Here is a 144,179-nt window from a genome sequence, read left to right on the forward strand (position 1 = left end):
ATAGGAAGTGCCTACAGAGGGTGGTGAATACAGCACAAGATATTATGGGCTGTCCCGTGAATGTGCTGGATGACATCGCAGAAGAAGGTTGCCTCAGGAGAGTGAGGAAAATTCTCAGGGATGATTCATACCCTGGCCGGCACTTTCTTGATCTCCTGCCCTCAGGCAGAAGATATAGAAGCATGATTAGTCGCACCAACAGAACAGCTTCTATCTGTGGGCTGTTAGGCTGCTGAATGGCAGGGCAACTGACTTTCGGGTTTGGTGGGTGTGCGTCAGTAAACGAGGGGAATTAAAACTAAGAGAGCTGAGTGGGGGGGGGTGCTCGTGTAATCTCACTGTATACAAGTTGTACAAGTGACAATAAAGTATTTCAATTCAATTCAAATGTTTAAAACCAGCTAGGTGGGCTCTTCCTAGTTCCCTGTGTCATAAGGGAGGGGACCTTAGCTTAGTGGTTAGCGCATCTGTTTTGTGTGCAGAACTCCCAATTTTCAGGGCATCCCCAGGGAAGGCTGGGAGAGACGCACCAGACTACAAGACACACCTAGTTTTTGGAGGAGGAAAACAAGTGGGGGGGGGGATTCTGAATCTCAGAAGCCAGAACAGCAAGAGGGATCGCTGCGCAGTGAAAGCAGCGATCCCTCTTGCTGTTCTGGCTTCTGGGATAGCTGCGCAGCCTGCATTCGCTCCATAAGTCGCACATACATTTCCCCTTACTTTTTAGGAGGGAAAAAGTGAGTCTTATAGAGCAAAAAATACGGTAATTTTCTCTTAGACCATAGCGCGCTGTAGATTTTATATCCCTATTCCACAATCATTCCCATGCTTCCATGTCTATATTATGACCAATTAGATATACCTGAGCAGCAGCAGAATATCTAATTATTCTCTCTCTCTCTCTCTCTTTCTCCTCAATCATAATGCTCACGGGGGAACCTAAGGCCCAGCCACCACCTCTCAGCATAGCCTACCTCAAAGGGTTGTTGTGAAGACAAAATAGGGGAACATAGGAACACAGAAAGCTGTGTCCATCTAGCTCTGGATTGTCTACACTGATTGGCAGGTGTCATCCAATTATTCAGATGTGGAGCTCTATCCCTGCTCTACCTTAGGGACTGAACATGGGGACTTCTGCACACAAAGGAGATGCTCTAACCACTAAGCTAAGGTCCCGTCCCTTATGACACAGGGAACTAGGAAGAGCCCACCAAGCTCAGTTCAGCCTCCAAGCTCAATTTGTCCAACCTCACACTGGGAAGCCCTGAAGGGTGGTGGACCAGTTGGGTCACTGGCCTGATCCTGCGGGACTCTTCTGATGCTCTTAAAACAACCGCCTTGTGTACCGGGGCCATAATCAGTTCCCAATACTGTCTTCTCTCCCATCCCCCTTCCTTGCCTTTTGAGCAGTTTAGAAGCTGTCCTTTTTGCCGGGCGTTCTCCGCTAGCAGGGTTGGCTCCAAATTTAGGAACCTGCGGAATTTCACAGGTACAGCGAGGGCTTTCTTGAGACACAACCTCAGGAAACAATTGCTGCCTCCCTTCGCCACCCGCTTCTGCAGAAGCCAGGCGGGGTGAAGAAGGAGAAAAAAAATCTATTAGCAGCTTTGAAATAGAAAAGAACCTTCCCTAGCTGTAAATAAATTATGACCTATTTCTCTCTCTCTCTCTCTCTCTCTCTCTCTCTCTCTCTCTCTCTCTCTCTCTCTCCACACACACACACACACACACACACACACACCCCTACCTGCTTATTTGCAGATTTCCCAACACCTTCTTCTTTGGCAATCACTTGCAGCCTAGTAAGATTGTTTTCCAAAAGCACGGTTTTAACAGGGAGTCCATAAGTGACTGGATCCACACGTCCTTCCACCGTGAGGACATACCGGTAGGTTTCTGGGCAGGAGTTGATCACAGTGAGGGTTTGCCAAGCATGCCTTCCTCCTAGTATGTTTCTCCCTTGCGTCCTGAGTTTGAGTGTCTTCAAAGTCCATGACACTTTGGGTAAAGGCTGTTCTCCAATTGGAGTGCTTGCATGCAAGTGTTTCCCAGTTGTCGGTGTTTATCCTACATTTTGTTTTTTAGATTTGCCTTGAGAGGGTCTTTAAACCTCTTTTGTTGACCACCAGCATTACGCTTTCCTTTTTAAAGTTCAGAATAGAGCAGCTGATTTGGAAGACAATAATCAGGCAACATGAACAACATGACCAGTCCAAAGAAGTTGATGTTGAATTTATTATTATTATTATTATTATTATTATTATTATTATTATTATTATTATCATTATTATTATTATTATTAATACCCCACCCATCTTACTGGGTTTCTCCAGCCACTCTGGGTGGCTCCCAACAGAATTAAAAGCACAATAGAACATCAAGCATTAAAAACGTCCCTAAACAGGGCTGCCTTCAGATGTCTTCTAAAAGTCAGAGAGTTGTTTATCACCTTGACATCTGATGGGAGGGCGTTCCACAGGGTGGGTGCCACTACTGAGAAGACCCTATGCCTGGTTCCCTGTAACCTCATTTCTCACAGAGAAGGGACTGCCAGAAGCCCCTTGGAGCTGGACCTCAGTGTTGAAGAATCATCACTTCGACACTGGTGATCTTTGCTTCTCCCAGTACACTGACATTAGTTCTCCTGTCTTTCCAAGTGATGTGTAAAAAAATTGGAGACACAGTTGATGGAATTTTTCGAGGAGTTGGAGATGGCGTTTATAAGTGGTCCAATGTGGTGTTTGGGGGTAACTGATGCTTTCAACTCTCTTTCCCACTCTCTCAGAACAGACCATATTTAATAGCATTGTTTATGAATGTGTGAATAATAATAATAATAATAATAATAATAATAATAATTTATTATGGTCAGAGACCAGCTTGTAAAACACATGGGACTGCACTCCCAAAAGCAAAGCAGACATTTAAAACAATTTACAGCAATGGATTACATGTTTTAAAAAAATGCACTAAACGCGTAAACACATAAAATCGTTAGGAAATCTTTAGGAAAAACTACAATAGGAAATTGGTGCAGAGTAACCTGTGAGCATGGGGATTTTCTTGACAGACTAATTTGTATCAGGGGATCGTCTGCACCTACAGATCTGTAGACAGAATCTGGCGACCATCCGGGTCGCCTTATGATCTTTACCTAAAAGGAGAAGATGGACCGGGAGGTCAGCAAAGCCTCTTCAGCAAGTGGAATGTGTGCTTTGCTCGCTGGGCTCGCTGGGGAAACTAGGGCCAGTCACTACCTCTCAGCCTAGCCTACCTCAAAGGGTTGTTGTGAGTATATAAAAGGCAAACACAGGAACACAAGCTGCTGCCTTCTACTGAGTCAGACCATCGGCCCAACTAGGGCAGGATAGTTGGCACTGACCCATAGTGGCTGTCCAGGTTTTCAGGCTGTGGTCCCTCTCAGCCTTACCAGGAGCTGCCACTGTGGATGAAATCTAGGACCTTCTGCATGCGGGGAAAATGTTCTTCTGTGGCCCTTTCCCTAGAAACAAAGCAGGAACCTACTCCTCATAGGTCTGAAGGACAGGAGCTCTTGCAGCCCTACTTGGAGATGCCAGCGATTGCATTTGAGGCCTTCTGCATGCAAGACAGATGTTCCACCATGGAGCTACAGCCCAACCACCCCACAGACTCCTGGAAGAATCCTTGAAAAGTGCCCCCTCTGCTTCATCTAAACTTCTTTTGCTTCTATGGTGGTAGTTCTCCAGAATTTCAGACAGGGCTTACTGGGAGATGTCATAGATCAGATCCAGGACCTTCTGCATTCAAAGCAAGTGTCCTGCTACTGAGCTACAGCCTTTTGCCAGAGGGATGATGGAAACAAAAAGTTGTTGAATGTCTGTAGCTCTAGGTAGACCATCTGCATCCCCTAAAATGCTGGGAAGCTGAGCTATTTGGAACACTGGTCAGGCTTGGTCTAAGGCAACTTCTTATCTTCCAGTGTCTTAAGGAGAACAATGTAGCTTTGTGGTGGAATATCTGCTCTGCATGCATGCCAAAGGTTCCCAGTTCAGTCCCCAGCACCTGGGAAAAGACTCCCTGCCTGACAGCCTGGAGAGCTGCTGCCAGTCAGTGTTGACAATACTGAGCTAGATTAAGTGATGGTCTTGTTATGCTTCCACATTCCCCATCCTTGCAGCAAGGTTCCTGCCACACCTCTGACAAGCGACGAAACCATCAGAGGCTTCCTGCATCTGTAGCCCTCATTTCAAGGGGCTATTTTTCCAGCTGGATCTTGCTGCAACTCAGTTTCGGCACCTCTCATGTGGGTGCCATTGCCCTTATAAAAGAGTTATTGTCAACCGAGCAGTTCGAAAGCACGCCTGTGCAAGTAGATAAATAGGTAACGCTGAAGAGGGAAGGTAAACGGCGTTTCCTTCTGGTTTGTGCCAGAAGCTGACTACATGACTCAGAAAGCTGTCTGTGGACAAACGGCGGCTCCCTTGGCCTAAAAGCAAGATGAGCACCGCAACCCCATAATCGCCTTTAACTGGACTTAACCATCCAGGGGTCCCTTACCTTTTTTACCTTTACCTTATAAAAGAACGGGATGCGGGTGGCACTGTGGGTTAAACCACAGAGCCTAGGACTTGCTGATCAGAAGGTCAGCAGTTCAAATCCCCGGGATGAGCTCCCATTGCTTGGTCCCTGCTCCTGCCCATCTTGCAGTTCGAAAGCACCTCAAAGTGCAAGTAGATAAATAGGTACCGTTCCGGCGGGAAGGTAAACGGCATTTCCGTGCGCTGCTCTGGTTCGCCAGAAGCGGCTTAGTCATGCTGGCCACTTGACCCGGAAGCTGTACGCCGGCTCCCTCGGCCAATAAAGCGAGATGAGCGCCGCAACCCCAGAGTCAGTCACGACTGGACCTAATGGTCAGGGGTCCCTTTACCTTTAGAAAAGAACAAGGGAAGCATTCATGGTGGGTTCTGGCACCACTTTTTCTAGAAAAATAGCACGGTGGGGTGTGTGTGTGGGTAACCCAATGTCAGTATAAGCTTTGCTGTGCATGTGTGCACGTGCGTGCAATTACACTCATCGTAAATTCATGCACGCTGACATCCATTGCTGCTATGGCACAGAGAGAGAGAGAGAGAGAGAGAGAGAGAGAGAGAGAGAGAGAGAGAAGAAAAGTGCCTGCTAAATTGCAGACACATTAAGATTTAAGGACTCTGCATTTCTCTGCATAAATTGCCCATTGAAGGGATAACCAGTGCGAAGGACTTGGAGATGAGTTTTTCAAAGTTAGGTGGAGGGGGTGGGGGTGCATGTTTGAGTGAGAGAAAGACAGAGAGAGGCCATATGTGTGATAGTCAGCCTGAGAGTGTATAAATTTACTCATCAGTAGGTAAAGGTAACTCCTGCCAACCTAGCAGTTCGAAAGCACCTCAAAGTGCAAGTAGATAAATAGGTACCGCTCCAGCGGGAAGGTAAATGGCGTTTCCGTGCGCTGCTCTGGTTCGCCAGAAGCGGCTTAGTCATTCTGGCCACTTGACCTGGAAGCTGTACGCCAGCTCCCTCTGCCAATAAAGCGAGATGAGCACCGCAACCGCGGAGTCGGCCATGACTGGACCTAATGGTCAGGGGTCCCTTTACCTTTACCTAGTCCAAAGGTGACTATTGGGTTGCGGCGCTCTTCTCGCTTTCAGGCTGAGGGAACTGACTAAACCACTTCTGGCACAACAAAAAACCGTGACAGAAACCAGAGCACACGGAAACGCCGTTTACCTTCCCGCCACAGCGGTACCTATTTATCTACTTGCACCGGCGTGCTTTTGAACTGCTAGGTTGGCAGGAGCTGGGACCGAGCAATGGGAGTTCACCCTGTTGTGGGGATTCAAACCGCCAATCCTCTGATCGGCAAGCCTAAGAGGCTCAGTGGTTTAGACCACAGCGCCACCTGCATCCTCCCTGGTAGTAAGATGTACAACAGGAATATAGGAGAAACTTAGCTGGTTACAGACAAACACACATGTAGTCCAGTGTTCTGTTCTCATTGTGGCCAACTAGATGCTCCAGTGCAGGGGTTCTCAACCTGTGGGTCCCCAGATGTTGTTGGACTACAACTCCCATCATCCCTGAGCTCTGGCCTTGCTAGCTAGGGGTGATGGGAGTTGTAGTTCAACAACATCTGGAGACCCACAGGTTGAGAAAGGCTGCTCCAGTGGGAAAAACACAAGCAGGACCCGAGTCCCCTGCCTCCAACAGTGGAGACAGAGTATGGCCATTGTGGTTAGCAGCCATTGATAGCCTCTCCCCCTCCGTGTAATGGCCTACCCCATTTTAAAGCCATGGAAGTGGATGACTGTCACTGCCTCTTGCAGGAGCAAATTCTGTATTTTTTTTTATTTTACAAGGTTGTTATTGTACTTCACCCGATCTTAACCTAGTGCAGTATTTGTAAGAATGGATTCCAAATATTAAGGAATTTGTGCATGGCAAATCTGCGTTTATATGCTAGTTGTTCCTGTGTTGCGAGTTTGTTGAAGTCTTCAATCTAATCGTAAAAGGGAGCCGCCTTTTTATTTTTTCAATTCAGCAGCATCAGTCTTTTTACTGTGGTAAGGGCACAGAGAGTCCACTCGTGTTGTCCTTTTGCAAGGTTCCATGTGTTGGGTATATAATTCAAGAGGATATTTTTGCTCTGTAAATGTAAGGTTGTTCCATACAGTTCTGTTGACAGTTTCAGGTACCTTCTGCCAGAAATCTTTCACTGTAGGACAATGAAAAAACACATATGTTTTAGAGAAGCATTATCTCTACTGCATCTCCAACAGTTAGATACCTTAGTTAGACCTTTAAAAAAAAACAAACAAACGTAATGGGGTCCAGTATATTCTAAAGCATGGCCACTGGGCCCATCACTTCCTGGCAAATAGAAGGGGAAGAAATGGAGGCAGTGGGAGATTTTACTTTCTTGGGCTCCATGATCACTGCAGATGGTGACAGCAGTCACGAAATTAAAAGATGCCTGCTTCTTGGGAGAAAAGCAATGACAAACCTAGACAGAATCTTGTAAAGCAGAGACATCACCTTGCCAACAAAGGTCCGTATGGTTAAAGCTATGGTTTTCCCAGTAGTGATGTATGGAAGTGAGAGCCGGACCATAAAGAAGGCTGATTGCCGAAGAATTGATGCTTTTGAATTATGGTGCTGGAGGAGACTCTTGAGAGTCCCATGGACTGCAAAAAGAACAAACCTATCCATTCTTAAGGAAATCAGCCCTAAGTGCTCACTGGAAGGACAGATCCTGAAGCTGAGGCTCCAAAACTTTGGCCACCTCATGAGAAGAGAAGACTCCCTGGAAAAGACCCTGATGTTGGGAAAGACTGAGGGCACAAGGAGAAGAGGACAAGATGGTTGGACAGTGTTCTTGAAGCTACCAACATGAGTTTGACCAAACTGCGGAAGGCAGTGGAAGACAGAAGTGCCTGGCGTGCTCTGGTCCATGGGGTCACGAAGAGTCGGACACGACTAAACGACTAAACAACAAAAAATATTATAAATATTATTTTCTATTATGTGAGTGTTATAGCACCTAAAACAGTTTCTCACTGTGTGGTTAAAACTGAGATCTCCAATTCTTTTTTCCAATCCTCCCTCAATACCTGTATATCAAATTGGTTTGCTAATCATAAAGATTCTGTAATTTAACTATGCGATGTGTGAAGATGGATCCCCCTCATGGGCATTTGGGGTTGTAACCAATGCTGCATAAACTCACTGAAATGAGTGAGCAGGATTTGCATGTGTCCATTAATTTTATCAGCTATACTCTCAAGTATAACGCTTGGACCAGATTCAGAAGGACTTTCCTTAACTCACCAAACCTTCAATGTGCGACCAGCCGTTGAAGGTCCAGCAAAACAGGTGGAAACAAATTAGCTCAAAAGGGTTCAAAGACAGGCAAATGTCAAAACCTTTATTTATTTACAACAGTCTCAAAAAAAATTAAAAATCAACAACAACATGTTGGGGGAAATCAGAAGTTAAGAGAGAAAGAATGAACACAAAAGTTAAGAACAGGTACATTACATGAGAAAATTGTGCTATGTAACCTTCTTGGGTGGAGAGGGGATAGGAGACCAACACTATAAAATAAATCCACATGCAAGGAGGAGATCCGCCCCCCATTCCTTCCCCCCCCACGGAATCTCACAATAGTCCTCATTTAAGCCAGAGATCATCTGCTTTTCAGTACCTTCCTGGTGTCTCACCCAAAGCCTCCCCCCTTTTTCCTTTTTATATTTTTTTGCATAGCTCTATATTTAGAATGCAAGTCAACCTGGCCCAGAACATTCACACAGAAAAATCTCGACTTACTGCAACATTGAAAACTTCAGCTGAAAACTGGATATTCAGTTATAACCCAAGAAGTAACAATTGGTCCAGCTTGCCTAAAGCTGCAGACCAAAAGAGAGACAGCGTGGCCTAGTGGTTTAGAGTGTTGGGACTAGGACCTGAGTGACCAGGGTTCAAATCCCCTCCCCCACTTGGTTATGAAGCTCATGGAGTGCGACCATGGACCTGCCTCACAGGTTGTTGTGGGGAATAAATGAGTAGTGGGGGAGCCAGGTGTGCACCTTGAGCTCCTCAGAGGGGGGGGGGGAGATGGGATATAAATGCAATAAAACAGATAAGTAAATCAATCAATACATTCTCCGAGCACAATTCAAAGTGTTGGTGCTGACCTCTAAAGCCCTAAACGGCCTCAGTCCTGTATACCTGAAGGAGCGTCTCCACCCCCATCGTCCAGCCCAGACACTGAGGTCCAGCTCCGAGGGCCTTCTGGTGGTTCCTTTGCAGCTAGAAGTGAGGTTACAGGGAACAAGGCAGAGGGCCTTCTCGGTAGTGGCACCTGCCCTGTGGAACGCCCTCCCATCAGATGTCAAGGAAATAAGCAGCTGTCTTATTTTTAAGAGACATCTGAAGGCAGCCCTGTTTAGGGAAGTTTTTAATATTTAATGCTGTATTGTTTTTAACACTCGATTGGGAGCTGCCCAGAGTGGCTGGGGAAACTCAGCCAGGTGGGCGGGGTAATAATAATAATAATAATAATAATAATAATAATAATAATAATAAAATAATAATAATAATAAACCACAAGGATGGAGAACTTTTCTGCCCCACTCCACCACCCTGGGGAAAGCTTCCCAATGGGCAAGGATATCAACCTGTCAATTGCCTGACCCATGTTTGCCTGCACAGCTGATTGCCAGGGTTCGAAAGTGTAAACTCCCTTGCAGCTCAGCCTTATGGGCCAAACAGGAAGGACTGGTGGGCCAAATTAGGACCGGAGGTTCCCCACCCCTGTCTGAGCAAGTTGTGCTTCTAAAAACACCCTACAAGGGAGCAAACCCCATTGAGCAATACCCGAGCAATAGATTGCACTGCCTAAGTTTCCGGGGGGATGACTGAGAAGAAATATCCAGGCAATTCTGAGTGTGTAAAAGTGATCTGTGACTTCAGGTTTCATCAGGGGTGGCTGGGATAGGTGATGAAAAACTGGACCCGATATTCAAAGCTCTGGTTGTTGAATCATTTGGGGATCTCATCCGTCAGTGAGCAACCATAGGCCTTTTTTTGTTTTGTTTTTTAACGGCAGAGTCTAACTAGCTTACTTGACGGCAGGGGACCATTTCTTTTCATTTTAATGGTGATTTTTATTGATTTCTCATTGTGTTCCAGTGGAACAGATATAACATCAGGAAAGGTTCTTGTTTCTAGAGAGGGAATTGTTGCTTCTGGGACCCATTTGAAAGCAGAAGAACAGCACAGATAAATCAAACTCCCTGCGGCATCCTCTTTGGTTAGAATATGCTGAAATCTGGGGTTTTAATTTTGCTCCCCAAAGCATCGCAGCTATGCTCCTGTAGGAAGGTTTTGTTTGAATAACAACAATAATAATAATGCGGAAAATGCACTGGGGATATATATTTAATCTAAGCGTCAATGTGGATTTAAATTTCTCGTGATACTCTGGAAATACACCACTGGGGATGCAAAAGTCCCACCAATTCCAGTCTCCATGGGAATCCAGTAAGCACATCCACAGTGGATCTGCAGAACCTCCAAGGAGGCAAATTCCACGAGTCTCCCTTGCTTGAAACGCTCTCTGCAGCAACGATGATTTAGAAAAGCAACAAGCAGAGGCCCCTGCCTGCCTCGAGTTTTCCCAGTTTGTCTGTAAATCAGTCCGTGCCATCTCTGCTGGTGGAGACCATCAAAGGATTTATGTCAGTCAGTGTGGTAAATAACGGGCACTTTATTACCTTCCCGGGAGAAGCAGCTTCTCTCATAAGGAAAATTCATGGCACACAAATTATGATCAAAAGATTGAGGAAGCTGTGCCTTCCTTCAACCAAGAAAAATGAGAGAGGATTTCAACCAAGGGCTAAATAAAGCTTCAGCCAGGTCCAGACCAGTGCTGAAGCAACAGCCCTAGCCTAGCTCCTTACTGCCTAGTATCTAACATAAAGTAGGACCACTTGTTCTGCAAGGAACCCTCTGTGGTCCTGACCTTCCACCATCTGATCTGTGCTTCATCATACATTCTTTCAGTACCTCCATGGGTCCAAACCAGTGCTGAAGCAACAGTCTTTGTCTAACTCCCTATTTTCTATTATCTCACCAGATCCTGAACCTTGTCTCCTGCAGAGAGCTCTCTGTGGTGCTGACCTTCCACTGTCTGATCTGCAGTTTGCCATGCTTTGCACCAGTAACCTCCATGGGTTCCAGCCAGGGAAAGGAAACTACCTTCAAGAAGACTGTCAAAGAGCTAGCACTTAAGACGAGCTCAGGGTTGTACCAGGTAAGTTTCCAGAGAACCCCCATACTTCCTTTCTTAGGGCAGAAGAGCATTTCAAAAATCAGACAAACAGTTCCTATTGTTACATAGAGCTGTTTTCCAGCAAAGAACACAAGTATCGAAGCATGTAGAACATCACAAAAGATGCCTCATTCTTGGACCAAGAACCACAATGACCTCTGAGATTTTGTCATGCCCACAAGGGCTAGAAACACCAGTTTAGAATTCAGAATTGAAAAGGGTTAAGACAAATGACTGTCACAGGACTAGGGTGGGTCCTGGAAACACATATCTCGGGTGGCAAAAGCCAGAGTAAAGAAATCTGATATGCTCCTGGCCTCCCCACGCCCCCTCCCCATGTTCGTCCTATTAGTGGAGACCCACACATCTATCTATCTATGAGAATTTTAGGTCCCTCTTACATTTGGCCTTAAGCTGGTTATTCCTGTCTTCATTCGTACTCCTACCACCTCTCGATGTTTTCATATGGGGAATTTAATCAATGAATTAATTGCATTTATATCCCACTCTTTTCTCCAAGGAGTTGGAAGAGTCAAGAAGGGTCATACAATTCAACACTCTGCAATGCCGGAATCACAGCTGCTTGTCATTTCTGTTCCTGCTTTGTTAAATCACTTTGAGACACCTTGGTGTCTCGTTTTGTCAGAAGTCTTTTTTTATTTGTTTATTTAAGTATTAATTAGGAAGGTAAAGTTTTTTTATGCACTTAAATCTGCCTTTTCTTCTTTTTTCTGTATTTTCTTCTTTCCTTTTTTCTTAATTGTTTTTTCTTTAATTTTCTACAATGAGATTGAAAATTCTTTGTAAATTCTTTGTGTATATGTGTAATTTAAATTAATAAATATTATTGAGAGAGAGAGAGAGAGAGAGAGAGACCTCGGTATCAAAAACCAATGAATAAACAAAGCAAGCAATTAAAAAAAACAAAACCCTAAACTGTGTGGGACAAAGGCAGAAGTGCAAGCTTGACCTCAGTTTTCAGCCTGCCTAAGCAAAGCTAGAATCCATGTATGGGTGCACTCCCCCTCTGTCTGCATCCCTGTTAAGTAAAATGTTTTAAGAAGCATTGCAAGGAGTTGGACTGGACGCTCCTTTGGGTCCTCTCAACTCCACAGTTCTGTGATTCTAAGCAGCCCTTAATGAGAAATTCCTCACCTTTTTTTTTTTTTAGTAAAACAAGCTGCTATGCATACCAAGTCCGCTGCTTAGTTATGCCATCCGTAAGACTGATGGGAATCAGCGATGCTTCAAATGTACTTGTTAATGGAGTCGGTTTGTGGTTTCATTTGGGGCTTAATGCAAACTGTCTGCTCGGAACAGGCGGCCCGCGGGGGGCTGTAGGGCAGGGCAGAGGGGCGGGAGGGCGGAGGAAAAATCTTTTTGTTTGGCATTTTTAAGGTATCCGACTCTATGTCTCCCAAGATGATATGGGAACTGAAAACGCAGCTGCCCTTTTGAAACTCGCACTCCTCTGACTTCAGCGGTGGGGGGGGGGAGGAGTTTGGATTTGATATCCCGCTTTATCACTGCCCGAAGGAGTCTCAAAGCAGCTAACATTCTCCTTTCCCTTCCTCCCCCACAACAAACACTCTGTGAGGTGAGTGAGGCTGAGAGACTTCAGAGAAGTGTGACTAGCCCAAGGTCACCCAGCAGCTGCATGTGGAGGAGCAGGGAATCGAACCCAGTTCACCAGATTACAAGTCCACCGCTCTTAACCACTACACCACACTGGTTCTCTGGGGGTCCTCCTCCAACCACATTAATAGGAGGAAGCGTGTGCAACCTCCCCCACAAATTTGCACACTCCGCCATACAAAGATTAGGGCAACAAAAGTTGTCTGCAAAAATGTCTATGCAGGGAAACACATGCCTTGCACACAAAACCAGTGCATTTTATTATCTTAGTTATTTACTGCACCTATATCCCAGCTGCTTTCTCCAATGACCTGGTACTCCCCACTCCTCCTTTAATTCCCACAACATCCCTGTGAGGTAGGTTTAGCTGAGAGTGCCAGTGACTGGCTCAAGGTCACCAAGCCAGCTTCATGGCCATGTTGGAATTTGAACCCAGGTCTTCCAGGTCTGAGTCAGACACTCTAACCACTGGGCCACACTCGATCTTAGGAGAACTGAGCATGAAAATAATGACTTTTTTTGGAGAGGGTCTTTAAAAAGAAAGAAGCAAGCTGCTGTGGCAGGTGTGGAGTAGTGGTTAGAGCGTCAAACCTGGGAAACCATGGTTCAAATCCTCACTCGGTCACTGGGTGTGACTTTGGGGCCAGTCACTGCCTCCCGGGTCAAAACTACCTCACAGGGTTGTTGAGGAGGAGGAGAATCAGATACACTGCCTTGAGATCTTTGGAGAAAAAGGTGAGCTATAAATGCAATTCAATTAAAAAGAGCGATCGCCTCCATATGTTTGAAGTGAGCATTCCATGACATCACAGAAGACAAGCTAATGGAAAAGGAGTCCATGTGATTAAGAGTGTCAGACTAGGACCTGGGAGAGACCAACTCTATGAGCCTATGAATTGGGAAATGTATGGGTGACCAAACTGGTGGGATCATCTGCAGGGTACCAGAATACTTCTTCCCACCCTGGCTGGCTCCTGACTGTCTTCCACAGTAAGAGTTTAAAAAGCTTCCCATTCAGGTTGGACAAATATAGCCATCCCTGCATATAGCTTTCTCTGACTCTTCGCTTGTTTCTGAGCTCTGTCTCCCACCACCAACCTCCACCCAAACCAATGGATTCTATCCGCCCAGAAGTAAAAATGTCAAAATGTAAGGGTGTCTGTTCTGCTTTGCGCTCAATGCTCGATTGTGCTCCAAAGATCCTACCCCTGCCTCTGGTTTGTAATATTTATATATTACATCTGGGACGTGGGTGGCACTGTGGTTAACCCACCGAGCCTCTTGGGCTTGCCAATCAGAAAGTCAGTGGTTTTAATCCCCACGATGGGGTGAGCTCCCGTTGCTCTGTCCCAGTTCCTGCCAACCGAGCAGTTCAAAAGCACACCAGTGCAAGTAGATAAATAGGTATCGCTGTGGCGGGAAGGTAAACAGCATTTCTGTGTGCTCTGGCTTCTGTCACAGTGTTCCGTTGCACCAGAAGCGGTTTAGTCCTGCTGGTCACATAAACCGGAAAGCTGTCTGTTGACAAACGCCGGCTCCCTCGGCCTGAAAGCGAGATGAGCGCCACAACCCCATAGTTACCTTTGACTGGACTTAAGCGTCCAGGGGTCCTTTATCTTTTTGACCTACATTACATTTATACCACCAACCTAGGAGGTTCTCACGTTGGTAATGACTACCTATGGCTTGAATATATCATGAAGACTAGAAACTCTGGGGTGGGAGGGAGGGAATGCACACATAGATCCCATGTGAGCCGGAGACAGCCAACAGCCAACTGGGGTCCATATTCAACCTCAGCTTCTGTCCCCATGGGCTTGGAAATGAAGAGCCTAGCTTCCAGGTTTTCACGTCATGAGGATTTTGTGAAGGGTGTGCATTGGCAGCTGGTGCCCATTGAGACTGGCACCAACAGTAGGCAGAGCCAGAGACTGGCCGAGACAGAGCCAATGAGAGGCAGAACCAATTCATTCCAGTATGCCCCCATCCTCTGCCCTATGCTGAGTTCTACAAAGGGCAGCTCTGGGTCTAAAGCTGGCAGGGCCACCCCCTGGACTGGGTGGCAAACCCAGACTGGAAAAGGGCAGATGGGCAGGGCACAGCCCCTTTTGCCCTAATGGGCCAGCCTCTGCTGTGTGCCTGAGGGGAACCAGAGGCAGCAAAAATAAGAAACTATGCACATCTTCCTTCAACTATGGCCACATTCACACTATGACTCCACTTTAGTCAGTCAGGACTGCTTCCTACAGAAAATCCTGGGAACTGTAGTTTGTTCCGGGTGCTGAGAGTCGTTAGGAAACCTCAGTTCTATCGTTCTTACAGCGGTTTAGCATAAGGTTACCAGATGTCCCCATTTCCCAGTCCCCGGATTTACAAATCAGTCCCCCTACAAAATCCATTGAAGTTGAAAAGTGTCCCCGGAATCATTGAAAAAAAATCTTGTAACCTTAGTTTAACAGCCGATCCCTTCTCCCAACGAGCTTTGGGAACTGTAGGTCTGGGAGGGGAATCGTGGGATCTTCTCTGAGACCCCTTTTTAAAAAAAACTACAGCTCCCAGGATTCCTTGGGGGGAAACCATTGCTGTTTATAGATGTTTATAGATGTGGCCAGCATGGTGTGGATGTGGCCAAGGGCACCCCCAAACTGGCAATTCTCCCACCACCAGACACCGCGTACGACTCTCCCACATCCTTCCCGATAAAATTAAAACACAAGCAGGTTCAGAGCAAAGGTAAGAGCAGGTAAAGCGCAGCTCAAATATGGGAGCAGGGGGAGAGCAAGGAGAGGAAAGTGGAATCGATTTTCTTCCGGACATACAAAAAAATATTCTTATAAAACTAGACACAGAAATCCAGCAAGTCGGGCTGGAGTACAAAACTGGTTCAGAGCTGGAAAAGGAGACCCCTGTCCCCTAAACCCCACAGGAAAAGGGATCGGCATCATTCCATCCCCTGCCTCTCCGACCCCCATATCCATGGGGGAAGACCTATCCTGCTGGGGTCTGTCACAGGATAGGACAGGCTTGGTGGCCTTCAGATGTTTCGGACCGCAAGAGGTGGCTGCTGGGAGTTGCAATTTCATGGCCCTCGCTCGCCATTTCCTGGGTGTCATTTGTGTACTCAGAGTCCTGCCCTTAGACAGAATCATAGAAGCGTAGTGCCGGAAGGGGGTGTGAGGGTCATCTAGCCCAACCCCCTGCAATGCAGGAATCTTTCACCCAAATGTGGGCTTCGAACCCACAACCCTGGGGTTAAGAGTCCCATGTTTTACTGACTCTGCTATCAAGGTGATGACAGGCAAGACGCAGAGCAGCCTCCTTCAATCCCGTACCCTGTGGCTGTTCCTGGACTCCGAATTCCATCAGTTCCAGCGATGGCTTGGTCCAATGGTCGGGGCTGATAGGAGTTGGGAGTCCCCAAAATCTGGAGGGTGCTAACTTGGGGAAGGTTGAGCCAGCGCTTCAGATCACCTTCCTTTTGTAACTCTGGCGGGTCAGAGGGGAGAGCTGAACCTTAGACTCCTAGCCATCTTTCCCCAACCTCAATATGCCATCAGACTTGAGAGTGGTTAAGTGGTTAGAGTGTTGGACCCAGGGAGACCTGGGTTCAAGTTCCACTCAGCTATACAACAGAACCATCCTTTCCAAGGCAACCCTTTTCCCAAGCCTGGCAAACCCAGAATTGGACTTGATAATCAGATAATACTGGTTATCTGAATACAGTGGTACTTCAGATTAAGAACTTAATTCGTTCTGGAAGTCCATTCTTAACCTGAAACTGTTCTTAACCTGAGGTACCACTTTAGCTAATGGGGCCTCCTGCTGCCGCCGCGCCACCGCCGCACGATTTCTGTTCTTATCCTGAAGCAAAGTTCTTAATCTGAGGTTCTATTTCTGGGTTAGCGGAGTCTGTAACCTGAAGCGTCTGTAACCCGAGGTACCACTTTATTTGGAGTTGTTATTTTAACCCTCGTACAACTGTACTCATCCTACGTGTCTGTTTCATAGTTTCGCTTTTCGTCCTTTGATTCCCACCTGTTGTTGCAGCTGCTCTCTCTGTTTTACATACATTATAAAATGAAATTTGTGGTCATCCCCCCAACTCCTCGGCTATGAAGCTCGCTGGGTGGCCTTGGGCCAGTTGCTCCCTCTTGGCCTAACCTCTCTCCCTCGCAGGGTCATTGTGAGGATTAAATGAAGAGGAGGAGAACTGTGTATGCCACCCTGAGCTTCTTGGACAAAAGTTGGGGCACAAGTGCCACAATTCGAAGCAAACCCCCACCAGCCCTGGCTGTTAGGGAAGCCATCGCTGGTGCTGATGGGAGTCGGAGTCCTGCAGGGTTGGAGAAATTTGAATCTGAGTTCTGCCCGCCATCCTCGCACCCTTAACCCACAGTAAGAGCAAGACTCTTGGGGGCACAAGAGACATCCTGGAAACGGCAAGTGAGGACTGTAATTGAAAGCATCCCTGGACATCTTCCGGGACTTCTGTGGGAAAATCCAGTTTGGGGGGAGAAGAAGAAACGATATACAAAGAGGCCATTGGGGAAACATGGAACTATAGGACTGTCCCATTGGGCAGAGGGATCTTGAATCCGCTTCTGAGCAGCACCAGGCAAAGGCACAGCCCCACCCCGATGGCCACCAGCACCCCTGCCAGGGCCTTCAGGAAGGAAGTCCGGCTGCGGGTGAAAGAAGGGGGCCCCATGATGCTCAACAGGGCGGTGCTCACAGTCAGCGTGTAGACGATGGAGACCCCCGTGTTGAGGGCCACGATCTTGCCGAACTTGGCAAATGGGGCGATGATGCAGAAGAAGAGAGGGACGGTGGCCATGACGGTGGTGATGGCACTGGAAACGATAGCTACGCCCACGTGGCTGACCGCCTCGATCGTCCTCCACTGGCGGCTGGAGTTGGGGTCCTGAAAGGAGGAAACACAAGGGGGCGGGAGAGAAGGGTGTTACAAAAGAAGATAAAAGTGTCAACATTGAGCTAAAGCTAAAACAACGGCAGACCAAAGCCAGATTTAAACTTGCCGTCAAATTGCAACGACGACGACAACAACAACAATTTATTATTTATACCCCACCCATCTGGCTGGGTTTCCCCAGCCACTCTGGGCAGCTCCCAACAGAATACTAAAAACACGATAAAACATCAAATATGAAAAACTTCCCTAAACAGGGCTGCCTTCAGATGTCTTCTAAAAGTCAGATAGTTGTTTGTTTCCTTGACATCTGATGGGAGGACGTTCCACAGGGCAGGCGCCACTACCAAGAAGGCCCTCTGCCTGGTTCCCTGTAACGTTGCTTCTCGCAGGGAGGGAACCACCAGAAGGCCCTCGGCGCTGGACCTCAGTGTCCGGGCAGAACAATGGGGGTGGAGACGCTCCTTCAGGTATACAGGACCGAGGCCGTTTAGGGCTTTAAAGGTCAGTACCAACACTTTGAATTGTGCTCGGAAACGTACTGGGAGCCAAAGGAGGTCTTTGAGGACCAGTGTTATGTGGTCTCGGCAGCTGCTCCCAGTCACCACTCTAGTTGCCGCATTCTGTATTAGTTGTAGTTTCTAGGTCACCTTCAAAGGTAGCCCCACGTAGAGCGCATTGCAGTAGTCCCAGCTAAACATCTGGATAGGTTTGTCCAAATGATAACCCTTTTTAGAGCAGGTACCTGCTTGTGTATCAAGGGGCAGGGAGTTCCAAAGTTTAAAACTCCATTTTAAACCTAGCAGTTCGAAAGCACGTCAAAGTGCAAGTAGATAAATAGGTACCGCTCCGGTGGGAAGGTAAACGGCATTTCCGTGCACTGCTCTGGTTCACCAGAAGCGGCTTAGTCATGCTGGCCACATGAGCCGGAAGCTGTACGCTGGCTCCCTCAGCCAATAAAGCGAGATGAGCGCCGCAACCCCAGAGTCGGCCACGACTGGACCTAATGGTCAGGGGTCCCTTTACCTTTACCTTATGCTAATAGCCAAACCTTGAATTTGTCCCAGTAGTGTACCAGAGCAAGAGAGTCTCACTCCTTCAGCATTTTGCACCAACTGCAGCTTCTGGACCAAGTGCGAGGGAAGCCCACACAGAGCACGTTGGAGTAACCTATAGTCTTGAGACTTGCGCCATTTGTTTTCATCAAATCAAGAAAAAGTATTTATTTAGGGTTTTTTTTAAAAAAGGACAGCTGTCCTACCTCTGCCAGGTGAAGCGGCAGGTTCTCTCCTGCCAGAAGGAACCCTTCCACAAGATGGACGCAATAGTCCACAGAGGAGCCGACGAGGATGGAGAGGGAGATGGCCTCCACTGCGCCCATTTCCCAGCCGGACAAATACATGATGGTCACTACTAAGCATACGACCCCTGCAGGGAGGACACACACACACACAGAGGTAAGGAAATGAAAGTTTACTATGAACATTAGGAAGGTCTAGCTGGAGAGCTGCTGCCAGTCAGAGCAGACAGTACTGGGTCAAATGGACAGATAGTCCAATCAGGCAGGTTCCCGCATTCTCAGGAATCCAAAGTTTCAAAATCACAACTAGGTACCTACCTAAAATGGTGAGCAGCACAGAAAGCAGGAGGAGGACGTGTGTGGTAAAGATTGCAACAGCAGCAACACAAATCATGAGGGAGAGGATGAGACCATATAGGGCACTCTGCACACCTGGAAAAGGGGGGGGGGGGAGATTTTATTTATTATGTTTAAAACATGCACACAAACTGTTTGTCCAAAGCAGTGCAGGGAGGGCTGTAGCTCAAGTGGCAGAGCATCTGCTTAATAATAATAATAATAATAATAATAATAATAATAATAATAATAATAATTTATTATTTATACCCCACCCATCTGGCTGGGTTTAACCAGCCACTTTGGGCGACTTCCAACAAAGTATTAAAATACAGTGGTCTGTTAAACATTAAAAGCTTCCCTAAACAGGGCTGCCTTCAGATGTCTTCTAAAAGTTTGGTAGTTATTTTTCTCTTTGACATCTGGTGGGAGGGCATCCCACAGGGTGGGTGCCACTACCGAGAAGGCCCTCTGCCTGGTTCCCTGTAACTTGGTTTCTTGCAGTGAGGGAACCGCCAGAAGGCCCTCGGCGCTGGACCTCAGTGTCCGGGCAGAATGATGGGGGTGGAGACGCTCCTTCAGGTATACTGGACCGAGGCCGTTTAGGGCTTTAAAGGCCAGCACCAACACTTTGAATTGTGCTCGGAAACGTACTGGGACATGCAAATCACTCTCAATTCACAGTGTCTGCAGCGAATGGATGCTCCCAATTTGCTGCCATTGACCCCATTCACAGCCATCCCTGGTTCTCTGAGTGGCTCTTTGAACAGGAGACGGGGGGGGGGGGGAGCCACTCACCTATGATCTCCATGAAGATTTGTTTCCAGTGCTCACAGGTCTGGAAGCCCCGGCGCAGAGCTGAGCCCTCGGGGAACTGCTGGAGCTGATCCTGGAGGAAAGTTTCCCACTTGAGATAGTCTGAGTAGGTTTGAAAGGACGACTTCCCTTTGTAGGTTGTCTGAGAGAGACAGAAAGAGGTTCCCACTTCAGTCCTCAGGGTCCGCCTTGTTAGACTCCAAACTGAGATCGATCCAGCAGAAATCAACATTTCAAATATACTGGACAACGTTTTTATAGAAGTCACTGCCCAATGATGCTGAGAACACCCTGTTGAGGTACATGCTGTGAGCCTGCAATATATTCTTTTTGGTCTGAAGTTGCATCAATTTTGCACCTGTGAACTCCTTCCTAATGGACGCCAGTTTCCTGTGGGGATCTGTTTGGGCATCTGAAGGGCTTAGATGTTTGGCTTAAGATGCATGCACTGTTGGTGACTGTATCTGCAATAATGGTGGAGGGGTTTTTCGTTACATATTTTGTGCTGTTCATATAGTCTTCCTTCCTTCCTTTTATTTATTCAAGGCACCTGCTGACTATGTCTCCCTTACCCAATGAGGGCTAGAAACTTTACTTGTAGAACTCAAAAGATGAAGCGGGTGGGGATAACTTTCTTAGTGCAGAAAGTATTGATCTGATGTGTAGAGATCTTTTCTTTCCTATTCTACCTAATTCAAGAGGATTCTGGAAGGTTCCTGATGTTTGGGTTATTCCTTTAGAGAGACTGATTACAGCTGGCTTAAACTGATTCTCTTATCTCATAGAATCATAGAGTTGGAAGAGACCACAAGGGCCATCGAGTCCAACCGCCTGCCAAGCAGGAAACACCATCAGAGCACTCCTGACATATGGTTGTCAAGCCTCTGCTTAAAGACCTCCAAAGAAGGAGACTCCACCACGCTCCTTGGCAGCAAATTCCACTGTCGAACAGCTCTTACTGTCAGGAAGTTCTTCCTAATGTTTAGGTGGAATCTTCTTTCTTGTAGTTTGGATCCATTGCTCCGTGTCCGCTTCTCTGGAGCAGCAGAAAACAACCTTTCTCCCTCCTCTATGTGACATCCTTTTATATATTTGAACATGGCTATCATATTACCCCTTAACCTCCTCTTCTCCAGGCTAAACATGCCCAGCTCCCTTAGCCGTTCCTCATCTCTTATGTCAAAGTCATGCTGTCTATAAAAGTAAGGCCAGAAGGAGCCTGGGTTTCACTTTCTCTTTCTATCTCTCTTCCTTCTGATATGGTTTTCTGCACATAATATACTTAGTGTTAAGGTTTACACTTATTATAAGTTATTGTAAGTTTAAGCCTGCTGCAACTGGATTTCTTATGGACAGCGACAATCCCGAATGTATTGGATTTGTGACCATTATGCTCATTTGCCTTCAGTAGCAGTAAAGCTCTGCTGGATGACATACAATTGCCTCTGGTCTATTTTGGGGGAATCCTGCAATGTGTTTTAAGTCAATGACAATAACACACACAAAGGAGTACACAAAAGAACAGAAGGTTGTCATCAGGGCTTGTCCTGCTGTAGAGTAGACCCAACTGAATTTCACAGACAGGGTGAATTCAGGTCCATTTATTTCAAGGAGTCTACTCTGAGTATATAGCTCAGCTGGCTCAAAATCCAAAGCAGCTGCAATGGGGGTGACAGAATTTGGGTGGGAAGTCCTCACCGACTCGAAGGCCATGGAGATCCATAGGACTTTGCCTTCCTTCACCCCCACTGCCCCGTGGGAGAGCTGTCCAGGAAGGAGGTTTGGCTCGGGAAGATTCTTGCATTCTGGGTGCAGCATCTGAAGGACAGTGGAGATACTGTATCCTAGAAAGACAGGGGGACAGATAGATGTACGGTTCCTTTTTGTGCAACCCAGAATACATAACCATCATGGTAAGGCTAAAATCCATTAATTTGAGCTCTGAGTCAATGTATAAACAAAAACCCGGCTGTATAGACAAGTGCTCAGAGCCCTCTCCTTTATCAGTTTGTGACGACAAGGATGGCCTTGACTGTACCAGTAGAACAGGGAAGACACGCCTGTGCCTTATCTTATATCCTGACCACAAAGACGCACAGACCTAGTCTGGGAACAGCGCCAGAGGGTGTTCTTGGAGATGGTGACCTCTTGCTCCAAGATAAGAGTAGAAACAGGAAGATCCTTTTATGGTCAGAAGTACAGGAAGGAATATCCCTTTATGGTCAGAAGTATAGGAAGGAATACCCTTTTATGATTAAGAGTGCTGGAGCAGGAACATCTGTGGTGTCTACCTGCGCGTACAAGCTGACGTGGTTGGATTCCTGGGGAAGGGGGAGAGGGTGCCTGGAGGATATATATACTGCATGAAATTTCTCATTTCTTTGGACTTGCTGTGGACTGACCACACAGGTGCCTTTCTGCTGTTCCCGAGAGCAGAAATAAAGAACTCTTTCTCTGAACCAACCCTCAGTGTCACTTGACTTCTTTCCTTCCGTCTGGGAACAACACAGAGCCCACCAATCGGTAAAGTCTAATAAGGCTACACTAACCCTGTTTGGCTGTGTTCTAACTTGAACACTGGAGGCAGTAAATACCAGTTCCTGGAAACTGCAGGAGTGGAGAGTTGCTCTTGTGTTCGAATCCTGCTTGTGGGTTTCCCACAGGCATCTGGTTGGCCACTGTGAGAACAGGATGCTGGAACTAGATGGATCATTGGCCTGATCCAGAAGGCTTTTCTTTCTTTTTTTATCATTTTAATTAAATTTTCTGTTTTAAAATTTAGAACACTCATTTAAACATCCTTAAACATCAGTGACTTCCCTTCTTCCCTTTCCATAGTTCATTTGGCATAGCATAAATCCCCGCATATTTTACATAAACTAAACCATTCAGTATTCCATTATTAAATCCATCAAAACTTATTTGCACTGTTGAATTTATCTTAATGCTGCCAACGTTTTCAAGTGTACACAATTCCCCCCCATATATTCAAGAAACATTTTCCAGTCTTCTCTAAATGTGTGTTCTTCTTCTTCTCTTATTCTATATGCTAAGTCTGCAAGCTGCGCATATTCCATCAGCTTAAGTTGCCATTCTTCTTGGGACCTCATTCGTTTTCCATTTTGGGGCTAATAAAACACGGGCTGCAGTAGTGGCATACATAAATAACCTTTTCTGACGCCTGGGAATTTCAGTCTGAAATATCCCCAACTGAAAAGACTCTGGTTTTGGGGGGAAAGTACTTTTAAACATTTTTTTCAATTCATTATGGATTATTTACCCAAGACTCTTTTACCCTTTTACAGGTTCGCCATATATGAAAGAACACTCCCTTAACCTCATTGCAGGCTGTTCTTAGGTTCTTATCCAGCAGGCTGTTCTTAGGTTCTTATCTTACCTTCTCCTGAACTCCAGCTTAAGACTGTGACTAAATGAGTATTATTTGGCTTGCACATTCCTTGGCTTAAACATTCTTCTACACACAAAGCATATTTAAACTATGGAACTCCCTGCCACCAGAGGCGGCGATAGCCACCGACTTGGAAAGCTCTAGAAGAATGTAAAAATTCATGGAGGAGAGGGCTTTTGAATGCTATGAGTCACGATGGCTGTTGGAGGCAGCAATGCTTCTTGTGAGAATGTTCAGGGATGCAGGAGAGGATATATTGTTTGATTATATCCTTTTCCAACTTGTGTTAACAAGTTCCACAATTTAGCAGAGTAACATTCCCCTTTTTAAACTTGCAGCGGATGCATTTGCTCAGGCTCGCTAAAGCCTCTATAATAACCGTTCTGGTATTTCCCCCTTATTCCCTCATAAAAGATAAGACACGACACAGTCTTTTATAAAAGTATAAAAAAGAGTTTACTCACATTCTATTCACAATCAGATCCCAGAACCTGGAAACTATCTCATAAGGAGACAGTCCCTTTGTCCTCTCTTGGCTGGAAGCCAAGGAAGTCTGTCCCAGCCCAGAAGGAAACAGGAAGTTTACCTGCTGGCTGGACAAACATTCCTCCCCATGTGTAAACATGTTCACTCTAGGAATGTTGTACTTGACTGCTCTTGTGTTTCACATCCCACACTTCTGAGTGGTTATCACAGGAGAATCTTGGCATTCAGGTCTTGCATGTGGGCTCTCCATTAATGACACCCGGGTGGGCAATATGAGGACATGATGCCAGACCAGATGGGCCCCCTTCGGCCTGATCCATGTATATATAACCCACATTGCGGCCATCAGAATAGGATCCACTATTTGACTATTCATTCGAAACCCTAAAATGTATTTTACATAATGGACTTTTTATTTCTATTCTTTGTGTATCGTATTTTTGTTTTATTGCAATGGCTGATGGCTGCCGCAAAGAAAGATTCATTCATTCATTCATAACCCACATTGTGTGTATCAACTTGGTTGGATTCGCAGGGTGTTTCCGCTTACGAAAACCTACGAATCTGATGGCGCATAGTAAGTGGTGATTGTGCTGTCAAAGCGCACAGGGAGTTGGAAATACTCTGAGATGGCATGTTAGCAAGGTGTTACTCGGAATTGTGCATGCACTGAGCATTATAAATATCTATCTATCATCTATCTATCTATCATCTATCTATCTATCTATCTATCTATCTATCTATCTATCTATCATCTATCTATCTATCTATCTATCTATCATCTATCTATCTATCATCTATCATCTATCTATATCTATCTATCTATCTATCATCTATCATCTATCTATCTATCTATCTATCTATCTATCTATCTAGGAATAAACACATTCCTATCTAGGAATAAACACATCTATCTATCTAGGAATAAACAAGTTGATACGCACAATGTGGGTTATGAATGAATCTTTCTTTGCGTCAGCCGTCAGCCATAGCAATAAAACAAAAACATTTGGAAATAAAAATGATACATATGTGTTAGGTTTCCAAGGGGTTGCTCGAGAGCAAGCAGGCAAATGCCTCCCTGCTCGGCTGTGAAGCCTTGCTTTTGATGCCAGAATAAACTTTATCTGTCCAGAGCGCCACTCCTCCATGGCTGGCTCATTCACTGGTAGAATCCGTGAGTGGGCGGTCCTTAAACCTTCCCCGGCAGAGTAGTTTCTTGATGCCCAGTCTGCGTCTCCCCTCTTGGCGCAGAAGGAGGAGCTGCTTCCCACGGTCTTTGGGGGCTCTCTGTAATCCATCCGGCTTTTCCCTTCTCCCCCCTGAGGAGATGGCAGTTCCCTGACAGTATGCATTATTATTTTCTTTGAAATTCACCAATTTTACAATGGATGTCACAAGCAATTGGGCAAACGATCATAGAATTGTAGAATTGGAAGGGACCACAAGGGTCTAAATTTAGTCCATGAAATGCATGAATTTTTTTGCTCAACGTGGGGCTCAAACCCACAACCCCGAGTTTAAGAGTCTCCTGCTCTACTGACTGAGCTATCCTCACTTGAGACTACCAAGAAGGACAGAAGCATAGGCAAGGTAGCCGGACCCTGGACCCCAGTAGTTTCCACTGGCTCCCTCCCCTTTCCTGTCGGTCCTGCATACCTCTGTGATAACAAAGACCCCCCTACTCCAAATGGTGGGCCACAAGACTGGAAGAGGAGTCGACATACCCGAGGGCAGGCACTGGGCTCCTCCCGGCTTGACCAGCTCCACGTTGCCGGCAATAGCTTTGCAGATCCTGCACAGGTTGCCAATCTCTTTGAAGAGGTCGAAGCCATCATCATAGATGACGCTGCCCTTTCACAAGGAGACACAAACAGAAAGAGACAAACACATGAGGCAACGGGATCAAGTCGGGAAAACAGAGACATTGCTGGAAAGGGCACCCCGGGGGTGCGTGTCATCCAGACTGACCCTCGGCCTTGTATGGGATCTGCAGTGCGGGAAAGGGTACGATGGCAGCATTCCATGCAAAATGGCTGGTGAGCTCAGGGCAGAGAATCTGGGGGGGGGGGGGTTGTAGTTTTTTTTGACAAAGTAATAACCATAAATAAATAATGAAGGAATGGGTTTCCCAAACCCAAAACTGACTGTGCAAGCAGTTTGAAACTGCACCAAAATCCCTATTTTTCCTTAGCTAAAATCCATTAACTTGAGCTCTGAGTCAATGTATAAACAAAAACCTGGCTGTGCTCAGAGCTCTCTCCTTTATCAGTTTGTGACGGCAGGAATGACCCTGACTGCACCAGGAGAACAGAGAAAACACATCTGTGCCTTATCTTATGTGCTGACCACAAAAGACGCACAGACCTAAGTCTGGAACAACGCCAAAGCGTGTTCTCGGAGATGACGACCTCTTCCTCCAAGATAAGAGTAGGAAGAGGAAGATCCTTTTATGGTCAGAAGTACAGGAAGGAATTTCCTTTTATGGTTAAGAATACCAGAGCAAGAACATATGTGATGTCAACCTGCGTACATAGACTGACGTGGTTGGATTTATATGGGAAGGAGGGAGAGGGTGCCTGGAGGATATATATACTGCATGAAACTTGTCATTTCTTTGGACTTGATCATGCAAGTGCCTTCTGCTATCCGGAGAGCAGAATAAACTCTTTCTTTGACTCAACCTCGGTGTCATTTGACTTCCTTCCTCCTGTCCCGGAGCAACGCAGACCCAATCGGTGAACTCCAATAAGGCTACGATAAGAATCAAAATGTGCACCCCACCACCAAGACCATTCCATTGGAACTATCCCACCACCCAAAATTTCGACATCTCTTGCGATGGTTTGACCCCCTTCTACAAACACCCTCCCTATCTCCTCAAAATCATTCCTCCTGCATATTCCCCGTCTTACCTTAATGGCACATGCTAATTTATTATGAATAGCTATATCCCACACCTGGGGAAGCAGGTGGCACTGTGGGTTAAAGCCTCAGTGCCTAGGACTTGCTGATCGAAAGGTCGGCGGTTCGAATCCCTGCGGCGGGGTGCGCTCCCGCTGCTCGGTCCCAGCGCCTGCCAACCTAGCAGTTCGAAAGCACCTCCGGTTGCAAGTAGATAAATAGGGACCGCTTACCAGCGGGAAGGTAAACGGCGTTTCCGTGTGCGGATCTGGCTAGCCAGAGCAGCGATGTCACGCTGGCCACATGACCCGGAAGTGTCTTCGGACAGCGTTGGCCCCTGGCCTCTTAAGTGAGATGGGCGCACAACCCCAGAGTCTGTCAAGACTGGCCCGTACGGGCAGGGGTACCTTTACCTTTACCTATATCCCACACCTCTTTATACCATCCTTCCATTTTATATTCTGCCTGCCCCTTCCACTTCCTGGCTATCATAATTTGTGCAACCGTCAATAAATTTGCGAGCAAGTCCTTCCTAGCCTGTGAATCTTCCACCCCATTGTAAATTGATGATAATGCTACCCTCTGGACTTTCGGTCAGTTTTAACCCAGTGATTTCTGTTAGGTCCTTAAACACCCTTTGCCAAAAAAAAAAAAAATATTGTACATATTTACACCCCCACCACATGTGAACGTAATTCCCTGTTTCCTTGCACCCCCTCCAACATAACACCGAATATTCCTTGTTTATTTGACTGGCGTTAAATACCACCTCCAAATTAATTTATAATAATTTTCTTTTATTCTTATAGACAACATTTTCAATGTATGTTTCTCCCTTATTTCCCCTCAGCTTTGATCTATTTGCCCTGCTGTCACCTTTTCCCACATCTCTTTTAACTGATCTTCTTGATCCTCCTTTTCTAATAATATTTTAGAAATTTCACTGGTTTCCCCTTTTATACAGTGGTACCTCAGGTTACATACGCTTCAGGTTACATACGCTTCAGGTTACACACTCCACTAACTCAGAAATAGTGCTTCAGGTTAAGAACTTTGCTTCAGGATGAGAACAGAAATCGGGCTCCGGCGGTGTGGCAGCAGTGGGAGGCCCCTTTAGCTAAAGTGGTGCTTCAGCTTAAGAACAGTTTCAGGTTAAGAACAGAACTCCGGAACGAATTAAGTACTTAACCTGAGATACCACTGTAACTGTATTTTCTTCTTTAAGAGTATCTGTTCTGCATGCAGAAGTTCCCAGTTTTCATTCCCTGCTGTGGCTCCAGGCAGCTTCAGATGCTCTACGGGCATATTGGACTCCGATTCCCACTATCCCTACCTGCCCTGGTTTGTCTTCTTCTCTGCATTTGCACCTCACTTGTTCTAGCCTGGTCCCTTGTAACAGCAGAGAACTAATCTGGGGAGAGCAGAGAAGGTATTGCATCCCTCCAAACCCTCCCACCCTGAGCAAGAAGGCAGGTGTACCATGTCTCCGATGACGTGGTTGTCCATGCGCCGGGAGCGGTTTACCCCTAGGATCCCGAACACCACAAAGACCATGGCTCCCGTGTCCACTAGGGGGCGCACCGCTGGTTTCCCACAGCTAGCATTCCCGCAAGGGTTGAATCCAGAAGTGACGGACAACTTGACTTTAGGGGAGGCTGGAGGAGAAGATGTACAGGAGAAAGGATGTGATTAGGATCTTGTTGAGGATTGTTTGCTTAGTTTAAACTTAAAGACTTATGAAGAGCCAGATAGCTGGGCCAGACCAAAGACCCATCTGGTCTAGCATCCTAATAATAATAATAATAATAATAATAATAATAATAATAATAATAATAATTTGTTATTTATACCCTGCCCATCTGGCTGGGTTTCCCCAGCCACTCTGGGCAGCTCCCAACAGAGTATTAAAAACAAGATAAAATATCAAACATTAAAAACTTCCCTTCAGCCTTCAGATGTTTTCTAAAAGTCAGAGAGTTGTTTTATTTCCTTGACATCTGACAGGAGGGCGTTCCACAGGGCGGGTGCCACTACCGAGAAGGCCCTCTGCCTGGTTCCCTGTAACTTTGCTTCTTGCAGTGAAGGAACCGCCAGAAGGTCCTTGGCACTGGGCTTCAGTGTCTGGGCTGAATGATGGGGGTGGAGACGCTCCTTCATGTATACTTGGCCAAGGCCATTTAGGGCTTTCAAGGTCAGCACCAACACTTTGAATTGTGCTCAGAAACGTACTGGGAGCCAATGTAGGTCTTTTAGGACCAGTGTTATATGGTCTCGGCAGCCACTCCCAGTCACCAGTCTAGCTGCCGCATTCTGGATTAGTTGCAATTTCTGGGTCACCTTCAAAGGTAGCCTCCCGTAGCCTGTTCTCACAGTGGCCAACCAGACGCCTGTTTGCAGGATCCAAGCACAAGAAACTCCCCCCCCCCTGCAGTTTCCAGCAACGAATAGAGTGGTACCTTGGTTTACGAACTTAATCTGTTCCGGAAGTCCGTTCTTAAACCAAAGCGTTTTTAAACCAAAACATGCTTTCCCATAGCAGCGGGGGACTGAAGTTACAAATGGAACACACTCAACAGGAAGCGACACATGTTCTGCTTCCAAGGCAAAGTTCACAAACCAAAACACCTACTTCTGGGTTTGCAGTGTTCTTAATCCAAGTTGTTCATAAACTAAGCTCAGGTAGGTAGTCGTGTTGGTCTGACACAGTCAAAATAAATAAATAAATAAGAATTATTCAGTGGCACCTTATAGACCAGGGGTCAGCAAGATTTACCTCACCTGGGCCAGTTCACTCCAGCGGAGATCCCTTCATGGGCTGGATTGCACACGCGCGGCCGTGATTTCTGGCATCTGTGTCTGCGCAGATGCAATTTTCGGCACTGTGGAAGCAAGTCCCCGCACCGCACTGCACCGGTTTAGCACAGCAGGTGGGGACTTACTGAGCAGGTAGGTTGTTTCAGGGCGCCTCAGGGGCCGGTTAAACGACCCCTGTGGGCCACTTGTGGCCCATGGGCCTTAGGTTGCCTACCCCTGTTATATACCAACTAAGTTTGTTCTGGTATAAGCTTTCGCGTGCATCTGAAGAAGTGTGCATGCACACGAAAGCTTATACCAGAACAAACTTACCGTATTTTTCGCTCTATAGGATGCGCCCGACCATAGGACGCACCTTGTTTTAGAGGGGGAGAACAAGAAAAAAAAATTCTCCCCCTCTCTGCTCAGCGCCCCTTCAGTAAAGCGGCAGGAGAAACGGAGCCCCTTCCATTTTTCCTCCTGCTTGGCTGAAGGGGCGCTGCGCAGCTCTCCCTCTCTGCTGAAGCCAGGAGAGTCTTGCTCTTCCAGCTTCAGCAAAAGGAACCCGAAGCCTCCAGAGCACAGCGGGACCTCCCTCTGTGTTCGGAAGGCTTCAGGCAGCACACCAACCCCTCTCGCTCTCCAGGCTTCAGCGAAAGCAACACGAAGCCTCCGGAGCGAGGAGGGAGCACTCCCTCTGTGCTCCGGAGGCTTCGCGTTGCTATCGCTGAAGCCAAGGAGCCTACATTCACTCCATAGGATGCACACACATTTCCCCTTAATTTTTGGAGGGGAAAAAGTGCGTCCTATAGAGCGAAAAATATGGTAGTTGGTCTATAAGGTGCTAATAAACTAAGCTGTTCTTAAAACAAGGTACCACTGTATTCAGAAGCATTTCCTGCCTCCGACAGTAGACAGCCGTCAGGATTCGAAGCCAATGACAGCTTCACTGCAAGGGCTATTCATCCTGAGTCGAATGAAAACAAACTCTTTATCTGTCTCTCTTTCCAGGGTGCAGTTTCTCCACCATCCTTCGAATGCTGCACAACAGAGATAAGTAGAACCGGTGGTGGTGGAAATCTCAGGCTCTATCCTGGCAGGTGAGATGCTACTGCCAGGGGTTCTCTCATGGAGGGTAGCCAACGGAAAGCCCCTCAATATGCAGAAGCAGGGTTTTGCTGGGTGCAATGTTTTGAGGCTCCCCTGAGGGGCCCGCTCCTCAGCTCCCTCACTTGCAACAGCATGGTTCTGATGCAGCAAAAAAGAGGAAATAAAATACACCTTCCAACTTCTTTCTGAGGTAGGTGCCAGTGAATCTGATACTCCACCAATCCCTTGTTAGGTTTGCCCTGGAAGCAAGTGAATCTGCGGGGCCCATTAAAAAACATCCAGAGCAGCAGCGACATGAAGCAGATCCCACGGGAGGGAATTCCACCGGCATGGGGGCCACCCCCAAAAAGGCCAGTCTGGTATCTATCAGTCTGATGCTTTTGCAAAACATGATGGGAGGAAAAGGGCACAACTCCCGGGACCAATCTGAAGGTCTACACAGGTTTACAGGAACATAGGTGTTCCTTCAGGTAACCAAGTCCCAAACCACTTAGTGCTTTTGAAAGGTCAGGAGCAACACTTTGAAATGTGGCCTTTGCAGCCGTGAGCTTGGGCTTCAGAAAAATAACCAGGCTATTTCTGGTGAGGTCTTTTAAAAAGAGACAGAGTTAGTTCTGCTTCATTTCTGAGTCAATCCAATGTGGCTCGACACATTTTTTATTTATGATTTTCAGTTTTATACATTTCAATAATTTCCCAATCATTTTAACATTTCAAAACTCGACTTCCTTCCCCCTCTTTCTGCGGTTCCTTAAATTTATTTTTAATATTTTTCACCTATCCAAATTAACTTAATTTACTCATTTATCCACCTGCTCTAAATATATACTCTTATGAAACTGCAGGTTATTACGGTAATCTAATGTGGCTCGACTCTGGAAACAAACTGAGGCTGTGTCAATTGCACAAATGTGATTTAAGGCATTTGCTGAATTGCCCTTGATGGATCATGGTCCTGCTACTCCTTGCCTGCTCAAGATGGGAAGCAGGAGTCAGGAAAGAGGGAAGGGGAGGTTTTGTAGCTGGTTGAAAAGCCAGAGCTGTGACCAAGAAACATGATGATGCTTTGAGGGAAATGATGCTACCAGTGTAAAAGGTAAAGAGACCCCCGACCATTAGGTCCAGTCATGGCCGACTCTGGGGTTGCGGTGCTCATCACACTTTATTGGCCGAGGGAGCCGGCGTACAGCTTCCGGGTCATGTGGCCAGCATGACTAAGCTGCTTCTGGCAAACCAGAGCAGCGCACGGAAATGCCATTTAGCTTCCCGTTGGAGTGGTACCTATTTATCTACTTGCACTCTGACGTGCTTTCAAACTGCTAGGTTGGCAGTAGCAAGGACCGAGCAACGGGAGCTCATCCCGTCGTGGGGATTCGAACCGCTGACTTTCTGATCGGCAAGTCCTAAGCTCTGTGGTTTAACCCACAGTGCCACCCGCGTCCCCATGCTACCAGTGTAGATGGCATTAAAATAGGATTAATTAAATCTATAGGAAGAGGAGACTATTTTACACATCACTTGGGAAGACAGACAAACTGCTGGAATTGGAAGAAGCAAAGTTCCCCAGTGTCGAAGCGATGATTCTTGAACATCAACTTTGTTGGACTGATCATGTTGTGTGGGTGCCTGATTATCATCTTCCAAAACAACTACTCTGTTCTGAACTTAAAAATGTAAAGCGTAATACTTGTGGTCAACAAAAGAAGTTTAAAGACTGTCTCAAGGCAAATATATATATAAAAAAGTAGTATAAACACCGACAACTGGGAAACACTTGCATGCAAGCACTCCAATTGGAGAACAGCCTTTACCCAAAGTGTCATGGACTTTGAAGACACTCGAACTCAGGACGCAAGGGAGAAACGTGCTAAGAGGAAGGCACGCTTGGCAAACCCTCACCGTGATCAACTCCCACCCAGAAACCTATGTCCCCACTGTGGAAGGACATGTGGATCCAGAATTGGCCTCCACAGTCACTTAGTGACTCACTGTTAAGACCATGTTTAGGGAAGACAATCCCAGTATGCTTCCAAGCACAATTCAATTCAAAGTGTTGGTGCTGACCTTTAAAGCCCTAAATGGCCTCAGCCCAGTATACCTGAAGGAGCATCTCCACCCCCATCGTTCTGCCCGGACGCTGAGGTCTAGCACTGAGGGCCTTCTGGCAGTTCCCTCACTGCGAGAAGCAAAGTTACAGGGAACCAGGCAGAGGGCCTTCTCGGTAGTGGCATCCGCCCTGTGGAATGCCCTCCCATGTCAAAAAGATAAACAACTACCTGACATTTAGAAGACATCTGAAGGCAGCCCTGTTCAGGGAAGTTTTTAATGTGTGATATTTTAATGCATTTTTAATCTTTCTTGGAAGCCGCCCAGAGTGGCTGGGGAAACCAGCCAGATGGGTGGGGTACAAATAATAAATTATTATTATTTTTACTTGGCTACGTGGGACCACCAAAGAAGGAAGAAGAAGAAGCTCTGCCTCCAGGGTCAGAGGGGGAGAGAGCTCATGTGCTTGTATTCTGCTTGCAGCTTTCCCATAGACATCTGAGAAGATGACCCACTGACCTGCTCCAATGGGGCTTTTTCTGACGTTCTTATCGAAGCCACACAAATCCCACTTCATCTCACCTTTCTCACTTGGCACGTACAAGAAGCCTTTGTTTGGTCCATCGGGGCTGGAGCTGAGGAGGCAGCCGGGTGGAGCCATGCAGACTCGGCCGTGGTAAGGGGGCTTGTGGGACTGGGCAAAGTAGAGCTTCCTAGAAGAAGGAAAGAGGAGAGTAATGAAGCTGGACGATCAATACGAGTGCTACAGAACATCATGCTCATCCCTTGAGGCTTCAGGGACGTGCCAGAACAGTTTCAATGTCTGGATCTCCTCCTCCAATCCACAGAGTTGACCCAGATTTTGCAGCTTTGACCGCAAAGACCAACAGGTAAATCGTCTGCCGATAGGGCAACAAAGGATGGTGAATGTCCTGACTTGTCAATATTTTGCCACTCATATAGAAGCTTTTCTATGGGATTATACAGTGGTACCCTGGTTCTCAAATGTCTTGGAACTCAAACAACTTGGAACCCAAACACTGCAAACCCGGAAGTAAGTGTTCCGGTTTGCGAACTTTTTTCGGAAGCCGAATGTGCTCCGTTTTGAGTGTTACGCTTCCGATTTGAGTGGCACACTTCTGTTTTGAGTGTTACGCTGAGGTCTGTCTGTTTTTGCGGCTTTTTTGTTTTGTTTTTGTGACTGTGTGGAATCCAGTTCACTTACTGATTGATTGATTGTGTGACTGCAGTACGTTGTTTATTCCTTTCATTTTACGGATCAATAGTCTCGTTAGATAGCAAAATTCATGTTAAATTGCTGTTTTAGGGGTTGTTTTTAAAAGTCTGGAACATATTAATCCATTTTGCATTACTTTCTATGGGAAAGCGCACCTTGGTTTTGGAACAGACTTCCGGAACGGATTAAGTTTGAGAACCAAGATACCACTGTATAGGGATTTTCTATGGGATTATATAGACTGTACCTTCAGGGTCCAGGGCAAGGTACCACTTAAAAAAAAAATGCATACACACACCCAATTGGTATTTCTATTACTACTTGTATTATTTCTATTATACTTCTATACTTCTATTATTACTTTTAATAGTAAAATATATTTATTACCTGCCATTCACTCTAAGGTCCCAGGGCAGGTTACAGCATTATAACACAATATGGAAACATGATCTTATCGTTTGTGGCATTGCTTTTCTCCCTCTACAAAAGCCATTTATCTGCTCTGCGTTGGTTAATTTTTTTAAGTCATGGGCCATATGATGCCAAACAGGCACGCCACAGTAAGCTTCTGTATCTCTCAAACATTTGCACAGTTATATGTAATAAAATGAAATAATTAAAATCAAGGGGGGGGGGGAGAGTGAGATGTCACTACTTCAGCACCCGATAATAAAAAGAATAATCCTTTGCCCAGGGACTGTGAACAAAACAACCCAAATTATGTCTAATTTTAATTCAGTTGCCCTGTCTTTCTTTATATCTGTGTGCATATGCTTTCTTAAATTAAAGAAACAAACAATTAAGAAGAACTTCCAAACACACAAAAAAATACACCGCAGATGTAAAGAAGGACACCTTCAGCATCTGCCAGAAGCTGTGAATTTAAGGCACCTTCTGCACCTCTGTGAGGAGAGAGTTCTGCAGCTTCGGGGCCACCACAGAAAAGACTCTCGTCCAGGAACTGCCAAGAGAGCCCCCTCTGTCAATCTCAGCACCCAAAAAAGGTTGGTGGGGAAGAAGGCAATCTTCCAGGTATATCAGGCCTGAGACATTTAAGGCTTTATGCTCCTTGAACTGGGTTTGGAAATGAACTGCCAGTGCAGCTGCTTTAAAACAGGGGTTATATGAGGTGTAAATGGGACCCCAGCCAAGAATGCGGCTGCTGTAAAGTAAAGGTAAAGGGACCCCTGACCATTAGGTCCAGTCGTGGCCGACTCTGGGGTTGTGGCTCTCATCTCGCTTTATTGGCCGAGGGAGCTGGCGTACAGCTTCCGGGTCATGTGGCCAGCATGACTAAGCCGCTTCTGGCGAACCAGAGCAGCGCATGGAAACACCATTCACCTTCTCGCTGGAGCGGTACCTATTTATCTACTTGCACTTTGATGTGCTTTTGGCTGCTGTAGCTGTTGTTAAAGTTGCAAAACAACGAAGCATGGGATGGTGCGATGCAGAAATTTCTGAAACAACGATGGGATATCAGCTCCGCCCAAGGCATGATGGAGAACAGCAACAACCGGGGAAAGATAGATATAACATTTTATAAGGACAGGAAGAAACTCAGCGGACAGAATAATTGTCACACACAGGAAGAACAAGGATATAGTTTGAGTGCCTCACTTGTAGTTCTATAAATCACTTAATGTGTCAGCATGAATGGTAGTTATTAATACAGTGGTTCCTCTAGTTAGGGACTCGATCTGTTCCGGGGTGCCATTCACACCCCAAAAAGTCTGCAAGTAGAGTGCCACTTCTGTGCATGTGCAAGGTGCGCTGTGCACTTCTGCACATGTGCATGAGGCAAAATCTGGAAGCATACACTTCCAGGTTTGCCGCATTCGTATCCTGAAAAAACACAACCGGAGACTGAAATAAAAAGAGGTACGACTGTATTGCAGTTGTTGTATAAGGGATTATTATTTTGATTAGAAAGCAATTGAAATTAATAAGATTTTGGAACGCAGAAATAAAGAAAAGCATCAAACCATCAATTCTAGCATGCGGGGGGGGGGGGGGAATGACACCTAAATCATATAATTCGGTATTTGGATGATTGGTATTAGCAGTGCTTTTTTTTCTAAAATAATGTTTAGGGGTACTCTCGTTTTGACTCAAGAAAATCAACAGTAAATGGACCAGTAAACACAGTAAATGGGCAAAAGTACAAAGATTCACAAAATGTTTAGGGGTATCCATCCCCCTGCATCCCCCCCAGAAAAAAAGCAGTTATATTATTATTTGGTATTGTTATAATGAGGTTATTATTGGATTGCAATTGAAAAATTAATAAAAAATAGGGGTCAGCAATTTTTTTCAGCAGACGGCTGGTTCACTGTCCTTCAGACCTTGTGGGGGGCCGGACTATATTTTTTGGGGAAAATATGAATGAATTCCTATGCCCCACAAATAACCCAGAGATGCATTTTAAATAAAAGGACACATTCTACTCATGTAAAAACACACGGATTCCCGGACTGTCCGTGGCCCGGATGTAGATTGGGCTGTATCTGGCCCCCGGGTCTTAGTTTGCCTACCCACGGACTAGATGACCCTCCTCGTCTATTCTAACCCATGTCAGAGTTTAGTCACCGGGCGTTTACCTCGTGCGCTGCTGTTCCTTTGCAGCCACGTAGAAACTGAAGTCGAATTTCCACCCTCTCTTGGCGTCACACGACAAGGTAGTCACCATCCACTTCTTGGGGCCCGTCTGTTGGACATGCCCTACTGTGGACATACAAGCGGTCAGCCTCTTGGTGAAGTTACCGTAAGGAACTCTATACACCTAAGCAATGGATTAATGAAAACAGAAGACTTCACTAACACATGTCTCGGAGCCGAGGAAAATGGGACGTAAAAAAAAGAAGAGAGAGATATTAGCATCGCACACTTTCCCCTGCATGAAGTGGCAACTAGATGATGATAATAATAATAATAATAATAATAATAATAATAATAATAATAATAATACAGTGGTGCCCCGCAAGACGAATGCCTCGCAAGACGGAAAACCCGCTAGACGAAAGGTTTTTCCGTTTTGGAGGTGCTTCGCAAAACGAATTTCCTATGGACTTGCTTCGCAAGACGAAAATGTCTTGCGAGTTCCTGCGGGGGTTTTTTCCTTTCCCTCAAGCCACTAAGCCACTTAACAGCTGATCCGCTAAGCCACTAAGCCGCTTAACAGGTGATCCACTAAGCCGCTAAGCCGCTTAACAGCTGATCCGCTAAGCTGCTTAACAGGTGATCCGCTAAACCGCTAAGCCGCTTATCAGCTGATCCGCTAAGCCGCTAATAGTGCTAATCCGCTAAGCCACTAATGGGCTTGCTTTGCAAGACGAAAAAACTGCAAGAGGAAGAGACTCGCGGAACGGATTCTTTTCATCTTGTGAGGCACCACTGTAATAATAATAATAATTTTTATTTATACCCTGCCCTCCCCGGCCAGAGCCGGGCTCAGGGCAGCTAACACCATTAAAATTACAGTAAATAATAATAATAATAATAATAATATAAAAACCAATTTAAAATACAGGTTAAAATACAATTTAAATTGCAGCCTTATTTTTAAAATAGCCCATAGATCAAAACCATAAGGGGAGGGAAACATAAGGATCAGACTGAGTCCAAACCAAAGGCCAGGTGGAACAGCTCTGTCTTGCAGGCCCTGCGGAAAGATGTCAAGTCCCACAGGGCCCTAGTCTCTTGTAACAGAGCGTTCCACCAAGTAGGGGCCAGTACTGAAAAGGCCCTGGCCCTAGTTGAAACCAATCTAACCACCTTGTGACCTGGGACCTCCAAAATGTTGTCATTTGTGGACCTTAAGGTCCTCCGCGGGGCATACCAGGAGATAAGGGCTTTCAGGTTTGCTGCGCACACACACACACACACCAGATTGTGTGCTAAAACTATTGCACAAGCCCAGTTCGCTCTAACCAGTAACCAGTGGATCCAAATGGCAAGGACTAGACATTAGGAATGACTTTCGGATGGCAAGAGCTATTCGACCATGGAACGGACTCCCTCGCAAAGGGATAGACTCCCTTTCCTTTTAAACAGAGGCTGGTCGGGCCATCTGTTGGAGATTCTTTTGCGGAGATTCCTGCATGACAGGGGGTTGGGCTAGATGACCCGCTGGGTCCCTTCCAACTCTACAATTCAAATAATAATAATAATAATAATAATAATAATAATAATAATAATAATAATATATTTATACCCCACATATCTGGCTGGGTTTCCCCCGCCACTCTGGGTGACTCCCAGCAGAATATTAAATATTAAATAATAATAATAAAAGGTAAAGGTACCCCTGCCCGTACGGGCCAGTCTTGACAGACTCTGGGGTTGTGCGCCCATCTCACTCAAGAGGCCAGGGGCCAGCGCTGTCCGGAGACACTTCCGGGTCACGTGGCCAGCGTGACAAAGCTGCATCTGGCGAGCCAGAGCTGCACACGGAAACGCCGTTTACCTTCCCGCTGGTAAGCGGTCCCTATTTATCTACTTGCACCCGGAGGTGCTTTCGAACTGCTAGGTTGGCAGGCGCTGGGACCGAGCAGCGGGAGCGCACCCCGCCGCAGGGATTCGAACCGCCGACCTTTCAATCGGCAAGTCCTAGGCACTGAGGCTTTAACCCGCAGCACCACCTGCGTCCCTTTTCCTGCTGGTAAGCGGTCCCTATTTATCTACTTGCACCCGGAGGTGCTTTCGAACTGCTAGGTTGGCAGGCGCTGGGACCGAGCAGCGGGAGCGCACCCCGCCGCAGGGATTCGAACCGCCGACCTTTCGATCGGCAAGTCCTAGGCGCTGAGGCTTTAACCCACAGCGCCACCTGCGTCCCAAAAAATAATAATAATAATAATAATAATAAATAAAATAAAAAACTTCCCTAAACAGGGAAAAATTCCCTGCAAATTCCATAAGATAGCAGTGGGTGAGGCCAAGTGTAGTTTAGTGACATTGGGAGGGACAAATGTCCCCCTTTCCTGCCCTAAACAGGGAACCTTGAGCGCTATCAGACAATTACTAATAATATACAAATAAAACCAGTCGCACATCTTGCAACAGGACTCGGGGGGGAAGGAAATCTCATGCGTTTACCCCAGAGACGTTCCCCATATCTCGGCTTTCCCTGCCCTGCATGGAGCTGCATTAATGAGAGCATTGCGTCTCAGCCACACAGGTAATTGATAGGTGCTCTAGAAACTCACCAGGAAAGAGGGGATGTCCCCGTCTCCTGCTGACACCGTCTGCCACGGTGCTGGGACGGTGGAATTGAGAGAGAATCTGTAGACCACTGGCCGCCCTTTGCCTTTGGATTTGAAGATGTAGACTGTTCCTTGGGGGTCTGCTGTAGAACATGGTACAGTCAGCCTGAGGGAGCCCTGAAAAATCCACCCACCAGCCGGACTTCACCCTCAACATCACCCCAAACAATTGGGCTAGACGAGCCTTCCAGACCTTCCCAGACCTGGGGGCCAGCAGAGGACTAAGAGAAAACCATTGTTTTTTTGGGGGGGGGTTAAAGGTAAAGGTAAAGGGACCCCTGACCATTAGGTCCAGTCGTGACCGACTCTGGGGTTGCAGCGCTCATCTCGCTTTACTGGCTGAGGGAGCCGGCGTACAGCTTCTGGGTCATGTGGCCAGCATGACTAAGCCGCTTCTGGCGAACCAGAGCAGCACACGGAAACGCCGTTTACTTTCCCGCCGGAGTGGTACCTATTTATCTACTTGCACTTTGACGTGCTTTGAAACTGCAAGGTGGGCAGGAGCAGGGACTGAGCAATGGGAGCTCACCCCGTTGCGGGGATTCGAACTGCCGACCTTCTGATCAGCAAGTCCTTGGCTCTGCGGTTTAACCCAAAGTGCCACCTGCATCCCTATGTTGGGGGGTTAAAGGTTCTCTAAAGGCAGCATATTCACAGAGGAGGCTGACTTCCATTTCTCTGTATGAGCCACTGCTATTGATCACATTCTGCCACTGGGGGGGGATGGATTGTCGGATCCGTTCCTTTTCCATGTGGAATATCCTAGCCACGCCATGAATCCAAAACACATTTAAATCGCATGGCTTCCCCACCGCCACCCCCAAGAATCCTAGGAACTGTATTTTGTTAAGTTGCAGCTCTGAGGGGTTGACTACGGTTCCCATCAGTCTTTGGAGGAAGCATCATGCTTTAAATGTATGTGTGGATGTGACATGCGATTGAATGGTTCAAATCATTCTACATGCAGATGTGCGACACCAGCAAGAGAAAGAGGCAGCCTGTCCCATCTCTGTATGAATATTTGTTCTGAGCTTGCCTTCACCCAAGCCTAAATCAGTGACACATGCAGAAAAATAGAAGGCTTACACAGTGGTACCTCGGGTTACATACGCTGCAGGTTACAGACGCTTCAGGTTACAGACTCCGCAAACCCAGAAATAGTACCTCGGGTTAAGAACTTTGCTTCAGGATGAGAACAGAAATCGTGCCGTGGCGGCAGGGCGGCAGAGGGAGGCCCCATTAGCTAAAGTGGTACCTCAGGTTAAGAACAGTTTCAGGTTGCTTCAGGGAGGCCCCATTAGCTAAAGTGGTACCTCAGGTTAAGAACAGTTTCAAGTTAAGAACGGACCTTCAGAACGAATTAAGTTCTTAACCCGAGGTACCACTGTACAGTGGTACCTCAGGTTACATACGCTTCAGGTTACATATGCTTCAGGTTACAGACTCTGCTACCCCAGAAATAGTACCTCAGATTAAGAACTTTGCTTCAGGATGAGAACAAAAATCGTGCTCCGGCGGCGCGGCGGCAGTGGGAGGCCCCAGTTTCAGGTTAAGAACGGACCTCCAGAACGAATGAAGTACTTAACCCGAGGTACCACTGTACTACATTTCTCAATCCAAGATGTACCCAGCTAGAGGACAATCTGAGATAAAGAAATGGTGTCTATGTTTGCATATTTTCCTCTTCCCTCCTCCCCTCTCTTTCCTTTTGTGTGGTGACTTTTAGATTGCCCTGTTTCTATTAATCTTATGTGAGCTGCTTTGGGCACTTTTGTGGCCGAAGAGCAGGGTTAACTCACCTTGTACGATTCCATCCCCTGCAGCGCTTCCTCGGCTACCCCACACATGGCCAGATCCCCGCTTCTTCTTCTCCAGAGAGGTGCGGATGTTATTCTGCAGATTACGGGGTTTTTCCTGAAACAAGCCTGTCGCACAACGTTAGTCAGGGACAAAAGGATCTCCAGCATCAAGAGGAGGACAGCTAGGCTGGCCAGCCCCCCACCATCTTGAACTCTTACCCCAATCCCACCTGGAAGTCGCAGGGATCAAACCTGGGGCCATTTGCATGTGTGCCTTGTACTCTGCCACTGAGCGACAGCCCTTCCCTTAAGACACAGGAACATCTGAAGCTGCCCTATACTGGCCCATCAGTATTGTCTACTCTGACTGGCAGCGACCCTTTGGGGCTTCAGACAGGGAGCCTTATCCCAATTCTGGAGACACTGGGCTTTAAACTTCTGCATGCAGAGCATATGTTCTAACCCCTGAGCTATTTATTTATTTATTATTATTATTATTAATTTGTATACCGCCTTTCTATCTTACAATACTCAAGGCAGTTTACAAGCTGAAGAAACAAAAAATGTACATCTCATAACAATCTAATGCAGTACAAAAATGTGATAGTAAAACATAACTTTAAAATAGGCAACCTACATCAAAAAAGTAACATTCAACAATCATTAGAATAGTATAAAATAATATCAACATATAAAAGTTAAACAGAAATCCACTCAACCGTTACAATAATATCTAAACTGCAATCAATAAAACGGCAAGCCACAGCACATAAAACAATACAATACACATTGAGAAGCAGAGGGTAGCTATGGCCCTTCCCTTCTTATGTACCATACGCTTCGCTCTATAAGACGCACCAGACCATAAGGCGCACCTAGTTTTTGGAGGAGGAAAACAAGAAAAAAAATATTCTGAATCCCTCTTGCTGTTCTGGCTTCTGGGATAGCTGTGCAGCCTGCATTCACTCCATAAGATGCACACACATTTCCCCTTACTTTTTAGGAGGGAAAAAGTGAGTCTTATAGAGCAAAAAATACGGTACTTATTTATTTCCCCAAGGAGCTCAAGGTGGCTCTCCCCAACTTATTTAATCAACCCTGTTAGGCTGAGAGGTGATGACTAGTCCAAGGTCACCCAGGCAGCTTCACAAGTGAGCATGAATTCGAACCTTGGTCTCCCACTCCTTTGCCTGACACTCGAACCCAGTGGGAGTTGTAGTCCAAAAACAGCCAGAGACCCCAGTTTGGGAAACACTGCTCTAACCATTACACCACACTGGGGAGGAGTTTCTTTCACCCTTTGGTCATGATTTTGGGAGAGGCTGATAGGAGCCTAAGTCATAGTGACTTCTCCCACAATTTGATGCGAGTTCTGCACCACAACCAGCTCCAAAACACAATCTTGCCCCATAAAATCCAGCTTCGGGTGCAAGGCTGTGCTCTCCAACCCATGCAGGCCCCCTTCCCAAGCCCCCTTAAAAACACTGAATGGAATAAAAAAAAAACCCCGAGAATTGAATTTGTATCAAAATGGGAGGCCTTCAGAACATATTTTAAACAAAATCATACTATATAAACATTTATAAATTGTGAAAATATTAACATTAACATAACATTAACATCAAAAATAGTATTTTGATGTGGCAGTAAATTTATGTAAAAAGAATTAAGGAATAAATGGGAAGTCAGGTATAAAAGATGACGAGATCTTTTTATTTTTATCGTAACATGAAATTGTAATCACCATTTTTTGTCATGATTTTTGTCTTAATAACAGATTGTGTAAATTTCATTTTCTTTCCTTTTTCCTCCCCTCTTAAGTTGTACCCCCTTTTCAGTATTGTTCCCCTTTTTTTGTATGTAATAAGCATGGAAATTTAAAAAAAGGAAAAAAACTTATAATAAAATAAAATAAAATAAAAACACTGAAAGGAAAAGCATTTTACTATTTTGCATCAACATGGAAGCAGCCGTCCTGGGATGGCTCTCTGTTGACCAGCAATCTCCGAACACAGATGGGTCTCTAGCCGAGAGGCCCAACTCACCTGAGCAGGTGACGCAGGAGATGCCCTCAGCACTCAGGTTGTACTTTAGGTCCAGCAGGACCTGGATGTTGGTGTCGGGCCTGAAGAGAAGGGGAGCCCGGCTTGCTGGGCGGAGGCGGCTGGCGAAGAAGACGGACAGAAGGAGAACGGAGAGAAAGAGCCCTGAAGGAAGAAAGAGGGAGAGGGTCAAAGATGGACAGTGCCATCATCTTCTCACCTCGCATCCCACTTTCGCACAGGAACAATGTCAGCCTTATAGTTGCTTTTTGTGAATGTGTACTAATGTTTATATGTAGAACACCTGAGCGTGGGCTAAGTTTATTTCACCTCTGTGGGCCGAGTGGCTTACTTTGAAAAACAAATTTTGCATCTGTGGACTGCTATTCCTTTAGATCTGAAAATGGATTACATTTATGTATGAGTTTACATGTATTAAGTGGGACACGGGTGGTGCTGGGCTTGGGCTTGCCAATCAGAAAGTCGGCGGTTTGAATCCCCGTGATAGGGTGAGCCCCCATTGCTCGGTCCCAGCTCCTGCCAACCTAGCAGTTTGAAAGCACGTCAAAGTGCAAGCAGATAAATAGGTACCGCTGCAGTGGGAAGGTAAACGGCATTTCCGTGCTCTGCTCTGGTTCACCAGAAGCGGTTCAGTCATGCTGGCCACATGACCCGGAAGCTGTACGCTGGCTCCCTTGGCCAATAAAGCGAAATGAGCGCTGCAACCCCAGAGTCGGCCACGACTGGACCTAACGGTCAGGGGTCCCTTTACCTTTACCTTACATGTATTACATCTGAGCATAGATTGCTTTACCTCTGTTGTGCCATATGGGTCACTTTAAGAAAGAAATTTTGTATGTGTGGATTGCCAACACCTGTTACTCAAACCAGCGGCGTAGCGTGGGTTGTCAGCACCCGGGGCAAGGCAAGTAATTTGCACCCCCTAACCCCTAACCTGCCGCCGCTGCCAGCTTCTTCTTGCTGCTGCCTGGGCTGGGGTAAATGCAACATGGCCCAGCAGCTGCAGCAGCAGTGGTGGCGGCGGGGCTGTGAGGAGGGGCTGCCTGGCGCGCCCTCTGTGGCCCTGATGTGCGGGGACTGCGGCGAGCGCTGAGAGCCGCTGCCTGCCGGACGCCTTCAGCCCGGACGCGCGCACAGTTCGTCGGTTCCGCGAGACACGGGGCTCTGCTACAGCCTGCGCCCGAGGCTGTTCAGCGACTCCGGAGGCGGCGAGCGCGCCCCCCCAGATGTTGCGCCCGGTGCAGCCGCCCCCCCTGCACCCCCCACGCTACGCCACTGACTCAAACCAATATTGTGCTTGTCCGTATGATCCTGCTTTGTAATAGTCGTTTCTTACTGCGACCAATACTATGCTATGAGATCCACTATCCGGTAATATTACATATGGTATGTACAGTTGTTTATGGTTTTTTACATTAATTTCGCTGTAAAAATGTGAGAGATTACGATATTGTATTTATTTGCATTACCTACAGCCTGTTCTACTGATGAAGCGTAGTTTGGCAAAACAAGGCTAATACTCTGGAAATCCTTGTCTTAGCCTCTGTGAAAGCATTATGTGGAACTGTAACAACCCTTCTTGTGGATCATTGGACTCTTTGAACAGACAGGTGGAATAGATACTTATACAGTGGTACCTCGGGTTACATACGCTTCAGGTTACATACGCTTCAGTTTACAGACTCCGCTAACCCAGAAATAGTGCTTCAGGTTAAGAACTTTGCTTCAGGGTGAGAACAGAAATCGTGCTCCGGCAGCGTGGCGGCAGCAGGAGGCCCATTAGCTAAAGTGGTGCTTCAGGTTAAGAACAGTTTCAGGTTAGGTACGGATCTTCGGAACGAATTAAGTACTTAACCTGAGGTACCACCCACTGTACATGTATGGACCTTATGCATGAACTGACTAGAGAATGAACTGATCCACTGGGTCTTCTGCTTTTTTCGTTGAACTTTATGAGACTACCGTTGAAATCTATAATTTGATACAATGAATAGTATATCTTATTTATTCAAAAGTACAGCCGGTTACGTCTTGTGTGTTTATTGAGCATTGTGGACCCAGCAGGGAATAAGGAGATGAGGCACAGCAGGTTGGATCCCGACTCAGAGTAGACCCAACTAACATGTTAGACATGACTAACTTTGGCCCCATTTATTTTGATGGCTCTGCTCTGCACTGGATCCCACCCCAGGTGCTCAGGATAATCATGGCAAGGAAGGGAAAGAGTTTCCACCCTGAGGGCGGAACATTCACACCCCGGACAGGCTTCTGGGGGGCCACATGCCAGTGGGGTGGAGATAGCCAGATGGAAGAGCTGGCAGGGAAACAGCTAGGGCTCTCAATTTTGTTCCAATCCTGCAAAACAGAGGAGGTTTCTATGCACACGGGACACACAAGAGAGAGCTTTCCATTCTCCTTCCAAGCAAGGAAGAGGCATTATCACAGTTCACAGTCCTGCCAGAGGGGTGTGGCTGGGTGTGTGTGGGTGTGGCTTAGGGGAGGTGGGTGTGGTCTGGGGTGGATAGGCGTGGCCTAAGGATGGGGGCGTGGCCTGCGGAGATTCCTGAAGCCAAGTCAGAGAGACCTGCCAGGTCCCATGTGGCCATCAGGTCTGGAGTCCCTCACCTCTGATATTATCCAAGCTTTGAGTAATTAAGTGATTTCTGTCTTGGAAGACCACATAAGCCACTTTTGGCAGGTGGGGGGAGGGCAGCTGGGCCGAATAGCATACCTGAGTCTCTTGTTCTACAAATTGTAATAACAGAAGTTTACATTTGAACCTTTCAATGGAATTGCTCTTATCTGTAGTCCAATAGATTTGCTTTTTATATTGCCTTAGTTTTATTAGCATTTAATTACTTTTTAATAATTATCTTTTACATGCTTTCAGCTCTTTGTATTTTATCTGTGTAGTTTTAAGCTGCCTCAAGTCCTGGTTTGGGGAAAAGCCAGGATATGAATACACTGATTATGATTAATAATAATATAGTTTATTTTGTGCATTTTGATTATATTAATAATAATATAGTTTCCTTTGTGCATTTTGATTATATTAATAACAATATAGTTTCCTTTGTGCATTTTGATCATATTTCATTGGAATTTAAATATAGAAGTCCTTCTTCTAAATTTCAGTGGTTGTGTAACTGGTTTCTACAGTTTGCAAACTGCTTTGGAACCCAATTGGGCATCAAGCAGAATATAAATTAATAGGTAATCATATAGCAATAAATATTGGATCTCCACAAAACAGACCCAGGAATGCTTACCGACAATCACCCATCTGCTCTTCACGGCTGACCACAAAACCCAGACCTGGAGGAGCTCTTGAAGGTGAGCGATGAGATGCCCCTGGCTGTTATTCTTGGTGGGCAATTGAAGACTCTCAGGCAGCACTGAGACCAAGGGAACATCTCCCATTTCCAGAGTCACTAGCAGAGGAGCAAAGAACACTTTTAAGGACAAAGGCACCTTTCCCTTCCTTTCCATCTGTCCCAAATCTTCCAGGATTCACCTTCACTGGGTTAACCTCTGATAATGAGAGGAAGGAAAGTCCTCCTTCACACAGTGAATAAGTTAGATGGCGGAACCCTCTCCCACAGGAGCCAGTGAGGGCCACCAACCCAGATGGCTTTAAAAGAAGGTTGGGCAAGTTCATTGAGACGGAGAGGTTTGCTGTCAGTGCCGACTAGCCACCAATATTTATCATTCATTCCTTTTCTTCACATCCCACCTGTTCCTCTAAGAAGCTCATGGGGGTGCACAGAGTTCTCCTCTTTCCCTTTTTATTCTCACAACAATCCTGTGAGGCAGGTTGTGCTCACTGCCACTGGCCCACGGTCAGACCCAGTGAGCTTCATGTCTGAGTGGGGAGATTTGAATCCGGGTCTCTGACCACTACACCAAACTGACTCTATCTTTTTGAAGCACCCAGACCCGTACACAGATTGCCCACTGCAGTTGCACCCCTAGATTTGCACCAATGGGCCATATCATATCTTCAGCTTTATTTTCAATCTCTCTCTCCTACCAATCCTAGGGTTGAAATTTGCAAAGCTTTACGATAATCCTCTTCGTCCCCCCCAAAATTCTGAAATGATAACCCCTCCATTTAGCACCTCCCTATTGTTGGTCTTGTTACACCCCCCAAAAAAATCCTGAAAGCATGGGTGTAGCCAGGGGGTCAGGGGGGGTCAGCTGCTCCCCCCAAAATCAAGTAAATAAATAAAAAATACTTAGCTAAAAGTAGAAATTGTCAGTATCAATGTCACAACTAAAGGTCCCAACCAAAGAAGAATGGCAACTTAAATTGGCAGAATATGTACAACTTACAGGCTTCACATATAGAATAAGAGAACAAGAAGAACATATGTTTAAAGAAGATTAGAAAGCGTTTGTTGAATATATGGGGAATAATTGTGTACAGCTGAAAATGCTAGCAGCATTCAGATAAATTCAACAGTGTAAATAAGTTTTGATGGATGCAGTAATGGAATACCAAATGGTAGTTTTTGTAAAATATGCAGGGATTTTATGATATGTAAAATGAACCATGGAAAGAAATGAAGGGAAGTCATAGATATCTTAAGGATGTAAAATGTTTATCTTAAAATGTAACACAGAAAATTATATATATGCGCATGGAAATTGTAGAAAAATTGTGACAGATTTTTCTGAGCACTTGGGGTCAAAAGAAGGTAATTAAAACAACTGTTGTGGAGACATTTCATTCAGAATCTGCTAGACAGAGCCAGACAGAGGATGATGAGAGGTGGGTATTCTGGCTCCGCAAAAAACATAAATCCGTGCTATGCCCATGCCTCAAAGTATGGTTCCTCCTCGGTTTAGCATGTTGAAGAGGAACACTCTCTTCCTTCATTATAATGACAGCCTCATGCATGCATACACTGAACCACCTTCCCTGCCCTGTTGACCTGAGGGGGTCCCCGGAGGAAATTGCCCTCCTGTCTCATATTATTCCAGAAACTGCTGCAAAGACGCCATTTCCATAAATTACCATGCAGGGCAGGGATGGCATATCAACGAGGTGAAGTGCCTGGCGAAGCAGGAATTTCGAAGCACCCGGGGCTGTTTCCTGAGAGGCACCTGACCCTGGATTGCAAAGGAGCGCTTTGCGGGAGGAAAGATTTGTGCAGAAAAACAAACTCTCCATCTGAGCAAATGCTCTTGGTGAGGAAGCAGGTATCCCAAGTTGGCTCTGAGGGTTTCCAGGGCTGGTGGGTGGGGAGATCATAGGAATAAAAACGTAAGGAGAGCCCGGCTGGATGGGGCCACTGGCCTGTCTAGTCCAGCATCCCATTCTCTGGGTTAAAGGTAGAATCGTAGAATTGCAGAGCTGGAAGGGACCCTGAGGGTCATCTAGTCCAACCCCCTGCAAAGCAGGAATCTTTTTGCCCCATAAGGGTCACAAACCCACAACCCCAAGATGAAGTCTCATCCTCTACCAACTGAGCTATTGGGATGGAACAATCTGACACTCCCAATTCTCTGCATCTCCAGCCTTAAATTCAGTTTTACACTCTTTTCTCCAGCAAAAGAGAATAAATTCTTATGCAAATTCTTCAGCATTTTAGTGTTGGTTTCTCCTCATACTCCTTATACTCCTCATCTTTTTCTACACACTTTTGACTTTTGTTATACTTGCAGACCCCTCCAAGTGTCCCTATTTTCCAGGGACGGTACTGGATTTACAGAAGTACCGGTAACTGTCCCTGTTCTTCTTAGGACGTCCCTATTTTCACCAGAGAAATGTCGGAAGGTATGTATTTGAGCATGGTTTTGCTTTGGAAAGACAGAAGACAAATGAATTGAATGATTGATTGATATAACTTTTTCCAAAGCATTTCCCCTAATTATAACACATTTCTGCATGTCATTTCCACAAAACTGCAAGGACCTTATGGTGGGAGGATGGGTAATAAATAAAATAATTACTGTAGCAACAATGACATAAGAAGAGCTTGCTGGATTAGGATAGTGATCTATATAGCTCAGCATTTTGGAATCAGAATTTGTAGAATTGAAAGGGACACTGAGAGTCATTTAGTTAAACCCCCTGCAATCTCAGCCCCAAATCCTTTTCAAATGTCCTTCTGTCAAGCCAGGTATCCCACTGTATTTATTGTGCATGTGAATTCTCTCTCTTTCAACAAAAAAATACAATAGAGTCTCCACAGAGAGAAGAACATAGCAATGAGATTATTATTATTATTAATTCAATTTATATACCGCTCTATACCCAGGGGTCTCAGGGTGGTCCGCAGAACAAAATAAAGATATAAAACCACAAAATACCTAATAAAAATAAAAACAACAACCCAATAGGTAAAGGTACCCCTGCCCGTGCGAGCCAGTCTTGACAGACTCTGGGGTTGGTGCGCCCATCTCACTCAAGAGGCCGGGGGCCAGCGCTGTCCGGAGACACTTCTGGGTCACGTGGCCAGCATGACAAAGCTGCATCTGGCGAGCCAGCGCAGCACACGGAAACGGCATTTACCTTCCCGCCAGTAAGCGGTCCCTATTTATCTACTTGCACCCGGGGGTGCTTTCGAACTGCTAGGTTGGCAGGCGCTGGGACTGAGCAGCGGGAGCGCACCCCGCCGCGGGGATTCGAACCGCCGACCTTTTGATCGGCAAGCCCTAGGCGCTGAGGCTTTTACCCACAGCGCCACCCGCGTCCCAACAACCCAATAGCCCCCCCCCAAATACATTTCAAAAGGGAATAGAATGTAAATCAAATCAACCAAAGGCCTGGTTAAAAATGAATGCTTTTGACTGGCACCTGAAGGCGCCAGGAGAACTTCCCTGGGGAGAGAATTCCACAGATGGGGAGCCACTGCAGAGAAGGCCCTGTTCTCATGTTGCCACCCTCCGGACCTCTCGAGGAGGAGGAACAGGAAGGAGGGCCTCAGAAGATGATTTCAGGGTCTGCGAAGGATCATATGGAAAGATGTGGTCCTTAAGGTATTGCGGTCCTGAGCTGTTTATGGCATCATTTTACATGGCCTTAAAACATTGGCAGTCCCTATAGGTTCTCTGCAGACAGTTTTGTGAGGCTGGCGGGAGAGCTTTACTTTCTTTCTCCCCCCTACATATGAAAAGGAGGGAGGCCAAGTTTCATCATAGGTAGGTATCCCCATTTGCAACTCTTCTAAGTGAATTTTCTCTTTTAACTTGAAGCCGCCTGAGAAACAGTTGCTATTCAAATGTGATTTTGGTTTTAAACGCAGTGTAAGGTAGTCTCTATGGGAGTATATTGTATTTAATTATGGGGTATCAGAGTTTTTAGGGGGCTAACCAGGCTGGGATAGCTGATATAGCAGGCTTGTTGGTTTCTGAATGTCTGATGTAGATTTTCAATTTTGTTGTTCTGTATGGGACAATGAGTAGGGACGCGGGTAGTGCTGTGGGTAAAACCACAGAGCCTAGGGCTTGCCGATCAAAATGTGTCAAGTAATTGTTGGAGATGCGGAGACTCAGGAACATTCTACCATATGTGGTGGACATGTAGGAAAATACAGGTATTCTGGGAGAGTACACATGCAGAACTGCAAAAAATGCTAAAGATCTCTTTCAATAAGAAACCAGAGGCCTACCTCCTGGGAATAACAGATTTGGATATTCCACAAAAGAGGAAGGATATCTTTTTATATGCGACGGTGGCAGCAAGAGTTTTGATCACAGCAAAATGGAAGTGTAATTAAATCCTCTCTATACAAGATTGGATCCAAAAACTGACAGAATATGCCGAATTAGATGGTTTATCAGAAAAAAATAAAGAATAAATCAAAACAGGAATTTGTTTCTAAATGGGAGGTTTTCAAAGAATATCTGAAAAATAAATATAGTAGTTTAAATTCTGTTGCAGCATTCGAGGAACTTCAGTAATAGTTGCAAGGTAGATATAAGAAATTAGATTTATTGAGAATGAGTTTAATTATGAAAAAAATGTATATTGGCAATAAGCAATATGAATTTGAAATATGGAATAGATGGGAGGTTGGGTCTTTAGTGTTAAGACCAATAGATGTTTTATTGTTTGCTAAGAAAATTATGTGTCTTTGGTTACTTTTGTAATTTGTGTGTAATTCGGTATGTGGGTTTTTTGTTGTTGTTTTTTTCTTGTTGTATAAATAAAAAACTTTTTTAAAATAGGTCGGTGTTTTGAATCCCCGTGACAGGGGGAGCTCCCATTGCTCAGTCCCTGCTCCTGCCAACCTAACAGTTCAAAAGCACCTCAAAGTGCAAGTAGATAAATAGGTACCGCTCTGGTGGGAAGGTAAACAGCGTTTCCATGCACTGCTCTGGTTTGCCAGAAATGGCTTAGTCATGCTGGCCAGATGACCCAGAAGCTGTCTGCGGACAAACGCCGGCTCCCTCAGCCAATAAAGCGAGATGAGCGCCACAACCCCAGAGTCGGTCACGACTGGACCTAATGGTCAGGGGTCCCTTTACCTTTAAGGGACAATGACAATAAACATTATTGTATCATAAGGAAACCGTTCGTTGTTATGGTTATGTTAGAGCTCTTTTGTATGATCATGTATTGTATGTATTTTTTATTTATTTTTTTAAAAGGACACTGAGCTCAGCCCTGGCTTCCAGGCACTGCCTACCTGGCTCGTCTTCCACACTGAGCAAGGGGATGTCGTCGTCCAGGTAAGGAAGGCCGCCTGGCCCTGGACCACCCGCAGCCTCCGAGGAGATGAACAGCCCATCTGAAACATGCAGGGCATTCGGCTTCACGCATTTCTGGCTGCAGCTGTGGGAGAGGGAGGGATGGGTGCCGAGTGAGCATCTCAGAGCACTTCGCCCCTTGCAAAGCACCTGCGGCTCATCATTGTTGACAGAGCCAAGGGCAAATTGAGCAGATCAGGAAAGGGCTGTGCTCAGAGCTGGGCATCAGGTGCGCTTGGTGTGCAAGCAATTTCCCCTGCTGTTGCGCCAGAGGGTTTGAGAAAGAGACATGCAAAAACTCACACATTCTTGCTGGATCCTTGCAGCACCAATGGGGAATCTGTGATGCTCTTGAGATGTTGCTGGACTCCAGCTTCTTTCAAGTCACCCCCCCCCCCAGCTTGCAGTCAGCCTGGCCAAGAGCCAAGGGGGATGGGGGAAGTCTAGCAACACCTAAAGTGGCACAGGGTCCCTGGCCGGGGCTAATTGGAGTTGGAGTCCAGCCAGTTGGAAGGCAGGGTTCGAGAACTCGCAGCCTTCCTCATAGAATCATAGAATCATAGAGTTGGAAGAGACCACAAGGGCCATCGAGTCCAACCCCCTGCCAAGCAGGAAACACCATCAGAGCACTCCTGACATATGGTTGTCAAGCCTCTGCTTAAAGACCTCCAAAGAAGGAGACTCCACCACACTCCTTGGCAGCAAATTCCACTGTCGAACAGCTCTTACTATCAGGAAGTTCTTCCCAATGTTTAGGTGGAATCTTCTTTCTTGTAGTTTGGATCCATTGCTCCGTGTCCGCTTCTCTGGAGCAGCAGAAAACAACCTTTCTCCCTCCTCTATGTGACATCCTTTTATATATTTGAACATGGCTATCATATCACCCCTTAACCTCCTCTTCTCCAGGCTAAACATGCCCAGCTCCCTTAGCCGTTCCTCATAAGGCATCGTTTCCAGGCCTTTGACCATTTTGGTTGCCCTCCTCTGGACACGTTCCACTTTGTCAGTGTCCTTCTTGAACTGTGGTGCCCAGAACTGGGCACAGTACTCCAGGTGAGGTCTGACCAGAGCAGAATACAGTGGCACTATTACTTCCCTTGATCGAGATGCTATACTCCTATTGATGCAGCCCAGAATTGCATCCTCATGTTGTTGGACTCCAACTAAGAGCATAAGAAGTCCTGAATCAGGCCAATCGCCCATCTAGTCCAGCATCCTGTTCTCACGGTGGCCAACCTGTGGGAAACCTGCAAGCAGGATTCGAACACAAGACCACCCTCCCCTCCTGAGGGTACCAACAACTGGTAGTCAGAAGCATCACTGCCTCTGACCGTGGGGGTCTCATCAACCCCAGCTGGCAGTGCCAATATTCAGGGATGAAAGGAGTTGCAGTCCAGCAACAGTTGTCTGGGGTGAGCCGGCAGCAAATCACACTGTGCAAGTTGGAGTTAACTCTTTATTAGAAAGAACATGGTCTGCACCGACTTGGTGGAGTGTCAGGCCTAATGAGCACAGCCTGGTAGGTCATGCCCCATGGATCGGTTGTCGAGATTAAAAATCCCTGCCTCCCTGCAGCCCTCTAAGTCCCCTCCTCTCCAGGGCTTTCCCCAAGCAATTGAGGACTACACCCGCAGGCAGCCAACCTCTGCTCCACCCTTTTCATGCCTTTTCTGGTTCTGGGAGACAAGGAGGGAAGGGAGCTCATTGCTGCCTGTTGACCTCCCACCTCCCCTGCTTCAGCTTCCATCTCTGATCCTGAACTTTTCCTGCTACAGACTCTCCCAGCTCACTAAGCTCTGCCACCTCTTCAACTTCCGACACGTCCTCTCCCCAGTCTTCTCCATCTGACCACTCAGCATCCTCCCAGTACCGCTCCCCGACCTCTGAGCCTCTTTTCCTTGGTGGTTCCCCATCTGGTTTCTCCCACCATTCGTCTGTGTCCAACCAATCCGTGACAAACAAAAGGAATGCCCCAAGCTCCCAGCCCTTGCCTTACAACGACCTTCCAGGGAAGGCCAATATTATTACATCCTCTTTTTCAGACAGGTTTTTGAGGCTGAATAGGTGTGCTTTCCTTAGGCATTAATAATAATAATAATAATAATAATAATAATAATAATAACAACAACAACAATAACAATAATAACAATAATAATAATTTATTTATACCCCGCCCACCTGGCTGGGTTTCCCCAGACACTCTGGGCAGCTCCCAACAGAATCTTAAAAACACAATAAAACATCAAACATTAAAACCTCCCTGCCTTCAGATGTCTTCTAAAAGTCAGATAGTTGTTTATTTCCTTGACATCTGAAGGGAGGGCGTTCCACAGGGTGGGCGCCACTACCGAGAAGACCCTCTGCCTGGTTCCCTGTAACCTCACTTCTCGCAGTGAGGGAACCGCCAGAAGACCCTCAGAGCTGGACCTCAGTGTCAGGGCTGGATGATAGGGGTGGAGGTACTCCTTTAAGTCTACTGGGCCGAGGCCGTTTAGGGCTTTCAAGGTCAGCACCAACACTTTGAATTGTACTCGGAAACGTACTGGGAGCCAATGTAGGTCTTTCAGGACCGGTGTTATATGGTCTCGGTGAAAACCAACCTGGGGTCCCTTTTGTCACCATGCCTCTTCCACAGGGTTAAGCTGAGAGGCAGCGAATGGCTCCCAGTCGCCCAGTGAGGTCCCCCCCAGAGTGGGGATCTGAACCCTGGTCTCCCAAGTCCTAGTCCAACACCCTAACCACTATGCCATACTAGCTCTCAGATATCACAATTGTTCAGCCATTAGACCATGCGACCAGCTGTCCTCTGCAAGCTCCCCTCTGACAGCTGAGTCAACAAACCTCACCTCGCTTGGCAGGCATTCTCCAAGGGTGACAAGTAGAGGGACCAGACCCCGAGGGCTGCAGGCATGATGAAAAGGACTGCCACCCAGCAGCAGGAAATGATCAGGGACATGAAGAGGCCAAAATCATGGACAGCGGGGATCTGCAGAAAAAAGGAGAGGTGGAGGTGGATTTCAATTCTGTTTGCAGCTAGGGGTGAGTCTAACTAATTGGGGTCGCGGGTGGTGCTGTGATCTAAACCACTGAGCCTAGGGCTTGCCGATCGGAAGGTCAGCGGTTTGAACCTCCGTGATGGGGTGAGCCCCCGTTGCTCGGTCCCTGCTCCTGGCAACCAAGCAGTTCGAAAGCACGTCAAAGTGCAAGTAGATAAATAGGTACCACTCCAGCGGGAGGGTAAACGGCATTTCCGTGTGCTGCTCTGGTTCGCCAGAAGCGGCTTAGTCATGCTAGCCACATGATCTGGAAAAACTGTCTGTGGACAAACACCGGCTCCCTTGGCCTATAGAGCAAGATGAGTGCCAGAGTCATTCGCGTCTGGACTTAACTGTCAGGGGTTCCTTTACCTTTTTTACCTAATTAATTGACAGGAGCGAGACCTTCCCAAGAGTCATAGTTTCTTAAAGGTTGCTCCTCTCTCTTTCTCTCTCTTAACACAAGAAGGAGTCACTCATTTCCTTTGCCTCCTCTCTCTCTCTCTCTCTCTCTCTCTCTCTCTCTCTCTTACACACACACACACACACAGAGAGAGAGAGAGAGAGAGAATCATAGAATCATAGAATCATAGAGTTGGAAGAGACCACAAGGGCCATTGAGTCCAACCCCCTGCCAAGCAGGAAACACCATCAGAGCACTCCTGACATATGGTTGTCAAGCCTCTGCTTAAAGACCTCCAAAGAAGGAGACTCCACCACACTCCTTGGCAGCAAATTCCACTGTCAAACAGCTCTTACTGTCAGGAAGTTCTTCCTAATGTTTAGGTGGAATCTTCTTTCTTGTAGTTTGGATCCATTGCTCCGTGTCCGCTTCTCTGGAGCAGCAGAAAACAACCTTTCTCCCTCCTCTATGTGACATCCTTTTATATATTTGAACATGGCTATCCTATCACCCCTTAACCTCCTCTTCTCCAGGCTAAACATGCCCAGAGAAAGAGAGAGAGAGAGAGAGAAATATCATCTCACAGAGAAGCTGGGAAGAAAGGGGGGGAGGGGAAATAGAAGGGATGGTTGTTGTTGTTTGGGAAAAGGACACTGTAAAGGTTGGATCTAATGGAGAGGGAAAGGGGAAAGGCTCAATGCAAAGGATCTGGAAAGGGAAAAAGGGGCTGGGGAGGAGAGCCAAAACACAGGGGTCAGCAAACATAACGCGTCTTGGGCCGGTGTCTCTAGCGTCGATTGCGCAGCGGGCCGGATGGTGGGGGAGCGCGTGCTCATACGTGTGTGCACATGCTATTTCTGGCGCACTTCCGGGTCGGAGGAGCACCGGAAATAGCTTGTGCGCATGTGCACGGGCCTCCTCCGACCCGGATGTGCACCAGAAATAACACTTGCGCATGCACACAAGCTATTTCCGGTGCTCCTCTGACCTGGAAGTGGGCAGCTGCGCAGTGCTGCACCAGTAAGAGCAGGCGGCGGTTGCCACGGGCCAGATAAACAAGTCCCTCGGGCCTTACCGTATTTTTCGCTCTATAAGACGCACCAGACTACAAGGCGCACCTAGTTTTTGGAGGAGGAAAACAAGAAAAAAATATATTCTGAATCTCAGAAGCCAGAACAGCAAGAGGGATCGCTGCGCAGTGAAAGCAGCAATCCCTCTTGCTGTTCTGGCTTCTGGGATAGCTGTGCAGCCTGCATTCGCTCCATAAGACATGCACACATTTCCCCTTACTTTTTAGGAGGGAAAAAGTGAGTCTTATTGAGCAAAAAATACGGTAGTTTGGGGACGCCTGGACAAAAGTTAAGGAAGAAAGAGATTAGAAGGATCTGGCGAGGGAAAGCAGGTGGGCAGAGGAGAGGGAAAGGAAAGGCAGAACTGGAGGATGTAAAGGGGGCGGTGGAGAACGAAGCTCATTTTAAATGTGCCAGAACTGAAGAGGCAGACCAATGCCTCAGTGCATTTGCAGGAGAGTGAGATGAAGAAAAGAAGGGAAAGGAAAGCAGCCATCTGAACAAAACACAGGCTGTTGACTTCAGACTAAACATCGATTCCTTAAACCTTTATGATATGATACGATACAATATGATAATCTTTATTGTCATTGTGCCATACAGAACAACAAAATTGAAAAAATCTACATCAGACATTCAAAAACCAACAAGTCTGCTATCCTAGCTATTCCAGCCTGGTTAACCCCCTAAAAACTCTGATACCCCATAATTAAATACAATATACTCCCACAGAGATTACCTTACACTGCGTTTAAAACCAAAATCGCATTTGGATAAAAACTGTTTCTCAGGCGGCTAGTCCTAGTCTTTATAACCCTGTACCTTCTTCCAGAAGGCAGAAGCTGAAAGAGATCATTTCCGAGATGCGTACTATCCTGCACTATCTCTGCAGCTTTCTTATGGCACCTGGAAGCATAGATTTGATCCAACATGGGAAGAGCGCACCCATTTATTCTCTCCGCAGTCTTTACAACCCTGGACAGCATTGTTTTATCCTTTATGTGAGGGGTGGTGAAGCTTGTGTTGTATTATTTCTTCACTGTGGCAATGCCACGGGTAAGCTCCACGTCCTTCGAAGTTTTGTTATAAGCAAAGCTCTCCTGAAAATGCTTACCTGGGAGAAAATGTTGGCTGCGTATGCCGCAGCTGTGGTCAAGGAGGTAAAGAAGGTGGCTTTGCCAGCTGTCTGGATGGTGTGGACCATGCGGAGGTGGAGATCTTTCAAGTGTGTGGCCTGCCGGTAGGTGTTTATGAAAACAAACACGTCATCCACACCTGAGATCACACAGAGAAGAAGGGATCAATCAGAACCTACTCAGAATCAATCAGCAGGGTCTTCTGTTGATGTCAGGCTCCACAATATTAAAACCTACCCCGCTATGAATGTCTATCTCCCAAGTGAGCTGTTGCCCAGGTCCGTTCCAAGATCAAGTTTTCTGTGTATTGACGGTTGAGTGACCTGATGCCAAGTTAGACCCTTGGGTCCATCTTGTTCAGTACTGTCCACACTGACTGGCAGCAGCTCTTCTGGCAGGAGTCTTTCCTGACCCTAACTGAAGATGCTGGGGATTGAACATGGGACCTTCTGCATGCAAAGCAGATGCTCTGCCAGTGACCTACACCCATCCTCTTAAGACACTGGGACATATGAAGCTGCCTTATCCTGAGTCAGGCCAATTGGTCCATCTAACTCAGTATGGTCTACACCAGGGGTCAGCAAACTTTTTCAGCAGGTGTCCCTCAGACCTTGTGGGGGGGGGGAGGACTATATTTTTTGGGGGGAAATGAACCAATTCCTATGCCCCACAAATTACCCAGAGATGCATTTTAAATAAATGGACACATTCTACTCATGTAAAAGCATGCTGATTCCCGGACCGTCTGTGGGCCAGATTTAGAAGGCGATTGGGCCGGATCTGGCCCCCAGGCCTTAGTTTGCCTACCTATGGCAGCAGCTCTCTAGGGTTTGAGGCAAGGGGATCCCTGGAGATCCTGAGGATTGAACCCAGGACCTTCTCCATGCAATGAAAATTCTCCGCCACTGAGCCACAGCCTGATTTTTGATATCTGGGTAGGTTTAGGCCACTTACCAATCCCCACAATCACAAAAGCAGCCACTCCATTCAGGATTCCTAGGTACTGGATCCCAAAGACGACGTGGTAGAGGAAAAGCGCCACAAGACAACTGAGCCCAATGCTAGCAATCCCAAAGAATGAGAGGAACACTGGAAGAGGAGGAAGAGAGAGCGAAAGATCAAGCAAACCACTTTGCACAGAGAACACCCAAAAAGCGTATCCGCACATGCATGCCCACAAGTGTCACAGTTGGTTTTGTGAACAGACACACAACTGGAAAGCCTTGTGTCTGAGGTGATGGGGAAGTATATTGTTACAGCTGCTGGCCAAGCGTTTCTCTGTCTCCCCAGTTGCTGGTTAACAGTCCAGAGATTGCCAGCTTCATCCACAGAAGCTAATGTTAGGAGATGGTCTCCTGATTGCTGTCTTGCCAAATGCAAGGTGCTTCCTTTGAAATTGGATTCAGAAGCAATGCAAAACACAAGTGAGTGAGATTAAAGATTTTATTCTAAAGAGCAAGCAATATATACATACCAAGCAAGCACTTGGGAGCCCTCAAGAAGTGGCAAAGTGACTCCCCCACGTTAGCCTTTTGTTTGCATGGTCCCGCGGCCGATCAGTCCGTGCAAAAGCTTCTCAGAAACTGTGCCCAAACCATTATAGATAGCTAAATAGCTAGATAGCCTGTGGCTTGCCTGACTGGCTATGCGCAGATCATTCATTACTGGCTACTTGCAGATTATTGCAAGTATTATTCCCAAAGCTTCACTTTCTCAAAACAGTGTCCAACATCAAAGAAGGTACGCATCACTATCTCTTCCTCCTAACTGATTAGGACATTGTAGGCTGTTCTCATGCCATCAAAGAACTTACCGTATTTTTTGCTCTATAAGATTCACTTTTTCCCTCCTAAAAAGTAAGGGGAAATGTGTGTGCGTCTTATGGAGCGAATGCAGGCTGCACAGCTATCCCAGAAGCCAGAACAGCAAGAGGGATTGCTGCTTTCATTGCACAGCGATCCCTCTTGCTGTTCTGGCTTCTGAGATTCAGAATATTTTTTTTCTTGTTTTCCTCCTCCTGAAACTAGGTGCGTCTTGTGGTCTGGTGCATCTTATAGAGCGAAAAATACGGTAAGAGACAAGGAGAGAAGGAAGGAACAGGGGCAGGAAGGGCAACCCGTGTCAGATCACTAACACTTCAATACAGAATTTATCTTCTGGATAGATTGACCATACAATTGCTGAGGTTCTCTCTGGGTTTTAGAATGTGTCACGGCACTGTGGGTTAAACTACAGGGCCTAGGACTTGCAGATCAGAAGGTCGGCGGTTCAAATCCCCGTGACGGGGTGAGCTCCCGTTGCTCGGTCCCTGCTCCTGCCAACCTAGCAGTTCGAAAGCACCTCAAAGTGCAAGTAGATAAATAGGTACCACTCTGGCGGGAAGGTAAACGGTGTTTCCATGCGCTGCTCTGGTTCATCAGAAGCGGCTTAGTCATGCTGGCCACATGACCCAGAAGCTGTACGCCGGGTCCCTTGCCCAATAAAGCGCCGCAACCCCAGAGTCGATCATGACTGGACCTAATGGTCAGGGGTCTCTTTACCTTGACCTTGACCTTTACCACCCATCAGAACTTGGAGCAACGGACACACCACCAGCTCAGCAGAGGAGGCAGATGTGTTAAGTCAAAGCTACAAGCCCCATCATCTCTGACCATTGGCTATGCTGACCATTGTTCCACGGTGTTGTTTTGGGACTGGGCAAATTCATGCAGGAGAGAGCCAGTTTGGTGTAGTGGTTAAGAGCAGTAGACTCATAATCTGGTGAACCGGGTTCGCATCTCCGCTCCTCCACATGCAGCTGCTGGGTGACCTTGGGCTAGTCACACTTCTTTGAAGTCTCTCAGCCCCACTCACCTCACAGTGTTTGTTGTGGGGGAGGAAGGGAAAGGAGAATGTTAGCCGCTTTGAGACTCCTTCGGATAGTGATAAAGCGGGATATCAAATCCAAACTCTTCTTCTTCTACTGATGGCTACTAGGCATGCTGGCTATGCCACAGGAAGGGAGAAAGTGCTCTGGAGCCCCAGGGTCCTGTTTGTGGATGAGGTGAGTCATTGGCTTAATCCAGGAGGGATCTCCTTGTGTTCTAGGTTATCCTTGCTCCCGACATAGCTTACCTGAGCAGGAAGCCAGGATGTAGACCAACACTGCAATGCAGCTGCTGCTGATGAAAGCCAGCAACATATCATTGTTGAATGTCTTCCTCACTTCGTAGTCAAACAAATCTGTCCCACCGTACAGCACTTGGACTTTGCTAGGAAGAAACCGGGGGGGGGGGGAGAGTTATGATTACCATCTTCACTTTTGAATACTTAAGGTTCCAAATACAGAATAAATATTCATAAATGCACACATATCTAAATATATGAACCATGTGTCTGAAATAGGACAGGAGAGCAATTCTGAAAACATTTTAACTCTCCCAATGACCTGAGATATTCCTCTGCAGTAAGGGAGGCAAATAGGGAAAGCCTTCCCATTGCCTTTTTGCTTGCAAATCCTGTCTCAAGGGCACATTTGTGTATGAATAGGGTGAGCCTGTGACCTGGAGTCAGGAACAAAAGTATTGGAGAGGTAAAGAGACCCCTGACCATTAGGTCCAGTTGTGACCGACTCTGGGGTTGTGGCGCTCATCTCACTTTATTGGCCGAGGGAGCCGGCATACAGCTTCTGGGTCATGTGGCCAGCATGACTAAGCTGCTTCTGGCGAACCAGAGCAGCACACGGAAACACCGTTTACCTTCCTGCCGGAGCGTTAGCTATTTATCTACTTGCACTTTGATGTGCTTTCAAACTGTTAGGTTGGCAGGAACAAAAGTATTAACCCATCACAAAAGAAGAGCCAGACTGCCCAGGTAAATGCATCAGTGACCGTTATCAAGAATCCTGAAAGGCAGGATTTCTGCTGGAGACTGCCTCCTTCTGTGATGTATGTATGTGGGTTTTTTTTGGGGGGGGGTTGGGCTACAGGGTGGGCAATTTCAAATGTGCGCATAGGGGCTTGCACACCATTGTTCAGGGTTCTCCTTCCTGTGTGTGGCGAGTGGGGACCCTGTTGCAACAGTTCCTTGAATAAAGATCAGGCTTATTAGCCACTTTGCTTCTCAAATATACTCTGGTTGGCCTCTGTTGTTTCCTCCTACCGAGAGGGAACCCTCAAGGACTCTATACGGGCTCTGGAATACCCCATAAGGGAAAGGGAGCCGCTTTTTCTTATAACAATACCAACCCCACACAGTGGCGTAGCATGGGTTGTCAGCACCCGGGGCAAGGCAAGTAATTTGCGCCCCCTAACCCGTGGATTTGCGCCCCCTAACCCTAACCCCCAGATGTTGCGCCCGGTGCAGCCGGGCCCCCCTGCAGCCCCCACGCTACGCCACTGACCCCACGTCTTCATCTCTAGTCAGCCTACAAGTGCTGAAAATAGGGGCTGTGTTGCTCTCGTCACCCATTTCTCTACCTCCCACAGCTAACCCTGGCTCAACTCTTGACTGGTGGGTCAGAGGAAGATGTCAGTTAGCAAGAGAAAACCTGTGGGAGGTTGCCCCCCCCCCCTTGTGGCAAATACAGCACTGCCTTTCCCATCTCATGTCTGCCTTCAGCCAACCCACTAAAATAAAAAAAATAAGGTCATATATATAATAAATGTTCATAAATGTACCAAGCAGACACATACATAAATATATAAACCACATGTCTGAAGCAGCACAGGAAAACAGCCCGGAAACCATTTTGACTCCCAAACTGACCAAATGATTTCTCTGCAAGGTCAAGGAAAATGGAAAAGCCTCCCCATTGTCTTTTCATTCACAAATCCTGTCTTATACCCTGTGTATGAATAGGGTGAGCCTGTGACCTGGCTCAGGAACTAAGTATTTATCATTACAAAAGACTGGTCAGGCTCCCCAGGGTATCCAATCAAGTAAGAATTAACAGGTAACCTGCCAGACAGGAGGTAAACAAAAGATTTCTGGTAAACAATGCACTCAGATTTCTGTTGTAGACCACCCCTTTCTGTGATGTTGGTATGATGTTTCTGGGGGTGGTCTTGGACTCCAGGGTGGGCAATTTAAAATGTCTATATAAGAGCGGGCACACCTTGGTTCGGGGTCCTCCTCCTTCTACTGCGTGTGAAGGGGGCACCCTGTTGCAACAGTTCAATAAAGATCAGGCTTACTAGCTGCTTTGCTTCTCAATATTCTTTGGTTGGCCTCTGTTATTTTCTCCATCCGATGGAGAACCTACAAAGGACTCTATAAGGGCTCTTGTGCATCCCATAAGGGAATAAGGGCAGATTTTCGTTTATTACACCACCAACCTAGTCTATTTATTTATTAAAAACTGCCCCACCAACCTCAGCTGGATCTCAGCCAGCCCCCATCTGCTTGTCTTCCTACTTACACCCAGCCCAGTGTGGTTGCCTTCCTCATCTTCCTCTCTCTCCTCAGTCCCAAGGTTGCCCTTGGAGAACCCAGCAAGGAGTCCTGTTGACGGCTCTATCTCTGCTCACTGCCGGCCCTCTCTGCCTTCCGCCCCTGTTGCAGAGAGCATCCCTTCCCAGCTGAGAGCAGCAGGATTACGCTCTCAAGAGAGCGATTGCTGAGAGCAAGAGAAGAGTCTTATTGCTTCTTTCCCCCACTTCCCTCTGGAGCTTAGCTTGCTGACTCCCAAAGCCATGGATCCCACCTGGAATCCTAATCGGTATTTTCATTATATTAAACCGCACGGGGGAGGAAAATGAGTGAGAGGATTCGGGAGATGGAGTGGCTGACGTGGAGAGCTGTGATACACACACACCCCAATTGCCCAGCTCGCCTGCAAAAAGAGTCTTCAAGCAAAGCTAATCCCAGATAATTAAAATGAGAGAGTTGATAAAGTCTGAACCACAGGAGAGAGAAAAGAGCCTGTTCCCTCGCCTGTTCCCTTGCCAGATCTGCCTCAAGCACTGTGCCCAGCCTCAATCCTCTTTCCTCCATCCCTCTCAATCCTCCATTCGTTCAAGGAAGAAGTATTAGCAGAGTTCAAGAGTGCATCCCAGCCACCCAAAAACCCTCCAGGAAGGGCCAAAACAGGGCCAGTGAGAGGTATCGCTGGGGAGAGTCCTGCGGGACAGACATAGAAGAAGAAGAAGAAGAAGAAGAAGAAGAAGAAGAAGAAGAAGAAGAGTTTGGATTTGATATCCCGCTTTATCACTACCCGAAGGAGTCTCAAAGCGGCTAACATTCTCATTTCCCTTCCTCCCCCATAACAAACACTCTGTGAGGTGAGTGGGGCTAAGAGACTTCACAGAAGTGTGACTGGCCCAAGGTCACCCAGCAGCTGCATGTGGAGGAGCGGAGACACGAACCCAGTTCCCCAGATTACAAGTCTATCGCTCTTAACCACTACACCACACTGGAGGACCACACTGGGCCAGCAGGTTTGAGGTTATCTGCGTCTCAACTGTTGCGTCTGTTCCCACTGCCCTCCCCAGCCATCACGAAGCAGGAGGCTCTCCATGGCTGCTACCCATGGTGACATTGCTCTTCCTCCCTAGTCAGAGGCAACTGTCAAAGGCATTCCCCAGCCGAAGGAATGCCCACGACAGATAGTTAGCTGTTCATTGTCAAAAGCAGACACTTTGGAGTTCTACGGCTCCGAATAACCACACACAGAACAGCTATTCCCAGGGCTGAGCTCTATGCTGCAGTTGCAGCAACAGGGGGCTGCTCCCCCTCCCCCTGTTTATGTACCCCCCCAACAGGCTGCATGGACCCAGGTGGAGACTGCGCCCCTGTGGAAGCTGCCTCTGCTCTTCTCTCTTCACTCCCCTCCCGGTTCTGGGAGACAGTGGTGCAGGAGAGGCTTGGGGAGTCCCTGACCGTTCATTTCCTAGCCCTGCCTCTTCCTCCTCTTCTTCTGACCCTTCCTGCACTCCATCCTCCACTCCCTGTCTCCAATTCTCACCTCCTGGCTGGTACAGGTCCCCCCAAATCACTGCCCCACCTCTCCCAAGTCAGACTGCAGCCCCCATCCCCTTACCCCAATGCACACTCGTCTGTGTCCTGCCAGTCCCTGCCAGTAACAACAGTAACCAGCTGCTGGAAATCATATCTCCTTGCCCACCAAGGGCAGCGGATCAGTCTAGGGTCATGCTGCCTGCCCTCCAGCAGCTGCGAAAAGGCAGGGCCCATCCTTCCTTGCTCACCTGGTGGATTGTTTGGCCAGCAAAGCCACATAGGTGACCACGAAGCTCTGGAACTTCCTCCGTTGTTCTTCCCACCGGTCCTCCACTGAGTAGTAGCTTGGTAGCGGAGCACCAAAGAGGATCTCACTGCGTAGGAGGGAACTCTTCCGGTTCTCCACCGACAGACCCTCATCCACATACCAGTAGAACTCTGGGTGGGTCATTGCAAGCTCCAGCGAACCTTGGGGCAGGTAGAGAGAGACCAGAGGTTTTCATAGGGAAACCATGGCTCAGTGTTAGAGCACCAGCTTTGCATGCTGGAGGGTCCTGGGTTCAACCCCTGCCATGTCTAGTTAAAAGGACCAAGTGGCAAGAGATGGACCCTGGCTCAGGGGTAGAACAGAAAGTGTCAGCTGCGTCCCATTGCTGACAGAGAGGGAGAGCATGGAGAGACAGGAGGAGGTGATTAGGCAGGAATGTGGAATGAGGGAGGAGCAGCCTAGTTAATAATAATAATATAATAATAATTTATTATTTATACCCCACCCATTTGGCTGGGTTTACCCAGCCACTCTGGGCAGCTTCCAACAGAATATTAAAATACAATAGTCTATTAAACATTAAAAGCTTCCCTAAACAGGGCTGCCTTCAGATGTCTTCTAAAAGTCTGGTAGTTGTTTTTCTCTTTGACATCTGGTGGGAGGGCGTTCCACAGGGTGGGCACCACTACTGAGAAGGCCCTCTGCCTGGTTCCCTGTAGCTTTGCTTTTCGCAGAGAGGGAAAGGCCAGAAGGCCCTCGGCACTGGAACTCAGTGTCCGGGCAGAACGATGGGGGTGGAGACGCTCCTTCAGGTATAATGGACTGAGGCTGTTTAGGGGTTTAAAGGACAGCACCAACACTTTGAATTGTGCTTGGAAACTTTGGGAGCCAATGTAGGTCTTTCAAGACCGGTGTTATGTGGTCTTGGCGGCCACTCCCAGTCACCAGTCTTGCTGCCACATTCTAGATTAGCTGTAGTTCCCGGGTCACCTTGAAAGGTAGCCCCACACAGAGCACATTGCAGTAGAAGTCTGAGCTCCGAGAACATGGAGAAGGAAGGAAGGAGTTCAAGGGGGAAGACGCAGACTGACAGTTTAAGCTTGGACTCAGAGGGAGGGCCACTGGAAATAGCCCATCCCATGATGCGTAGGAGCGCAAGAATTAATAAGAGGCGTGAACAGGAAAGGAAGCGAAAGTGGGGCTTTAAATGTGGGAAGAGGAAGAGGCAGAACTCAGACTCGGCAACAGCTAATTTGGAAGCAGATGCTGAGTGACTGAGCTCCAGAGTGATTTGTGTGTTTTGAGCAATAAACCTGAGTTGATTACTGCCGGAGTTGTCTCGCTTCTGTGGGAGAGACCCAACTATTACAGAAGATCTCTGGCAACTCCAGGTAGGGTTGGAAAAGAGACCTGCCCCCAGAGCCACTGCCAGTCAGTGTGGACAATACTGAACCAATGCTCTAGTTTGGTCTAGAGTAGCTTCCAGGGGGCTTATGGTGCCAGGCAAACATTTCTGAGGGGGCACAACCAGGCGCCCCCATAACAGGCTCCTTCATTGAGGGATAGAGTCCAACAACATCTGGAAGGCCACAGATGTTCCCCCACCCCGTGATGTAAAGGTTAGGGCAAAAATCCAGCCCTTGTGTCTGCGGGGAGCAAGAGAGATATGCTAGCTGTGCCAAGTGCATTATAGCGACACCTAGTGGCAGAACGTAGTCACTTGGAGTACCACAGTTTCCTCACCAGGAAAGATTTTAATCAGGGCATAAACACAGCAGGAACCGATAGCCTGGCAAGCTTTTATGAACTTATTTGCAAGGCCATATGAGATCCCAAGAGCACCAACAACTGGCCGGATATCTCAAAGCAAAGCATTTTGTCTGCCCAATGGTTGGGCCGGTGCTGTGACCCAACAATTCTCACCTTGAATGTCAGCCAGATCCTGCCCTAGGCCATCGTAGTAGATCTTCCCACCCCTCTCCGTGGGGAAGAAGTAAGTCATGAGAGAGCTAGGAGGGGAACAGTAGGAGTAGGAACCCAGCGGGAGATCCTTAAGGACCTCATGGGGCTTCCAGCAAAAGTCCCGGAAGTGAGGGTGGTCCATGATTTTGCGCTCAATCTCGTGGATGGTGACCAGGCGCTCGGAGGTGAAGATGTTGTTCTCAGCGTCTCCACGGGCCAGGAAAATGAGCTCGATGCGCCAGTGTGCATGGGTTTGTGTGTTGGTGCTCACGACCGCATTTGAGTATTCCCAGTGGGACAGGGCACTCCGTGGCTGGCGGGAGGTTTGGTTGGCCAAACCGGATTGACTCTGGAGTGAGGGGCTAGTCCTCTCTTGGTTTAGGCTTCTGCGCTTCCGCTTTGCAGTGCCAGCCGGCCGCGAGGCATTGCGGTGAAGGTGCTGCAGCTGCTCAAAGATCAGCTTCTGCAAAGTCTCCGAGTTGAAGTCCGTCAGGTCCCGGCGGTTGCGGCCCCAGGACCCAAACTGGGACTTGAGGGCCGAGGCCAGGGCATCAAAGCGCTGGGAGGACTCGTGGTTGCGGATCTCGAAGGCGTTGTACGAGATGTCGATGTCCAGAGCTGGATAGTGCAGGAACATGACAATGGCTAGGGTGGTTGGGATGGCACAGCCCAAGAAGAGGATGAGGCTGGCCGAGTAGGGGTTGGTGAAGACCCAACCCACGGCATTCCAAAAACTAGAGGTAGGCACAGCTGTGGCTGGAGTCCGTGGCCTGGGATTCCACTGGCACTTCCCACAGAGCTGCAGCCCTTCCGTTCTCTTGCGGGGGCCGGTGGTTACCTCCTCTTCCTCATTTACCCAAGCATCTTGCAACAACGGGTCATCCTCAGCGTCCATCCTTGACACCTAGAGGCCAACAGGAAAGAGAAAAGGGAGTCAGCTTAATAGGTTGGCATTCCTATCTGAATGGGATTAAAAGGTAAAGGGACCCCAGACCATTAGGTCCAGTCGTGGCCGACTCTGGGGTTGCGGCGCCCATCTCGCTTTATTGGCCGAGGGAGCCAGCGTACAGCTTCCAGGTCATGTGGCCAGCATGGCTAAGCCACTTCTGGCGAACCAGAGCAGTGCACGGAAACACCGTTTACCTTCCTGCTGGAGTGGTACCTATTTATCTACTTGCACTTGACGTGATTTCGAACTGCTATGTTGGCAAGAGCAGGGACCGAGCAACAGGAGCTCACCCCATCACGGGGATTTGGACCACCAACCTTCTGATCAGCAAGCCCTAGGCTCTGTGGTTTAACCCACAGCGCCACTCATGCTAATAGTTTTCCATCTGCTTCCTTCCCCACAGGTGTGACATTGCTAGGGGCACTAATTGTTTTTCCTGTTCGGAACAAGTCTGGGCACATCCTAGTGTTTTGCATAACCATTTATCTCAGGCTTGAGCCCACATCCTTGCTGATAGCATGTGTGAATAAAATGTGTGCTCTTCCTTATCACTGTCCTGCGGGTAGTTATTTTGTCTCCCATGAGTAGCCCTTACAACAGAAACAATTACAGATAGGTAGCCGTGTTGGTCTGCCATAGTCAAAACAAAACAAAATTCCTTCCAGTAGCACCTTAAAGACCAACTAAGTCAGTTCTTGGTATGAGCTTTCGTGTGCATGCACACTTCTTCAGATATTCAGAAATTTCAGAAATAGACTGGAAAGAGAAGCTGCTGAATTACAACTTATCACCAAACTTAAAACCATGGAGAAACCTGGTCTGAACAAAGACCTTGGATTCTTATCTCATTATACACGACAAAGCCATTTTTCACCTTTTCACCCCTTGCTTTTTCCTGTAAGACCTGTTGCAGTCGTTAAGAGTCGTCAACAGGCTCATCACAGCTATCTGCCAATCACCCATTCCTACCACCCTTCTGAGTAATACCCCTCCTCACCTTCTCACTATATAGAAGGGTCTGGAAACTTCTGTTTCAGTGTATCTGAAGAAGTGTGCATGCACACGAAAGCTCATACCAAGAACTGACTTAGTTGGTCTTTAAGGTGCTACTGGAAGGAATTTTTTTTGTTTTAACAGAAACAATGTTAAGGAGTACAGGCACGGCTATAGAACACTTTAGAATCTATGGATTTGATTCCCTGCAATAAAATAGGACCTTGGACCATAGTGCAACTGTTCTTCTGGTGGCATAACTGAATATTACCATACAAAATTCTAAAAGGTCAAACCGCACCCCCTCTGTTTAGAACACACATAACTGGTTAGCTGAGTTGGTTAGAGCGAGGGACTGATAACTCCAAGGTGTCACAGGACAGCTGCATATTCCTGCAATGCAGGGCGTTGAACTAGATAATCTTTTTACAAACACACACACACATTTAAATTTTCTGTTTTACAATTTAAAATACTCATTTAAGCAATCTTAAAATATCAATGACTTCCCTTCTTCTCTTTCCATGTTTCATTTTACATATCATAAATCCCTGCATATTTTACATAAACTAAACCATTCAGTATTCCAATATTACAGCCATCAAAACTTGTTGACACTGTTGAATTTATCTTGATGCTGCCAATGTTTTCAAGTGTACACAATTCCCCCACAAATATTCAATAAATGTTTTCCAATCTTCTTTAAACGTATGTTCTCCCCTTCTCTTATTCTATATGTTAGGTTCACAAGCTGCGCATATTCCATCAGTTTAAGTTGCTCATTTTCCATTTTGGGGCTAACAAAACACGGGCCACCGTAATGGAATACATAAAAAAAACTTTTTTGACACCTGGGAATTATCCCCCACAGAAAGGACTCGGGGTTTTTTGGGGGGAAGTACAGTGGTACCTCAGTTTAAGAACAGCCCTGCTTACTAGCTATTAAGTTTATGAATTTCGCAAAACCAGAAGTAGTGTCCCGGTTTGCAAACTTTACGTTGGTCTGCAAACGGAAACCAAACGGTGGAAGGGCACTGCCAGCGGGAGGCCTCATTAGGGAAAGCGTGCCTCGGTTTAAGAACGGCTTTGGTCTAAGAATAGACTTCCAGAACCGATTAAGTTCGTAAACCAAGGTACCACTGTACTTTTAAACATTTTTTCAGTTCATTATGGATTACAGTGGTACCTCTGGTTAAGAACTTAATTTGTTCTGGAGGTCCGTTCTTAACCTGAAACTGTTCTTAATCTGAGGTACCACTTTTGCTAATGGGGCCTCCTGCTGCTGTTGCGCTACCGCCACACAATTTCTGTTCTCATCCTGAGGTAAAGTTCTTAACCTGAGGTACTACTTCCGGGTTAGCAGAGTCTGTAACCTGAAGCGTTTGTGACCCTAAGCGTTTGTAACCTGAGGTACCGCTGTATTTCCCAATATTCTTTTACCCCTTTTCAGGTCCACCACATATGAAAGTACGTTCCCTTCAGCTCTTTGAATCTCCAGCACTTATCTGATTCAGTCTTCTACATCTCAGCAAGCCTACTCGGAGTTAAATACCATCTGTAAATCATTTTCAAGTAGTTCTCCTTGACTAGGTGATCCTGAGGGTCGCTTCCAACTCGGCAATTCTATTATTCTAATGCATGACCATAGCTTATTAAACCGTGCTGCATTCAAATGTAGCTTAACATTATGTGTGAGCATTGCCCAGCAGCTTAAGCAAGGGTTGTTTCCTGCTGACAAACAACAATCTGAAACCATGGTTTGTTTCTGGTTTATGAGCTTTGGGTTATAATAATAATAATAATAATTTATTATTTGTACCCCGCCTATCTGGCTGGGTTTACCCAGCCACTCTGGGCGGCTTCCAACAAAGATGAAAGATACACTAAAATGTCACATATTAAAAACTTCCCTGAACAGGGCTGCCTTCAGATGTCTTCTGAATGTCAGGTAGATGTTTATCGCTTTGACATCTGATGGGAGGGTGTTCCACAGGGCGGGCGCCACTACCAAGAAAGCCCTCTGCCTGGTTCCCTGTAACTTGGCCTCTTGCAGTGAGGGAACCGTCAGAAGGCCCTCGGAGCTGGACCTCAGTGTCCGGGCAGAACGATGGGGGATGAGACGCTCCTTCAGATATATTGGACCGAGGCCGTTTAAGGCTTTAAAGGTCAGCACCAACACTTTGAATTGTGCTAGGAAACGTACTGGGAGCCAATGTAGGTCTTTCAAGACCGGTGTTATATGGTCTCGGCGGCCGCTCCCAGTCACCAGTCTAGCTGCCGCATTCTGGATTAGTTGTAGTTTCCGGGTCACCTTCAAAGGTAGCCCCACATAGAGCTCATTGCAGTAGTCCAAGCGGGAGATAACCAGAGCATGTACCACTCTGGGGAGACAGTCTGCAGGCAGATAGGGTCTCAGCCTACGTACCACCTTACTTTAATCATGACTCATGTGAACCTAATACCCATTCTTAACTGTGGTGTGCCTGACCATCCCGCCTCAGACACTAAACTAGTAAGGAGTGAGGCAAGAACAGCTGGAAAACAAAGCAAACTTTGGAGAAACAAGCCATGGTTTGTTTCATAGTCTGGCAGACAAACCATGTTTTAAACAGAGATGCAAAAACAGCGGCCCTCCAGATGTTGTCGGACTACAACTCCCATCAATCCCAGGACTAGAACTCCAAATCTTTGATGTCTCTCAGGTACGGGATCCTCAGTAAAGGTAAAGGTACCCCTGACCATTAGGTCCAGTCGTGGCTGACTCTGGGGTTGCAGCGCACATCTTGCTTTATTGGCCAAGGGAGCTGACGTACAGCATCCGGGTCATGTGGCCAGCATGACTAAGCTGCTTCTGGCGAACCAGAGCAGCGCACGGAAACGCCGTTTACCTTCCCGCCAGAGTGGTACCTATTTATCTACTTGCACTTTGACGTGCTTTCGAACTGCTAGGTTGGCAGGAGCAGGGACCGAACAGGAGCTCACCCCGTCGTGGGGATTCGAACCACCGACCTTCTGATTGGCAAGCCCTAGGCTCTGTGGTTTGACCCACAACGCCACCCGTGTCCCTTCGGTAGAACCCAATAAAAACCCTACTGAGGGCAATGGCAATATATACTAGATTATAGCCTTAATAACCTCATCACCAGTAAAAAAATATTACTCAGCTATAGAAATAGCACAAGGAGAGGAGAGGGTGTCGTGTCAAAAGCTGTGCATTATACATAAATAACTCTACAAAAGTGTCCAAAATTGTCTTCTTAATTGAGTCTTCAAATTGCAGTTGGCGCATCTCCCACGGCCAAATGTGATATGATTCTAAATCTGCAATCATGCTTTTATCTCTTGCTTTCGGGGGTATATTTCTGTATCATTGTCAAACAGTTCTTTTTCCATATGTGTAAACCACCTTGAAGTTCCAATTTGGTGTGGGTGGTAGACCAATTTAAAACAACCGCAACAAATAAACAAAATCCTGGGAGCCTTTCTGAAAGTTGCTGGACCATAGCACACATTTGATTTTACTATTGCCCATGCTGGCTGGGGGTCAAGGCAGCTGGGGGGTCAAACAATATCTGGAGGGGCAGAGGTTTCCCATCCCTGAATCAAACGGAATGAATATCAAAGACTGCAACTGCCATCATCAGTTACATGATCGCAGAAGAAGAAGAAGAAGAAGAAGACGACGACGACGACTCTTGGTAATGCTGGCTTGTGCTGACGGGAGTTGGGGCTCCATCAACAACTTAGGGCCCCAGATCTCCGAAATAAACAAACTGATCCTCAAAGGCAATACTCATATGTCAGAACCTCCAAGTCTCTCTATTTTCCAGGGACAGTCCCGAATTTACAGAAGCCCTCCTGGTTTCTGATTTGATCCCAGAATGTCCCGCTTTTCCTTAGGACATCCCTATTTTCATTGGAGAAATGTTGGCATGTATGGAGTTATGCGACCCCCGAGCCAAGGAGATAAGTAGCTATACAACCTTTAGAAGACATCTGTATAGGGAACGTTTTTGGTTTTTTGTTTTATTATGTTTTATATATGTTAGAAGCTGCCCATTGAGGCTGAGATGACCCAGTCAGATGGGCAGGGTATTATTATTATTATTAATTATATATATATATATATAAAAATAATATTTTCATTGGAAAAATGTTGGGTGGTATGCTATACTGTATTTTTTATTTTATTTATGATTTTCAGTTTTACACACTTCAATAATTTTACAGTCATTTTAACATTTCAAAATTCGACTTCCTTCCCCCTCTTTCTGCGGCTCTGTAAATTTTTAATATTTTCTGCATATCCAAATTAACTTAACTTACTCATTTATTTAACTATTTTAAAAATATACTCTTATAAAACTGCTGTTCAACAAGTTTTTGTATCCATTCTTCTTTTGCTTGGGGCAAGTAACATTCTGTATGCCGCTATAGTCGCATACAGTCATACCTCGGGTTGCGAATGTGATCTGTGGGGGAGGAACGTTCACAACCTGAAGCGCCGCATCTGAGCACGTGTGTGATGCGATCCGGAGCTTCTGCGCATGTGCGTGACGTCATTTTGTGCTTCTGTGCATGCACAAGTGCCAAAACCCGGAAGCAACCTGTTCCGGTACTTCCAGGTTTGGCACGGTCCGCAACCCAAAATCCTACAACCCGCAGCATTCATAACCCGAGGTATGACTGTACATGAATAAATTTCTGTACAGTTTGGGTAGTTCTGTCCCAAAAGGAAAGCTTCTGGTTCTTGTTTTTTACAAACATTATTTTAAACATCCTTTTCAATTCATTATACAGTGGTACCTTTGGTTACGTACTTAATTCGTTCCGGAGGTCCGTTCTTAACCTGAAACTGTTCTTAACCTGAAGCACCACTTTAGCTAATGGGGCCTCCTGCTGCCAGCGCGCCAGCGCCGCACAATTTCTGTTCTCATCCTGAAGCAAAGTTCTTAACCCGAAGTACTATTTCTGAGTTAGCGGAGTCTGTAACCTGAAGCGTCTGTAACCTGAGGTACCACTGTATATATCATTTCCCAGTAAGTGTCAACCTTACCTCAAGACCACCAGTTATGATAAAAAAAAACCTTTTCCTTTACATTTCCAACACTTACTGTAAACCACTGTGATCCTTGGATGAAGGGTTGTATATACCTAATTATTATAAGGGTTGTATATACCTAAATAAAAAAATAATTTGATTTAATTTAATTCTAAAAAGGTACCCTTCGCTATGCTCCTCTACAAACTGTCTCAGTACCACAAAGAGGCAAGCTGCCAGATCGAGACAGCAGCCTCGACTCTTCTGTTCTCTGTCCCCTTTTTAATTTGACTCCTTTTCCGACCCCTTTCCAGAGGGAGCCCTCAATCATTCACTCGACCATCCCTACAGGCACCGAAGTGAATCCCTTCTCCCCTCCACTTCGCAGCTTGGATCACTATCCCATCGAGGCATCTAGTTTAGTGGCCTTGTCCGAACTGTCTGGCACGGAAGATATTTTTTTAATTTATTTTTTACGCTGCAGGATGAAATATATCAAGGCTCCTTTCTCCCTCTCATTAAGGCTGAGAGAAGATCTTTCTCTCCTCATCCCGTCCCCTCCGGTATTTATAACCTTGCTATTTATTCTCCATGCTGGAACAAACACACACAGACAAAGACCACAGCTTTCTCCTTCCTCCACCAGCTGCCCCGTCATGGCTTGTCACAGGGTGGAGAGCAATGCTCTTGACAGGCGGCAAGGGATGGGTCTCGCCTGTTAAAACTAGGAATGGGGGGGCAGTTTAACGACACCCCCAAAAAAGTTCTCACCACAGCCTCTAACTAAGGCCAGGACAATGACGGTTGACACAGGCACCATACATACACAATAGCAAAGAGGCTCAGAAAAGCAGTCCATAAAATTGTAGCAATAAGCAGATACCATTATTATAAGGGGGGGGGGACTGCTCCCATTTCCCTTATGTGGGATGCAGGTGGCGACGTGGGTTAAACCACAGAGCCTAGGACTTGCCAATCAGAAGGTTGGCGGTTCGAATCCCTGCAACGGGGTGAAACGCTATGGCGGGAAGGTAAACGGCGTTGCCGTGCGCTGCTCTGGTTCGCCAGAAGCGGCTTAGTCATGCTGGCCACATGACTTGGAAGCTGTACGCAGGCTCCCTTGGCCAATAAAGCGAGATGAGCGCCGCAACCCAGAGTCGGTCATGACTGGACCTAATTGTCAGGGGTCCCTTTCCCCTATGGGGTATCCAAGAGCCTGCACAGAGTCCTTAAGCAGGTTCCCTATCGGAAGGAGAAAATAACAGAGGCCAACCAGAGAATATTGAGAAGCCAAGCAGCTAGTAAGCCTGATTTTTATTAAAGTGTTGCAACAGGGTCCCCCACTCCCCCCACGAAGAGAGGAACCCAGAACAATGGTGCTCAAGCTCTTATATAGACTTTTGAAACTGTCCACCCTGTAGCCAGAGACCACCTCCCAAAACATCATACATACATCACAGAAGGGGGAAATCTCCAACAAAAATCCTGTTTGTTAGGATACCTCTTTTGTAAACAAAATCTGCCCTTTTTCCCTTATGGGGTATCCAAGAGCCTGTATAGAGTCCTTACGTAGGTTCCCTATTGGTAGGAGAAAATAACAGAAGCCAACCAGAGAATATTGAGAAGCAAAGTGGCTAGTAAGTAATCATGCCTTATCTTTATTGATCTGTTGCAACAGGGTGCTCCCCTCACATGCAGGAAAGGAGGAGGACCCAGAACAAAGGTGTGCCTGCCCTTATATAAGGTAAAGGTAAAGGTACCCCTGCCCGTACGGGCCAGTCTTGACAGACTCTGGGGTTGTGCGCCCATCTCACTTAAGAGGCCAGGGGCCAGCGCTGTCCGGAGACACTTCCGGGTCACGTGGCCAGCGTGACATCGCTTCTCTGGCGAGCCAGGGCCGCACATGGAAACGCCGTTTACCTTCCCGCTGGTAAGCGGTCCCTATTTATCTACTTGCACCCGGAGGTGCTTTCGAACTGCTAGGTTGGCAGGCGTTGGGACCGAGCAGCGGGAGCGCACCCCGCCGCAGGGATTCGAACCGCCGACCTTTCGAACGGCAAGTTTCGAAACCCACAGCGCCACCTGTGTCCCCTTATATAGACATTTTAAATTCCCTGCCCTGGAGCTCAAGACCACCCCTCCGTACATCATACATACATCACAGAAGGGGTGTAACCCAAGACCACCCCCCACAAACATCATACCTACGTCACAGAAAAGGTGGTCTACAACAGAAATTTGAATGTTGTTTTTCCTGTCTGTCAGGTTATCTGATCAGGCCTTATCTGATTGCCTTTCCTGGTAGTCTGCCCATTCCTTTGAGATGGTGATTTCTAAATTCCTGTAACAAGAAAGGTTTTGTTCACCTCCTCCCTCCTTGCAGAGAAACATTTGGTCAGCTTGGGAGTCAAAATGGTTTCAGGTTGGTCTTCCTGTGCTGATCTATGTGCGTGCTTGGTTGGTACATTTATGAACATTGATTATATATAGAATACCTTAAATTTTATTATTACACCTGATAATGGCCAGTGATTGCTCTACCTGGGCAGCCTGCCCGTTCTTTTGTGATGTTGTTGTTGTTGTTTAGTCGTTTAGTCGTGTCCGACTCTTCGTGACCCCATGGACCAGAGAACGCCAGGCACCTCTGTCCTCCACTGCCTCCCGCAGTTTGGTCAAGCTCATGCTGGTAACCTCGAAAACACTATCCAACCATCTCGTCCTCTGTCGCCCCCTTCTCCTTGTGCCCTCCATCTTTCCCAACATCAGGGTATTTTCCAGGGAGTCTTCTCTTCTCATGAGGTGGCCAAAGTATTAGAGCCTCAGCTTCACGATCTGTCCTTCCAGTGAGCACTCAGGGCTGATTTCCTTCAGAATGGGTAATAGGTTTGATCTTCTTGCAGTCCATGGGACTCTCAAGAGTCTCCTCCAGCACCAGAATTCAAAATCTTTTGTGATAGTAAATGCTTTAATTCCTGAATCCAGGTCACAGGCGCACCCTATTCATACACACATACGCCCTTAAGTCAGGATTTGCAAGCAAAAGGCAACAGAGAGGCTTTCCCATTTCCTTCCTCCTTGCAGAGAAATATTTGAGGTCAATTTGGGAGAGTCAAAATGGTTTCAGGATTGCTCTCCTGTACTATTTCAGACACATGGTTTATATACTTATGTATGTGTTTGCCTTGTAAATTTATGAACATATGATTTCTATATATGAGACCTTAGAATTCCTATAACACTATGTATCATACTGTTTCCTCTCACTATCCAATATAGAAAACTGTAGAAACTTCAAATAATGCCAAAGATTTCCTTGGTTCCAGTGGCTAATGATTCCACTCTAGAAGAGGGGAATCCAGGCCTCCCCCTGCCTCCATAATCAATGGACCAGACAGATATCTGTTGATGGAGTTTGCTGAAGCCAGGTATTCACAAAGCCTGGAGGGCAAATATTGTTGGAAAAACGCCCGGGAAGGCCTGCATATCCAAATTCATTTAATCTGCTCATTTCATTATCTACTTGAAATATGTACTCTTATGAAACTGCAGGTTTTTACAATAATCCTGCCAATGTTTTTGTCTGTTTGCAATTTATTTGTAAATATTCAATAAAGCATTTCCATTCTTTTATCAAAAGTTTGTTATCTTGATTTCTTATTCTTCTGATAAGTTCCGCCATTTCTGCATATTCCGTAAGTTTTTATATCCATTCTTCCTTTGCTGGGACTTCTGCTTCTTTCCACTTTGGGGCAAGTAGCATTCTCTCTGCTGTGTTGTTGTTTAGTCATTTAGTCGTGTCCAACTCTTCATGACCCCATGGACCAGGCACTCCTGTCTTCTACTGCCTCCCACAGTTTGGTCAAACTCATGTTCGTAGCTTCGAGAACACTGTCCAACCATCTCGTCCTCTGTCCCATCCTTTCTGCTGTAAAGGTAAAGGGATCCCTGACCATTAGGTCCAGTCGTGACCGATTCTGGGGTTGCGGTGCTCATCTCGCTTTGTTGGCCGAGGGAGCCAGCGTACAGCTTCCAGGTCATGTGGCCAGCATGCCTAAGTTATACATAAATAAATTTCTATTCAATTTCGGTAGTTCTGTCCCCATAGTTCCCAAAACAAAAGCTTCTGGTTGGTTTGTTTTTTTACAAAAGTTCTTTTGAACATCCTTTTCAGTTCATTGTATATCATTTCACAGTAAGAGAGACTCCTGCCTCAAAGCATGTCTGCCAGGCATACGGCAGGTTGGTGCAAGATTAGACTCACAGGCCAGAGGCTCCCCACCTCTTCTCTAAACAAACAGCTCAGGACTCCCAGCACTTTATTAAAGTCATATTTTGGGTTACAGACACTTCAAGTTGCGCATTTTTGGGTTATGGATGCGCCAAAACCCGGAAGTACCGGAACGGGTTACTTCCGGATTTTGGTGCTCACGCATGCGCAGAAACGGTAAATTGTGCTTTGCGCATGCACAGAAGCGCCGAATTGCAACTCGCGCGTGCACAGACGCGGTGTTGGGGTTGCGGGTGCTGGGGGTTGCACACGTGCCTCCTGCATGGATCATGTTCGCAACCCGAGCGTCCACTGTATTCTCCTGCAATTGTAGACCAGACCAACAGACAGCACTCTAACCACTGTGCCACCCTGTGCTCTTCCCCCACGCACCTGCCTTTGCAGAAATCCAGCTCTGCAAGCCTATGACCACATATTCTGAGTCCTGCAGCCTCCGTCCCTCCAAGCTTGAAAATGGAAGAACTTCTTCCACCCTCCGAGAGCCTTCCTTTCCCCCGAGCAAAATCCTTTATCTGCTCCCACCCCCGACAATTTCCGTGCCAGAGAAACCTGCTTTGTAGCTTGACCCTGAAAGTCACAAGCAATTTCGAAACACAGCCAAGAAGCAATTTGGAGTTTCACCTCTTTTTTTACCCCCTCGGCAGAGGTGCCTGTGCATGTAGGCGTTGGGGGAGGAGGGGGGGGAGCCTCCAGTTTGGATGAGACTCAAAAAAGGAAAAGTTTCCGCCAGATCCTGCTCAAGGGCAGCGGACTGAGCACTTCCAAGAGGCAGGCTTAGCAAAACTAAAACACAATAGAACGCTCCAATTTTCTCCTTGGAGCCCTTCATTGGATTCATCAAATCTTGGAATCAGAACTGGAGTGTTGGAAGGGACCTTGAGGGTCCATTGTCTAGGAAACTCGCAAGCAGGATTCAAGAGCACTCTCTGCTCCTTTCCAGCAGCTGGAATGCATGAACCTGGCTGCCTCTGAACATGGAGGCAGATATGGTGATTGCAGCTAGGAGCCATTGATCGCTTTATCCTCCACAGTGTTTCTCTCTCTGATCTAGTGAGGCTCCTCTTAAAATTATTAGGAATGCTTAAGAACACAAATAAATTAGAAGAGCTGGGCTGGATCAGCCCAAAGACCCATCTAGTCCAGCATTCTGTTTTCCCAGTGGCCAAATACATGCCTATGAGAAGCCTGCCAGCAGGATCCAAGCACAAGAGCAGGTCCCTATAGCCTTTAGCAAAGGTGTCACGGGCTTTGAAGACACTTGAGCTCAGGACAAAAGTGGGAAACGTGCTGAGAGGATGGCACGCTTGGCAAGCCCTTACCGTGATCAACTCCCGCCCAGAAACCTATGTTGCCACTGTGGAAGGACGTGTGGATCCAGAAGTGGCCTCCACAGTCACTTACTGACTCACTGTTAAGACCATGTTCATGGAAGGCAATCTTAGTCGGCTATGAAGGATCGTCGAAGAAGCAGCAGCATGAAGAAGTCCTTTCTTTCATCTGCCTTGAATCTGCTGACATTCAGACTACCACTCCCATAATCTCTGACCCTGCTGGGACCGATTGGAGTTGGAGTCCAGCTATGTTGAGAGTGATGAACATTTAGAGCACAGCCTCCTTCAACTTTGGGTCCCCGCAGGCGCGCCAACTCTAGGGAGCAGAGGTGTTGTCAGCTCCCAGTCACAGACAACTCTGGGGTTGCGGCGCTCATCTCGCTTTATTGGCCAAGGGAGCCGGTGTACAGCTTCTGGGTCATGTGGCTAGCATGACTAAGCCACTTCTGGCGAACCAGAGCAGCGCACGGAAATGCCGTTTACCTTCCCGCTGGAGTGGTACCTATTTATCTACTTGCACTTTGACGTGCTTTCGAACTGCTAGGTTGGCAGGAGCAGGGACTGAGCAACAGGAGCTCACCCCATCGCAGGGATTCAAACTGCCAACCTTCCGATCGGCAAGTCCTAGGCTCTGTGGTTTAACCCACAGCACCATAGGTAGGTGCTGTCAAATAGGTTTGGGAATGCCACAGCATGCTGATCCAGGCAATATAGTGGAGGCTAGTCCATTAGGATGAATGGGGCCCTGTGCTTCCGCCAAAACTCAGCCTGCCCTCAGTCAGCCCCCGCCTGCCTGCTTGCCTTCTTACTTACAGCCACCCCTGGGGGAATAGGGGCGGCCCTGCCTATCAGCATTCTCCTCCTCATTCTCAATGTTGCCCCTCATAGAACTCAGCCAGGAGAACGGAAGAATCTGCTCTGCTTGTCACCTGTTCTGGTTTCACCTCCTGCTGGCCTCTCTGCCTTCCGTCCTACTGGTCTCACTGCATACACATCACTGTATATACATATCCACCTATATACATAAAAAGGTAAGACTGTCGTCATGCTGCAGATTATGCAGCTGCCAATAGCGTGACCAGCTTCCTCCTCCTGTTGCCCATTGTAGAACCTGGCAGGGTGAAGTATGGGGACAAAAAACAAGAATGAGTTATCTCTGCTTTTCATTGGGCTCTGGCTCAGTCAATTCTGCCCCACCAGTCCGAGCCACCACCATAACTACAGGACCGCCTCTCCTGGTATGCCCCATGGAAGACCTTACAGTCCGCAAATAATAACATCTTGGAGGTCCCAGGCCTCCAGGAGATTAGACTGGCCTCGACCAGAGCCAAGGCCTTTTTGGCCGTGGCCCCGACCTGGAGGAATGCTCTGCCACAAGAGACCAGGGTCCTGCAGGATCTGATATCTTTCCGCAGGGCCTGCAAGATGGAGCTGTTACGCCAGGCCTTTGGTCAGGGCCCAGCCTGACTTCCCCTCTCTCCTTATAAGAACTTGTATGAAAGTGGCCCTCCAACTTTTCTCACAGGGTCATATAAGATCAGTACAAACAGTTATGCTGGTGAGCATTTAAGGTCCCAGCCCTAATCTGTGGGTTGCCATCTGATTGGATATCACTTTGATTCTGATCTGATTTTAGGATGTATTTTACTTGATCGCCTGATTTTATGTTAATATGTTATATATTTGATGTTAGCCTCTCTGAGCCTGGTTTTGGCCGGGGAGGATGGAGTATAAATAAAGTTGTTGTTGTTGTTATTATTATGAGTAGCCTGGATAAACTCCCCCATCCCCACCCGAAAATCAGCACCATGACTGTTCACAACCCCTCCTGGCCTTGCAGGTGTCTGAGTCCTTGGAGACTTTAAATAAACCCACCCACTCACCCACCCCTCCACCTCCTCCTCCTCTTCGCTGGCAAAATTGACTAAGTCATCATCCCTGCAGCCTTGTTGCAATTTCCCAGACTGATTGGAATAATTGCTTCATTAGTTGTTTTTAAGGCTCTGCAGAGCCAGGGAAAAGCATCTTACACATGCGCACACACACACTAAGAGAAATTATTTGTGCAGACCTGGAAGGCAACTGGGTCTGAGGAGGGGGTGGCACACCAGCTGTAGAAAATCCAGAAGATTGAGCTTTCACTGCTCCCACCCCCCACCTCTACAACATAACCGCCCAGAGAAAAGAAAACCACACAGAGAGAAAAATGCCATCCTTTCCCCCCTTCTCTGTCCCCTCCACCTCATTCCCCATTTTCTCAGTTGTCCTTTATCCTATATACCCTATCTACATCCATTATTACTAATAACTATCGTTATTATCCATGCTGCCTGAAAGATCGTATATCCCTCTGCAAATCTGTCCGAGTGCTAAGATCCTCAGGTGAGCATGAGAGGCATTGTTGGTGAGGGAGAGAGGGAGAAAGAGAGAGGGGGGAGGGAGGGAGGAAGGAAGGAAGGAAGGAAGGAAAAGAAAGAAAGAAAAAGAGAGAGAGAGAGAGAGAGAGAGAGAGAGAGAGAGAGGGAGGAAGGAAAGGAAGGAAGGAAGGAAAGAAAGAAAAGGAGAGAGAGAGAGAGAGAGAGAGAGAGAGAGAGAGAGAGAGAGGCGCTCTTCTGTGGCTACACCCATATCCTGAGAGGTTACATTGAATCACTTTTTGCTATCTTTCCATGGACAGGCAGAGACCATCCACCCAGAAAGGCCTTTAATTATGCTAGTTCTAAATGTGCTCCAATATATTTTAATTGATTGATTCTAACCAGTTAATTTTTATTCTGTATTTTACAATTGTGCATTTGCTAACGTCAACGTGCTTCTGGCCAGTTCTGAGCTCTCCAACCCTGCTCCAGAGACACTCGCTTCAGATTCAGATGATGCGATTCCTGCATTGCAGGGGGCTCGACTAGATGACCCTCGGGGTCCCTTTCCAACTCTAAAATGCTACGATTCAAATGTAATCAGTCAATATTTTTTTCCCCAAGTGATTTTTTATTGTTTTCCTTACATATTCTTTTCCAACAAATTGTAATAGCACCATAACGCAATAGAATTGCAGGTGTCTAACAAAATGTGTCCATGTTCTCTTTATCTGTATAGAAATTGTCATTATATGGGCATCTTTCTGGAACGTTTGTGAGTGTAATAGAGCTCCACCACTCCCTAGAGAAAGTGTCTTTCGGTTTACCGTATTTTTCACCCTATAAGACGCACCAGACCACAAGACGCACCTAGTTTTTGGAGGAGGAAAACAAGAAAAAAAATATTCTGAATCCCAGAAGCCAGAATAGCAAGATGGATCGCTCCGTAAGAAGCACACACATTTCCCCTTACTTTTTAGGAGGGAAAAAGTGAGTCTTATAGAGCAAAAAATACGGTAATTCTCTTCTAAAGCCAGTCAAGTTGTTCACTGCTGGATCAGGCCAATGGCCCATTTAGTCCAGCACCCTGTTCTCACAGTGGCCAACCAGATGCCCCAATGGGAAACCCGCAAAGAGCACCCAAGCACAAGAGCCATCTCCCCTCCTGTGGTTTCCAGCAAATGATATTCAGAACATTATTGCTTCCAACCATGGATGCAGAGCATAGCCAGGCTACTATCCCTTGATAGGCTTCTGCCTATGAATTTGTCTAATCCACATTTCATAGAATCATAGCATTGTAGAGTTGGAAGGGATCCTGAGGATCATCTAGTCCAACCCCCCCAAAGTGCAGGAATCCTATGCCCAACATGAGGCTCAAACCCCTGATCCTGAGATGAAAAGTCTCATGCTCTACCAATGGATCTACCTGCCAAGGCAGATTTATTTCTTCTTTTATATATATATTTTTTAACAATTTCAACATATCAAAATATCAGAACATCTCATATTCATTATTCCCCCCCCCAATTTCCCCCCACCTCCCCATCAAACCCTCCCTCCCCACCCCAAGACTTCCTTCAGCTCCTTTCTCTGATTTCTCAACTCATATTGTTCTCTGCATACTGTAAAATTGTATAAATCCTTATTTCATCCATCTACTATGTTAACAGGGATGTGGGTGGCGCTGTGGGTTAAACCACAGTCTAGGACTTGCCAATCAGAAGGTTGGCGGTTCGAATCCCTGCGACGGGGTGAGCTCCCATTGCTCTGTCCCAGCTCCTGCCAACCTAGCAGTTCAAAAGCATGTCAAAGTCCAAGTAGATAAATAGGTACTGCTCCGGCGGGAAGGTAAACAGCTTTTCAGTGCGCTGCTCTGGTTCACCAGAAGCAGCTTAGTCATGCTGGCCACATGACCTGGAAGCTGTACGCCGGCTCCCTTGGCCAATAAAGCGAGATGAGCGCCGCAACCCCAGAGTCAGTCACGACTGGACCTAATGGTCAGGGGTCCCTTTACCTTTACTATGTTAACAATCAATAAATTTGTGTATGTTTATTCAAAACCTGCCAAGGAGTCCAATTCATTTTGTTGTCGCCAAGGCGGATTTCAAGTCATCCGAAACAGTGGCCATCATTGCCACTGTTCCATAGATTAAATATGAAGTTTTGTGGGTGTTTTACATATAAAAATATTTTTAATTGGGTTTCTTAGCAGAAAAGTTAGGATTGTTTTGCTTACATGTAATTGTTCCCTCTCCCCCCATGGCTGATGTGTTTATTGCGAAATTGCTTTTGAAATACCGTATTTTTCGCTCTATAAGACGCACCAGATCACAAGACGCACCTAGTTTTTGGAGGAGGAAAACAAGAAAAAAGATATTCTGAATCTCAGAAGCCAGAACAGCAAGAGGGATCGCTGTGCAGTGAAAGCAGCAATCCCTCTTGCTGTTCTGGCTTCTGGGATAGCTGCACAGCCTGCATTCGCTCCATAAGACACACACACATTTCCTCTTGCTTTTTAGGAGGGAAAAAGTGAGTCTTATAGAGCAAAAAATACGGTACTTTACGAGAAGAGATTTCTAAATGGCTTTAAATAAACAACAACAACTCTTCCGTTCCAGCTCGTAACGAAGATGGATGGCTCCTTGCCAGACAGGGAGAAGCATCCGCATGCCTACTTGGGATGGAGACACACATCTGATAGAGTTTGTGTAATCTTTCGAGAAGCAGTGGCAGCACCATGCCCTACCTAGCTCAAGTGTTTATTACTGAAGAGGATCCTTCTGTTTTGTAAAATCACAAGTGCGGCATCCAAGTTCAGCAGCTGAATGCTGCTGGCCAAGCGAGACTTCTGAAAGAATCATGCTCAAGAAATTTATTGGACATTTGCTGAAGACCCAGCTGATGCATTGCAAGGGATCATTGCGAGGTCTTCTGATGGACCTCCAGGCAAACAATCTCATAAGAACCTAAAAAGATCCTCGCTCTTGCTACGATGTACTAGACTGAATCAGATAAGTGCTGGAGATGCAAAGAGGTTGAGAGAACGTTCTTTCATATGTGGTGGACCTGTAAAAGGGTAAAAGAGTATTGGGAAATGATCCATAATGAATCGGGAAAAAATGTTTAAAAGTACTCCCCCCTCCCAAACCCCAAGTCCTTTCTGTTGGGGAAATTCAGACTGAAATTCTCAGGTGTCAAAAAAGGTTATTTGTGTATGCAACATCTGCGGTCCGTGTTTTGTTAGCCCCAAAATGGAAAACAAGCGAGGTCCCAACCAAAGAAGAATGGCAAATTAAGCTGACAGAATATGTACAACTTGCAGACTTAACATATAGAATAAGAGAGCAAGAAGAACATATGTTAAAAAGATGATTGGAAAACATTTACTGAATATATGAGAAATAATTGTGTACGGCTGAAAACGCTGGCAGCATTAAGATAAATAAATTTTGATTGATGCAATAATGGAATACTGATTGGTACAGTTTTTGTAAAATATGCATGGATTCATATGTAAAATGAACCATGGAAAGAGAAGGGGAGTCACTGATAGCTTAAGTATGTAAAGTGTTTATCTGAAATTGTAGAATGGAAAATTGAATAAAAATCATATTTAAAAGAAAGAGAAGAGAAGAGAAGTCAGAAGAAGAAAACCCCAAAGTGAGGAGGCCTGGCATAAGAACATAAGAAGAGCCTGCTGGATCCGGCCAATGCCCCATCTAGTCCAGCATCGTGTTCTTACAGTGGCCAAGCAGATGACCATTATGGGATATCTGCAAGCAGAACCTGAGTTCAAGAGCACTCTTCCTTTCCTGTGGTTTCCAGCAACTGGTACCCAGAAGCATAGAGGGTGGCAATCCTGGCTAGTAGCTATCAACAGCCCTTTCCTCCATTAGTTCACCCAATCTTAAGGATGTAAAATGAGTATTTAAAATTGTAAAACAGAAAAATTATTTTTTAAAAAAGTGTGTGTGTGTGTGTGTGTGTGAAGAACCCTGCTACATCAGACCAAAGGCCCACCTGGTCCAATAACCTTTTCTCAAAGTCGACGATCAGACATATAATAGGAAACTGGCAAGAAGGACCAGAGCAGGATAATAGCATGATCACTTCCTGTGGTTTCCAGCAACTGGTGACCTCATTGGGGCAGGGGGAATTATTTCAAAGCTTGAAGTTCCAACCCTACTTAGAGCAGACCCATTGAAATTAACATACACAGCTAGGGATGAGTGAATCTGTCCATTTCAGTTTCTCATTCCCCAAATCATGAATTCAGCTCCCTGTATTTCCACATCATAGAATACTAGAATTGTACAGCTGGAAGGGACCCTGTGGATCATCAGATCCAATCCCCTGCAATGCAGGAATATGCAGTTGTCCCGTACAGGGATTGAACCTGCAACCTTGACATTATCAGCACCACGCTCTAACCAACTGAGCTATCCAGGCCTTTTGCTGAAATTTTCTTTGTGAAATTTTTATTTCAAAATCCTTATGGAAATCCACCATATACACATTCATATGCAATTTTTGCCTAAGACACTTTTTTTATTTTCTTTTTCTTTTAGCAAACTAATTGCATTAAAAGAGCACATATTTGCATGTTCGTTTCACTAATATATGCATTTTAACAGACACTTTGCCCCCAAAGATATTCAGTTTTGTAGACATTGCTTCGTTGGAGAACTGCGTTGCAAAATTCAGAAATGTGTGGATTTTGAAGGATGGCTATTCTGGCTCTCATATCATTTTGGAAAGTGCGGACTGGATTTGGTTTGCCTTTAAATGTGCACCAAATCAAATTTGCCCCCATCCCTTGACATAACTATGGTCCATGAATTTCAGTGGGTCTACTCTGAGCAAGGCCAACACAGCATACAAGCCTGAAGATCCCAAAGTCAAATGGATTTCTCTCTCTCATTCTCTCTCTCTCTCTCTCTCTCTCTCTCTCTCTCTCTCCCTGATGCCCAGCTCATTCCTTGAGCTCAATGAGAAGTGAGTTATGTATTTATTTCAACTCTGAATTGCTTCCTATAGAGAGCATCTCAAAGCAATTTCACAATACAATAAAAACACACAGGTAGGGGTGTGGGTGTATATATAACAATTATATAGATAAAAACAATTTCCACCAGTTCCGCTGAAAATATGACCAATTCTCACACATTATCTGAATCATTCCCTGCATTGGCAGTGCACACAGCCATGTAAAAACACCTATGCATTAATATTTATAAAATTATGCTGCAGAAATATGGTGTTGCACAGAGCTTGACTCTTTATGGGCTTTTTTCCTTTTTGCTTGTAATTTTGTTAGTAGGGCTTTCTAGAAGAAAAAAAGCACAGTAGCTCAGACAGAAGAAAGAAATGGTTCAATGTGGGCAAACATCAATTGCGTCAGAACCACCAAATTCCATGTATACACTAAATCCTTTTTTTAAAAAATGGATTTCTCCTCTGTTATAGGGACAACCCTGCTGGGTCATTTAGTCCAGTGGCCGATCAGAAAAGTCGTTCTCCCTCAGAAGCCCACATGCAGGGTATGAAGGCAATAGACCTCCCTCTCTGATACTCATAAGATTGTAAGAAGAGGGCTGCAGCTGGTCAAAGACCCATCTAGTCCAGTATCCTATTTTAACAGTGACCAGCCACAAGCCCCTCAATGGGAAGCCTGAAAGCAGGACCTAAGTGCAGCAGCAGCAGCAGCAGCTCTCTCAACTTCTGATTCCTCCCAGGACCAGACCACCCCAGACAGCTGAGGTAGAATACAAAATCAAAGAATTGTAGCATTGGAAGGGACCCATAGGACCATATAGTAAGGTAAAGGTAAAGGACCCCTGGACGGTTAAGTGCAGTCAAAGGAGACTATGGGGTTGCAGCGCTCATCACTCTTTCAGGTCGAGGGAGCTGGAGTTTGTCCACAGACAGCTTTCCGGGTCATGTGGCCAGCAGGACTAAACCGCTTCTGGCGCAACGGGACACCGTGACAGAAACCAGAGCGCATGAAAACACTGTTCGCCTTCCCGCCACAACGGTACCTATTTTTCTACTTGCACTGGTGTGCTTTTGAACTGCTAGGCTGGCAGGAACTGGGACAGAGCAAAGGGAGCTCACCCCATCATGGGGATTCGAATTGCCAACCTTCTGATCGGCAAGCCCAAGGCTCAGTGGTTTAACCCACAGCGCCACCCGTATCTAGGTAGAACTTAGAATCAAATAATTGTAGTGTTGGAAGGGACCCATATGACCATCTGATAAGGTAAAGGTAAAGGACCCCTGGATGGTTAAGTCCAGTCAAAGGAGACTATGGGGTTGCAGTGCTCATTTTGCTTTCAGGTCAAGGATAGCCAGAGTTTGTCCACAGACAGCTTTCCGGGTCAAGTGGCCAGCAGGACTAAACCGCTTCTGGCGCAACGGGACACCGTGACGGAAACTAGAGTGCATGAAAACACCGTTTGCTTTCCCGCCACAACGGTACCTATTTTTCTACTTGCACTGGTGTGCTTTCGAACTGCTAGGTTGGCAGGAGCAGGGAGAGAGCAAAGGCAGCTCACCCCATTATGGGAATTCGAATTGCCAACCTTCTGATCGGCAAGCCCAAGGCTCGGTGGTTTAGACTACAGCACCGCCTGCGTCCCTACCATCTAGTCTAACCCCCTGCAATGCAGGGAATATGCAGCTGTCCCGTATGGGGATCGAACTTACCTTGGCGTTAAGTAGACTGCTGAAAAATTAAGTCTTTTTTTTTAATGTCTTGGAAGTAAACCAGGGACCTTCTGTATGCAAAGTAGCTGTTCTCCAGCTGAGCCATGCCCCTTCCCCGGTCTCAGCCATGGTTTTCCCAGTAGTGATGTATGGAAGTGAGAGCTGGACCATAAAGAAGGCTGATTGCCGAAGAATTGATGCTTTTGAATTCTGGTGCTAGAGGAGACTCTTGGGAGTCCCATGGACTGCAAGAAGATCAAACCTATCCATTCTGAAGGAAATCAGCTCTGAGTGCTCACTGGAAGGACAGAGCCTGAAGCTGAGGCTCCAATACTTTGGCCACCTCATGAGAAGAGGAGACTCCCTGGAAAAGACCCTGATGCTGGGAAAGATGGAGGGCACAAGGAGAAGGGGACGACAGAGGATGAGATGGTTGGATAGTGTTCTCGAAGCTACCAGCATGAGTTTGACCAAACTGCAGGAGGCAGTGGAAGACAGGAGTGCCTGGCGTGCTCTGGTCAATGGGGTCACAAAGAGTCGGACACAACTAAACAACTAAACAACAACAATACCTGAGCTCTGGAAGGGATCAGGGGGAAAACCCAAAGAGAAAGAGGAGGTTTTGAGGCTGCTACGGCTCCTGAGGAAGAATCAGGAAAGCAAATGGATGGATTTCCTCCTTCTATCTCTCTTATACCCAAAACAGTCAAGGAGGTTAGGCAGGTGTGTGTTTTAGGGGAAGGAGAGAAAAATAAGTTGGAAGATGAGAATGTCGTCTGATCTAAAGCGGAGGATTCTGACGTCCTAGGGGCATCAGCCAAGCAAGAACAGGGGGAAAGCATTAAAACATTAGCTCGCCTCGCAGAGCAAAAGCCTGCGCCATGCCAGGGAGGGGGGGGAAAAAGCAGGCATTAGGCTGGAAAAGGAGTAAAAAAAAACCCCAGAAGCATTTCTTTTAGGGATTCTAGGACAAGACCTGCCAAGAAAAATAAAGAACTTATTTATGTATGCTACAACAGTGGCAAGAGTCTTGATAGCACAAGGATGGAAGAATGAGGAAATCCCAACGAAAGAACAGTGGCAAGAAAAATTGATGAGTTACGCAGAACTGGCTAAATTGACATACAAACTGCGGGTCAAGGACAACTGTGACTTTAAGGAAGAATGGGAGCTTATTACAAATTATCTAAAAAGACAATAAAATGAACTGGACTGCTTGGCAGGGTTTGAATAAACATACACTAATTTATTGGTTTGATAACATGATAGATAGAGAACGTAAGGATATGTACAATTTTATAACACAGAGAGAATAATATGTGCTGAGAAATCAGAGAGAGGAGCTGAAGGAAGTCTCGAGGGGGAGGGTTTGAAGGGGGAAGGGGGGGGGAATAATGAATATCGTTAAGTTGTGGGCGAACATATCAGACGACACAGCGATTCTTCCAAAGCAGCTCTTTATTTGTAAGCTGGAACAGAACTGAACTGAGGAGCTCAGTCAGCCTGCTTATATAGAGCTCCAGAACAATGTAACTGTTGCAACTTTCTAAAACTATCCAATCACTGAACGTCACTTTCAATCCTTCATTTGCATAACTAGCTACAGTATTCCCCTGCTGGCCCAGGGTGAGAACTTCAGTACATAACAAATATGATATGTTTTGATAGTTTGTAGGTTGAAATTGTTAATACAAATATTTTTTTAAAAAAAGGAAAAGGAGGGAGGAGGGGGAGTAGGATAGCTTCCCTGAGCAAAACGTACCTGACTGGAAAATTCAATTTTGTGGCTGAGGTCTTGGTGACCCCAGGCCTTCCCACTGGGTCAAGGTGCCAGTAAGCACCAGAAATCACACCACTGAAAGGGACCTTGGGGGACTTTCAAGTCCATCTTCCCCCATCCTTATACCAAGTCAGACACTGGTCACACAATCATAGAATTGCAGCGTTTGAAGGGGACCCCCCCCAAGGATCATCCAATCCAACCCTCTGCAATGCAGGAATCTCAGCATCTCATATTGTTTATGTCAGGCATAGGCAAACTCAGCCCTCCAGATGTTTGGGGACTACAACTCCCATCATCCCTGACCTGTTAGCTAGGGATCATGGGAGTTGTAGTCCCAAAACATCTGTTTGCCTATGCCTGGTTTACTTATTGTCTATATTCTCTAGAGGCAACTATCCAGGATTCCAGATTGGATATATTCCCAGACTTATCTGAAGATGCCAGGGAAATGATATATAATGGAATGAAAAGGATGTTTAAAATAACCTTTGTTTAAAAACAAACAAACCCCAGAAGCTTTTCTTTTGGGAATTATAGGGACAGAACTACCTAAACTATATAGAAACTTATTCATGTATGCGACCACAGCAGCAAGAATGTTACTCACCCTAATATGGAAAGAAGCAGAAGTCCCAGCAAAGGAAGAATGCATACAAAAACCTATGGAATATGCAGAAATGGCAAAACGTACCGGGAGAATAAGAAATCAAGATAACATTTTTTTAAAAAAAAAGAATGGAAATGGTTTATTGAATATTTACAGATAAATTGCAAACAGATAAAAACATAGGCAGGATTTTCGTAATAACCTGCAGCTTCAGAAGACTATATATTTAAAGAAGATGAATAAATGTGCGAGTTCATTTGGATATGCCGAAGATATTAAAAATAAATTTAAGGAACCGCAGAAAGAGGAGGAAGGATGGCAAGTTTGGAAATGTTAAAATGATCGTAAAATTAGTGAATTGCGGAAACTCAAAAAGTATAAAAAATAAATAAATGAAGATGCCAGGGGTTAATCTTTTGCAGCTGTCCCTCAGTGGCTGAGTTGGTTAGAGCAGTTTTTCCCAACCTTATGCCTCCAGCTGTTTTTGAACTACAACTCCCATCATCCCTGACTAGCAAGACCAGTGGCAAGGGATGATGGGAATTGTAGTCCAAAAACAGCTGGAGGCACAAGGTTGGGAAACACTGGGTTAGAGCATGGTGCCGATAACAACAAGATTACTGCATCACATGGGGTTGGACTAGATGATCCTCGAGGTCCCTTCCAATTTACAATTCTAGGATTCCACTTAATCCTCAAAGGATTGTCTCCCTAAGGGTTTGTGGTCCTTGGGAGGGAAAAGCCTCTCTCTCTTTTTTTAAAAATGATATTTATTACCCCCCCTGCCCGTATGGACCAGTCGTGTCCGACTCTAGGGTTGCGTGCTCATCTCGCTCTAAAGGCCGTGAGCCGGTGCCATCCGAGGACACTTCCGGGTCACGTGGCCAGCGTGACGAAGCTGCAGCTGGTGAGCCAGCACCAGTGCAGCGCACGGAAACGCCGTTTACCTTCCCACTATAAAGCGGTACCTATTTATCTACTTGCACTTAAGAGTGCTTTTGAACTGCTAGTTTGGCAGGAGCTGGGACTGAACAACGGGAGCTCACCCCACCACGGGGATTCAAACTGCCGACCATGCGATCGGCAAGTCCTAGGCACAGAGGTTTTACCCACAGCGCCACCCGCGTCCTGATATTTATTAAAGTTTCAACAATTACAAAAAGAAAAAATGAACATACCACACTAAACAAAAACCAAGCAACACACCACAATATAAAAAAGAAGAAGAACAGAAAAATAAAACCCATTAAACAATAACAAAATTTTAAAAAAAGAAAAAGCATCATATCTCCTTTCTATTCTTTCATTAGCTTGTTTCCTTGACCTCCTCACACCTCCCTTTTTGGTATTCTAGATCAAGTATCCATTTCAGCAAATCCTTTCCCTCTTTTTAAAATTTTAGTCCTTTAATTTTAAAATTTTAGTCCTTTAATTTAATTAAAGGGAGGGAAAAACCTCTCTTCCACCACCGCCTTCACACAACCCTCCACCATTCAAGATCAAAATGCTTGTGACAGACCTACTTCCACAGTACATAGTTGGGTGGAAGTGAGTTAACGAACTCCCGGGCTAACTGGCAGCTGGCTTAACTGAGGAATCGGTTCTGTACATGGAAGGCATCAAATTTCGGAGGAGCGAACATCTTATCTTTGCTCTAAGTGGATCGTCTGGGAATAAAGCGTTCACCTGCTGATGATCTTGCTCCTTAGCTGTCATTGAACGCTGCCAGGTCTGATACAGAGGAAAGTCTGTCTCCCTAAGCGTCCCGGGCAGGTTGTTGACAATTGGGGAGGCGGAAGTGGGGGGGAAGAGGGAGGCAGAAAACACAACACATTAAAGATCGCGGCTCCCTTCAAAGAATGAAGGAAAGGCAGGGAAAGGACAGAGGAAAGGACAGAGGAGAAGCAGCCTTCAAGCTACCTGTTATGAAGGGTACACAAATGGAGAAAGGCAGGTAACAGATGCAGGTCCCATCTTGGCCCTGGAGGTAGGTGTGTGTGTGTGTGTGTGTGTGTGTGAGAGAGAGAGAGAGAGAGAGAGAGAGAGAGAGAGAGAGAGACCAATACCATAGACCAGATGGGTCAGCAAACTTTTTCAGCAGGGGGCAGGTCCACCATCCCTTAGACCAGTGTTTCCCAACCTTGTGCCTCCAGCTGTTTTTGAACTACAACTCCCCTCATCCCTGACTAGCAAGACCAGTGGCAAGGGATGATGGGAATTGTAGTCCAAAAACAGCTGGAGGCACAAGGTTGGGAAACACTGCCTTAGACCATGTGGTGGGCTGGACTAGGTAAAGGTAAAGGGACCACTGACCATTAGGTCCAGTTGTGGCCGACTCTGGGGTTGCAGCACTCACATGAAGGATGGAGCCAGTTTGTTTTCTCCTGCTCCAGAGGGTAGGACTCGAACCAATGGCTTCAAGTTATGGGAAAGGAGATTCCGACTAAACCTCAGGAAGAACTCTGACAGTAAGAGCTGTTTGACAGTGGAGTGGGCTCCTTTGGGAGGTTGTGGTCTCTCCTTCCTTGGAGGTTTTCAAGCAGAGGTCTAGATGAGATTTCTGCATTGCAGGGGGTTGGACTAGATGACCCATGGGGTCCCTTCCAACTCTACTATTCTATGATTCTATGCTCTATGGACGGAGCTACTTGAAAGCCTCTGCCAGCCAGTGTAAACAGTACAGTACTGAGCCAGATGGACCAAAGAGCAGCTTCCTATTGCAGGATAGCCATTTTAAAAAGGTTTATGGTGGGTGGTTTTTTTTTTAAAGACAAAATAAAACAGGCTTCATTTTAAAGGGGGGTGGGTGGGAAACTCACTTTTTACTGACTCTTTTTCCATGCTCTCCCGGGTCTGCCCGTCTTTCCGTTTCAATTCAGCTGTAAAAATTGGCTGTCAGATTCGACTTGGCGTGCTGAGCCAGGAGCTGAAGAGCAACGAGGAGTTGGAGGAAGTAAGGAGAGCATTTCAAGAGCACCACATTTTAGGCTGCTTTCCATTTCCCAGTATGGGCTTGGAGGGTTTCTTCCCACGCAGACAGACCTTCCAGGTTCACCTTTCTAAAGCTACAGTTCTCTCTTGGTCAGGGAAGATATGGGACTTGTTTTTAAAAAGCACAGCGCACGCACACACACAAGAGCACATAGAGATATTCCTTTGATTGCAGGAGGCATCTTTGGCACTCGGAAAGACTGGAAATTGCCAGAGACTTTTCAGAAAAAAGAAGGGGCTTAACTAAAAAGGAGGAGAGAGAATTTCTTTCAGAGGTGGGAAGGAGGCGAGACAATTGAATAACAGCCTCCTGATCTCTATCAGAGTCAATAACGGGCTCCAATTGATGCTGCCTGCCTTTGAACAGAAAGCTCTTAATCCCCCTCCCAGTCTATCCAATTATACTTGAGTGACATGTGTTTTCCAGAAAGGAAGACCAGATCAACACACACACACACACAGACAGACAGCATTAGTGGCTACTGGTCATGATGGTTGGGCTCTGCCTCTACAGTTAGAGGCAGTAAACGGTTCTGAATACCAGTTGCTGGAAACCACAGGAAGGGAGAGGGCTGTTGAGTTGGAGGTTAACCATTGGGGCATTTGGTTAGCCACTGTGAAAACAGGATGCTAGACTAGCTGGGACACTGGCTGATCCAAAAAGACTTTCATGTGTTTAAGTATTCATCATCATCATCATTTATTATTTATACCGCACCCATCTGGTTGGGTTTCCTCATCCACTCTGGGCAGCTCCCAACAGAATATTGAAAACACAACAAAACATCACACATTAAAAACTTCCCTAAACAGGGCTGCCTTCAAATGTCTTCTAAAAGTCAGGTACAGTGGTACCTTGGGTTACAGAGGCTTCAGGTTACAGACGCTTCAGGTTACAGACGCTTCAGGTTACAGACTCTGCTAACCCAGAAATAGTACCTCGGGTTAAGAACTTTGCTTCAGAATGAGAACAGAAATTGCGAGGCGGCAGCAGGAGGCGCCATTAGCTAAAGTGGTGCTTCAGGTTAAGAACAGTTTCGGGTTAAGAATGGACCTCCAGAACGAATTAAGTTCTTAACCCAAGGTACCACTGTTGTTGTTTATTTCCTTGACATCTGATGGGAGAGCGTTCCACAGGGAGGGTGCCACTACCGAGAAGGCCCTCTGCCTGGTTCTCTGTAACCTCACTTCTCACAGGGAGGGAACCACCAGAAGAGCTGGACCTCAGTGTCCAGGCTGAACAATGGTGGGGGGGGGGGAGACATTCCTTCAGATATATTGGGCTGAGGAGCCTCCATCGATCAGAAGGAGGATCAGTCAGAATAAAGCTATCAGTGGTTACTACTAGTGATGAGTGATGTCTGGTTTTTAACATTGTGATATATCACCAATGATACATCACGGGATAGTGATATATCACAATGCCTGAAACAAGGATGGAGCTATGTAATTTTGTTGTATCTATATGCAGGAGTTGGTAAAGGGACAGCTGAAGGATGAGTGATTTGCTAGGAAATGGATGTTAATTAGAGATAAATCTGCAAAATAAGCAGCATGCAAAATGGCATGAATTTGAATATTTGAGAATGGGATGCCAGTTTTTGAAGAAAATTTGTATTACGCTAATTTTGATCTGGTTTGGATGTGTTATAAATTTGAAAAATGAATAAAAATTAATTGGCAAAAGAAAAAAAGGATGGAGTGATGGAGAGGCATTGTCTGGCTTCGTGGTTTTTCCCGCATCGTGATTTTTTTGCATAGCGTTCACACACACAACCACACACAAAATCATGCATGATTCACGATATACCGTAGTCCCAGGTCAAAAGTTATGAAACCGATATCATGTTATGGACTTCAAAATGGTTTTGCATGATATACTGATATATCGCCCAGCCCTACTAGTCATCCTGGCTATGGTTTGCCTCCACGGACGAAGACAGTAATGTTTCTGGATATCACTTGCTGGAAGCTGCAGCATGGGAGAGGGCTCTTGGGCTTGAGGGTTTCCTACAGGTTTCCAGGTGGCCCCTGTGAAGAAGATGCTGGACCAGAGCACCTTGCCAGCATCCCATTCCCTTAAGCAGCCAGTGAGTTTGTGATATCTAGTGGAGCATTCAAAGTGCTTCAAGGCTATCAGAGTTGGGAACCAAGGAATTGGACAGTAGGTTGTAAATCTAGTAAGATGAAATAGAAATACTGCTTCTGATACTGCAAGTAGCACACATCTGTCACCACCACCAGCCACTGACAGCCTTGCCCTCTATGAATTTGCCTAGTGCTATTTACCGTATTTATCGCTCTATAAGACGCACCAAACCACAAGACGCACCTAGTTTTTGGAGGAGGAAAACAAGAAGAAGAAGAAATCTGAATCTCAGAAGCCAGAACAGCAAGAGGGATCGCTGCGCAGTGAAAGCAGCAATCTCTCTTGCTGGTCTGGCTTCTGGGATAGCTGCGCAGCCTGCATTCACTCCATAAGACGCACACACATTTCCCCTTACTTTTTAGGAGGGAAAAAGTGAGTCTTATAGAGCAAAAAATACGGTATTTCTTTGTCAAATCTCTACACCCACCTTTCCTTCCAAAAGAGCCGGGGGCAGCAAACAACGAGCGATAAAATATTTGAAAAAGAATTCCAGTACTGTACAGATGTTGACCAGGAAGATCTCAGCTTAGAAGGGTTTTCTGTCCCCCACCCCAAAAGACAAAGGTCTTTGGTAGGTGCTGAAATGACAACAGACTGTCTCATATTTACCAGGAGGAGGGAAATTCAAAGGGTAGGCGCCACATATAAGGAGGGCCTCCTGGATCAAGCCAGTAGCCCATCTAGTCTGGCATCCTGTTCTCCCAGTGGGCCCCCAGATGGTTGTGGGAAACCCCTAGACCAGGGGTCAGCAAGGCTTACCAGCCATGGGCCAGATCACTCCCACGGAGATCGTCTGCTGGTGCAGCGTGACACCGGAAATCGTGTCTGCACATGCCCAGATGCCAAAAATCGCACCTGTGTAGGCATGATTTTCCGCTTCTGGGCATGCCCAGAAGTGATTTTCAGTATCTGTGCGTGCGTAGACACAATTTCTGGCACCGCTTGGCAAGTCCCCATGCCGCGCTGCGCCGGTTTAGTGCAGCATATGGGGGTACTTGCCAAGTGGGCCGTTCGGTTTGGAGGCAACTTGTGGGCCGGTAAAACAGTCTTTGTGGGCCGCATCCAGCCCATGGGCCGCATGTTGCTGACCCCTGCCCTAGACAGAACCCAAGCACAAGAGCACTCTCCCCTTCTGTGGTTTCCAGCAACTGGTATTCAGAAGCCTAGCACCTCGGACAGCAGCCACTGATAGCTTTCTCCTCTGTGAATTTGTCTAATCCTCTTTTAAAGGCATTCAACCTGGTTGCCATCACTGCCTCCCGTGTGAGTTTGTTCCATAGTTTAACCAGGTGAAAGGTAAAAGTAAAGGACCCCTGTATGGTTAAGTCCAGTCAAAGGCGACTATGGGGTTGTGGTGTGCATCTCACTTTCAAGCCAAGGGAGCCAGTGTTTGTCCACAGACAGCTTTCCAGGGCATGTGGCCAGCACGACGAAACCACTTATGGCACTGTGGAACACCCTGATGGAAACCAGAGTGCACGGAAACGCCATTTATTTTCCTGCCACAGAGGTACCTCTTTATCTACTTGCACCAATGTGCTTTCGAACTTCTAGGTTGGCAGGAGCTGGCACAGAGCAACGGGAGATCATTCTGTCATGGGGATTCGAACCGCTGACCTTCTGATCGGCAAGCCCAAGAGGCTCAGTAATTTAGACCACAGCGCCACCCGCATCTGCACTGCATGAAGGAGGACTTCCTTTTAACTATCCTGAATCTTCCAACGCTCAGCTTTATCGGATGTCCCCCAATACCTGCAGACAGCTGAACTAGCCTGAAAGCCTTTCTGGTTTTGCAGCCTAGATCTGCTTGAACTCACATCCTCAGCAGCTCAGCTCCCCTCCTCCTCACCCTCAAGATCAGGTGTGTCAAATGCCAGCCTTGATGCCTCTGGAGCATCCAGATGGCCAGAGAACATTGCTCCTTCTCGCCCACCCTCGGCACGCCTGCCGTCCTCTTCCAACAATGCTTAGGCAGAGAGAACAGCCCACCTTTTTGGCTGCGAGGAATGTTCTCCATTAACAAGACCTGGCAAAGTTTGAGGCTTTCATTGTGCCAGTTCACAGAGCATGCGGCCCCCGGGCAGATGGCAGGGGAAAGGTGTGGAGCCACTGTGTGCTTAGCAAAGCGGTTTTGTTTTTATAATGCACAAACACACACCACAACCTACAGATGACCAGGTGTTCAAGAGGGAAGGCATAAGAACCTGAGAAGAGCCTGATGGATCCAGCCTATGGACTAGTCTAGCATCCTGTTCTTACAGTGGCCAACCAGATGCCTCTTCTGGGAAACCTGTAAGCAGGATTTGAGCTCTCTTTCCCCTCCTGAGGTTTCCAGCAACTGGTGTACAGAGGCATTGCTGCCTCTGACCGTGGAGGATGAGTGCAGCCATTTTAGCTAGTAGGCATCAAAAGCTTTGGTGTCCGTCACTGCCTCCTGTGGAAGCGAATTACACAGGAACTCAGCAACTTGAAGGAAAATGTGGGATAGAAGTGCAATAGATATAGGACACAATGTAGATTTTTACATCTGGGGAAAACTCTGGAATAGCGACTTGAAGTTTACTGCGTGCTATTCTTGGAAGGTGAACTACCTGAAAATGATTGGCAGATGGTATTTAACTCCGAGTGGCTTTGTTAAGATGCATAAGACTAAATCAGATAAGTGCTGGAGATGCAAAGAGGTGGAGGGAACGTTCCTTCACATGTGGTGGACTTGTAAAAGGGTAAAAGAGTACAGTGGTAACAACAACAACAACAATTTATACCCCGCCCATCTGGCTGGGCTTCCCCAGCCACTCTGGGCGGCTTCCAACAAAATATTAAAATACAATATTTCTGCTGCTCCAGAGAAGCGGACACGGAGCAATGGATCCAAACTACAAGAAAGAAGATTCCACCTAAACATTAGGAAGAACTTCCTGACAGTAAGAGCTGTTCGACAGTGGAATTTGCTGCCAAGGAGTGTGGTGGAGTCTCCTTCTTTGGAGGTCTTTAAGCAGAGGCTTGACAACCATATGTCAGGAGTGCTCTGATGGTGTTTCCTGCTTGGCAGGGGGTTGGACTCGATGGCCCTTGTGGTCTCTTCCAACTCTATGATTCTATGATTCAATAATGCATCAAATATTAAAAGCTTCCCTAAACAGGCCTGCCTTCAGATGGTGACTCCAGTTATGAACTTAATTCGTTCCGGAGGTCCGTTCTTAAGCCAAAACCGTTCTTAACATGAGGCGCGCTTTAGCTAATGGGGCCTTCCGCTGCTGCCGCACCACCGGCGCACGATTTCCATTCTCATCCTGGGGCAAACTAGGGGCATCTACTTCCGGGTTAGCGGAGCTTGCTACCCGAAGCATTTGTAAGGAGGACGGTATGTAACCCAAGGTTCCACTGTATTGGGAAATGATCCATAACGAATTGAAAAAAAAAGTTTAAAAGTACTCCCCCCCCCCCCGAAAAAAGAGTACTTTCTGTTGGGGATAATTCAAACTGAAATTTTCAGGTGTCAAAAAAGATTATTTATGTTTGCCATTGCTGCGTCCTGTGTTTTGTTAGCCCCAAAATGGAAAACAAGCGAAGTCCCAACCAAAGAAGAATGGCAACTTAAGCTGACAGAATATGCACAACCTGTAGACTTCACATATAAAATAAGAGAACAAGAAGAATATATATAAATAAATAATTGTGTACAGCTGAGAACGCTGGCAGCATTAAGATAAATTCAAGAGTGTAAATAAGTTTTGATGGATGCAATAATGGAATACCGATTGGTATAGTTTTTTGTAAAATATGCAGGGATTTGTGATATGTAAAATAAACCACGGAAAGAGAAGAAAGGAAGTCATTGATATTTTAAGGATGAGTAAAATGAGTATTTTAGATTGCAAAATAGAAAATTTAATAAAAATTATATGTGTGTGTGTGTGTGTGTGTGAGAGAGAGAGAGAGAGAGAGAGAGAGAGAGAGAAAAATTAGATGCTGTGTATAATGCTAGTAAACCCACTGATGCTAGCAAACACGACAAGCCTAGGTTCATTAAGTTAAAGGGGTCTACTCTGAGTAGGACTTCAGCCTCTGCCAGTGTGATCATGTCCCAGTGAGGGGTAGTTGGTTTTTAATATTTCATTGTACGTCACCCAGGGAATGTTTATGGATGGGCTGGCCGTATCAGTCTGAATAATAATAATGCAGCGAGCAGTGCCTCATATTCCGAGGGCAGGATGAAGACCTTTGCTCTTCACAAGGCTCTTACCGAGTAAAAGCCAGGCAAGGGGTGCATCAGGTGAAAAAAAGCCATACGATTACGGTAACTATTCATGGGCAGTGGATGCCAGGGCCGCTGTTCAACATTAATTGGCTTGCCGGACCCCAAACAAACGTCTATTAAAACCCATTATTCAGCGTCTAACAGAGCAGGGGTGGAAAAACAGTGCCCCCCCCGGGTCTCCCCATCTGGCCCATGGCCTCCCTGGCTCGCCCGCTCCTACTCATTATCCAGCACCGGAATAAGTCTTGGAAGAAAACCTTCCATCGCAAACAAAAGGAGCTTCCACCAGCCTAATTGAAATATGTGAAGACTTGGGGGGTGTTTATGGTCGAGGAGGGAAAGGTTAACATCTCCACTCAAAACCAGACCCATTTAGGCTCCCCCCCCCCAACACATACACATTCAGACACGCCTTCTACTCTTTCAATGGAAGGCTATTGCTAAGCCTTATTTACTCCCCAATGTCAAAAGTGTGGCATTTACTGAAACTGTGGAGCAATGGCACCTTTTCCTTTAAAAAGAAAAAAAAGGTACTGGCTGTATCCAATTAATGGTAGATCCAGTGCTTTTTTTCTGGGGGGGGGGACGCAGGGGTACACATACCCCTAAACATTTTGTGAATGTTTTGTCCATTTACTGTATTTATTTTCCCCGATTTGAACCATAAAATGGTGATTTTCTTGAGTCAAAATGAGAGTACAGTGGTACCTCGGGTTACAGACGCTTCAGGTTACAGACTCCGCTAACCCAGAAATAGTACCTCAGGTTAAGAACTTTGCTTCAGGATGAGAACAGAAATCACACGCCGGTGGCGTGGCGGCAGGGGGAGGCCCCATTAGCTAAAGTGGTACCTCAGGTTAAGAACAGTTTCAGGTTAAGAATGGACCTCCGGAACGAATTAAGTTCTTAAACCAAAGTACCACTGTACCCCTAAACATTTTTATTTTTATTTTAGGAAAAAAAGCACTGGGTAGATCAGGCTTCCTCAACCTCGGCCCTCCAGATGTTTTGAGACTACAGTTCCCATCATCCCTCGCCACTGGTCCTGCTAGCTAAGGATCATGGGAGTTGCAGGCCAAAAACATCTGGAGGGCTGAGGTTGAGGAAGCCTGGGGTAGATCCATGGAAATTAAACTATGGAACTCACTGCCACAAGAGGCAGTGGCGACCACTGTCAACGGCATTAAAAGAGACAAATTCATGGAGGAAAGGGCTATCAATGGAAACTAGCCGTGATGACCATTGCTCTGTCCCCACAGTTGGAGGCAGTGAATACCTTCTGAATACCTATTGCTGGAAGCCACAGGAGGGAAGAGGGCTTTTGTGCTGATGTCCCGCTTGTGGGTTTCCCACAGGCATCTGCATGGCCCCTGTGAGAGCAGTATGTGGGACTAGATGGGGTGCCAATTAACTTCAATGGGTCTTGTTATAGGGGAAACTGCTCCTTATGGGGTTTTCTGGAGCACGTATAGAGTCCTTAAGTGGATTCCCTATCGGTAGGAAGAAACAGAGGCCAACCAGAGTATATTGAGAAGCAAAGCGGCTAGTAAGCCTGATTTTTATTCAAGGAACTGCTGCAACAGGGTCCTCACTCACCACATGCAGGAGGGAGGAGAACCCTGAACAATGGTACGCAAGCCCTTATATACACTTTTGAAATTGCCCACCCTGTAGCCCGAACACCCCCATAAAAATCACACATACATCACAGAAGGAAGCAGTCTCCAGCAGAAATCCTGCCTGCTAGGATACCTGACAATGGTCACTGATTGCATTTCCTGGGCAGTCTGCAGGGGCGGAGAAAGGGGGTGTGGTAAGGGCGGGTTACCCCAGGTGTCACCAGTGAGGGGATGACAAAATGGCAGGTGGCACTCACTGTGGGGCCTGCAACACGCCCGAGTCTGGCCATTCTTTTGTAATGGTTAATACTTTAGTTCAGGGGTCAACAAACTTTTTCAACAGGGGGCCGGTCCACTGTCCCTCAGACCTTGTGGGGGGCCGGACTATATTGGGGGGGGGGACAAATTTCTATGCCTCACAAATAACCCAGAGATGCATTTTAAATAAAAGGACACATTCTTCTCTTTACATGAGTAGACACACTGATTCCCAGACCGTCCGCGGGCCGGATTTAGAAGGCGATTGGGCCGGATCCGGCCCCCAGGCCTTAGTTTGCCTACCCATACTTTAGTTCCTGATTCCAGGGCACAGGCTCACCCTATTCATACACAAATACGCCCTTAAGACAGGATTTGCAAGCAAAAAGGCAATGGGAAGGCTTTTCCCATTTGCCTCCCTTACTGCAGAGGGAGGTCATTGGGAGATTCAAAATGGCTTCAGGATTGCTCCTCTGTCCTATTTCAGACACATGGTTCATATATTTAGGTATTTGTGCATCTATGAATATTTATTGTATTGTATTTATTGTATTAAAATTCTTATAACCATCTACTGTGAGCATTACAACCTGTAGTATATGACACCAGGTGTGTGGGTGGGCTTGTGGGAAATAATTTCATAGGCTAAATCAGGGTCTCTCACTCCTAACTAGACCCATGGCCTTGTGTTCTTCACCACCGGTGTAGGAGTTTGAGAGATCCCACGTTCAGATCTCGCACTGAGCCACAAAGCTCACTGGGCGGCCATTGGCCAATCTGTCTCTGTTTACCTCCTAGAGTTGTTGTAAGGACAAAACAGAGAGGAGGAGAACAACTCAAGCTGCCTTCAGCTCCAAACTGGCATTCCACAGTTCTACAAAAGCCAGGAAAATAAATATGTAGATACCACTTCATTTCTCGCCAAAGAACAGCTCCGATTGTTCCCTAGCATTTTAGGCACATGGATAATTAATCTGAAAGGGACAATTCTCTCTCTGTTTTTTAAGATGCTGGCAGTGAAATCTATTTGATCTCATTTGCTGTCGATACATCCTACATTCACTGAAACACTTCGGGGAAGCTTCCACAGTAAAAAGCCACTTCTATTTTCGGTACTTAATTTAGCCTTGCCTATGCATTTCTAAAAAGGGGGAATTTTTTGCTTTCTTGAAAAAGCAACCCTTACCCACAGATCCTTCCTAATAAAAGCAGCCAAATAAAAGAAATTACATGCTTCTTGTTTTGACAGAATGAATCTATCATTAATATTTTCTAGCAAAGAATTCCAAGCTACAAGTTTTTAAAATTACTGAACGCACTGGCTGGCAGCAAGTCCTCTGGGTTTCAAGCAGGGAATGTCTTCTAGCCTTACCTGGAAATGCGGGCAGGCAGCCATCAGATCTATGTTTAAAAGCCCCCAATGGAGAGTCCCCCACCTTGATCCAGAGTCCTGCTGGATCAGGCCAAAGGCCCATCTAGTCCAGCTTCCTGGTCTCTCAGTGGTCAACCAGCTGCCCCAATGGGAAGCCCACAAGCAAGACCTTAGTGCCACAGTTGGAGCTCATCCAGACTTCAATTTGTGTCACATTCCTAGGCAGAGGTCTGCACTTCAAAGCTCTCTGTCTGAACGTTCAGTTGAGGCATTTTTTCGCTCTTGCGTTTCCCCTGCCAAAATCCACTCTTTGCTGCTGAATCGGAGCAAACAGCAATCCCTGAATTGTCATTTGCTCCAATTCGGCAGCGAAGAGTAGGTTTTCACAGGGAAAGCACTAGGGCAAAAAAAAGTGCTCGGAAAGGGCGCTTTAAAGGGCAGACCTGTACCTAGAAAGCAGGGGGGCAAAAGGCAAGTAAACCCCACCTCTGGTTTTCAGCAACCGGCATTCAGAAGTGCACTGCCTCCGATGGTAGAGGGGCAACACAGCCCTTGTGGCTGGTAGGCACTGATAGCCTTACCCTCTTCCATGATTTTTAAAGCCATCCATGTTTGTGCCCCTCACTGCCTCTTGTATTGCTATCTACCTGGATAATATCTCACAGAAGCTTCCTGTGGATTGGGCAGACTCTGCAAGGATGGTTTCATTTAACAGCTTGCAACTAACAGCCTCGTGGAACCTCCACCTTGAAGGCAGCCTCCCCCCGAAGGCCAGATCCTGCACAGACAAAGGAGAGAAAACTATCCTCATCTTGCTTTCCTTCAAAGCCTCCTGGAGTCATCCATTGGAAATTAGATGCTGGTCCTAGATCGGCAGCAGGGAAACGGAGCGTGTTTGATCTAGGAAGGTTCTTCTTTTATGTTCCTAAATTTGTACTCTGGACATGTCTTCAAAAGCAAAGGAGATTGTTCCAAGCCTTGCGTTGTTCTTTCCCCTCTGCAGCTCAGAGTTATCTGAAGTCAAGCTTCTTCCTAGCTCACCCTCCATCTCCTGGTCAAATGCCAATAGAGAGACACACAAACTCTGCTTTCCAAAACTCCATGCATATTTTAAGGGTCATTCTGGATATCTTAAGGACCACCTGATCCCTTATATCCTTGAACCATCAGTGAGATCTTTGAATGAGGCCAGATTCACACCACACATTTTAAGTGCGACGATACCACTTCAAACAGTCGCGCCTTACCCCAAATAATTCTGGGTGCTGACATTTGTTAAGGGTGCTGAGAGCTGCTAGGAGGAACCCCTCCCACTCCCGGAGTGAGAATTCCCAGAACGGTTTAACAATTTATCCATCTTCCCAGGGATCTCTGGGAATTGTAGCTCTGGGAGAGGAATAAGGTAAAGGTAAAGGGATCCCTGACCATTAGGTCCAGTCGTGGCTGACTCTGGGGTTGTGGCGCTCATCTTGCTTTATTGGCCGAGGGAGCCGGCGTTCAGCTTCCGGGTCATGTGGCCAGCATGACTAAGCCGCTTCTGGCGAACCAGAGCAGTGCATGGAAATGCCGTTTATCTTCCCGCCGGAGCGGTACCTATTTATCTGCTTGCACTTTGACGTGCTTTCAAACTGCTAGGTTGGCAGGAGCAGGGACCGAGCAATGGGAGTTCACCCCGTTGTGGGGATTCAAACCGCCGACCTTCTGATCAGCAAATCAGGTTTAACCCACAGTACCACCCATGTCCCTCAGGAGAGGAATAGATGCCTCCTAACAACCCTCAGGACCCTTTACAAACTACAGTTCCTAGGGTGGTTTGAAGGGGTGGGGAGAAGTCATGACTGTTTAAAGTGGTATGATAGTGATTTAAATGCATGGTGCAGACAGGGCCTTATAAACAACATTCTAGATGGGATTGTTCGTTAAACTGGTCTGGGAATTGTAGTTCAGGGGAGGGAACTTGGAGTCTCCTAACAAGTCTCAGCACCCCTAACAAACAACAGTTCGCAGAATGCTTTTTGGGGAGACATGCCTGTTTAAAGTGTCATCATAGCACTTTAAATGTATGGTGTAATGTATCTGGGGTCTCCATTTCTGCCCCCCCCCCGGTGGGTCAGCCGCATGACTTGCAACTACCAGAAGCTGTGCATTCGGTGTATTGGGCTTAAGCCTGTGGAACTCCCTCCCACTTGAGATTAGACAGGCACGCTCTTCTGCTTAGCTTTCGGCACACAACAAAGGCTTTCTCATTCCAGCAGGCATTCTAAAGTAGTGTCTGGTTTTACCGCGACTTTTTATTTCCTTTATTCTCTGCGGGGTTCATATTTACGGGCGCAGCTGAGACATTCTGATGATTGCGCCCTATTTAAATAAATAATAGCACAAACCTAGATGGAAGCCTAGCAACTGAAGTCACTATTGCCTAGAAAAGGCCGGGAGAAACAGAATGAGAGTGAGAAAAGGGAGATTGATTTTCTTCGTCTTTTATCATACCGGGAAGCTTGTCATCAAATCTGGCTTTCTGCCTCGGAAGCGGAGGAATACAAATGGATGGACTGAAAAACTAGAATTCTTACCGGGGGGGGGGGGCAGAGAAGGGTTGACAGAGGCAGTGAGAGAAGACAGCACTGAAGTCCTGATGGGCGCTCCTTTCCACATAGCCAAGAAAAAACAAGTTACACATATTTCGCTTTAAGTAGGGCAACCTCTCAACCAGCAAATTCCGCCCCAGAGTCAGTGATACAGGGAATTTTCTAGGGAATTTCCTCCCCCAGAATTTCCTTCCCAATCCCCGTGGAATTTTATTTCCACTTATGAACTATTTATAGTCCATAGTTTATAGTTATGAACTATAAATAAATACATAAATTTCTAAATAAATCCTCCAGGAATTTGTCTAATCCTCTTTCAAAGCCATCCAAGTTGGCAGCTATCCCTGCTTCTCGTGGGAGCAAGTACCACAGCTTAAATATCCGCTGTGTGAAGGAGGACTTTCTCTTATCCGTCCTGAGTCTTCTAACATTAGCAGAGGTGATCACTTTTTAATCACAGGTATTTGCTGTATAATTTATGCAGGCTCGTAACAGGGAGGTGGGCAAGGTGAGTAATTAAGGACAGGCTTTGGGAGGAAAAAACAGACAGGAGAATTTTCATAATGAAGAAAGGGGATATTGGGAAGAGTTGGGAGCTGATCTTATGGTCACAGCTTTTAGGAAGCTCTAAACTGGGAGCGCAGGAACATACATGGGTAGATGTTGTGGGTGAAGGACCTGTGGTTCGATTTGCTATGCTGAGCTCATTAGGATAACTGAGAAGAAAACACACACCACCTTTCCTTTCAAGAAGGAATGCCAATTGGGTCGTGGAACCGATAAAAGCCGGCAGCAAGATAACAAGAATAAAAATCAAGTTGCAAAAATAGAACTGCCCATAATTGAAAGAGATCTTATTAAACATAAACAGCTGCATTGCAACACCAGTAATTAAAAGATGTAATAGGCGAGCCTATGAACACAGAATAACAAAACAGCAATCAGAGCAGGAGACTCAAGCCAGATCAGAGAAAGGTTCGTCAAAGCCGGTCTATCCTTGCAGCACGCCGGCACTGATGGGGCCGCTCATATTTCAACGGAGAGGGCATTCCACAACACTGGCACTACCAGGGAAAAAAGCCCGCTTTCAAGTTACCGCAAGCTGATAATCACCAGGCACTGGCAAAAGTAACTAGGTTGCATTTCTTGATCTTAATGCCTTTATGGGCCAGATGGTCAATTCTTGTTGCACACAAACACACACTCCTGCAAGCAAGCTGAGTTTGATTCCGATGGCAGGGAAGATAAGGGGAGACCCAACAATAGCTTTCAAATGGGTGAATGGCTGCCACACAGAGCATGGGAAGCTTATACCGAAATCAAACCACTGTCCCACCTAGCTCAGTACTGTCCACACTGATTGGCAGCAGCACTCCAAGGTTCCGACAGGGGCTTCCCCAGCCCTAGTGAAGGACGGATCCTGCAAGCTTTTGCGTGCAAAGCAGGTGATCTACTGCTGAGATCCCCACTGGAAAGAAAATAAGATTCCAGTCATCATGGTTCTGATGGGATGACTCAGACGGGGACAAATGAAGCTAGCTGCCCGATACAGAATCAGACCACTGGTCCAAAGAGCTTGGTATTGTCTACACTGACTGGCAACAGCTCTCCAAGGGTTTAAGGCAGCTTTCTGTATTTGTACAACTTCCACATCGCCTGCCACTCCACTTTCTCTGTGGGAAACCACAAACATAGCCAGACACCCAAGCAGGACAATGTCTAGAGGGAGCTGGGGGGGAAAGGGAAACCACAACTAATCCCACTGTCACCCAAGGGATGCTGCCTTATCTCAAGTCAAAACAATTAGCCCATCTAGTAAGAGCTGTTCAACAGTGGAAAGGACTCCCTCAGGAGACGGTGGACTCTCCTTCCTTGGAGGTTTTTAAGCAGAGGTTGGATGGCCATCTGTCATGGATGCTTTAGCTGAGATCCCTGCATTTCAGGGGGTTGGACTAGATGGCCCTTGGGGTCCCTTTCAACTCTACAGTCCTATAATTCTAGTTCCATGCTGTCAATACTGACCAGCAGAAGCTCTCCAACCTTTTTTGTAATCTCCCCAGCCCTGCGCAGAACCTGAATCTGGGGCCTCCCCCCCTACATGCAAAACGTGTTTTCCTAACACTGAGCTCAGACCCTTTTCCTTCAAAATAACACAAGGTTCTAGTCCTCATCGACTCAGAAACAAAGGAGGCTGCCTTATGTACTCTTGGCATATCAGTGGTATAGAAAATAATAATAATAATAATAATAATAATAATAATAATAATAATAATAATAATAATTGAATGAGACCCAATGGTCCATCAAGCTCTGCACTGCTCACTCTAGGACCAATTTCAAACAGTTTTCTCCAGAACTAACTGGAGATGCCAGGGATCAAACCTGGGGACATCCTGCACGCAGAGCGGTTCCTCTCCCACTGAGCCATGGCTGGATCAGGCTACCTTGCCACCTATCTCTTTATATCCTCCCCGCTTTCCACAGCTACCAACCACACGCTTCTGGGAAGACTATAAGTGGAAGGTGAAGGCAACAGCGATCTGCTAGCCAGGCTCCACATCATCAAACATATGCCAGTGAAACGTCCACACTTCATAAAACATATTTGCTCGGTTCAGAGTCTTTAAATAAAGCAAGCAGGTGAGAGCTTTTACCTGGCGTCAGCACATAGGAAGATCAGACCACTGGTCTATTTAGCTCAGGACTGTCTGCCCTGACTGGCCATGGCTCTCCAGGTTTTCAGAGAGGGGACAATCTCAGCCCCACCTGGGTCCAAACCTGCAACCTTCTGCATGCAAAGCAGATGCTCTACCACTGAGCTATGGTCTTCTTCTGCAGGAGAGCCCTATTGGGAACTGGGGAAGTGACCCCCCCCCCATTTAGTGAGCTTCTAATTGAGGAGTGCCGTTCTTCATGTTACTGAAAGATTTGAATTAGTGGTCCTTTGCCTCCCTTGGGATATCCTCTCCTCACCAGTGCTGTCTCACACATCTTCATTTTTCCTCCACCTCTCGCTTTACTCCATAAAGTTGTTGTTTTTTAAATATCAAGTTTGATTCCTACCTCTTGGTTGGACACAGGATCACTTTTGTTTAGCTGAAGCCGGCAGAAGATGGCAAGGGGGAAACTTCTCTTCTCAGCAGAAGCTGGGGTGGTGGTGGTGGGGTGCCGCAAACAACCTCCCACAAAGCACACACGCCACAACACTCTTTTGAGCCAGGATCAGGGCACCAGCCTCCTCCCTCCCTCTAGAGCAAAGGTGCCAGAGAAATTTAATCTTTAGGCAGATATCAAGGGGATCCCAGAAGGCACACCCCACTAATAAACAAACAAAACCCTTAGCAAGCAAAACACTCCTTTTTAAAGTATGGGTACACTTAGAATCACAGAAAGCAAGATAACCTTAATGCCTCACAAGCATTAGGCTATAATTCTCCACTCCCAGCATAGCTACAGTGTAGAAAACACATTGACCCCCCCCCAAAAAAAAAACCCATAGATAATGACAAAAAAAACCTTGGGCACAGATTTAAGGCAAGACCTCTGATTTTATATTATGCTTTTGAATTTTTGTAAGTCGCTTAAAGGTTCTTTATATTGCATTGCGAGTAAGAATTCAAAATAATAATAACATCCAATGCAGACTCGGGATAAACCACCCGCCCTCCAGCTGCGAAGACTTAGGAACGCCAGTTAGCACTTGGGAATCAATGGATACCACTAAGGGGCACACACAAACACCCCTTCTCTCTCCCCAGTTAAAATACAGAAAGCTTGCTCACTCTCTAGAAACAGGTATATAGCCTAGCCTCCGCCACCCGTCCCCCCAAAATACATAGGGCATAAATTCAACCAGGGAAATCTGCCTCTCCGTCCCGACCAGCAAACCGATCTCCACTACAATCAGCTCAGAAGCGGGCAACAAATAAGGCACCCACCTCCCACGAAATAATTATAATAAATCTGAAGGCACTCCGTTGCAGAGCACGACCAGAGACCGCTACCTCTTTAGTGCTGGTGTGAGGGCGCTCAAGGGACCACTCCCTCATGCAAAGAAGAGGTGGGGAGACAACACGGGACAAAGGCGCCTTCCCCCAGCACGGCCAGGGCGCGCGTAGGCAAGTCAGGCAGCCACCCACCCGCGCTCCTCTCACCAAGCGCCACGCCGGGAAGTAGCGCCCAGCTCACAAGCTTCCACCGGCTCCTGCCGCATCTTTTTATACTCCGCCTCGGCTGCTCGGCTTCCGAGAATCCTGGCCTCTACCAACGCCTCGCCTGCAGGAGGGGAGGCAGAAGGGGCGCCGAATCCTTTCCCGGATTGCGCGCCTCCTGCGTCCGGCTCGCCTCCGGCTTCTCCAAATTGGAGAGCTTCGCACGTAAGTGGGATGGAGGTGGGGGTGTATTTCATTTACGCACGACCCTCGCCTCCCCCTGCGAGGACGGGCGCGATGGTATGGCCTTTTGAGCGGGAGGGAGGAGGAGGAGCCCTCGGCGTGGAGGGGGAAAGGGAGATTTTAAGCAGGGGGGAGAAGAAGGGGGGAAAGTGGGGGGGACGGGTCTTTGTATAGTAGGGGTAAAATGCTTTTCGACAGTGGCTGTGGGCATACAGATGTTGCCGAACTACAATTCCCATCATCCCTTACTGGGGCTGATTCATTATTTTACTTATTGCTTTTCTATCCCACCTTGTTTACCAAGGAGCTCAGGGCAGTTGAACAATCCTTCGCCCCACATTTAATCTCTGCAACAACCCTGTGACGTACTTTAGGCTGAGAGACAGGGACTAGCCCAATGTCACCTAGTGAGCCTCATGGCCGAGTGGGGATTTGAACTCTGGTCTCCCAGGTCGGGTCCTAGTCTGGCATTCTAACCACTACACCACACGCGCTTTCTATGGAAGTTAGAGTTCAACCTGGAGGGCCACGAATGCCTGCGCGACCCTGTTCTGTGCTCGGTAGTTCGAGTTTCAGTACCTGGGACAGCTCCGAGCACGTCACTTTTCCTGGTCATTTCCGGGTATGGCGATTGAACCTGGGCACTGCCACTCATGCTAGACCTCCTGTGATCTTCAGAAGAAGATCTTTTTCCTATGCTGGGGAGTCTGTGGCCTTCCAAATGCCGCTGGACTCCAACTCCCATCATCCTAGGCTTTTGGGACAGATGGGAGTTGGAGTCCAATGACACCATTCTGGAGGACCACACAGGTTCTCAACCTCTGCTCTGCATGCTTCTTTAGAATCCTTATGGATCTCTAAGGCTTGCATCCAAGTAGGCATGCTTAGGGCTCAACCTGCAAGTTAATGCATTGCACAGTTAGATTTTGTATGAGTCAGGGAAAGGTATGCAACGAATATGCTAGACAAGCAGCTTAGTGGCTTCCACAGAGAGAGCCCTTTCCCAGACAACCATACCTAGCCCTTCTGAGGATGGCCGAATAGGAGTCCTCTCTGCTGATATTAACACACTAAAGCAGCCTTTCTCAACCTTAGATCTGCAGGTGTTGTTGGACTGCAACACCCATCATCCCTAGCTAGCAGTGGTCAGGGATGATGGGAGTTGTAGTCCAACAAAATCTGGGGATCCATGGCTGAGAAAGGCTGCTCCAGAGGTTCTGTAGGCATAGAGGTAGGAGAGGAATGTTCCAGGTTCAAAACCCTGGAGAGTGACTGCTGCTGGTGAGCATTTATGGCGGTGTAAGTATTTCTCTCACCCCTCACTTAATCCCCACAACAACCTTGTGAGGTAGGCTAGGTTGAGAGCCACACTGAATCAATGGGCCTTACAAACTTAGGCTCATAAATTTGAATGCACCTACTCTCTCGATACAACCCTTTGTCAATGGCAGCTGCAATAAGGCTTAAAAACAGCCTCCTATTGGAACAGGGGGGTGTGTGTGTGTGTGACAGGGGATGTTAAGCCTAAATGCAGCAGATGGGGCTGTTTTTGGCTGGAGCTTTTAACCCTTTCCTCCCCATATGTAAAGACCCCTGAAACACACAAAAGACTGAGCATGCTTGTCCTGGTCTGACACTCTAACCACTACACTACACTGTTCCTGTGGAGGTCTGACCAGAGAAGCATCTGCAGCCACGGACCTTGGGAACTTAGAAAACTCTGGGTTGCCACCCTCAAAGTTTTACTTGGCATCGACCCATTGAAATAAGTAAAACTAAGTGAGAGCCATCAATTTCAGCGTACTTACTCAGAGTAGGGCAAGCATTGGAGGCAGCCTTCCCTACTCTCGCCTGCTGGTTTGGGAGGTGGGGGTGCATTCCCTGGGGAAGTCAGTGAGGAGATGCCTGCAGTCTATAATCGCCTGATGTATCAGGGCTGCGCAGTGTCAAATGCTGAGTAATGAGAAATTTAATGAAGAGAGATGAGACGAGGATGAGTTTTAAGCTGCAGCGGAGGAGGGTGAGAGAGCGAGAGCGCCCCCCCCCCCCAGCATCCTTGCATCATTTAGTCCTCCTGGTAAACCAGCCGGCATGCAGCCTGTCCTCTGACTCAGACGCCACTTGCTCTGGCTCTGGAAATCATGTGAATCTTGAGTCATATGTTTGATTGAATATATAGAGACAAGTGGCAGGGCGAAAAAAGGCTGGAAGGTGATTGTGGGAAACATTCCCCGGGGCCTAGGGACATGAGGGTGTGGGGAGTAAATAAGGGGGAGTGGGCTTTAGCAAGGAGTAAGGGGAAAGAAGGACACAGGTGGTGCTGTGGGTTAAACCACAGAGCCTAGGACTTGCCAATCCGAAGGTCGGCGGTTCGAATCCCCTTGACGGGGTGAGCTCCCGTTGCTCGGTCCCTGCTCCTGCCAACCTAGCAGTTCGAAAGCACGTCAAAGTGCAAGTAGATAAATAGGTACCGCTCCGGTGGGAAGGTAAACGGTGTTTCCGTGTGCTGCTCTGATTCGCCAGAAGTGGCTTGGTCATGCTGGCCACATGACCCGGAAGCTGTACGCCGGCTCCCTCGGCCAATAAAGCGAGATGAGCGCTGCAACCCCAGAGTCGGTCACGACTGGACCTAATGGTCAGGGGTCCCTTTACCTTAAGGGGAAAGAGAGTCTTCAGGAAGGGGGTTGTTGAGCAAAACGAGGAGTGGCATCAGCCTCACGTATGTCCAAGAGACAGGAAGCAGCTGGGACAAAATCTCACACAGGACTAGCAACACTGGAGGCCCTACAGAACCTCCCAGGTGCCGGGTTAAGCAGAGGGAACCTTCTTGGCAGTTCCTCTGCTCTCAGAGGCTCAGGGAAGGGGATGGCCTTCTCTGGGGTAGCCCCTAATCTGTGGAACTCCCTCCAACAGAGATGCATCTGGCACCATCATTATACAGCTTCTGGCAAATGCTGAAGACACACCTTTTCATCCTGGCTTTATGACACTTGAGGTGTATGTTTTTGAGACCCACTTAATTTTAATGTTGTTTTAAATTGTTTTTAATATTGTGTTTGAATGGTGTAACCCACCCTGGTATCTTAGTGCGAAGGGTAAAGGTAAAGGTACCCCTGCCCATACGGGCCAGTCGTGTCCGACTCTAGGGTTGTGCGCCCATCTCACTTAAGAGGCCGGGGGCCAGTGCTGTCTGGAGACACTTCTGGGTCACGTGGCCAGCGTGACAAAGCTGCATCTGGCAAGCCAGTGCAGCACACGGAAACGCTGTTTGCCTTCCCGCTATAAAGCGGTCCTTATTTATCTACTTGCACCCGGGGGGGGGGGGCCTTTTGAACTGCTAGGTTGGCAGGCATTGGGACCGAGCAGCGGGAGCGCACCCCGCCACGGGGATTCGAACCGCCGACCTTTCGATCGGCAAGTCCTAGGCACTGAGGCTTTTACCCACAGCGCCACCCGCGTCCCAGTGCGAAGGGTAGGTGATAAATAAATAAAAATAATGATATAATTGAGCTAAAGTAAGTCTACACCACCACCCCCCAACCACCAAAATACAGCCCTTTTTGTAGCTGAACAAAACATGTGAATTTGGAGTCAAGTGCAAGATTCAAAGACAGGGAAGGGTTGGGGCAGAACCTCACACAAGACTAGCGACACAAGAGGCACGGCACTGTAATACCATTAGGTATCTATCCCCTTGAACACCCCTAGGACCTGACTGGCCTCAGTGCAGGGATCATGTGAATATTGAGCTGATAAAATATTGAATGATAAAATATACATACAACAGAGGCAAATAGGAAAGGAGGGGCAGACATAATCTGCACACTTGTGATGCAGCAAGGACCTGGGGGCCGCTGTTGCCGAAGGCAAGGGGCTGCTCCCACTTGCAACCCTCACTTTCCCCAGAATTTATCTTTCAGTTGTAAAGAGAATTACATGTCATCTTCAGGGCAGAGTTTGGGTACACATCCTTGGATACTGAGGTGTTGGTGGTGAGGGAGGCTTGCCTTAGCTCAGTGGTATCTACTTTGCATGCAAAAGATCTCTGGTTCAGTCTCCTGCAGCTCCAGACCCAGGGCTTTGATGTGAGTACCACCATCTCTCTCTCTCTCTCTCTCTCTCTCTCTCTCTCTCTCTCTCTCTCTCCAAGGTGCTGAATCCTAGTAGCTAGAAACCACAAGAGGGGGAGAATGCTCTTGTGCTTAGGTCCTACATGCAGGATTCCCATCCGGCTGGCCACTGTGGGAACAGGACGCTGGGTGTGATGGGTCGCTTTGGGCCTGATCCTGTTCAACTCCACACGGGGAATATAGAGAGCATTTAGGGGCCAAATGGAGAATGCAGCAGTGCAGTCAAGCGAGTGGAACCCCTGTGGGTGTGAGGGACAGTGATCAATCAATCAAACCGAGAGGCCAGTAAACAATCTTAAATTAGCATGCGCCACAATGCCCCCATACTCCACTTGCAATGCAGCTGTTGGTAATGACTCCAGCAAAAAGCCTCAGGCAGCTTCACAGATGTCCCAAACTCGCCCCAGGAAGGACATCTCCTCACCTATGGCCCTGCAATCTTCTACCACGTTCCAGTTATGAATACCTCAGTTTTCATCCCTGGACCATTTCCTTGGGATTTGGCGTTCTGGATTAAGCAAGACAATACAAAGAATGTGTGATTTGTCGCATCTTTTTAGTCCACAATTGTAGATTTATATTATTTGAGCCCAATTGTTCACTGATCTATTGGAATCCTGTGTAATAAAACACACACACACACAAAAACCCACCATCACATTACATGAACATAGGAAACTCTGCCTTATATTGATTCTGATCATTGGTCCATCTAGCTCAGTATTGTCCACACTGACCAACAGCAGCTCTCCAGTATTTCAGGCAGGGAGTCTTTTCCCATCCCTGCCAGGAGATTGAATCTGGTACATTCTGCATGCAGAGAAGATGCTCTACTCTACTGCAAAGTGACATTCCTTCCAAAGCTGTGTCAAAATAGATTTGGGGGCAAAGTCCTGTTCCCAGCATCCCAGGGATTGTGGACCCTGATATGCTGAAGAGCAAGGGCAGCGAATGGGGGGGGGACTCCAGCCGCTGCAGGACTACAACTTCCATCACTCTTAACCATTGGCCATGCTGGGTGGGGCTGATGGGAAATGGAGTTCAACAACATCTGAAGGGCCCATTCTGTGGGTTTGGGTTTCAGCACCTGGAACGGCTCCAAGTGTGATACATTTCCTAGTCCTATCTGGAGATAACTGGAGATTGAAGTATGATTTCATTCCCTAGTTAGGAACTTTCCTGTGCTGGTCCTGGGGGCTAACCGAGAGTCGAGGTCCGAGTCCAGTCTGAGGTCAATGGTGCAGTATGGAGGCTGTCCATCAAGGCTGTAGCTGGATCCAAGGCGGGGAGTTGGGTGGGGTCAGGAACTCTGGCAGACAAGCAGGACAGGGTCAGGCAGGAACAGGCTAGCAACAACGTTGCTCCCACACCTGGGACTGGGGCTGACTGGCTTTTATCTGCCCCAAGGCATAGGGTGGCCCCGGTCCACAAGTGACTCGCCTCTCCTGGCCTGGAGGCGAGCACTCCTCCTGCGGGAACTTAGTTCCCTCCGCCTCTCTGCCCTGAGCCTCTGCAGCTCAGGAGAGGCTGGAGGGTTACTGGACCCAGAGGCAACCTCACCTTCCCCTGACGGAGCTGGGAGTGGAGCACCTACAGGCAATGGGTCCTCCATCACCTCCAGAGCATACTCAGCTGGTGTCTGCTCCTGAGGATCCAGCACAGGTGAGGACCCTTCAGGCTCAAGCCCCAGCCCTGGCTCAGCTGATCCTGGAGGCAGGGACTCCTGTGCAGGTTGGGATTCCTCAGGTTCAGCCTCCGAGTCCAAGTCCCAGGCCATCACATTTCCAAACATCCTTTTGACAGTGGTGGCAGAGCCTGAGAAAAAAGTGGGTGAAGCAAGGGATGTGACTCTTACCTTTACACAGTAGACTCCGTTTCAGACTCACAAAAAGCAGAGATCTTCATGCATGCAGGATGAGTGGCACATTCCAGCCTGGCCAATGGATGAGGATGCGCCTAGAACAAGGCTGGCAAGAGGTGTGCCCAGGGGATGGGACATGGTCTAGGGAGAGGTCCAAGGGCTGGATTGGGAGGCCAGGAAAGCCTGAAGTTCTCAATTCCTAATGAATATCTAAAAAAGGAAATGCCCTAGGATTTTGGATAGGAAGAAAAGAAAACATTTATTGATCTGTAGCTGAGAACTCAGGATAAAACAGCTAGAACAGTTGCTCCCACACTGGGGAGTACCACCCCCTGAGGGGAAGTGGGATTCCCTTGGGAGGCACTAAGAGGCAAGGGGGCTGCAGATACCCCTGGAGCAGCAAAAGACTATCAGACTATGAAAAGCTGGCATCACTGGACCAAGTTCATCAATTAATGAAACTTACTGGATTTTGAATAAACGTGCAATTAACTTACTGTTTTGAATTATATTGTGTTATTATCTTCCTTAGTGAGTTGTGCAAAGCACTATTCTGAATAATGCTTTTTACAGGGTAGGGAGCACTGGGGATGAGTTTAAGGAACTAAGGAGTTTGGGAACCACTGAGCTGCAAAGATGTACACTGCCTTCCCCCCCCCCCATGTCCCTTTCCCCCCAATCTTTCTTGCCGCCAGTAAAGGACCATTGATCCTGCACCCACCCCACTTTTATAATTGTTGCTCTCTGTCACCAACTTCCTCCATTTCCCATGATCCCCGGCCAACTACTTCCTCATCATCATCCTCACAATGGCCTTCACCTTCATCTTTCCTGACAGAATGAAATCTGGTTGGCCACCTAGCCCGGTGGTTTTTTAAATTTATGGTTCCATTTGGAGCTCCTGGTGGTTTGTCTAGGCTGTGTGACACCGCCTGAGCAATCTTCCCCGTTCAGGTGCTCATTACCAGGGTGTTAAATAACACCAAGGAGACTCTCTCGAGCCCTGTAAATTCTGTCTGGGGGACAGCCAGCCTCCGCGAGGTCTATTATTCCCTGATTGTCTGAAAGGCTTTGGAGTTCTTGGCCCGCTGTCACCGACCAGCAAAGCAGAACGAAGAGCAAAAGGCAAATACCAAACTCCAAATGCATATTTTGAATTATGGAGATCTTGAGTAGACTGGCACTTGAGCGATGCTTTCGTTCAAGGGAATGACTCTGGCTGCTAGCTTCCTCCTCCTCAATCTCAGTACAGTGGTACCTCCGATTAAGAACTTAATTCATTCTGGAGGCTGGAGGTTAATTCTTAACCTGAAACTGTTCTTAACCGGAGCACCACTTTAGCTAATGGGGCCTCCCAGTGCTGCTGCACAATTTCTGTTCTCATCCTGAAGCAAAGTTCTTAACCCGAGGTACTATTGCTGGGTTAGTGGAGTCTGTAACCTGAAGCGTCTGTAACCTGAAGCGTCTGTAACCCGAGTGTAATGGTTATATGGGGTTGCTCGTGCGTAAGTTGCCGCCACTCCTGGCTAGGTGGCCTGGTTAAACCTTTCCTGGCTGGACAGCCCCTCACTTCGTGGCTGTTCAGTTGCTGGCAGAATCCGACAGTGGGCGTTTCTTAAACCTTTTCCAACATAAAAGTTGTTTGATGCCCAGTCTCCTCCTACTCTCCCTGCGCGGAAGACTTCCGCGCAGGGAGGGCGTGGGTAGCGGAGGACCTGTGCTCTCCCCGCTGGTGTCCAATGAAGAGTCTCTGAGCCTGCTCTCTGCTTCCCCCATTGGCCCCCCTCCATCCCTGGTGTTGTGCTGATTTTCTTCCCCAACAGGAGACCTGCCTCTCTCCCTACTTGTCCCCTCTCCAGCATCGTCGTGGAGCCTCGCCTCCTCCGATGGCAGTTCCATGACACCGAGGTACCATTGTTTTGCCCTTGTAGAACTCAGCAGGGAGGAGGAGGACAGAGACAAAACTAGAATGTGTCAGCTCTGCTTGTAAATAGCTCTGACGCAATGGAAAGAAGAATGACTTCAGGACTTCAGGTGGGGTCTGACCAAGGCAGAATAGAGAGGTTTTCATGTTTTTGAAGATCAACTCTAGAGTTGCAACATGTTCAGAAAATGACCTGGGTGTGTGTCGTGTTCCCTACCATTTTTACACAGACACATGCACACACAAATAGAAATCATTTGGGAAGATTGAAATACAGGCAATAAGTACTTATCAAACTAAAATTTAGTTCCCTGCTTTAATGGCATAGGCGCAACCTTCATAACTTAATATAGAAATAAATATACCTTTGGCCATGATGCTCCCTGGGTCAGTCAGGTTAAAAAAACAGCAGCTTGAGGATACTTGATTCTAGTATCTTCAAACTTGATCAAAGGCCATCACAAGAAGGCAACAGCAGTGTAGAGATGAGAAGACCTAGTGTCAGGGAACGGTCTGAAGACGAGGACTGGGGAGTGCATTCTATGGCAGACCAGCTTCTCTCTGATGGAGAGCTGGAGGGGGAAGAGTCTCCTCCCCCCCCTCTTGTCCACAACATGTTCAGAAGCAGAGAGAGAGAGGCAGAAGCTGAACAGCTTAGGGAGGAGTTGCCCAGCTATGAGATAATGACAAGGGAACCAGAAAGGAGGGGGCAACTAGTTGAGCTGCCACTTGAGAGTGTGGGGCACCACCACCACCATGGACTTGGAGGTCCGAATGTATCAGAGAGCAAAGGAGTCAGAGGGAGGGAGGAACTTCATGTTGGCGTCTAAAATGCTGCAGAAATCAGAAGGAGGATTTGGTGTAGCCAACTGCCCTCCTTGCGGAGAGCTGTGTATTTGTGTTTGCAACATGATGCTGTGATAAAAGGACTATAAATAGATCAACTGCTCATTAATTCTTATCTGTGACGTTACCAAAGGGAGAGGAGGACTCTCCACACCTGACACCTAGGGGAGAGTCTCTGGTCCTCGTGATAAAAGTTGTCACCAAAGCTGAGCCATAGGCAGCCATTGGGCTCTGGTTCCCCTTCTGTTGACCTCCTTGCCTTCTTCCCCACCAGTTCCTATGGGCACCAGTCACCACTGCATTCAAGGTCCCTTCCAGCATTACAGCTCTAATTCACAATTCTTGCAAGAGATTCGAATGGGGATATAATATCCAGAAGCAATTATCCCCAACTGTTTCCTTTGCAAGCCACCTTTCTACGACAAGATTATAACCTTTTGCCATGCATGCCTTCCTCCTCCCACTTACTCCCACTTAAGATATTTTTCTCCCTCCCTGCCTTGAAAAGGGATTCTGTCACCCAAGGCTCATTTGCATTCCCCAAACACCCATTTCTGGCTCTTCTCCTATCGGAATCCTCCCCCTCGGCTTCTCTCCTCTGTTCTCAGAAAGGCACACTTGGCAAAATTGCACAGTGCTTATTGCTACATGTTGATGCTGTGAATACCGATTAACATTCCAGAGCCTTCACTTGTAAAAAAAAACAAAAACACACCCTATAATAATAATAATAATAAATCAACAAGAGAAACAAGAAAAATATGACAACCCAAATATTCACTGGCAACCTGAATATGGGGATGGATAAAAGCAGGCAGGGGGTGTTTGTAGGATGAATACGACCCTGGTTGAGCAGGGGTAAGCAACCTAAGGCCCGGGAGCCGGATGTGGCCCAATCGCCTTCTAAATCCAGCCTGCGGATGGTCTGGGAATCAGCATGTTTTTGCATGAGTAGAATGTGCCCTTTTATATAAAATGCATCTCTGGGTTATTTCTGGGGCCTGCCTGGTGTTTTTACATGAGTAGAATGTGTGTTTTTATTTCAAATGCATCTCTGGGTTATTTGTGGGGCATAGGAATTCATTCATATTTTTTTCCAAAATATAGTCTGGCCCACCACATGGTCTGAGGGACAGTGGACCGGCCCATGGCTGAAAAAGTTTGATGACCCCTGCTGGTTGAGTTAGATTCCTTTAGGGGTTACCTGTGGATACTAATTGTGAAGGCCATGTTATACCTCCCTTGTTGGAGGCAGTGAGCTCCTAAAAAAAAAAAAAGTAACATGAACACCAACAACTGGGAATCACTGGCCTGTGAGCGCTCCATTTGGAGAACAATTGGAGTTTGCCTTTAGCAAAGGTGTCATGGGCTTTGAAGACTCTCAAACTCAGCATGAAAGGGAGAAATGTGCTAAGAGGATGGCACGCTTGGCAAACTCTCACCGTGATCAACTCCTGCCCAGAAATCTACGTCCCCACTGTGGAAGGACGTGTGGATCCAGAATTGGCCTCCACACTCACTTATGGACTTACTGTTAAAACTGTGTTTATGGAAGACACTCGGCTACGAGGGATCGAAGAAGAAGAAGAAGCTCCTGAATGCTAGTTGCTGGGAATCACAACTAAGGAGATCGGTGGTTGAGCGCCAGTCCTTCTTGCAAGTGTCCCATGATTCATTTATTTCACAAAATTTATACACTGCTTATCAGAGAAAAGTCATTGTTAATCATAGAACTGTGTCGTTGAAAGTTCAACCCGCTGCAGTGCAGGAATCACAAACCTTGCCAGATGGCCTACCAAAAAATGTTACTTTCCTTAAACTACTAGAAACATAAGAGGACCCTGCTCAATCAGCCCAATGGCCTATCTAGTCCAGCATGCTGCCCTCATAGTAGCCAACCAGATCTCCCTGTTGGGAAGATTGCATTCGGGATCTGAGCACAACAACAACAACAATTTATTATCTATACCCCACCCATCTAGCTGGGTTTCCCCAGCCACTCTGGGCGGCTCCCAACAGAATATTAAAAACACGATAAAACATCAAACATTAAAAACTTCCCTAAACAGGGCTGCCTTCAGGTGTCTTCTAAAAGTCAGATACAGTGGTACCTCAGGTTACATATGCTTCAGGTTACATACGCTTCAGGTTACAGACTCCGCTAACCAGAAATAGTACCTCGGGTTAAGAACTTTGCTTCAGGATGAGAACAGAAATTGCGCGGCGGCAGCGGGAGGCCCCATTAGCTAAAGTGGTGCTTCAGGTTAAGAACAGTTTCAGGTTAAGAACAGACCTCCAGAATGAATTAAGTTCTTAACCCGAAGTACCACTGTAGTTGTTTATTTTCTCTTTTTTAAAAAAGATATTTATTAAGATTTTATAAACAGGAAAAAGTTACAGAATAAAAAAGAAAAAAATAGAAAAAATACAAGAATACAAATGAAAAATACAAAATACATAAAAAATAAATGATAAGTAAAAAAGCACAATTAAAAACAAATCAATCATTTTTCATTTACTTATTTTCCTGACCTCCTCAAGCCTCCCTTTTTTGTATTCCAGTTTACATGGTTAATTCAGCAAATCCTTACCCTCTTTGTTTTTATCTTAACATATTGAACTTCATATTTTCATCTAATTATCAAGCCATTTTTACATATTCTTTTAACTTTGTTGCTAAAGCCATCTCATTTCAATCCTACAACATTTTAACATTCATTAATTTTACAGTGTTTCTGTAAATAGTCTTTAAATTTCTTCCAATCTTCTTCCACCAACTCTTCTCCCTAGTCTCGGATTCTGCCAGTCATTTCCGCCTGTAGTTGTTTATTTCCTTGACATCTGATGGGAGGGTGTTCCACAGGGCGGGTGCCACCACCGAGAAGGCCCTCTGCCTGGTTCCCTGTGACCTCACTTCTTGCAGTGAGGGAACCGCCAGAAGGCCCTCGGAGCTGGATCTCAGTGTCTGGGCTGAACGATGGGATGGAGATGCTCCTTCAGGTATTCTGGGCCGAGGCCGTTTAGGACTTTAAAGGTCAGCACCAACACTTTGAATTGTGCTCAGAAATGTACTGGGAGGTCTTTCAGGACTGGTATTATATGGTCTTAGCGGCCACTCCCAGTCACCAGTCTGGCTGCCACATTATGGCACTGTGCCCCCTTGCAGCATCTAGGAACTGGCTTGCAGAAGCATCACTGCCCCTGGCCATGGAGGCAGAGCTCAGCCATCATGGCTAGCAGTCATTGATAGCCTTGCATTTGTCCAGTTCTGTTTAAAGCCATCTAAGGGGGTGGTCCTCACTGCCTCCTGCTGGAGGGAGTTCCATAGCTTAGCTACGGGCTTAGATGATTTAATTAAGCAAAAGAGAAAGGAAATGTGAAATTGCAGAATGGCTTGCTTCAAAATGGTGATTCCACAGGAACCAATTAGCGCTGGCCAATGTTAGGCAGGGAACCTTCATTGCAGGAACATTTGCTGGAGGAGAAAAAATAAATACCAGTCACTGTGTAACTGCATTCTAGACACAAAAACACAGTGGAAGACATGACAACTAAACATTTCTCTCTCTGTGTCCCTGTCTCTCCGACTCTGCTCTGCAATACTTAAACACTTGGGGAGGATTTTTCTTTTCTTATTTTTTATGGCCACTGCAACAAATTGAATGTTTGTCAAACGGCAAGAGATATTTCTTTCATGTACTTGCATGTATAAATAATGCAGCTGTCATTCATTGTTAATAGCAGTCTGCGCACTGGACAAATTATTTGCAAGAGGGGAGGAAAAATTAAAATCTAGTGCTGTTATTCTCCCCACCCACCCACCTGCTGGTAGGTTGACAATGGCTTGGCCACCTGCAGTGTCAGAGAAAACATGGCTCTCTTGCATAGAAAGGAGCAAATAGAAGTCTTAGGACCAAATTATTTTGGTGCAGCTGTTGTGGACATGCAGGTTGCTAGAGGGGAAAGTCTGCTGGAGCCTCAGGTGCACCAGCTATTCCACCTGCCTTGTCCCACCCTGCTTTCCTGGGACCTTTAAACAGAGGAGCTGCTGTTTAAGTACTTAGTTTTGCTCTCTCTCGCTCTCCTTGTTTCATTATGGGGAACAATCTGCTGTCTTTTCGCCAGATAAATGAATCATATGAACGCTTTGGAAACGTTAAGATTTTGTTTGATTTTCATTCCGTCGCATTTGCATTCGTACGCCGGCATTATTTTGTATTTGTATTGCTGCATCTGTTTGTTCTCGCGGAGAGCCTTGGAAGCCTTTTTGGCTGAAAGGCACAGTATAAATAAACAGTAATATAACACAGCAGACAATTGGAAAACATCAGAAGAGCCCTGCTGGATCAGAGCAAAGGCATGCGGCAGAGATGAGGAAGCTTCAGGCCTCTTTGTAGCCCTCAGGAAATGCCCTAGGCCACGCCCCTCAACAGGCCACACCCTCTTTCCACAGACCACACTCTCACCTTACCTGCTCTGTGCCCTCCTCAACTTTTATCTGCCTGTTATACATTTGAGATCACATTCACCCGGTGCTATACCAGCTGCACTGGCTCCCAGTGGAGTACAGGATCAGCTTTAAGGTGCTAGTTTTAACCTTTAAAGCCCTATACGGCCTAGGACCCTCGTACCTATAGGACTGCCTCTCCTGGTATGTCCCACAGAGGAACTTACGGTCTTCAAACAAAAACATCTTGAAGGTCCCAGGCCACAGAGAGGTTAGGTTGGCCTCAACCAGAGCCAGGGCTTTTTCGGCTGTGGCTCCGATCTGGTGGAACACTGTCACAAGAGACTAGGGCCCTGCAGGACTTGACATCTTTCCGCAGGGCCTGCAAGACAGAGCTGTTCCACCAGGCCTTTGGCCAAGGCACAGCCTGACTCCCTCCTTTGGCAATCTTCACAGAACTCTAGCCCAATGGTTGCCATCAATTTGATTTGAATTAATTTTATAATAAAATTATAAAACAAATTATAAAACAAAATTTAGAATGTTGTATTATTTTATTGTTGTTAGCTGCCCTGAGCCTTGCTTCGGCTGGGGAGGGCGGGATATAATTTATTATTATTATTATTGTTGTTGTTGTTGTTTTCCCCAAGGATTTTTTATTCCATTTTCAAACTCAGACCACCAGTCCTTGGATGGGTCCCCTGAGGCCCTCTAAATTGTTGCAAGGGGCTACAATGCCCATCATCCCTGACCATGCTGGCTGGGGCTGATGGGAGTTGTAGTTCAGCAACAACTGGAGGGCTGTAGTGCTACAGCTCACCAATGTTGCACAATGTTTCTGAGCCGTGAAAAAAGAAACAGGTGTCAGTTCAAGCAAAGCTGACTGCCTATTCCGAGGACAAAACCCTGGAGTTTGAGAAACCATCAATTTCTGAGGTTGTTCCAGTGGAATGGTACTCAATTATCTCTCTCCAGGAAGTGAGGCTGAATTTGTTTGCAGGTAGGAAACCAGCCCTCACCTCCGCCCCCCCCCCACTGCTGTTCAAAGTATTTTAACAAAACAGTCAGGGCTTCAAGAATACAGGATGAGTTCCTGTTGTTCCCCACCTGCTGTGAGCTGCCAGTCAAAACATGACTTCTGTCCTGTCTCCATTGCAGGCCTGCAGCTTCCCTGCCAAGCCCTACTGGGGTGGGGGAGCCAGGGGTCGAGAGATTTAAAATAAAGGGCTTTCCTCCCAGAACTTGCTTCGCATCTGATACTTGGGCAAAATAAATACAGGCAACTCCCGTTCTGCATGCGTTCAAAGAATGTGCAACTGTGCAGGCTGTTTTCGGACCCAGAAGTGGGTGAGGTGGGGGTGTGATGTGGGGTGGGGGCAGGGCTATGCATGCTCTGCTGATACACATGATGACCTGGAATGACCTGCACAAAATGGGTTGCCTGTACACAATGTCATTCAACACATGGCAAAAGATCCACACTATTCTCTGCTCAAACTCTGCTTTATGCTGCAAAGTAGCAGACCCTCCAAGTGTCCCCTTTTTCCCAGGGTCAACCCCAAATATTACAGAAGCCGTCCTGGGGCATGGTGTCATGCGACACCCGAGCCAAGAAGGTCAGTAACTATGCAACCTTTAGAAGACATCTGAAGGCAGCCCTATATAGGGAAGGCTTGCTTTTTTTAAAAAAAAAAGTTTAATGTTGTATTATGTTTTTATATATGTTGGCAGCCGCTAGGAGTGCCAACTTGGCCTCACAACCATGGGTGCCCGGGACCATGCATGGCCCTGGCACCATAATTTGTTTGGTGTCCGGCCCATTCAAAAGGAATTGTGTGGGTGCCCCAGGGAGTTGGCACCTATGGAAGCCACCCAGAGTGGCTAGGTCAAAATAATAATAATAATAATAATAATAATAATAATAATAATAATAATAATTTATTTATACCCTGCCCATCTGGCTGGGTTTCCCCAGCCACTCTGGGCGGCTTCCAACAAAACACTAAAATACAATAACCTATTAAACATTAAAAGCTTCCCTAAACAGGGCTGCCTTCAGATGTCTTCTAAAAGTTTGGTAGTTATTCTTCTCTTTGACATCTGGTGGGAGGGTGTTCCACAGGGCAGACGCCACTACCAAGAAGGCTCTCTGCCTGGTTCCCTGTAACTTGGCTTCTCGTAGTGAGGGAACCGCCAGAAGGCCCTCGGCGCTGGACCTCAGTGTCCGGGCAGAATGATGGAGGTGGAGACGCTCCTTCAGGTATGCTGGACTGAGGCCGTTTAGGGCTTTAAAGGTCAGCACCAACACTTTGAATTGTGCTCGGAAATGGGTTGTTGTTGTTGTTATGTCCCTATTTTCATCAGAGAAATGTTGGCGGGTATGAAGTAGTGACTTCTTTAGGTTTCTTCAATAGACTGGATGTTAAGCAAAGCAGGGAAGGGTAATGGTGTTAGAACATAATGGATCAGGCCAGTGGTCCATCTACTCCAGCATCCTGTTTTCATAGTGGCCAGCCAGAAACCCATCGTAGGAAACCCGCAAGCAGAACCCAAGTGCAGAAGAGCCCTCTACTCTCCTGAGGTTGTCCACAGAAAGGCGTTCAGAAGCAGTGGTGCCTCTAGCCATCTCCTCCTCCACAAATTTGTCCAATCATCTTTTAAAGCCATCCAAGTGAGTGGACATCATTGCCACCTGTGGGAGCAAGTTCCATAATTTAACTATGTGCAGCACAAAGACTAACAACTGAGCCAAACCATGTTCCAGCCAAATAATCTGCCTTTTGTCTTAAACTGGAGTGTAGGAGAATATAGGATAGAACTAGGGATGCGGGTGGTGTTGTGGTCTAAACCACTGAGCCTTTTGGGCTTGCCAATCAGAAGATTGGCAGTTCGAATCCCCGCGGTGGAGTGAGCTCCCATTGCTCTGTCTCAGCTCCTGTCAACCTAGCAGTTCAAAAGCACACCAGTGCAGGTAGATAAATAGGCACCACTGTGGCAGGAAGGCAAACGGCATTTCCGTGCGCTCTGGTTTCCATCACGGTGTCCTGTTGCACCAGAGGCGGTTGAGTCCTGCTGGCCACATGACCCGCAAAGCTGTCTGTGGACAAACACTGGCTCCTTTGGCGAAAGCGAGATGAGCGCCGCAACCTCATAGTCGCCTTTGACTGGACTTAACCATCCAGAGGTCCTTTACCTTTTTATAGCATTGGAACATAAGTGCTGGGTCTGGCCAAAGCCCCGTCTAGTCTAGCATCCTGTTCTCAGAGTGGCTGACCAGATACCTGTGGGAAGCCTGCACACAGGACTGCAGTGCAACAGTAAATCTTCCCAGTTCAGATTATCAGAATCATGCTGCTTCTGACATGTTTAACTGCCTGGAAGCAGATCCAGGGAGCCCTGTTTCACTCCACCCTTAAGTGTTTTCACCAGGCTGGAACTGTCCTTGAATCTGCATTATGCCTTTTGTGTTCCTGGATGGAGAATAGAGAGGACGGGGTGTGGGCGTTTGGAAACAAGCTGACGCTACAACGGTAAAACTAACATTATTTGCTCTGCTACTTTTGAGAGCCAGTGTGGTGTAGTGGTTAAGAGCGGTGGACTTGTAATCTGGTGAACTGGGTTCGATTCCCCACTTCTCCACATGCAGCTGCTGGGTGACCTTGGGCTAGTCACACTTCTTTGAAGTCTCTCAGCCCCACTCACCTCACAGAGTGTTTGTTGTGGGGGAGGAAGGGAAAGGAGAAGGTTAGCCGCTTTGAGACTCCTTTGGGTAGTGATAAAGCGGGATATCAAATCTAAACTCTTCTTCCTTTTGCTCCACCCACCACTGGAATGCGGCCCCCAGAAGCTTTCTTCTGTGGCCCTTGGGCTGATCCCCACCCCTGATTGATTGATTGATTGATTGATTGATTGATTGATTCATTCAAAAGAATTTATACACCTTTTTACTAAAAATAAATAAATAAATGCGCAAATAGATCCCTAAGCCAGAACTGGGTGGGGGACCTTTTGCCCTCCAGTTGTTGCTGAACCATAACTCCCATGGGACCCAGCAAGCATGGCCAGTGGCCGGGGATGATGGGAGTTGTAGTCTCACAATACCCTCCAGGGCCACAGGATACCCACCCTGATGTAACGCCAGAAACAGAATGGCACACTGCATAGACCAGAGATGGAGAGCCAAGGACGATAATTCCTTATGAGCTCAAGGTGTGGTATATGGCAGCCATCTCTCAATATCTGAAGGATTATTACAAGGAAGATGAAGCAAGCTTCCTCCCCCCCCCCCCCGCTGTTCCAGAGGGTACGACCCTGCCTGAACCAATGGATTCAAGTTATAAGAAAGGAGGTTCAAAGTAAACATTAGTTTTACAAAAGTTGGGTACCTCCCCTCTTTCTGCTGAGTGGTGGCAAGAGCCCATGGGGCTCAAGGCACTCTTTTCTAATATATAAAATTTATTTATTCGTTTTTTCAGATTAATATTATACTGTCTCATATCCAACATACAACAAAAGAAAAAGATTCCAAGGAATCGCTTGGATTCCCTTCCTCCCCTCTGTGGGTCCTATTGTTAATCATTTCCTCCTGCATCTTTTATGATACAGTGGTACCTCGGGTTACAGACGCTTCTGATTACAGACTCTGCTAACCCAGAAATAGTACCTTAGGTTAAGAACTTTGCTTCAGGATGAGAACAGAAATCACATGGCGGCAGGGCAGCAGTGGTGGGAGGCCCCATTATCTCAAGTGGTAACTCAGGTTAAGAACAGTTTCAGGTGAAGAACGGACCTCCAGAACAAATTAAGTTCTTAACCCAAGGTACCACTGTAATCCAAAATCTTTTACCTCTCCATTGTGTCCAAAATTCACCCTTGAGCTACGAGTGATATTCCAGTCCTACTAACGGTTTTAGCTGTTTACAATGGTCTTTAAGATAAGTTATGAATTTCCCCCATTCCTTATTAAAATGTTGGTCTTCCTGATTTCTGATTCTTCCGGTCCTTTTAGCCATTTCGGCATCCAGGCAATCACCCAGGGTCTGTGGACCTTTGGAGAATTGAGACACAGAGGGGACTGTCATAGCTTTAAGAAATGTGGTTTATTCACCTATTTGCACCTTCAGTCTGCATAGAGGGAGTCCGGATCCCATAAGCCTAGTCATTTCAAGAAGGGCTTGTATGCCACAGCAGCCAGCCTTCCAAGACGGATCCCAATCTTCCTTCCTTCCTTCTTCTGCCCAGCAATCTTCGCTCAAGAGACTCTCTTTTCCTGTCACCTCACACCCAGTTACCCTGGCAACCTTCGAAATCTCAGGTCTCTGTTCACACCTCAGGGTAAGAGGGGGGAGGACAGTTCTTTTGCATTGCCAATGCCTCTATATTGTTTCTTAATGGCCCTAGGTCTTTTTTACTTTTAATTTTTGTCTAGGATAGCAGCTTGTATTTCTCCCTTCACACCTGAAATGATCAAAATCCTTGATGTTGTTGTTTAGTCGTTTTGTCGTGTCCAACTCTTCGTGACCCCATGGACCAGAGCACGCCAGGCACTCCTGTCTTCCACTGCCTCCTGCAGTTTGGTCAGACTCATGTTGGTAGCTTCAAGAACACTGTCCAACTATCTTGTCCTCTGTCGTCCCCTTCTCCTTGTGCCCTCCATCTTTCCCAACATCAGGGTCTTTTCCAGGGAGTCTTCTCTTCTCATGAGGTGGCCAAAGTATTGGAGCCTCAGCTTCAGGATCTGTCCTTCCAGTGAGCACTCAGGGCTGATTTCCTTCAGAATGGAGAGGTTTGATCTTCTTGCAGTCCATGGGACTCTCAAGAGTCTCCTCCAGCACCATAATTCAAAAGCATCAATTCTTCGGCGATCAGCCTTCTTTATGGTCCAGCTCTCACTTCCATACATCACTACTGGGAAAACCATAGCTTTAACTATACAGACCTTTGTTGGCAAGATGATGTCTCTGCTCTTTAAGATGCTGTCTAGGTTTGTCATTGCTTTTCTCCCAAGAAGCAGGCATCTTTTAATTTCGCGGCTGCAGTCGGACACGACTAAATGACTAAACAACAGCAGCAGCAGTAAAGCTCTGCTACATGAAGTATTAATTCTTGCCTTGGTCTATTTGGGGGGAATCCTGCAACGTGTTTAAGTTTTTACTCTGCTAACTAAACATTGGAATCTGCTCTGGATCAATATTGAGTAGAAATTCAGTGACAGACCCTTGGGGTCACTTCCAACTCTCCAGTTCTGAGTTTCAACAACAACAACCACCACAGTGGGTGAGACCTAGAATCATAGAATCATAGAATCATAGAGTTGGAAGAGACCACAAGGGCCATCGAGTCCAACCCCCTGCCATGCAGGAAACCTGATATAATTTAGCAACACCTGGAGGGTCAAATATTTCCCACCACTGCCCTAAGCAGAGCACATTAAGCAGTATCAAACCGTTATCAATAATCAACAAATAAAACCAGCATTATTATTATTACTATTTTAACCACACTCACAACTTAATTGAGATCACAAGGTGAAGATCCCTAGGCACGGCTGGGCCTAGACGTCACCGCATTTAGAAAGCAAAACTTTTTCCCTAGCGCTTCTAACTTCTGGAGGCGGCAGAAGCTCCAGATCGGTACTTAGCCGTGACCTTTGCATCGGCCCAGCCTTACGGAAGGAAAGCCTGATGCGGCGACGGGTCTCGGTAGCAGACGGATCCTGTTCGCTCAGAGGGGTCCCTTCTCCTTGCTCTTCTAATGAGCTGCGGCGCGCAATATGGAATTAAGACAATCCAACTTATTAATTGTCTACAACAATTAAGCCTGGATGCCGAGGCCCTCGGGCACCTTTGGCTGCATGCGGGAGCCAATTAGAGCCTCATGAATATTCATGCCGCTTAATCCACACGCTGAGAGCACGAAACCGGCCCCCTCTCTCCTCCTCTCCTCTCCGCTTTCCGACCCACGGAGATGGAAGGCTCCCTTTTCTCTTTCCAGGCCAATGCAAAAGCAAACGTTTCATATGGCTCTGGATAGTGGGAGTTGTTCTAGACTTCATCTCCCACCAGAATTTGAGGCGGGGGAGGATTTGGACCCAGTATCCTGGCTCGATTCAGTTCTGCTCTGAAGATTCTGGCCATTGTTCTGTGGGGGAAAGCTGCCGTTTCATGCAAATCTACTGGAATCAAGTAGTGGTTAACAGGTGATGCCAATGACAGAGACACTTCTGAGTGAGTAGAAGTAAGGAGACTGGGTGAGGGTTGAGGGCAGGATGAGGTTGGAAAGGCAGTACCCCAAACTATCACCCACTGCACTCCCGCATATGCAAGTACATATTATGCTCATATTTGTGGTGGCGTTTCAGATTTTCTGCGCATGAACCCCAGCCATCTTTAGCCCTGCTAGCAAAAGTTCTGATGTTCATCGATGCATTATTAAAGATTACAAAACCCATGATGCAGGGAGAAGGGTCTTTTTTCTCTCCAAATGCCAGAAATGGAAAGTATCAATCAAAGCACTCATTGTGCATTGTGCAATGGGACCTTATCAGAAATTGGGGTTTACAAACCTAGTGTTCCATGGAAAATCCTGGGGACACTGGGTGGGGGGCGGGTGGAGGCTTTCCATGCTCCCAGTGATGTTGTCAGGAGCAAAGAAAGTTTCCCAGGAAAATACTACTGGCACTGATTACACCTTCCCTCCTGCAGCAAATGGCAGTTTTGAAGGGGGAGGGATTTTTGACTGGGCAGCAGCATGGGGGGGGGAGGAGTTATCTTGTGGTCCCAATCATGATTGGGCCCCACACAGCTGCTATTTAACAAAAACAAAACAAAAAACAAAACCCACACGCTCAATGTTATCGGTTCCTGGCTTTCAGAGCATTCCCACCAGATATTCCTTCATACCTGCATCATGGGTTTTGTAGTCTTTAGGAACTCACATGCATTCAATGTGATTCTCGGTTGAGCATGAGACTCATAATCTCAGGGTTGTGAGTTTGAGCCCCCTGTTGGGTGAAAAGTTCCTGAATTGCAGAGGGCTGGACTAGATGATCCTCATGCTCCCTCACAACTCTACAATTGTATGGTTCTACACATTTAGCATATTGTGTGTAGATTGGCCTTGAATGGCTGGGGTAATCACAATTCCCTGTTTCTTATGCAGCCCAGCTGGAATGGGCTTAATCAACATGCCCCTTAAAAATAGATAATTTATTATTTCTTCTTCTTCTTCTTCTTCTTCTTCTTCTTCTTCTTCTTCTTCTTCTTCTTCTTCTTCTTCTTGAAAAAGGAAAGTTATATTTTGATTAAAGCTCTTCAGTCTTCAAACAACCGAATAGCCCTCTTCTCCTCCAAAACAACACAAGCAGCCAGAAATTCCCAGCTGCCCATTGCTTGCAAAGGATTCTGGGAAAGCGGGCATAGCCTGAAAGAGAGATGCATACCAATTCTAATTCCGTCAGCTGAGTTCAAAGGACAAGCTGCCTTCTCCATTAGCTTCCCCTCCACAGACTGCCTTGGAGAGATCCGTGGGCACAAGCGGTTGTTTACCAAAAGGTTTAATTTCACTTCCTCTGAGATCCAGGGAGAATGAATCTCCCACTGCCTCCTCCCCCCCCCCGCCCCGCGCGCTCCTCCATCACCACCCATTATCCTGTGCCAAGATTCTTGCAATTAAAAGAGGGAGGAAGTGAAAGGAGAGAGAAACTTTAATTAGAGTTAAGTGTGGGGATCATTGCGAAAATGTAAGAAGTGATTCATATTCCATTATGAACAAAATATGCCAATCAGAGGGATGTTGACCCCATAAGTACTTTCTATTATCCTTTTGGATCATTTTCAATCTTTGCCGGGTGAGGCTTGCAGAGTGCCGTTTTCCATATAATTTCTTTCCATCTTTCCTTATAAACCCCCAAGAGATGAGAGTTGTGCCTTTATTTGTTTGTTTTTTCTCCCTCAAAGAAGTTTGAAACAGGAGCCTCAACATTTTGGATGATCAGCTTGGTGTTTAAGCCAGGAGATTTCACCAACATTCCCCACCCTGTAGCCCCCACTTCCTCCCAGGTGAAGTGTTGAGGATTTGAACTCAGGTCTCCCAGGTCCTCGTGCAACACACTCTCCACTATATCACACTAGCTAATGGTTAATGGACACAACAAACTTCAGTCCACTTGTGCAAATAGGTATGCTCTGAATAAAACATAGCTATATTATTATTATTATTATTATTATTATTATTATTATTATTATTAACATTTGTATATCGCCTTATACCCACAGGTCTCAGGGCGGTTCACAACATAAAATCACAATATTAGAATACAAAATACATACCCAAAATAAAAATAAGATCAACCCAATAACAGCCCCCCAATCCATTTTAAATGGGCATTGGGTGTCAATCAGCCAAAGACCTGGTTTAAAAGGAACGTTTTTGCCTGGTGCCTAAAAAAGGTAAAGGACTCCTGGACGGTTAAGTCCAGTCAAAGGTGACTATGGGGTTGCAGCGCTCATCTTGATTTCGGGCCAAGGGTGCTGGCGTTTGTCCACAGACAGCTTTCCAGATCATGTGGCCAGTAGGACTAACCCGCTTCTGGTGCAATGGAACACCTCAACAGAAACCAGAGCACACGGAAAGGCTGTTGACCTTCCCGTCGCAGTGGTACCTATTTATCTACTTGCACTGATGTGCTTTCGAACTGCTAGGTTGGCAGGAGCTGAAACAGAGCAATGGGCACTCACCCCGTCATGGGGATTCGAACTGCCAACCTTCCGATCGGCAAGCCCAAGAGGCTCAGTGGTTCAGACCACAGCGCCACCCGCATCCTCCCCTAAAGGTGTATAATGAAGGCATGAACTGAACTTCCCCGGGAAGAACATTCAACAAACCTGAGCCACTCCTGGAAAATATGACCTAGGATATACGGTAACCCTGAGTTGTAAATCTGAAGGTCTCTGGTTCATAGCTCATCTCTGCCACAGTGGAATCAAATGAGTCACTGCCCCACCAATCCCAACCTGCCCTCAACCAGCTCCTGCCTTCTTTGTTACAAAAGGGGATGGCACCGCCTGTCAGCTGACTCCATTGCCTCAGTGCTGCCCCTTGCAGAACTCAGCAGGGAGGAGAAGGATGGGGACAAAACTGGAACGAGTTGGCTCTGGCCACCATTGGTTCTGCAATGCCTACTGTTGGGGATGCGGGTGGTGCTGTGGTCTAAACCACTGAGCCTCTTGGGTTTGCCAATTGGAAGGTTGGCAGTTCGAATCCCCATGACGGGGTGAGCTCCCGTTGCTCTGTCCCAGCTCCTGCCAACCTAGCAGTTCAAAAGCACACCAGTGTAAGTAGATAAATAGGTACCACTGTGGCGGGAAGGTAATGGTGTTTCCATGTGCTCTGGCTTCCATCACGGGACTTGCAGCAGAAGCAGTTTCGTCCTGCTGGCCACATGACCCGGAAAGCTGTCTGTGGACAAACGCCAGCACCCTTGGCCTGAAGCAAGATGAGCGATGCAACCCATAGTCACCTTTGACTGGACTTAACTGTCGAGGGGTCCTTTACCCCCCTTTTCTTACTGTTGGGCTCCATTCCCTTCTGTTCTACCAGTCCCAATGAGCACCAGCTCTTCCATGATTTTACTTTCTGTCCTACCTTTCAAGCTCAGCAAGATAATGGGAGACTTTTTGAGCACCCTGTTCAAAGTCTTTAATAGGCATTATTTTGCACATCAGTGAAGCTCCAGCTAGCCAAATGATGTCACCATGCCATAATATTTATCTGACACATGCCTTCTCAGATGGGCCAATGAGTCATCAATACTGCATTTAGGAAACTATCTCTGTGTGTGTGTGCGTGTGTGCGCGTGCTCTCCCCATAGGGAACATCCACCCCCGGTTGAGGCTTTTGGAGCACATCCATTTTTAACGCTGCGATTCTCGCTCCCCCTAAGCTGTTTAACAAGGGCCCCGAGTGATTTCAGCTTAGCAACAAAGATGCAGATGAGAGCCAGAGCAAAAGTTGTTGGAAGGAAAACTGAGGGCAGAATGCTGCATTTTGAGAGGTCCCCGGGCTGGGTGACCCAAAGGAGGAGAAGCAAAGGTTTGATGCAAGATTATCTTTCTCTGTCCAAGGTTCTGAATACTAGGGGCTAGGGACATTCCTTCCCATCCAACCCCATTATTTGATCCCTGTGGAGTGGCAACATACAATTGCAGCAAGATTGGGGGCGTTGTTTCTATCCGAGCACAATTCAAAGTGTTGGTGCTGGACGTGAGGGCGATCTGGCTGCGACATCTGTCACCCCATTGATCGCCATGCTTGATTCGGCTGATCTGGCTGGCTAGGTGGGTGTCCCCTTCCTCCCTCACCGCTCCATGTGCGTCCCTCCCGAAGCTGCCCGCTCGGTGGAAGAGGACGACCATCGCAGATAGAAGGAGTGTACTGTTCTTCGGTCAAGGGTATACGATAGCTGCGCTCCCCTGCTAGAACCTCCAAACAAGCTCAAAGTGTTGGTGCTGACCTTTAAAACCCTAAATGGCCTCGGCCGAGTATACCTGAAGGAGCATTTCCACCCCCATCATTCAGCCCCGACACTGAGGTCCAGCTCTGAGGACCTTCTGGCAGTCCCTCGCTGCGAGAAGTGAGATTACAGGGAACCAGGCAGAGGGCCTTCTTGGTAGTTGCAACCTGCCCTGTGGAATGCCCTCCCACCAGATGTCAAGGAAATAAACAGCTATCTGACTTTTAGAAGACACCTGAAGGCAGCTCTGTTTAGGGAAGTTTTTAATGTTTGGTGCTTTACTATGTTTTTAATATTCTCTTGGGATCCGCCCAGAGTGGCTGGGGAAACCCAGCCAGATGGGCGGGGTATAAATGTTTGGTTATGGGGAGAGGGTTTCCCCCTTGAGGAAGATGGTTTGTTGCGAGAGAGCACTGCATCCACTTGGAATTGTTGAAACCTCTATTTGCCGGCACACGATTGAATCACACCTGCAAGAGAGCAACAGCCGAGAAACGGCCTTGATGTGATTGTACATCAGGTTGCATCAAACCTCTCTTTGAGCAGCGTTTTGTCAATGCCCAAGAGTGCAGAGCGCCATGCAAACAGCCGCTTGATGCCATCGTGCCTCCAAACATGTTGAGTTTGCTTTGTTTTGAAAGCAGACATTCATTGGTGTACATTGGTGCTTTTCACAGCTGCCTTATGCTGAGTCGGATGGTTGGGCTAAACATCTCAGTGTTATCTGGACCAGGTTGCATCCGGCTGAGTTACACTGAGAGTAAACCCACTGAAAGTAATGAATCTCAGTTAGGAATGCTTGTCCCCTTCAACAGGTTTATTCTGAATAAGACTAGCATGGGATACAAGCCACTGACCAGTAACAGCTTTCCAGAGATACAAGCCTTCCCTGGAGATGCCAAGGATCTTCTGCATGTCAAGGAGGTGCTGTAGCTTGGAACCTTTATCTTAAGACATAGGAATCTTTGTCAGACCACTGGGTCTATCTAGTTCAATGCTTTCTACACGGGCTGACAGAAGCTTTCCAGAGTTTCAGCTATGGCTCTTCTCCAATGGTGAAGGGAAGAAACTGTGTTGTTGTTGTTGTTGTTGTTGTTGTTGTTCTTCTTCTTCTTCTTCTTCTTCTTCTTCTTCTTCTTCTTCTTCTTCTTCTTCTTCTTCTTCTTCTACTTCTTCTTCTTCTTCTTCCTCCTCCTCTTCCTCTTCCTCTTCTTCTCCCGGATAAACAGGATTCAGCAGAGGTTTCAGAGCAGAGCAAAATGGAGAGGGTAGGAGGTATAAAAGAGAGTAAGAGGCTGGAAAAATGTTGGTGTCTCTGAACATGCCATCCTTCCATGTCCAGAGCACATCTTGTCTAAAGGTAAAGGTACCCCTGCCCGTACGGGCCAGTCTTGCCAGACTCTGGGGTTGTGCGCCCATCTCACTCAAGAAGCCAGGGGCCAGCGCTGTCTGGAGACACTTCCGGGTCACGTGGCCAGCACACGGAAACGCCGTTTACCTTCCCGCTGGTAAGCGGTCCCTATTTATCTACTTGCACCCGGAGGTGCTTTCGAACTGCTAGGTTGGCAGGCGCTGGAACCGAGCAGCGGGAGCGCACCCCGCCGCAGGGATTCGAACCGCCGACCTTTCGATCGGCAAGTCCTAGGCGCTGAGGCTTTAACCCACAGCGCTACCTGCGTCCCTGACATCTCGTCTAGCCCCTAACAAATCTTTCCAGCTGCACTTTTGACTCGGAGGGCTTGTCCCTGCATCCTAGTTCTCTCAGGAGCTTTCTCTCTCTGTGGCATTACAACATCCTTACAAAGAATTATGGTCCAGAATTTCCATTCTATAAGCCACCAGAGATTTCAAGGTTATGTTCTGCTTCCTGCACAGAAAAGCCAGCTTCTCTCCTTTCTCGTTCCCTCCATATAAGTGTGTGTATATTGGCTTCGGTGATCATCCCCCCACCTCCCTGATTTAATATATCATGTAAAAAAAAAGAGGGGGGTGATTTGCAGTTGCCTTGGGAACTGCAATTCTGGATTCCCTGATTAAAAACAAACCGAAAAAGAATATATGTGAAGATGCCTCTTTTGCTTACAAATCAGTGCTTCAGAATTGATGTCCCAGAAAAAGAAAAGAAAATTGGGGTGAGAGGGTTTTGTCATATGTGGGGGTGGGTGTACTTCTTTTGTGTTTTGCAAAATTTCTCTAATAGGAAGCTTGACTTATATTGAGTCAGAGCATTAGTCCATCTAGTTCAGTATTGTCTACACTGACAGGCAGCAGCTCATGACAGGAGTCTCTTCTAGTCCTATATGGAGATACTAGGGATTGAATCTGGGATCTTCTGCATGCAAAGCAGGTGCCTCTACCTGTGGACTAAATAGTCCTTCCACTAAAAAGAAAGTAAGGGTTGTATCCAACTAAATCCTGCTTGGAGTAAAGCCATTGAAATTAATAAGGTAAAGGTAAAGGGACCCCTGACCATTAGGTCCAGTCATGGCCGACTCTGGGGTTGTGGCGCTCATCTCGCTTTATTGGCCAAGGGAGCCGGCGTACAGCTTCTGGGTCATGTGACCAGCATGACTAAGCTGCTTCTGGCAAACCAGAGCAGCACACGGAAAGGCCGTTTACCTTCCCGCTGGAACGGTACCTATTTATCTACTTTGAGGTGCTTTCGAACTGCTAGGTTGGCAGGAGCAGGGACCAAACAACGGGAGCTCACCCCATCACGGGGATTTGAACCACTGACCTTCTGATCAGCAAGTTCTAGGCTCTGTGGTTTAACCCACAGCGCCACCCGCGTCCCATTGAAATTAATAGACCTAGGTTATTCCTGACTGTTGACTTCATTGTGTCTATTTTGAATAGGATTAGCATTGGCTGCAACCCAAAGATCTAATCCTTATGTTTCTGAAAGGATGCTTTAAATAGGAACATGCCTTATACCACATCAGACCATGGATCCATGTAGCTCAGTACTGACCACACCAGGATTTCCCAAACTTGACTCTCCAACTGTTGTTGGTCTTTTTGGACTACAACTCCCATCATCCCTAGTTAGCAGGACCAGTGGTCAGGGATGATGGGAACTGTAGTCCAAAAACAGCTGGAGATCCAAGCTTGGGAAATCCTGGTCTACACTTATGGACAGGAGCTCTCCAGGCTTCCAGACAATCTTCCCCAGCCCTAGCGGAAAATGTCAGGGATTGAACATGAAGCATTCTGCATGCAAGGCAGATGCTCTGGCACTGAGCTCGAGTCCAGAAAGACCCCAGAACTAAATTTGCACAGTGTGTTCCAGTCATCAGCATCCTCAGGTAAAGCTGGGAAATGCTCCTCTCTGAAACCTTGAAGACAGAGCAAAGTTATGACAACTTCCTAGATATTACTTGAGAATTCTAAGAAACCAACAGCAACCGTTGACTGGCAATCAGTCCACCATTTTGATTAAAAATGGCATTCAATGATAGCCACCTGTAGACCAAAACCTGCTGCTTGATCTGAAGAACCACTGTAGCAATTTTTGTTAAAATATCTTAATAGTTGTCCTAATCACTGCAGTTTTGAAAGACTGAACTCGTTATTTAATTTCAAAATGGTGTCTAAATATAGTCAGGAAACTGCTTCTTGACCTTAGGCACCATTGTGCCAAATTTGGTTACAATATCTCTTACGCAATGTCTAAATCGATGCAGTTTTTAATTTTTAAAAAAAGGTTCAGGTTGTGTAGTTTTTGATGTTGTGTTTATTGTTTGTAACTACTTTTGTTATGTTTGTACTTATGTATTTTTTGTACATTGTAAGCCGCCTTGAGCATGGCGGCATACAAATGAAATGATTTACAGTATATATTATATAATATATATATATATATATATATATATATGCAGGTTTTGGTGTCCTCGGGTGTCTTCCCGTGTAAAAGTTGGGGTGTCTAGGCGACGTTTCGACGAGGTCTCACTCGTCATCTTCAGGCTGGTGCTTTCGGCTTCTTGTTACTGGAACAGAGCGGGATCTCAATGTTTGAGTTCCTATAAATACTGTAGAGGGGGTGTGGTGTCTAGCCTCCAATGTTCTGGGCAGAGAGGAAGTTCCCAGGCTAGTGTGCCTTTTCTTCTTTTGTTCCTTAATTACTTGAGAGATACCTTGAGTGATTTCTTGAGTGATATCCTGAGTACCACTTAGGTGGGTCATTAGGTGTGGATTAGTTGCTAAAGTCTTTGTGTCTTGACCTCTTGAACTTTGTGAAGAGTTTTCCTGAGAAGATGGCTGTATTGCACTTAGTTGTGCTTTGGCTTGGCTTCGTGTATAGGGGCGAGCTGTGGTTTTGTGGCTAGTGTCAGCCAGATCTGTGTAGGGATTGCAGGGGGGTGCAGCATCCGGAGGTGCCACCATGGATTGGCTACTGGATGGTGTCAGTAATTCATCTGTGGAGAGGGTCTGGGTTTGGGTCTGGTGTGGTTGATTGGTGTTGGCGTTCTGTGTGCCTCTGGATCTGGTGTCAGTTTTTGTGGAGAGGGCTAATTTCCAGATGTCTGGCAAGCGGGATGTGTCGTCACGCTTGTTCATGTTGTGAGGGTGTTTCTCTATCTCGATGGCTTCCATGATTATTCTCTTGTGGTGATGTTCCGTGTTAAAGAGCAATTTGGAATCTGCAAAATTAATTTCGTGTCCTGTTTCTTTCATGTGTTGGAAAAGAGAGGAAGTTTTTTCTTCTTTTTTGACGGCATTCTTGTGTTCTGCGATACGTGCATTTATTCGTCTGTTTGTTTGTCCAATGTACGTGGCTGGGCAGACTTTGCAGGGTATTTCATAGATCCCTTGGTTTTCCAACTGGATTTTATCCTTGGGGTTTCTGAGGATATTGGCTATTTTTTGGTTGGTGCAAAAGGCTGTTTTGATATTGTGTTTATGGAGGATTTTGCTAATTTTATCTGTAGTGCCCTTGATATAAGGAAGGAGGGCCATGCCATTGTTTTCTTCTGTGTCTTGGTTTTTGGGGGGTGTTTCCTTTTGGATTAGCTTCGTAATCCTGTTTTGCTGGTATCCATTGGCAATTAACACATTTGAGAGATTCTGTAACTCAGTTGTCAAGTGGTCTTTGTCAGCCAGGCGTTTGGTTCTGGAGATGAGAGTCTTGGCTACGGAGTTTATTTGTGCAGGGTGGTGGTGTGATTGTGCATGTAAGTAGCGGTTGGTGTGTGTTTTTTTCTGGTAGATAGTGTGTCCTAGGGAGCCATCAGGTTTTTTGTAGATTAGGACGTCAAGGAAGGGAAGTTGGTTGTTGGCTTCTATTTCCATAGTGAATTGTATTTTGGGGTGTAAGTTGTTGAGATGTGTGAGGAAGCTATCCAGTTTTTCCTTCCCGTGTGGCCAAATTACAAAGGTGTCGTCAACATATCTGAGCCAAAGTTTGGGTTTGTGTTCTGACTTGTCTAAAGCATTGGTTTCAAAGTGTTCCATGTACAGGTTTGCGATGACCGGTGAGAGGGGTGATCCCATAGGTGCTCCTTCTATCTGTTTGTATCTTTGTCCATTGTGGATGAAGTACGTGTTGGTTAGGCAGTGGTTGGTCAGGTCCAAGATGTATTCGGGGGGATTGTATTTGTTTTGAATAGCTGTCAAGGCTTCATTAATGGGCACTTGTGTGAAGAGAGATACAACATCGAAGCTCACAAGTAGGTCATTAGGATGTAGGTTTTGCTTCTTTATTGTTTCTATGAACTGGAAGGAGTTTGGTACGTGTGAAGAGATGGATTCTGCATAGGGCTGAAGTTGCTTGGCGAGAAATTTAGCGAGATTTTGTAGAGGTGAGCCTATGGAGCTGACTATTGGTCTGAGTGGTGTTCCTTCTTTGTGTATCTTGGGGAGGCCGTAGAGTTTGGGGCATCTGGATGATTTTTCTCTGGGGATGATTCTTAGCTGGATTTCTTCACTGATAGGAGAGGCTTTTATTTTGGATTTGGTGGTTTTTTCCAGATAGGTGGTGGGATCTGTTTTTATAGGTTTGTAGGCAGGATCTTGGAGTAGCTTTGATAGTTTTGCTTGGTAGTCCGATGTGTTCATCACCACTGTGGCATTACCTTTGTCTGCTGGGAGAATGATTATGTTGTTGTCTTTCCTCAGGTTGGTGAGTGCTTTCTGTTCTTCTTTGTGTAAATTGCTTCTGGGTGGTTTGCTGGAGCAGAGGATGTTGGTGACTTCAAGTCTGATTTTATTGGCTTCATCTGGGTTGAATTTGGTTAGGCTAGCTTCGACTCCGCATATGATGTTTTCCGTGGGGATGCGTCTCGGGGCGACTGCAAAGTTGAAACCTTTGGAGAGTACTTTGGTTTCAGTTGTGGTGAGGATCCTGTCTGATATGTTATGTACTGTTTGTTTCATGGGTTGCTGTGGAGGGTGGCCGGGCTTCTGGCGTTTCTCTAGTTTGTGGAGTTTGTTGGTGTGTGTGTCTGTCTTATGTGAGGTCTCCGTTTCAGCTCTCCAGACGGCTAGTTGTTTGCATTTGTCCCAGAGTGCAGGGTGGATTTTGTTACAGAGTTTGAGGTGAAGAGTGAGTAGATCTTTGTTGGTTTGGTCTAGTAGGTATCTTTTCTTGTGTAGTTCGTTTCTGATTAGGGATAGTTCAGTTCGTTTCAGGATCCTTTCGGTGGCTGGGGTTTTAGAATGGAATTTAAGTTGGAAGCATGTGGGAATTAATTTGTTGTCTCGGCAGTTGCGTAGGAACAAGAGATCACATAAGATGGTGGCTCTTCGGACTTCTAGTTTCTCGTAGGTTCTTGTCAGCTGGAAGGTTTCCTCCCCGTAGAGGTAAGATATTTGCTTTCGTAGATTTTCACGGGTACAGGAATGCAGGTTTTGGTGTCCTCGGGTGTCTTCCCGTGTAAAAGTTGGGGTGTCTAGGCGACGTTTCGACGAGGTCTCACTCGTCATCTTCAGGCTGGTGCTTTCGGCTTCTTGTTACTGGAACAGAGCGGGATCTCAATGTTTGAGTTCCTATAAATACTGTAGAGGGGGTGTGGTGTCTAGCCTCCAATGTTCTGGGCAGAGAGGAAGTTCCCAGGCTAGTGTGCCTTTTCTTCTTTTGTTCCTTAATTACTTGAGAGATACCTTGAGTGATTTCTTGAGTGATATCCTGAGTACCACTTAGGTGGGTCATTAGGTGTGGATTAGTTGCTAAAGTCTTTGTGTCTTGACCTCTTGAACTTTGTGAAGAGTTTTCCTGAGAAGATGGCTGTATTGCACTTAGTTGTGCTTTGGCTTGGCTTCGTGTATAGGGGCGAGCTGTGGTTTTGTGGCTAGTGTCAGCCAGATCTGTGTAGGGATTGCAGGGGGGTGCAGCATCCGGAGGTGCCACCATGGATTGGCTACTGGATGGTGTCAGTAATTCATCTGTGGAGAGGGTCTGGGTTTGGGTCTGGTGTGGTTGATTGGTGTTGGCGTTCTGTGTGCCTCTGGATCTGGTGTCAGTTTTTGTGGAGAGGGCTAATTTCCAGATGTCTGGCAAGCGGGATGTGTCGTCACGCTTGTTCATGTTGTGAGGGTGTTTCTCTATCTCGATGGCTTCCATGATTATTCTCTTGTGGTGATGTTCCGTGTTAAAGAGCAATTTGGAATCTGCAAAATTAATTTCGTGTCCTGTTTCTTTCATGTGTTGGAAAAGAGAGGAAGTTTTTTCTTCTTTTTTGACGGCATTCTTGTGTTCTGCGATACGTGCATTTATTCGTCTGTTTGTTTGTCCAATGTACGTGGCTGGGCAGACTTTGCAGGGTATTTCATAGATCCCTTGGTTTTCCAACTGGATTTTATCCTTGGGGTTTCTGAGGATATTGGCTATTTTTTGGTTGGTGCAAAAGGCTGTTTTGATATTGTGTTTATGGAGGATTTTGCTAATTTTATCTGTAGTGCCCTTGATATAAGGAAGGAGGGCCATGCCATTGTTTTCTTCTGTGTCTTGGTTTTTGGGGGGTGTTTCCTTTTGGATTAGCTTCGTAATCCTGTTTTGCTGGTATCCATTGGCAATTAACACATTTGAGAGATTCTGTAACTCAGTTGTCAAGTGGTCTTTGTCAGCCAGGCGTTTGGTTCTGGAGATGAGAGTCTTGGCTACGGAGTTTATTTGTGCAGGGTGGTGGTGTGATTGTGCATGTAAGTAGCGGTTGGTGTGTGTTTTTTTCTGGTAGATAGTGTGTCCTAGGGAGCCATCAGGTTTTTTGTAGATTAGGACGTCAAGGAAGGGAAGTTGGTTGTTGGCTTCTATTTCCATAGTGAATTGTATTTTGGGGTGTAAGTTGTTGAGATGTGTGAGGAAGCTATCCAGTTTTTCCTTCCCGTGTGGCCAAATTACAAAGGTGTCGTCAACATATCTGAGCCAAAGTTTGGGTTTGTGTTCTGACTTGTCTAAAGCATTGGTTTCAAAGTGTTCCATGTACAGGTTTGCGATGACCGGTGAGAGGGGTGATCCCATAGGTGCTCCTTCTATCTGTTTGTATCTTTGTCCATTGTGGATGAAGTACGTGTTGGTTAGGCAGTGGTTGGTCAGGTCCAAGATGTATTCGGGGGGATTGTATTTGTTTTGAATAGCTGTCAAGGCTTCATTAATGGGCACTTGTGTGAAGAGAGATACAACATCGAAGCTCACAAGTAGGTCATTAGGATGTAGGTTTTGCTTCTTTATTGTTTCTATGAACTGGAAGGAGTTTGGTACGTGTGAAGAGATGGATTCTGCATAGGGCTGAAGTTGCTTGGCGAGAAATTTAGCGAGATTTTGTAGAGGTGAGCCTATGGAGCTGACTATTGGTCTGAGTGGTGTTCCTTCTTTGTGTATCTTGGGGAGGCCGTAGAGTTTGGGGCATCTGGATGATTTTTCTCTGGGGATGATTCTTAGCTGGATTTCTTCACTGATAGGAGAGGCTTTTATTTTGGATTTGGTGGTTTTTTCCAGATAGGTGGTGGGATCTGTTTTTATAGGTTTGTAGGCAGGATCTTGGAGTAGCTTTGATAGTTTTGCTTGGTAGTCCGATGTGTTCATCACCACTGTGGCATTACCTTTGTCTGCTGGGAGAATGATTATGTTGTTGTCTTTCCTCAGGTTGGTGAGTGCTTTCTGTTCTTCTTTGTGTAAATTGCTTCTGGGTGGTTTGCTGGAGCAGAGGATGTTGGTGACTTCAAGTCTGATTTTATTGGCTTCATCTGGGTTGAATTTGGTTAGGCTAGCTTCGACTCCGCATATGATGTTTTCCGTGGGGATGCGTCTCGGGGCGACTGCAAAGTTGAAACCTTTGGAGAGTACTTTGGTTTCAGTTGTGGT

General features: G+C 46.7%; 1 protein-coding gene across 4 annotated transcripts; it reads right to left on the reverse strand.

Annotated features, from left to right (window-relative positions):
• Positions 1-16,909: 16,909 nt before the first annotated feature.
• Positions 16,910-110,040, reverse strand: DISP3 (dispatched RND transporter family member 3). 4 transcript variants are annotated; one of them, XM_083750153.1, is made up of 21 exons: positions 109,772-110,040; positions 66,434-67,376; positions 64,491-64,710; positions 60,421-60,557; positions 58,261-58,395; positions 57,285-57,445; positions 54,509-54,648; positions 51,602-51,747; positions 46,235-46,396; positions 42,948-43,109; positions 40,903-41,028; positions 39,047-39,183; positions 36,443-36,624; positions 33,191-33,321; positions 28,139-28,314; positions 25,483-25,609; positions 21,559-21,704; positions 19,843-20,002; positions 19,027-19,140; positions 18,670-18,836; positions 16,910-17,402 (listed from the first exon to the last, which is right to left on the reverse strand). In XM_083750153.1, exons 1-21 carry the CDS (start codon positions 109,814-109,816, stop codon positions 17,040-17,042), a joined length of 4,080 nt encoding a protein of 1,359 aa, XP_083606279.1. In that variant the 5' UTR covers positions 109,817-110,040; the 3' UTR covers positions 16,910-17,039. The 4 variants fall into 4 exon arrangements, with proteins under 4 accessions (XP_083606279.1, XP_083606278.1, XP_083606281.1 ...); XM_083750152.1 differs by having other exon boundaries at positions 39,047-39,186; positions 109,772-110,039; XM_083750155.1 differs by lacking the exon at positions 109,772-110,040 and adding an exon at positions 108,831-109,763 and having other exon boundaries at positions 39,047-39,186.
• Positions 110,041-144,179: the final 34,139 nt, after the last annotated feature.

Source organism: Podarcis gaigeae, assembly GCF_964106915.1.
Source record: "Podarcis gaigeae genome assembly, chromosome: 8".
Lineage (NCBI taxonomy): Eukaryota > Metazoa > Chordata > Lepidosauria > Squamata > Lacertidae > Podarcis > Podarcis gaigeae.

What these genes read in the sequence shown, in the direction of transcription:
- DISP3 (XM_083750152.1), bottom strand. Translation starts at nt 109,816, where the DNA reads ATGAGGGAGTGGTCCCTTGAGCGCCCTCACACCAGCACTAAAGAG. An exon ending in CAGCCAACATTTTCTCCCAG is followed by an intron (nt 54,649 to 57,284) that starts GTAAGCATTTTC and finishes TTTTTTCTGCAG; the next exon opens with ATCCCCGCTGTCCATGATTT. An exon ending in AGGGGATGGAATCGTACAAG is followed by an intron (nt 39,187 to 40,902) that starts GTGAGTTAACCC and finishes CATGTTCTACAG; the next exon opens with CAGACCCCCAAGGAACAGTC.